Raw genomic sequence first — 144,179 nt, 5'->3', positions numbered from 1 at the left:
TTATTCAAATAGTTAAGTTGGTTTCTTAAGACTTTTATTTTAGAAGAATTAGTACTAAATATTAAGAGGCAGTGCTGTTTAGACGATCAAGTTGGCTCAATAGAAACAATCAAGAAGGAGGAGCTTTAACACCTACAAGAAGTTTAAGAAGGAGACGAACTACGAGGCTAAGCTAGTCATGGTAGAGGACAAGGCCAACGAGTTGCACTGTTATGGAAGAGGCACTCGCGTAAGTACATAATAATGCATAAGCTAAGTTGAGAGGACGCTCGTTTTCGCAAGTAGTTGGTGAAAGAGAACGCCAAGCTTAGGGAACGACTCCAAGCTCAGGATGAAAAGTTATGTTGTAATAAGCAGTAAAGCACGGGGAATTCAACTCAACAGCCAACACATTGCTTTGAGCCACCATATGAAAGAATTAAAAAATAGAAACCACCAAAATTTGAAGGAGGCTCTAATCCATTGGAGGGGAATGAACGACAAAGGATTGTAGCACCCATATTGGGATATATGGAACTCAATAATAGATAACCGACAAATAACTTGATAAAGCTGGAAATGAAGGATGATGATGCTGGGCTCGATATGGATGTTGGGTTTTATGCCCTAAATAAAACTCTTTACAATCTGATTAGTTATCAATATAAGAAATTTGAAGTGATTGATGTTTGCATGAAATTTACATGCTAATGGTTTAAATATGTTTATTACATTTACACACAAAATCAGTTAAATCCAGATCATATGTTTATTCACAATTACAGTATCGTCAACACAGTGGAATGTGATTGTGATCATATGTATCAAAAGACTTGGTCCCTGTTTCATCAGTGTTATTGGATTTACACTAATGTGATAATCAGCGATGATGTGTACTTACACTTGGAGTAAGTGTTATGTTCTTTCCAGGACATTAGTAAAGTATACTAGTTTCGAATGTATGGAGTATACATTGGACTGGACCGATATTGCAACTAAGTTAAGATATTACAAACTTACCGTTATACATATCTTTCCAAGTCAATATCAGTAGTTGATCTTAAGATTAAAAGAATCTAAATCCTGATATGCTTAGGCTCAACTCAGGAGTGCTATTCATGTTCTTTGATTTATTAGTTAAGCCTACTTTTAGGTCAGGGTGATACGTATATTTTGGGAACATGATAGTATGATTGAGTGGGAGTGCTGAACATAAATATGGAATCTATAGCTTCTACTGGTGTATAGAAGTAAAGTGATGATTCCCTTCGAGCTTAGCAAATAGAAGTAAATGGATGAGCTCTTGTTTAACTGAATACTTATTAGATCACTAAACACCATTTACAGGTAGCTAAGTGTTTTAAGGGGCAAAATACATTGAGGGGTGAGAACGGTAAAGAAATCCCATCTCGATGTAGATCATCTATATAGAGGATCTTTAAATCACAATAAGATTATAACAATGGTTAAATGAGATAGCATATTGATATTGTGGAACATACAATATGCTCTATATAAGTCTGAGAGTGCAATTCTAAGTTCTAAGAGTGGATTCAACGAAGAATTAATAAGTAGGAATTTACTTGGTAAATTTGGTTCACTTCTTGGAAGCTCAGCATATAGATCCATGGTCCCCATTCTAGTTGAGAACATTCTGCTTGTAAGACTCAATAATTGATTCGTGATTGATCAATTATAATTCTGAAGTTAGACTATGTCTAATTTTATGAATTTTCACTAAGCAGGGGTGAAATTGTAAAGAAAAGAGTTTCTAGGTTTATTTATTTATTAATGGACTTTATATGTCTAATTAATAATTAAATTAAATGACAATATTATTTAATAATCTATTTTAGTTATTAAATAATTAGTTTTGGTATTTAAAAGGTTAGAATTGGAAAATTGGCGTTTTTGAGAAAATAGAGATAAAATTTGATAAAACTGCAAAATCAAGTGGGGCCCACTACAACACCATGGCCGACCACTTAATGAGGTTTTTCAAATTAATATTTTCATTATTTTAATGCCAAATAATTCCTAACCTAAACCTAGTAGTTGCCTATAAATAGAAAGTGATGGCTCAGTCAAATCACATGATTTCATCATCTTCTGACAAAAATTTCTCTCTTCAGAAAAACTGAGCCTTCCCCACTTTCTATACTTGGCCGAAATCCCTATTCTCTTTTCTCCTTCATCAATTTCGAACCCTAGTGAGAGAGTAAGTGCCCACACACAGCAAGCAGTAACTCAATCATAGATTGGAAGACTGTGAAGGATCAAACTTGAAGAAGAAGGACATTCGGGCTCAGATCTTGATTATACTCGCTACGTAAAGGATACAAGGGTTAGAGATCTGAGTGGAAGGAGACATTAATTCCGCTGCATCAATGTAAGGTTTTCTTAACTTTATATGTGTTTAATTTATCGTTTTAGAAAGTTCATATTTAGGGTGTTTAAACAACATACTTGTGAGTAGATCTAAAATCCTGGTAAAATAAATTTCCAACAATGGATTGGATATCCATTCATCAATTGCTAGAAGTATTTGATCACTCTTGGTAACAAAGGCCAGAGACCAGTTTACTTTCACAAGAGTTAAGATAGTCTTATGAACTTCTTTAATCTCATACTTAAAGACTAACCAGCTAAAGAAGGTAAGCATTGTTGGCCAATGTGGTGCACCAAGCAGTGAAGACACAACTAACAATGAAAAATATGCACATAGTTTGTGAGTTCCAAAAGGACTTTCTAAATCTGGGGATACCCTCAGACATTGATGTGGAGTTCATAATCAAGTTAGCTCCAAGAGTGCTTCAATTTTGAAGGCTCCATACAAAATGGCAATTTATGAGGTGGAAAAACTCAAAGTATAGCTATAGGAGCTCTTAGACAAAAGAGATCATTAGACCAAGTTTCTCACCTTGGGGTGCTCCAGTACTCCTCGTCAAGAAGAAAGATGGAAGCATGAGGATGTGCATAGACTACCGTGAGCTCAGCAAGGTGACCATCAAGAATAAGTAGCCTTTTCCAAGGATAGATGATCTCTTTGATCAATTGCAAGGCTCGACTGTGTTCTCAAAAATAAATCTAAGATCTGGGTATCACCAGTTGAAGGTCCGAAAGGAAGACATACCCAAGACATCATTCAGAACACGGTATGGACACTATGAGTTTTTAGTAATGTCTTTCAGACTAACTAACGCCCCAGCAACCTTCATGGATATGATGAATAGGGTGTTCAAGGAGTACCTAGATAAGTTTATTGCCGTATTCATTGACGACATTCTTATCTACTCCAAGACTGTGGAGCTGTTGGGTTTTATGCCCTAAATAAAACTCATTTCATATAATCAGATTTACTTGTTAATAAAGATCAGAAATAACATTTTATGTTGCATGGTTCACATGATTTATTTCATGATTATAGGTATATAATGTATGAATTCTTTTTAAGTCCAGAACATATGAGTTGGTTTAAAGATTATAGTGTTGTCAGCACAGTGGAATATAATCTTTATTATATGTTCAAAAGTTGATTCCCTGATTTGTTACAACACTGGATTTAGACTGACATGGTATAATCAGCGATAGGTATTCTTACACCTTGGAAAAGTGTTATGTCCTTTCCAGGACATTGGCAAAGTTTACCAGTATCGGATGTATGGAGTATACATCGGAAGGGACCGATATTGAACTTTGATTAGATATGTTAAAATTTACCGTAATATCTATTCAATTCAATATCAACTGTTGATCCTAGATCACATGATCGAAATCCTGATATGGTTAGGCTCAATCTCAAGAGTGTTATTCGTGTTCTTTGATTTGTTAGTTAAGCCTAGTTTTGTATCAGGGTAATACGTACATTTTGGGAACACGGTAATACAATTGAGTGGGGGAGCGCTAACATAAATATGGAATCTATAGCTTCTATTTGGCAAATAGAAGTAAAGGATGATTTCCTTCGAGCTTAACCAAACGGAGATAAATGGTGGAGATCTCATTTCACTTAGGTGAAATATCATTTATATAGGGTTAAGTGTTTTAAGGATAAAATACATTGTAGGGTGTTACGGTAATTTAATCCCTGTACAGTGTAAATCATCTATATAGAGGATCATTGATCACATTAGGGTTATAACAATGGATAACTAATGACGTGTCTATATCGTGGAACATATAGAGCGTTTCTATATGACTGAGAGTGCAATTCCAAGTTCTAAGTGTGGATTCAATGAGGAATTAATAAGTTAGGGAATTTACTTGGTAAATTCGGTTCGACTTATTGGAAGCTCGGTTATATAGACCCATGGTCCCCATACTAGTTGAGGCCATACTGCTTGTAAGACTCAGTTAATTGATTTTAATTAATCAATTATAATTCTAAAAGTTAGACTATGTCTACTTTATGAATTCTCACAGTTTAAGGATGAAATCGTAAATAAAAGGGTTTCTAGGTTTAATTATTAATTAAGAGACTTTGTATGTCTAATTAATAATTATTTTAAATGACAATATTATTTAATAATCTATTTTAGTTATTAAATAATTAGTTTTGGCATTTAAATGATTAGAATTGGAAAAATGGCATTTTTGGAGAAATTGAAATAAAATTGAGGAAACTGCAAAATCCAAGTGAGGCCCATATTCCCTCTATGGCCGAGCACTCCCTTTGTGTTTCCCAATTATTATTTTTATTTTTTAATTGTCATGTAATTGCTAATCAAAGCCTAGCTATAATAGGAAAGTGGTGGATCACACTAAATAAGGCAGTTAATCAATTACACAGTAATTAAGGAAACTGTTTTATTTGGAAAGTTGTGCTCTCCCTTTTCCCTATATAAAGCAACCTTGCTCTCTTCTCTTGTATGAATGATAAGCCACGAAATTAAGAGAGAAAAGAGAGAGAAATTTCGAAATCCTTGTGAGATGAGTAGTGCCCACACACATCAAGTGGTATCTCAATCATAGTATGGAAGACTATGGAATTTCTGCATCAAAGAAGGAGAAAAGAAGATCCAGGTTCAGATCTTGGTGATGCTCTGCTACAGAAAGGAATCAAGGGCTAGAGATCTGAACGGAAGGAGTCATATTATTCCGCTGCACCCACTGTAAGGTTTTCTAACTTTATATGTGTTTATTTTCATTGTTTTAGAATTCATATTAGGTTGTTAATCCAACATACTTGTTAGTAAATCTAGATCCTGGTAAAATAATTTCCAACAACTAGCACCAGAGCCATGGTAATGATTTACTTTCATGTAATATGAATTAAAACGATGATTGCATGTTTCTGTGTTGATTTGGATGGTTTCATGTTGGTTTATGTGTTGTTTGATGAATGTTGATGTTGTACAGTTTCGTTTTCCATGAAAAATATTTTTTCAATTTTTGAAAATATTTTATTTGGATTCCTTGTGAAAAATTAAGCAATTTTGGTTTTTACGGAACTCGATTCCGATAAAAATTGAGAAAGTTATGAATTTTTGAATTTTGGATGCCATGGTGTCGAGTAGGTGCATCGAGTGCACCAGGCACTCGGACGAGCCAGGCACGTGCGCGCCCATCACCCTGCAGCTGACCGAGGTTTCTCGGTCAGGCACCCTGCAGGCGCTGAGATTTCTCGGCGGTTCCCCCCATCCGCGCGCGCATGAAGGCTGCGTGCAGCCTGTTGCACGCCCAATTTTGGGCAGTTTCCCAAAAATTGCGATTTTTGGGGTTTTTCCCCAAAAATCCAATTTTTCATGGGATTGTTTCCCAAAATTCAATTTTCCTTTCTAAAATATTTCTAAATTAAAATGTTTCCAATTTTAAATATTTTCAATTTGGAATTTTTTCCAATTTTAAATATTTCTATTTTGGATTGTTTCCAATTTTTAAATATTTCCTATTATGGTCAGATTTAAAAATTTGTTAAGTTCTTTAATATTTATTTATTATTTAATTATAAGATTAGATATTTTGATATTTAAGATATTTTAAATTAAAAGATAACTTTGTCTTTTTATTTAAAATATTATATTAAAATTATCTTATATGGCAAATTAAATAATTAATAAATTTGAAATTAACATAGATATTTTTATAGATATACTTACCATAATGTTTTCAAATTCAAAATTTGTTATTTTGTTAAATATTTAATTATTTATAAATTATAAGTATAAAAATGATATTTTTTCTATATATATCATTTTTTTCCTTATTAGAAATTTATAAATCATATCTTAAATATTTAAATAACATAGATATTTTTGTAGAGATTTGAATATTGCTTAATTTGAGATATTTTGACATATAATTATGGTAATTATTATTCATTTATTATTTTATTCCTAAAATAATAATTATCTAACCAAATCTATTTTAGAATTGGTTTATTTTATTAAATTATAAGATCTGAAAGTGATATTGGAGATTCTTTCCTTTTAAATCATTGATCTTGTTAGATATTTAATTTAATTTGATTCAAATAAACCTAGATATTTTAAAATTAGTTTCCTTTATTTGGTTAGTTTAAGAATAATAATTTAATTATATTAATATTTTGATTCACATCTGTTACATGGACAATGTTTGTTTGTTTATATTGTTTATTCAAAACTTTTTAACAAACCTATTATTTATCTGATCTAAATTGCTATGGTTAACATGTTAACATATCATGATCTTATGATCTGATTTTAATCATAGTCCAATTGACGATAGATCTTATAAATAATTTGTAACAGGTAAATTTTGTACTTCTTTCATCTGTGTAAACCTAGTAACATGATAGGGCCCATCCAAATCATTTGACCTGTGTGAGCCTATATGTTTGCTTTTGGGCTTAGATGCATATAGGGAGCCCATTTAAGTTTTTACTAAGTAAATGGACTAGGTTGCTAAAATAAATTTTGACATAAGGAAATTTATTTAGGTCCAATTAGATTTGGACTTATTCAATGAATAACAATTGTTTATTTTAAGGTTAAATTCCTCTCTTTTGGGCCTTGTGTGAGAGTTGGGGGCCATAGAAGTGGGTACGACATACTGAACCCAGCTCTCCCTCACATGAACTACCCCAATTGTGAAGGCCCATTTGCCTTATTTAAATAATTGTATTAGGTTAATTATATTAGTCTAACCTAGTTAAAATTGAATTAGCAACATAATTAACTTTTAAAATATATGAAATTTATTTTTCATGTAATATTTTAAAGTTAATTTTAGAAAAACACTTAGTTAATGATATATTCTAGACAGTTATTTCTAGTACTAGTTATTATTTCTAATATTAAATAGGAAAATATCATAGATTGTGAAATTAATTGTTTCCTAATTAATTTTGGTACAATCTAAGTTTAGTATATTTTTCTAGTATTAAACTAGAATTAATAATTAAGTTTCCTCTTTACTTAATTATTTATTTCTTGAATTTAATACATTTAATTAAATTGAAAATTTCAATATCTAAGTTGATTTTCATCATGATACTTTAATATTGCTATTTTCATGTTATTTAATTAAAGTTGAAAATTATTTTAAGTTTGGAATCTTATTTCAGAATAACTTAAGTTTGAATAATTTTCAAAATATATTTTATTTTATTTTATTAATCATTTCCCAAAATTTCGAAATTGCATTTCTTTAATGCAGAAATTTCGAATTTTATTTGAAAAATAGATTAAAGTTGAAAATTATTTATTTAATTTTGGACCAACTTAAATCAGTGACTTTTTCATTTGATGGTTAATTAAAATAAATGAACTAAAATATATTATAATTAGAAATTGGATTAATTAGTCCATGAAAGTCTAGATAGATATTATCTGTTTTGCTTGAAGTATTTTTCTAGTGTATTTATTTAAATAGAAAATTAATATTTAAGTTGATTTTTAATCATGATACTTAAATATTTGAAATTTTTCTTAGATATTTAATTAAATAGGAAAATTATATTTTTTGTTGAAAATTAATTTTAATTAATTTTGGGCCAACATAAAATTAGAGTAATTTTCGAGGATTTATTTTATTTTATTTTAAAGCATTTTCGAAAATGCAATATATATTTATAGAAAATTAAATTTGAGTTGTAAATTAATTCAAATTAATTTTGAAACAACTTAAATTGAATAATTTTCTAAATATTTATGGAAATTATTACTAAGATGGAAATAATTCACGTTATTTATCTATCTAAGTATAATTTATAAATAGTAAATTAAAATTTATATTTGGAATTTTTCATTCTAAATTGGAAATTTTAATTAAATAAATATATATTTAAAATAAATGGATTAAAATAAATATTAGAAGAAAATACAACCCTTCATTAAATAATGAGCTTTTTATAAGGATATTCGATCTCCATTGTTGGTTTTACATAGCTATTGTTTTAGTGAGTAATCCTCCCTAATGGAGGAACGTTCATTAGCAAGTTAGCACCGTTTAATCTCGAAAGATAAGTAATCTTGTAAGTTTTTTTTTATATAGTTTATGACCACCCTAATGGTGGCGACTGTATAAGACTTGCAAGAATATGAAACAATGGTGGAAGCTCATAAGATAGAATAGCCTTGACTCTCGCCTAAACGGGACAACGCGGATTTCAATCTTGATCGAATAAAAGGTTGCTAGAATGTTGATCATTTTAGATGAGCTGACAACTCTATTCAATGAATGGTAGCTTTGACTCTCGCCTAAACGGGACACTGATATCAGTTTGTTGAAAACCTTGGAAATTATTTAGGATTGTATGTTTTAGTATTTTCACTTGTCATTCCTACTTGCTATGTGCTTCATAATTTCTGAATTGTGTATGAATTTGTATTGAACCATGTTATTTTCTGTTATTAAATTGTAGTTTAATTTCGAATCTTCATTGTTGGTCTAACTTGATTTGTTTTTCTAATGAGATAAATCCCTAATAGATTTTCACCATTAGACTAACATAGTAGTGTTAGATCTCGAAAGATAAATATTGTATGTGCAACATCTAGCTGTTCATCAATTGATGACACTTTAGACTAGTGTTTTACAATATGAAACAAGAAGATTGTATAAATAAGATTACTTTGACTCTCGCTAATCGGAGCATCGTTGGATTCTTATTTAAAACGAAATTATCCTAATTCCTCTTAGCTTATTCATTTCGAATTAGCTTAATAACATATCATTGGATGAATGGTCTATAAATCATATAAAGTCATATTTTCTCTTAAGAAATTAGATGACGCATATGATTATATTCCCGGAATTCTATCCCAAAATGATATAAATCCTCAATCTTAGATATCTCCTACTTGTATAGGCAAATCATAGAGTTAGATTAGTAGTGGTGGTACAAGAAAGAATTACTAATTATACAGTTACACTTTCACAAGTGTTTCATAACCATTTTCTTTTTGTGGATTCAAACTGTATGAGTTTAGTATTCTGTGACTAGAATCCACTTGCACTATTCTAAGAACTCTTTGATGTAACTTAAGTCATCAAAAGATACAACCACATATTTTATAAATCTATGGCATTTGTATCTTGTTCATAGTGGTTTTGACAAGATTATTCTCTGCAAAGAGTTAATATGCCTATATCCAATGAAATTAAGTTCATCTCATTCGCAGATGGATGGACATTCAGGGGTGGATATGAGTTTTCGTAGTATTCTTAAAACGATCACTCTAGATTTTACCTTATGCAAAAGAAATTTGAAATGTTTGAAAAATTTCATGAATTTCTAGCAATGGTGAAGGTAAGTGGTTAAAGATCTTGTGAACTGATAGGGGTGGAGAAAAAGGTAGTAGATATGCAGTTCAAAGATCATTAATTTGATTTTTGAATTATATCCAAACTTACCTCCCCAGAAATTCGAGTTGCATATTGATGATTAGTTACTAGTCGTTGCCTAAATCCTTATATGGAAATTTCAGAATGATGTAATGGTTGTATACTTAATGTAAATCATTACTAGATTCATGGATGACCTAATCGAAACCTTAAGAAAAGCTAGAACTGCTAACCCTGGTTTGCATGTTTGTTAGCTATTCTAAGTGATTAGGGGTGGAGCATCCCATAGTCATTAGATAAGAAAGTGTTTGTTTAAACAAATACCACCTTTTCTAAGAAAATGACTAAGTCTGAAAATAAAGTAGCAAATAAAGGAGATATTTTTTCTTGATTCCATAAGTGTTCTATCATCTTATTTTACAAGATGATCCCACTGCCTCTGTTGTCTTAACACAACTGAAGAGGTCTATACCATTTAGTTTTCTTAGACATAGTTCACGGTACCTTGTTGTAGTGGGAGAGTTTCTAGGAACTCACCTTCTTATAACTTGGAAGACACTAGTGATTAAAATCCATTGTGAGTTTAAACAAGTAATGGATTGTCAAGATAAGAAACTAAGAAGAAAGCCAATAGAACTATGGTTTGATCCATTCACATGGAGTAACCTAAAGTTTTCTGTTACAAGGATATGAAAGGAAAGTTTTGTTCATAAGTCTATTCAATGGACTTAACAAAACTTCCTGTTCCTAGTATAATAGGTTTGAGTTTATCTAAACCTATGGCTTGTGGTATACCTGGTAATTACTTACTCTAATGCAAGCAACTTACTTTAGTAAGATGTTGGAGCATTTTTCTTTCCAATGGAAATCTATAGAAGCTTCACAACTTCTTAGACATAGATTTTATTTATCTAAGGAAAAGTTTCAACTATTCTAGAAAAGATAAAGCCATGAAAGAATTTCTTAAATCAACAGTGAGAGGTCTCAGATATGCTTTAGTATGACTTAGACCAGACACATGCTGTTGAGTGGGAGTAATGAGTAAGTATAGATTAATCCAGGAGAGGAACATTGGAAGACAATCAAGTAAATCTTAAGATTAAGAAGAGGAACTATATGTTAGTCAATAAGGGTGTTTGTTTAAAACTCTTAGACTACACCACATCAGATTTCAAGACTTGCCTTTGTGCTAGAAAGTCTGCTGATGAGATGGTGATTACTTTGGGGGTGGAGTAGCGATTTTGGAGAAGTGTAAAAACCTATCTGAAATCTCTTGGTCTACCAGAGAGAGACTGAATGTTAAAAGTTGCAGGAAAGATACTTATTCAGTCTAAGGAAAGTTCTATACATTTGTGGCAGTGTTCCAACTTGCCTTAACTACTAGGGTTACTTCCTGAATAACGAAAGAGTAGTTGCCCAAAAGTATAGAATCCAGTATCCCAAAAGAGTAGACATATAGAGAGGAATTTCACATTATCAAGGATTTTGTGATTAAGGAAGAGTAATGGTGGAGAAGAGGTTGTGTTTAATTCAACTCCGTCGTATCCCATTACGAGGAGTTTACTACTATTACACTTGATTGGTATATCAAGGTGTTAATGATTATTTGAAATGCACTTTTTGTTTTATATTAGTGCAAGTGGGAGATTGTTGGGTTTTATGCCCTAAATAAAACTCATTTCATATAATCAGATTTACTTGTTAATAAAGATCAGAAATAACATTTTATGTTGCATGGTTCACATGATTTATTTCATGATTATAGGTATATAATGTATGAATTCTTTTTAAGTCCAGAACATATGAGTTGGTTTAAAGATTATAGTGTTGTCAGCACAGTGGAATATAATCTTTATTATATGTTCAAAAGTTGATTCCCTGATTTGTCAGAACACTGGATTTAGACTGACATGGTATAATCAGCGATAGGTATTCTTACACCTTGGAAAAGTGTTATGTCCTTTCCAGGACATTGGCAAAGTTTACCAGTATCGGATGTATGGAGTATACATCGGAAGGGACCGATATTGAACTTTGATTAGATATGTTAAAATTTACCGTAATATCTATTCAATTCAATATCAACTGTTGATCCTAGATCACATGATCGAAATCCTGATATGGTTAGGCTCAATCTCAAGAGTGTTATTCGTGTTCTTTGATTTGTTAGTTAAGCCTAGTTTTGTATCAGGGTAATACGTACATTTTGGGAACACGGTAATACAATTGAGTGGGGGAGCGCTAACATAAATATGGAATCTATAGCTTCTATTTGGCAAATAGAAGTAAAGGATGATTTCCTTCGAGCTTAACCAAACGAAGATAAATGGTGGAGATCTCATTTCACTTAGGTGAAATATCATTTATATAGGGTTAAGTGTTTTAAGGATAAAATACATTGTAGGGTGTTACGGTAATTTAATCCCTGTACAGTGTAAATCATCTATATAGAGGATCATTGATCACATTAGGGTTATAACAATGGATAACTAATGACGTGTCTATATCGTGGAACATATAGAGCGTTTCTATATGACTGAGAGTGCAATTCCAAGTTCTAAGTGTGGATTCAATGAGGAATTAATAAGTTAGGGAATTTACTTGGTAAATTCGGTTCGACTTATTGGAAGCTCGGTTATATAGACCCATGGTCCCCATACTAGTTGAGGCCATACTGCTTGTAAGACTCAGTTAATTGATTTTAATTAATCAATTATAATTCTAAAAGTTAGACTATGTCTACTTTATGAATTCTCACAGTTTAAGGATGAAATCGTAAATAAAAGGGTTTCTAGGTTTAATTATTAATTAAGAGACTTTGTATGTCTAATTAATAATTATTTTAAATGACAATATTATTTAATAATCTATTTTAGTTATTAAATAATTAGTTTTGGCATTTAAATGATTAGAATTGGAAAAATGGCATTTTTGGAGAAATTGAAATAAAATTGAGGAAACTGCAAAATCCAAGTGAGGCCCATATTCCCTCTATGGCCGAGCACTCCCTTTGTGTTTCCCAATTATTATTTTTTATTTTTTAATTGTCATGTAATTGCTAATCAAAGCCTAGCTATAATAGGAAAGTGGTGGATCACACTAAATAAGGCAGTTAATCAATTACACAGTAATTAAGGAAACTGTTTTATTTGAAAAGTTGTGCTCTCCCTTTTCCCTATATAAAGCAACCTTGCTCTCTTCTCTTGTATGAATGATAAGCCACGAAATTAAGAGAGAAAAGAGAGAGAAATTTCGAAATCCTTGTGAGATGAGTAGTGCCCACACACATCAAGTGGTATCTCAATCATAGTATGGAAGACTATGGAATTTCTGCATCAAAGAAGGAGAAAAGAAGATCCAGGTTCAGATCTTGGTGATGCTCTGCTACAGAAAGGAATCAAGGGCTAGAGATCTGAACGGAAGGAGTCATATTATTCCGCTGCACCCACTGTAAGGTTTTCTAACTTTATATGTGTTTATTTTCATTGTTTTAGAATTCATATTAGGTTGTTAATCCAACATACTTGTTAGTAAATCTAGATCCTGGTAAAATAATTTCCAACAGGAGCAACATGAGGAACACCTGAGGATGACTCTAAGCTGACTTAAGGAGAACCAACTATACGCCAAATTCAAGAAATGTGAATTCAGGTTAGAGAAGGTGGCATTCCTAGGCCATATAGTTTCCAAAGATGGAGTTGAGTTGGATCCTACAAAGATCGAAGTAGTCAAGAGCTGGCTGACACCTAAGACTGAAAGTGAAGTAAGAAGCTTCTTGGGTCTAGCTGGTTACTACAGACACTTCGTTGAAGGATTTTCAAAGATCGCAACTCCTCTAACCAACTTAACTCGAAAGACGCAGAAGTTTGTCTGGTCAGAAAAGTGTGAGGGTAGCTTCCAAACACTTAAGGACAAACTAATAACAACCTCTGTATTATGTGTTCCCAATAACAAGGATAAGTTTGTGGTGTACTGTGATGCATCGAAAGAAGTGTTAGGATGCGTGCTGATGCAAAATGATAAAGTAGCAGGGTATGCCTCAAGACAATTTAAGGAGTATGAACAGAGGTACCCAACACACGATCTGGAGTTGGCAGCAGTAGTTTTTGTGCTAAAAATATGGAGGCGCTATCTCTACGGGGAGAAATGTGAAATTTATACCGACCACAAGAGCCTGAAGTACTTCTTTACGCAAAAGGAACTCAACATGAGGCAGAGGTGATGGCTAGAGCTTGTTAAGGACTATGATTGTGAAATCCATTACCACCTGAGGAAGGCCAACGTAGTAGCAAACGTGCTAAGTAGACGCAGTTATGCCAGGTTGGCAATACTGGCACAAATGGAAAGGCCACTACAACAAGAACTCCAAAGAAGTGGTATAGAGATGATTACTCGAAAACTAGCTAACCTAACCATTGTCTCAACGCTGCTACAAGAACTTAAAGATGCAAAAATTGTTGATGAGTTCTTACAGAAGAAGAGAGCAGGCTTGCCAGAGAAGGAAGCAGAGGATTTCTCCGAAGGTACATACGACATGCTGAGGTATAAGGGAAGAGTGTGTGTAGCCAACGACATAGAGCTTAATAGAAAGATCATGATGGAAGCACACACTACACCCTACTCAATGCATCCAGGGTCAACCAAAATGTACATGACTTAAAAACCTTGTATTGGTGGCCAGGGATGAAGAAGGATGTAGCTGAATTTGTAGCTAGATGCCTCACATGTCAACAAGTTAAGGATGACCATCAGAGACCAACAGGGATGTTGCAACCCCTGGAAATCCCAGAATGGAAGTGGGAAGATATAGCCATGGATTTTGTGACAGGACTATCCCGAACAACCAAGCAACACAACTCAGTTTGGGTAATTATAGACAGACTCACAAAGTCAGCACACTTTGTTCCAGTGAAGTCTACTTACAACACAGAGTAGTATGCTGACTTATACATATAAGAGATATTGAGGTTACATAGAGTTCCAAAGACAATAGTCTTTGATAGAGGTTCAGTATTCACCTCCAAGTTCTAGGAGAGTCTACATAAGGCAATGGGGACGCGATTGAGATTAAGTACAGTATTTCATCCCCAAACAGATAGACAATCTGAACGCACCATCCAAATACTCGAGGATATGCTTCAAGCTTGTGCACTAGACTTCATTGGCTCGTGGAGTAAGTATTTACCTCTAATAGAGTTATCCTACAATAATATTTATCAAGCTACAATTGGAATGGCACCATATGAGATGTTGTATGGACAAAAATGCAGGTCACCACTTCATTGGGATAAAGTTGGACAAAGACAATATTTAGGTCCAGAAGTAGTAAGAGAAGCTTCAGAGGCAGTTGAAAAAAAATACGACAAAGGATGCTCACGACCCAAAGTAGAAAGAAAAGTTATGCAGATCTGAAAAGATGGGAGGTTGAGTTTTCCGTAGGGGACTTAGTGTTCTTGAAGGTATCACCAACGAAGGGATTATGCATTTTGGAAAAAGAGGAAAGTTAAGCCCAAGATTCATAGGTCCTTTTGAGATGCTGGACATAGTTGGTCAGGTAGCTCATCGTTTGGCCCTACCGCCAACATTAGCAGGAACGCATAATGTTTTCCACATTTCTATGTTACGGAAGTATGTATCTGATCCGACACATGTGCTTAAGTATGAGAACTTTAACGTGTAGCAGGACATGAGCTTTATGGCACACCCTGTGCGTGTGATGGAAAAGGGAATAAAGGTCTTACGAAATAAGACTATACCCTTAGTCAAAATCCTGTAGAGTGATAGTTCTAATAGAGAAGCAACATGGGAGTTGGAGTCAGACATGTAGAAAATAGTATCCCGAGTTATTCTCTGGTAAGTAAATTTCGAGGACAAAATCTTCTTAGGGTAGATTGTAATAACCCAAAATATAGGTTATTACTCTTAGATATCTCAATGTGGAATAGTAATTTTTTTTATAAAATTTCGATTATTTGCTAGTGGTAATAGAAAGTAGTATATTTCCCTATTTTATATATATAAAAAAGTGATATTTATTTAAATTATTGGCCTTTATAACTTTGTCTAAAGATGTTAGGATCATGTTCTCATGTTACAATAAAATTGGTAGCTCAAAATCCTAGAACGTGTAACAAGAAAAGTTTAATTATTGACTTTTTTTTTCTATGCATGCAATGTGTAGTAATTTTGAAGAAATAGAGATAGTTAGTGGACTACGTGACAGTCATGGTTACTAATAGACCATTTCTTGTAAGTTATATGCCATTTGCATTTAAGGAATAAATTATGAGAGGTAAAAGAAGTTTATGAAGCAGTGTGCAATCTGTGCATGAAAAATCAGTTAGTACATTCAAATTTTAAATAAACTAAACCTAGTTTAAAGAAGAGGAGCACATGGAGATCATGGAGAGTAAACATCTCAACCAACAACAACTAAAGACGATAGTCTAAGAATAGCCTCTCACTATGAACTAGTTGACCGAATCATATGGTGAAGTTATAAATTTTAGTTATTCATTTGAATTATTCAAAAGTTAACAATAACCACGTCATATGGTTAGTAGGAGTTTAGTTAGTGTTAGACTATATAAATACAAGTCATGACTCTCACATTTATTCACTCACTCAAAAACCAGAATTAGATGTCATTCTCTTTCCACTCAAGCATTCTTCTACTGACCTCTCTAATTTCCTTATTTCCAAATTCTCTTTATTTCATTAAGGGCCAACACCGTTATTCACCATCAAGGTCTTACATATATTTATATATATATTCTCTTTCCCTTAACACCATCCTATTGTCATCTTCTCCAAGCTTACTTGTTATTTCAAGGGCCAAGAGTATTATCTCTCATACATTTATATATATAGATATCTTTCATCTTATCAATGTCACCACCACCATTTTTACATTCAAATTTTAGTGCTCTGCCAGATTTTCTTTTGAAGCTAAGGTATCATTTTATAATTTTGAGTGTGTAGATGTAATGTTAAAATTTCATATATTACATATATATACCATTATGACAAATCCTAATTAATAAGTATGCAATCTAGGTTTTTCATAAGTAATTATTGTTTCTGAAGGATCACTCTCATTCCAATCAAGGCTAGGACTCCACATTCGAGGTAAGAGAATTAAGTAGAAAAACATAAATTTTCTGTATGTAATAGCATTCATAGAAAGAGTTGGAATAGTAAAAGATAAGTTAACTAAGGTCTTCTGCCTGACTCTTTATTGTTTGTTATTTGATGTACAGTATAATATATATTTAAATAATATGTTTATAAAATTCATGTTATTTATGTATGTTTCCAGAATTAGAGCATGACCATTGCTAAAGGTATATATTTAAATAATATGTTTATAAGATTCATGTTATTTAAGTATGTATATAAATAGTGTGTTTATAAGATTCACATTATTTAGTTATGATTGTTATGTTATTTAAATAATGTATAGTAGTTTGACATTATTTAAATTAGATAGATTATAGTTTATGTGACATGGTTTGACCGAAGATAATGGTTAAATACTTGACTATTGGGTCTATATGGTAGATACGGGCCATTTAGTAGTGGGTACGATTTTACTGAACCCAGCCCTCCGCCATTTAGTCCAATAGCTCGGGTTTATTTGCCAAAGTCAGATTCGGGCGTAATCATTATTATGTGATTTAGCTTAGAACCTAGTTAGTTACTAGTGATAAAATTAAGTTTATGTATTGCTACTTGTCTAAATATGTGCATGTACGTTTTAGTTAAGTTTTATTTATGTGACTACCTGACACACATTTTCTTACTGAGTTTAGTAGCTCACCCTTATCAAATTACCATGTGGCCATATAATTAACTGCGGTCGGTCTAGGGCACTCTGTTTATTTATTTACGCTATTAAATTTATGTCGCAATTATATTTAGTTATTATTTATTATGTCTTTTGTATGAAAACTGGCCAGTTGCGAACATTTTCAAGTATTAAATAAAAATGCGACATTATAATTTTTTGCGTTTAACGCTTGTAAATAAATTAATATTTTTATAAAAGTACGGGCGTTACACGGATATGGGTCACCCTTTATCGATTCACCATGCCAATACCATTTAGTATAACTTTTATCAATTCCACGAAAAAATACATGATCTTATCCTTACTATATTATTTTTTTTTTTTTGAGATATATATAAATATTTTTTTTTTGTCATAGCAAAAATTTCAACCATCTCATAAAAAATTCTATCAATAACTCACTCAAATATTATAGAAACCAAATCTTTAAGAACTAGAAAGGTAAAAAATGATACATAATAAATAATCCATAAACTAGAAGACATTATTAACAAAAAAAAATGATCAGATTTTATTTTCTAGTAAACCCAGAAAAAAATGGTGGAAAAAAATGCAAAGATAATTAAATATTTAAAATGCAAGGAGGGGAAAATAATAAAGAAGAAAATCATACCTTAATCGTTTGAGCTATTAGGTTTGGGTGATTTTGGAATGGGCAGAGGCTCACTGGGTTTGGGCATGGGTTTCTGGGTTTGGGAGGATTTTTGGCGAGAGGTTAATAGCAGAGGATATATCGAGCGTGTGTATAATATGTGTGATGATCTGTCGCGAGATGGGAGAAGTGTTTTTAGGGAAACACTTTTCATCCTGATTTTTAACTAATAATTGAGATAAAAGGTTTCCCTAAAAACCTTAATCCTCGTTTGGCTAACCCATAAAAATCGAATCTTGAACTTATTTTTTACTTTTGATATTTCTTTTTTAATGTTCTACTAAACAAGGCCCTTGTCTGAAAAAAATTTTGCTGCATATTCGAGGCGCCAAATCTAAAAGTGGGATAAAAAGTCTCAATATATATTTTATTCCATTTTTTTATTTTTGTTAACTAAAAAAGTGGGATAAAAGGTCCCCTTTCTTGTAGTGCTTGCAAAGATTTTGTAGGAAGTACAAGGAGCAACAAGGCTTCAACAAATCTCACAATGGAGATAGGAAGGACAACCAACATCATCACCACAGGAAGGATTCTGCTACAATCACAGAAGATAGTGATGACTGCTCCACAATTGGAGAGTTGTTCTTTATGTCGGAGTCTTCAATGAGCAGGGAGTGGATTCTTGACTCCGGATGCACTTATCACATGTGTTCGAGTTGAGAGTCGTTTTTTGATTATAAATTAGTTGATGGAGGTAAAGTTGTAATGGGTAATGACCATTCATGTAGAGTCATTTGAACCAAGAAGGTAGCCATCAAATAGTATGATGGTAGAATTAAGGTGCTGACGAATGTAAGGCACATCCTGGAGCTTAGATGAAACCTCATATGTCTGGGTGTGCTTGAAGATGAAGGATACAAATACAAGTCCATGCATGGAAGCTTGAGGATCACTAAAGGTTCCTTGGTAGTGATGAAAGGTGAAAAGATCAATGATTTATACGTTCTCTAAGGAGAAATCCCAACTGGTGAAGCAAGCATGGCAAAAGAACTAGAATTCAATATGCAACTATGGCATCACAAACTTGGACATATCAGTGAATAAGGTCTCAAAGAATCGCAGAAACAAGGTGTTTACCGAGATTTTTGGAAACCAATAAGATACAGCTTAAGAAAGATATAAAATAGTAAATAATAGACATGTAATTTTTACGTGGTTTGTGTGTTAACAATCCCTAGTCCACAAGTCTATGGTATTAGCCTTTGAGGTGAGTGTTTAAGTAATACAAGTGTTTATAATAAAAACCCTAGCTCTGTATTTCCTTTGTTTCTCTTGAAGAAGAAGAAAGTTAATAGGAATTTTAGTAGATGTTCTGTAAGTGTGAAATTATTCACCCCTTATGCATAGAAAATGAGGGTATTTATAGGCTTAAAGGTTGGTAAGGGCATTCCTTTCACCCACCTAGGATTTTGTACTACTGACTATTGTAAGGGTAAAAGAATACAACTGTGGAGAACATTCTTCATCGTTAGGTGCATAAAGGCAGTAGTTAATACCATTTGGATAAAGGTCACGTGTTGCTCAAAGGTTTTACTTTTGCAGAATACTCTCTAGACAGGATGTTGGGCAAACTGCATGTCTAGAGGTATGTACGCGCACTACCATGACTTGGCATTGGGGGACAAGATTTTATCCTGTGTTAAAAAAAGATGTAACCGTAGGTAGGTCAATTTCCATATGAAGCTGACATGGCTATTTACCTTGAGGTATCGGTTAAGATCCGTGATCAGTACGTAAAGGTCTTCACTCGAAAGCCACTTACTCGAATCGTGTTCTAAGACTTCTCAAAGCTAGGGACGATTATGGCTCTGCTGTATCTAGGAGATGCTACTTGTGCTGCGGATGGCTCTCCCCATCAAGTACCCATTAAACCCCTCCTAGATTATCAAGATGCCTCCGCGAGGAACTTTGGTAGTTATCTCTGCTAATCCAGGAGGTCAACAAATCTTCTTCTCTAATATTGTCACGTGTCTCTTGCTCAAAAACACAGATAATCTTTACCCCCAAGCTTTCGAGACTCTCTCAGTTCTGGGAACTTGTAATCTTTCCCGAGAACCGACCATTGGCACGTGTTGACTGTTAGAATTGCAGACGCTTCTTTTTGGTGAGCTATAATCCGTTAAGGGCAGATGGAACACTTGCTAAAGTGGCAATCATGCGACACATTAAATGCCCCAGTTGATTCCTTACGAGGGTGTTGGGGCATGTTTGTCAAAAAAAGGTGAAACTGACGGCGGGGTGATTTAAAAAGACCTGCGTTATGGCTTGATTGACCTGAAGCAAATCATGAAAAATAAATGCTTCTAGCCCTTTCAACTCCCCAGCTGTTGGATCTAACGAGGCGTTGCTTTTAAAAAAGCCAATTTTCTTCTTGAAGTATAAATTTACATCAACGACGTTCTTTTCACTTTTTCCACACCAAACTTTGAATTTTCCCCTATAAATTTTCTCTCTCGTTGTTCTTATTGCATGCAAGAAGAGTGTGAAAGTTTGATCCAACAATTGCTCCATCTCCGTGTGAAGCTTTTTCCAAATATTGAACCCTTTCAAATCGACCAACTAGACCCCCTGCCAGACGAAGGATTCGAATTTCATATAAGTTGTGACCGCCTTATCGACTAAGTTTGAAAACTTCAGACGAGATTCTTCAACATCAATCCATCTCCTTTCCACTCAACACGTAAGTACACTAACTCCTGGTTGAACTTTTATTATTTCATATCTAGGATAGAAATTTCTTGTTCAAGCTAGGGCTAGGATGTTTACATGTTGCATAGCAGAGTAGGATATTCGAAAGGTATTTCCCTGTTTTAGGAAAAATCTATTCTAAGAATTAACTTGTTATGAAAAGCGAACAACACTGTCTGGGTATTTTTTCTGATCATGTGAGGTTTCATAAGTGTCTGTATGTATATAGACCTTAGGGTTTGGTCGATTAGGGTACAAATTTGGAAATATTTTCTTTTATTAGTCAATTGCTTCAAAAAGCCTACTTTCTCTGCGCATGTTGCTCTTGTAAAGGAAGCACTCACAGAAGGAATCCAGGCTAAGGTTCTTATTGAAGCACCCAACAAACGACAGCTATGGAAACCGTCCCAGAGGATGAACCTATTGTGGAGGGAGGACCCTCTATGAAGGCCAAAGGAAAAAGGAGCATTAAGACGCCTCCAGTTGCACAGGCTTTTAATGACTCCATCTAGGAGATGGACTAGAAAGCCAACTGCTTTCGCTTTTATGGGATGCTGATGGCCTATGTTGATGGCACTGGTCTTCGCAACATTCCAGGGTTGATGTGGCACAGACTATCTGCCACAAGAGAATCAGTGTCCACAAGTATTGAGGCATTGAGTGCTTGGAGTTGGTCCCACATTTCTAATGGAGCGGATCTTCCCTTAAGGACCCACTTTGCGAGTCTGGCAGCCAAAATTGGGATAGCTCCTTTCCAGCTAATTCTCTCGTCGTATAGACTCCTACGTGGTATGTCTTTTAGAATATAAATAAGTTGGAAGTACCTTCCTCAGAGAAGATCCTTTACTTCTAAAGTGTATAGGCTAATCCCATGAGGTAAAATAAGAAGAAGTTGGGCTTCTTCAAGTTGGACAAGCATCCAGACTCCTACTGCCCAGTCAGCCACACAGACCGTACTCATGATCTTTGAGAATACTGGTTCTTTTCCTCCGGGTTCCTTGTAAAAAGGGTGCCTTCTCTTCAAAAGAACTTCCAGATACCAGGTATTGTTGCCACTCAGCCTTGATTTTTCATTTCTTAAATTTTCTTTATTTTGATTGATTTGTTCATGTCTTTTAACTTTCACCAGAACTTCCTTCCAAAAGCATTAAAACTGCCGAAATAGGCAAAAAAGAGGCTCATTACAGAGCTTTCTTTGCGGAGCAGTTAAAGGTTAAGGATTCAGTTACGACAAAATTGCTTTGTAGATCTGGTTTAATCCCGCAGTTTCAAAATATTGATCATGTTAACCTCCAGGGACAATGCCAGGCTCCAAAAGAGGTGAAGGAAGCCATTGCAACTGAACTAGCCATTGCTATAACTGAGGTGGCCACAGAGGACAAACTCCTGGAGCCTAATTGGCTAATCTGCCATCCAAATCCTTTATCTGAGGAGGAGGAAACTGCTGAGAGGTTTGTTGCAACGTACCGAGATGTAGAGACTCCGAGAGCTAGCACTTCGGGAAGAGGTAATAGACCCTTTCGCGTCTTTCGTACCCCTAGCCTTTATCACATGTCTTGGGAGGATTAGGGGGGATTTGATAAACAATTTTTGAACTTAGACCGCCATAGATATCCCATGAAAGACTATATAGGCATAGTAGACTAAATTGTTAGGAGCCTTAGTAATCCAAAGGTGTTCTCAGACACCGTTAGGGTGGATTCCTTCATGGTCATGTCGCTACCTAACTTCAGGGAATATGGAAGCTTCCTCGATCAAGGAAACATAATCTCCTTTGCTCGTGGGCAACCCTATAACAACTCACTAAATGGTTGCACCCACACACAAGTCTTCTTAGTTGCTTTTGCTATTTTACAACTGTGCTTTTACTGATTTTGACTTGGCTTGCATTTCTAGTTGCTTATATTGCAATCATGTGTGTAGATACTTTGGAATTTAGGATGTTGAAATCCGTGAGTGACAAAATTACCGCGACCTTGGCCAAAGCCAAAGATACCAAAGAGAAGGGGAAAGGTAAGGCCAAATCTCAGGCCTCCATGAACCGAAAGCCACGTCCTCTCTCAACCATTTCTCATCAAACGTCCAGGAGATTTCTCCCCTACAAAGGAAAGCTCTACAGCTCTGGGTTCTTCGGCTCCCGTTGGGGTGGAGAAAACTCCTGCCGCCCTCTGGGAGGCGTCCAACGTACCAGTTGCTCCGTGGGACCAAACCTTTAGGGATATTCCTCCAATGAAAGGAGTGACTTCCGACAATCAAATGAGTGTAGGAGGTTTTGATGACAACCTAGACAGGCTTGTCTTTCCCCAAAAGGATGCCCCTGTGAATCCCAAATGCAAATGGTCGACTACTTCACTGAGCCAAGGCGCTAAAAAGGAAAAGTCTTCAATTCCAACTCCAACTTTATCTAATCCATCATCTACAACACCATCACCATTGCAATCTTTTATTCGATCAAGATGAGAATTCGACATTGTCCCGTTTAGGCGAGAGTCAAGGTCATTCTTATCCTATGAGCTTCTACCGTTATTTTATATTTTGTAAACCCTACTCTTAGCAGTCATTATTGGGGTGATCGTTACTAAGAATAAAAGATTTATAATTGTTAGAGAATTAGCTGTATATTAGGTGTAAAAGAATTAGGGTAACTTGTATTTAGTAGTTTCCTATTTTGTTGGTAGTTTCCTATTTCCTAGTCTCCTAGCTTTGTATATAAATATGTACTATTCTATGAAATAAAAAGATAATTCGATTCACTATTTTCTACATGGTCTCAGAGCATTGTGATTCAAAATTCGAAATTCGAAATTAGGGTTCTGAAAAAAAAAAAAAAAAATTAGGGTTTGAGTTTAGGGTTGTTTTTTCGAAAACCCTATTTGGAGTGACCATTTTTTCTCACCGCCCACATAGGAAGACTGCCCAGCCGCCGGACTGCAAAACCCAAAAGTCCGGCGTCCAGATTCACCGCGCGTGGGGCCCACGCGCCGTCGTCCGCCGCTGCCAACCGTCCCACGCGCCGGCGCGTGAGGGCGCGTCCGGCGTCTTCTCCGGTGTCGGTCGACGCCCGTCCCACTCCTGCTCCTTTCTCGTCCTCCTTGCTTCGGTTTTCGGCGGTTCTTCGCATTTTGTGGTTTGATACTTTTGTCTTCTTTGTGTTTGGGTATCTATTCCTTTGAGTTTGTTCTCTTCCTTTTTTCTGTCAATATTTTTTTTTGGTTTCGAGATTATGGCAGAGATAAAATCAGATTCGAAGTCCATCGTTGTTTCTGATGTGGTTCCCGTGATGTCTAAAATCACGGACCATAAGTTGATTGGTTCGAATTATTTGGAATGGAGTAAGACGATTCGACTGTATTTGAGGAGTATTGACAAAGATGATCACTTGACTGACGATCCTCCTGAAGAAACAAACGATTCAAGGAAAATATGGCTCCGTGAGGATGCTCGCTTGTTCCTTCAAATTCGAAATTCTATCGATAATGAGGTAATTAGTTTGATTAATCATTGTGAATTGGTTAAAGAACTAATGGGTTACTTGGAGTTTTTGTATTCTGGCAAAGACAACATCTCTCGCATATATGATGTTTGCAAAGCTTTTTATCGCGCGGAAAAACAAGATAAGTCTCTTATGAATTATTTTATGGCTTTCAAGAAAACATATGAAGAACTTAATGTGCTATTACCCTTTAGTCCTGATGTAAAAGTTCAACAGCGCCAACGAGAACAGATGGCTATTATGAGTTTTCTTGCAGGACTCTCATCTGAATTTGACTCTGCAAAGTCACAAGTTCTCTCTGGTTCTGATGTCTCCTCTTTACAAGATGTGTTTACTCGTGTTCTTCGCACAGAGACTACCTCTTCAACTCCTCTTAATAGCGCCTTGGTGAGTCGTAATAATTCTGCACCAGAAAGAAACTCTACTCCAAGTGGATTTAAAGGAGGTAATTCACAAGGACCTGATAACCGCACACCAAATTCTGGGAGCATCATGTGCAATTATTGTAAGAAACCAGGCCACACCAAGTTTGAGTGTAGGAAGTTACAATTTAAGAATCGACAACAACACTCTGCCAATATTGCAAGCACTAGTGATGCATCTGACAAATCGGTCCTTATTTCTGCTGATGAATTTGCCAAGTTCTCAAGGTATCAGGAAACACTTAAGTCTTCATCTTCTTCTGTCACTGCGATTGCTGATTCAGGTAACTCTAATGCATGCCTTCTTTCCAAATCCTCGAAATGGGTCATTGATTCTGGTGCCACAGATCATATGACAGGTAATTCCCGTCTCTTTTCCACTTTTCAGTCTCACAGTCCCACTTCTGTTGTCACCTTAGCTGATGGGTCAACAGCGTCTGTTCTTGGATCTGGCACTATTATTCCTACACCTATGCTATCTTTATCATCAGTCTTACATTTACCTGATTTGTCCTTTAATTTGCTTTCTGTTAGTCAACTCACTCGTAATCTAAATTGTTGCATCTCATTCTTTCCTGATCATTGTTTGTTTCAGGATCTTATGACGAAGAAGATTATTGGTAAAGGACATGAATCTGGTGGCTTGTATGTTCTTGACCCACTTCCGCCAACCTCTATTGCTTGTTCGAGTGTTGCTTCCGCTTTTGAGGCTCATTGTCGTTTAGGTCATCCATCCCTTCCTTTGCTCAAGAAACTGTGTCCCCAATATAGTAGTTTATCTTCGTTAGAATGTGAGTCATGTCAGTTTGCCAAACATCATCGTGTTAGTTTGAGTCCACGTGTCAATAAACGTGCTAGTGTTCCTTTTGAGTTAGTTCATTCTGATGTTTGGGGTCCTTCTCCTATTTTGTCTCAACCTGGATTCAGGTATTTTGTTACTTTTGTGGATGATTATTCTCGTTTAACTTGGTTATATTTAATGAAAAATCGTTCTGAGTTGTTTTCTATATTCTGTGCTTTTTGTGCTGAGATTCAAACTCAATTTAATGTATCTATTCGTACTTTGAGAAGTGATAATGCCAAAGAGTACATGTCTGCTCAATTTCAATCTTATATGACCTCTAATGGCATGCTTCATGAAACTTCTTGTGTTGATACGGCACCTCAGAATGGTGTTGCAGAACGTAAAAACAGACATCTTCTTGAAACTGCACGTGCTCTCTTGTTTCAAATGAAAGTCCCTAAACCTTTTTGGGCCGATGCAGTTTCCACGGCATGCTTTCTTATTAATCGCATGCCCTCTTCTGTTCTTAATGGTGAAATTCCATTTAAAATTCTTTTTCCTAATAAGTCATTATTTCCAGTTGCTCCGCGAGTATTTGGTAGTGTTTGTTTTGCTCGCGATGTCCGTCCATCTGTCACCAAATTAGACCCTAAGGCACTAAAGTGTGTCTTTCTTGGTTATTCTCGTCTTCAGAAAGGGTATAGGTGTTACTGTCCTGATCTCAACAAATATCTTGTTTCTATTGATGTTACTTTTGTAGAAAATACACCTTATTTTTCATCTTCCACTACTTCTACTAGTCAGGGGGAGGATGATGATTTGTTGGTTTATTCTGTCACATCCTATGCGCCTGCTCCATGTTCTGACGGGTCTCTTGTTCCTTCACCTGCCTCGGTCGTCACCCCCACAATGTCTACACCTCCACCACCTCCACCACCTCTACCACCTCCACCACTCCCTCGGCCTCCTATAGTGTACACCAGGCGCCCCCCTCCTCCACCTCCTGTTTCATGTCCTGCACCTGCATCTTCGTCATCAGATCTGGACATCTCAGATGATCTTCCCATTGCACTACGTAAAGGTAAACGTCAGTGTACTTTTCCTATTACTTCTTTTGTGTCTTATAATCATCTCTCCTCTTCTTCTTGTTCTTTTATTGCTTCTCTTGATTCTATCACTATTCCTAAAACTGTTCGAGAAGTGATGTCTCATCCTGGTTGGCTTGCTGCAATGATAGAAGAGATGAATGCTTTGGTTGCGAATGGTACTTGGGTCTTGGTTGATTTACCTTCCGGAAAACAGGCCATCGGGTGTAAATGGGTGTTCACGGTTAAATTCAATCCAGACGGCACAGTTGCTCGCTTAAAGGCCCGTCTTGTTGCCAAGGGTTATGCTCAAACCTATGGAGTGGACTATTGTGATACTTTTTCTCCTGTTGCTAAACTCACATCTGTTCGACTGTTCATTTCCATGGCGGCTACTCATCATTGGCCTTTGCATCAGCTTGATATTAAAAATGCTTTTCTTCATGGAGATCTTGAGGAAGAAGTATATATGGAGCAACCTCCTGGGTTTGTTGCTCAGGGGGAGTTAGGGCGAGTTTGTCATCTTTGCAAATCTTTATATGGATTGAAACAAAGCCCTCGTGCTTGGTTTGGTAAATTTAGTCAGGCTGTTAAGAAGTTTGGTTTGTTGAAAAGTAAGTCAGATCATTCTGTGTTTTATAAAAGATCAACTGTTGGTATCATTTTGTTAGTGGTGTATGTTGATGACATCGTTATTACTGGAAATGATACTGAAGGCATCTCATCCCTTAAGTCTTTCATTCACACCCAGTTTAACACGAAAGATTTAGGGGAACTCAAGTATTTCTTGGGGATTGAAGTTACTCGGAGTAAACAAGGTATTTTTCTGTCTCAAAGAAAGTATGTACTTGATTTGCTAACTGAGACAGGGAAATTGGGATCAAAACCTTGCAATGCTCCAATGAATCCAGCTGTGCATCTTACACGTGATGGGAAACCATTTGAAGATCCTGAGAAATATCGCAGGTTAGTTGGAAAGTTGAATTATTTAACTGTGACTCGTCCAGATATTGCATTTCCAGTTAGTGTTATCAGTCAGTTCATGTCTTCCCCAACAATTCATCATTGGGCAGCATTAGAACAAATTTTATGTTACTTAAAAGGAGCACCAGGACGAGGTATAGTTTACAAGGATCATGGACATACCCAGATTGAGTGTTTTTTTGATGCAGATTGGGCAGGCTCCAAGGTAGATAGACGATCCACTTCAGGATATTGTGTATTTGTTGGTGGCAATCTGGTCTCTTGGAAGAGTAAGAAACAAAATGTTGTATCTAGATCCAGTGCTGAATCAGAATATAGAGCTATGGCCCAGTCCGTGTGTGAGGTAATATGGATTTATCAGCTTTTGACTGAATTCGGGTTTAAGACTTCTATTCCAGCAAAATTATGGTGTGATAATCAAGCTGCTCTTCATATTGCCTCGAATCCCGTATTCCACGAGCGAACTAAGCACATTGAGATCGATTGTCATTTTGTTCGTGAGAAAATTCAACAAGGTCTGATCTCCACAGGATATGTGAAAACCGGAGAACAACTAGGAGATATTTTTACAAAAGCTTTGAATGGGGTGCGGATTGACTATCTTTGTAACAAGCTGGGCATGATTAACATCTATGCTCCAGCTTGAGGGGGAGTGTTAGAGAATTAGCTGTATATTAGGTGTAAAAGAATTAGGGTAACTTGTATTTAGTAGTTTCCTATTTTGTTGGTAGTTTCCTATTTCCTAGTCTCCTAGCTTTGTATATAAATATGTACTATTCTATGAAATAAAAAGATAATTCGATTCACTATTTTCTACAATAATAATACTTATCTTTCAAGATTCTACGGTGTTAAATTGCTAATGCGTAAACATCTATTAGTGATGAATTTTATTAAAACAAGAACCATGAAGAAACAACAATAGAGATCGAATATCCTTAACTAAAGCTCATTATTTTAAAGATATATCTTTTCATTTAATATTTATTTTAGTCTATTTCTTTTCTTTTAATATATATTTATTTTATTAAATTAACTAATTAATAATATATTTAAATTTATTTATTTAACTTTAAATTAAAATAAAAAGAAAAATTATGTTGATATTTTATATAAAAAAAAATTAAATTTAAAATATTATAAAGATTTCAACCATATTTTTAACTTTATTATTATTTATTTTATATTTTAAATAGAAATGGTTGTAATAAGAAATTGATTGCTTTTTGTTTTAGTATGGTAAACCGATTCACACACCATATTTTTCGTAAAATTTGAAAATAAAAAACATTTATATCAAATTTACGAATCCAGCTTATATATAGACACACTCAAATTTGGTTATGTGAGTTTTAATTAAGAATATAGTAAATTGCAATATATGCATTATTAGATACGTTACTTAATTAAAAAAATTAAAAATTTAAAAAATACGTATATATAATCACATTCAAATGACACACCAAAATAGCAATAGTAAAAAAAAATTAAAAGATCAAAATCTCAAATCCCATTTCAAAAATTAAAAAAATAACATTACCTAATTAAAAAAAATTAAACATACATGTATTGCACTTAACATCATCTAATTGAACTTACGTGCATTGCACGTAACCTCAACATATAGTACACTATATATGTATATATGATTTTTCTAAGGTGGGGAATTTAAAAATATTTCATTTGTAGGGCATTTAATAGTTTGTTCTAATTTGGCAATTACATTGTAATACCATGGTCTTGAATACAACATATTTAAACTAGGATTGATTAAAACCTTTGGTCTTATTCAAAAAAATAATTCAATGAGTAGTGCTTGTCCATTTTTACTTAATATTTAGTCATAATATTATCATTTTATTACACTTATGTCATTGATTAAATCACTTCACTAATTTATAAATAATTTTATATTTATTTTTAATGTCACATTTTTTTTTTACAATTTTAAAAATCACTACCGTATAAATACATAGATTATTATAAATTCTATTAAAAAATTTAATAGAATACACACATCAAACATGGCCAATATACTATATGTACAATTATAATAATTCTATACAAATAAATGTATATATAAACACTATAATATAGGAGTTTTTACACCACATATTGAAATTTCTAACTTTTTTACTGTGGGGCGGATTTATTTCAAACATACAGTGTACTGTGTTAAGTTTTCACTATTTTTCCACGGTTATTTTTTAGTTGTTCCATTGTTGTTTTAATTGTTTTGTTTTGTTGTTTTACGGTTATTTTATAAAAAGACAGTATTTTTGTAAAAACTCCTGTAATATACATACTCATCTCAGAAAATAGGACTAAACAAAAGTCATACCACTAATTAATTCACTTTGATGAATTTGCTTATCAAGTCAAATGTTAAAAATAAATAATCCTTTAAAAAAACAAAATAAAACTAATCGCCTTTAAATATTACATTTAGATATATGATTATCTATATTATATATAAATTTTATTATAGTAATAAAGTAATATAATTAAATATTAATATTTAATAATAATGATGAAAATATTTATTTAGTGTGATTTTTTTAAGACGATTAGAAATTTATTCTTCTAATTATTGTATGTTGCAATTGAATTAAAAATTTGTACCATTTTAAAAACGAAAAAAAAAATATAATTTTTATTAATGTAATATAATTAAAAAAATATAATTATAAAAAAAGTTTAAAACTGTAATATGACTTAAAAAATGAATTTGATATTTTTAAAACAAATAAATAATTATTTATGACTAATTTAGTTTTAACAACTAAAAAAAGTGAAGTGATTAGTTAAAATGGCATAAGTGTAATAAAATATCAAAATAGTTTTTTAAAAGAAAAATAAGTGTTTTAATTTATTGTGTAATTTTTAAAAAAAAATAAAGAAAAATGAGTATTTTTTTACATCAATTAAACATAACATTAAATGAGTGAGACCCATTTTAAAAGCCAATTCTAATTTCCTACAATACACCATATTTTAGTGGCCATGAACCCCTATTTATATCCACAAATATAATGGGACCCATTTTATTTTTATATTCCTACCGATAGAGTATTTTTTTAAATCCCCACAGTAGTATAAGAAAGGTAAAAGAAAAGAAATTACACATATGTAACACAACAAACATATATAATATATAAGACAAAAAGAACTCTCACTCACAATCTTGAGTGTAAATTAGTAGCATCACCATGACTTGAACAATATATTATTACCTTTTTTCAAAAACTTATTTCTTCATTCTCTAACCACTAAGGGCTCATAGAAATAACTTTGAGAATTATCAAGCCTTGTATTTTCTAGCAAGTGCTTGTTGATAGAAAGCTACACTACAAAAAATCCTACTTTTAGTCACAACAAAACTTGTACTGATAAAAATAAAAAAATTGTGACTAATCATTACCACAACAAAGAGCTTTAGGGGCAGTTATTTTTTCTGAAAAATGAAAAAAAGGACAGCAAATGGTTGTTCATATGCAAAAGAGTTGTAAACCCCTTATAGCGTCAGTTATTTAGAAATTACTGATGCCATAGGGACATGATAATATTGACACGTGTGTCCTATGACATAAGTTATTTCCAAATAACCGACACCATAAGGGGTTTATAACCCTCCCCAATCATTTGTCTTCCTCATTCGACATCTCCTCCTTAATTTCTAAACCAAAGAAAAACCCCAAACTCCCTGCCAACCACCACCACTACAAGAAAGAGCGTTTTGCTGGCAGAAGTATGAGTAAGTCACTGGCATTATTTTGTCAGCGAGCTTTTACGATGGAAAACGGTGTCGACAATAATTTGTCAGCATAAGGTGTTTTGCCAGTAAAATAGCATACCTCACCGACAAAACTTTTTATGTCGGTAAATTAATTGGCTGACATAAGTTCCCCGCTAATAATGAGCTCTTGGCTGAGGAGTCATTGATGACGTTTTGTCAGCAAAATATTCCGTTGGCAAAACTTTCGTGCCAAATTTATTTACCTACGAAAGTTTTTTCGGCGCATCTTACTTTGCCGGCAAAACTCCCCAATAAAAAAATATTTTAGTTTTGCTGGCGAGATATAGTTTACCGACAAAATATATTTTTTTAAAAAAATTATATTTATTTATATATAATAAAATTAAAATAAAAGTAAAGTAAATTTTTAAAAATAATAATAAATAAATATAATTTGATCTATATTATAAAATTGAAATTATCTAAAACTACATAAAAGTATCGTTAGTTTGTAAAAATTAATATTATTTACACTGCAAACTAAAAGATAAAACTACAAGTCAGCAACGTCGCCGTCGTCGTCATCAGGAGGGGTAGGTTGTGAAGAAGTCCTAGCGTCAGGAGGCCGAAATGGTGGAATCGGTAGAATCGGAAGCATCGGGGCATGTTGAATCCTAGAACAACACTGGCCAGATACATCATTTGTTGTTGAAATTCGCTCATGATTTGATTCTGAGTCTGCATCATTTGTTGATGCCACTCGTTCTGTGCTTCCTGCTCTTCCACCCTTTGCTTCAGGGCCTCATGTTATAGTTTCAGTTCTATTTTTATTTATATCCATCTACTTCTGGTAACTAATTTTTCAGTGACTTTTTCGGCAATGGTGACTTTTCTAGTGACTTTTCCGGCAATAAAAATTTTTTCGGTGACTTTTCCAGCTCTGATGACTTTTCTGACGCCGGTAACTTTTTCAGTGAAACTTATTATTACAAGTTTTATTAAATTTATCAAGTCTTGTATTTTCTAACAAGTGCTTGTTGATGAAAAATTACACTATAAATTTTTTTTACTTTTAGTCACAACAAAATTTGTGACTAAAAATAAAAAAATTATGACTAATCATTACTATAACAAAGAGCTTCATGAATTTAACATTTCTCTAACTATGGTTATAAAAGAAAAAGAAAATCAAAAAAAAAAAAATTGGCACGTGCATGGAACGATAACTAATTTTATGAATGCAAAGATTATAAACACAAGGCAACAAAAGTAAGGGAAAAACCAGTGTAAGTTGGCCAGGACTAGTCCTAATTAATAAACAGGTGTCAAATGCATGAAGCATATGGTTTGAGCCGGACCCTGACATTTCTGTCTCCAAATCTAATCTCTTCTGATAACTGCAACATATATATTAAAGAGAAAAAGGAAAAAGAAATATGCCATTCATATCATCAATCAATTTTTATGAAGATGTATATATGTATGTATGCTCTGATTGATCGAGAGATGAAGCATGTGCTTGCAACTTCATGGAAATTCATATACATATGTTAATTATTTTGATTTGAAAACTCTACTTGTTATGATAGGGCCCTTCTCATATTCCAAGTGATCTACTTATTTGGCGGACGTTTGGAGGTTTTATACAATTATATTTATTCCGGTTCTTCTTTTTCACTACTACGTAAATAAATATAGGTAATACTTTTTTAAGCTTTTATATATTATAATATGAGATTCAATCAAAGAACTTCCAACACATGTGATTACTATAAAACAAATTTTTAGAGGCGATTTTTTCAGTAAATTAATAAAATTTTAATAAAAACACATACAGAGTCGGTTATTTTGTTATAACCGACTCCGTAAGTGATACGTACTGTTTTAATTTTAATGAAAAAATCCTATGGAATCGGTTATTTTGTATTAACCGACTCCGTAAGTGATTTTTTAATTTTAATAAAAAAACACATATTATGGCATCGGTTATTTTGTAATAACCGACGCTATATGTCTTTATATAACCCTCTCTGTTATCGTCTTCCTGAAAATCCTAAAATAACCAGCAACTCTTCTTCCTCTCAAATCCATGAAACCCTCGCCCAACCACCCCATTTCCCCTCCTATTTCTTCATTTTTCATTCGTTTTTACCCATTTTTTTTATAAAAAAATCTTGCATTTTTCATACCCAAAAACATATCCCCAGAGTTTGATCGTTTTTTATTTGGTCTTTTAGGCTAAATCGAGCTTAGAGGTGGTGGTTGTGGTGGTTTTAGCTCTGGTCGCCGCTTTTGATGGAGATATCGTTGAATCTCAACGTCTATTAAGGTATAAATCTAATCTCTAATAATTTTATTAATGTAAATTGCTTTATTTTTTATTTTGTAAATTTTTTTAGGATTTTCCCATATTATAAAGATTGTGTTCTTGTGGTTGTGCACGGTGACCGGATTTTGGTCGGTAGTAGTGGTCGGATTTCGGTAATAAGGTAAAAATCTAAACTTTAATAGTATATATATATTGTATTTTATTAAATGTGTATTGCATGTATACATATTTTGTAATTGTATATGTATAGTATTATATATGTATACATACAAATATTATAATTATATTGTATACTTTTAATTTATTGTATATGCATATATTGAATATTTTTTTTTAAAAAAAAATTTGTTAAATATTGTGAATGAGAATGACATAGGAGAGTATTAAAAAAAAAATTTTAGAAATTAATTTCTAAAAATTAGTTTACAAATTTATTCTATTTTTATCATTTTGTTTTATTTTCGATTTTATTTATGTGTTTTTATTTTTTCAATGGCTAGTAAATAGTTAGTTACAACTACTTAACAAGTTACTAATTTTCATTCCTATTGATGTATTTTTATTACTAACTAGTTACTCATTAGTAACTTAGTAATAAATTAACTAGTTACTCATTAATTATATAAATAATAAGTAGTTAAATAAAGAATTTTTTAATTTTGTAGTATTTTTTTACATTGTAGGTTGTGAGGTCAATTTACAAGGATTCAACTTACTTGGTGTTGATCGGTTTCTAGCTAGCTCGAGGTATACATTTACTAATTTTTATTATTAATTAATCATGAATGCTTAGTAGAGTTTAAATATCTTAAATATTTATCTATAGTGAAGTAGGTTCTGCGATATATTGTACTGCGGTTAGATGGGTGAAATAATATGCATGTTAGATGAGTTTGAATATCTTACATATTCATCCGTAGTGAAATAAGTTCTACAAATATACTGCGGTCAGATGGGTGGTAAATTTTTGTATTGCTAAATAACCGACTCCATAGGGTCCCTACAATGTCGGTTGTTTTTACCCCTATAGCATCGCCTGGGATAGCGTCGGTAGCGAATTTCACCAAAATTGACGCTACTACCGATGCTGAAATGCCTTAAAAACATACACTTTTTTATGGTCACTTAAGCTTGTCTCAAGTGGTTAACACCTCTCTAAACCTAGAGGTTATAATTATATCTCTTACTATCAATGATATTTAAATAGTTATATAAAAATTTTAAATTTAAACTAAAACATAATGTAGTATAAGTTCGCTTATTGAAGATAAGATTGCCAGTCATTTTGTCTAAATGTAAGCTCATCTGATTTTCTCTCTCATTAACTACTAATAAGCAAAGTTAATAAGAAAAATAAAATAATAACTAACAAAAATTTATAAACAAAAAGAAGAATAATAACACAAAAAAGATTAATATCATATGTAATTATGTACGCTCATATAATCTTTTACACTATTATATATATGTTTGAACAATCATCTTTATTAATTAGAGCAATCGCTCAACATGATAGACAATAAATCAAACAAGGTCGAATCTCCCGTAAACATACGATCAGCAAGCCATCGAGAATTTTAGCAACATAATGTGTAGCTCGATTTGCAGACCGCTTAACAAAAAGTAAAGAAACATCACAAATTGACCCAGCAAATTCGTACATTCATCAATTGAAATCCCAAAATTAGAGCACATTTGTAACAAACTACGAATAGCCTCTACCACCACCAAACTATCCATTTCAACCACCACCGGCGTACTAGGGTATGTCTTCAACAAATTCAATACCTCTTTGATGCCCACTGCTTCAGCTACTTCCGAAATGACTTTCCAGACAAGCCACCACCAAACAACCCAACACATCACGAATAACAAACCCAGCCCTGTACCTCCCTTTCCCATCAAATAAAGTTGCATCTACGTTAATCTTAATGCATGAACGGGTTTAGACCAAAGCTCTTTGCCATCCTCTTTATGTAAAGGGTGCAGTAGAAGAATGTTTCCTCTTTTTTAAGCTATCAACCATTGATCAAGAGTTTTAACATCATATGAAACCACATCTTCCACTGACCGCTTTTTATTCTACCAAATCCGCTAATTCCACACTGTCTTGATCGTCGTTAACACAGATTTTTGTTAACCAAATTTAAGCCTAACCGTGACAATCACACACAGAAAAAATAAAAGCTATAAAATAAAAAGTATGAACACACGGGGTTTTTACGTGGTTTTGCAGTTAAAATTTTGCATAGTCCACGAGTCAATCTTATTCAGATTTCTGATTCTTTTTCTCGGGCCCCTTTTGATCTTACTTGCCACTATTTATAATCATATAGTGAGCAGTTAATTACAAAGTTAACTGTAATCTTTTTACGACGATCATTCCCTAGAATCATGGGATTTGATTACAAATCACGCTAAGTAAATACAGTTTTTATTTAAATTTCACACAGCTGTGAATATACCGCTTTTATTGGGCTAAAATGATCGCGTATTATAGATATACAGTAAGTCTTATCCCATTGGGATGCCTCCCTGGGAATGGAGCTGATTTAACTTTGATGGCGAGCTGGAGCTTGTCATATGTCTTCCTGAGGTTAATATTGCTTTTACTTTAATTCTGACAACTACAGTTTTTGGTGTCGAGATGATCTTTCTCGCGTGCATGCCCTCTTACAGCGAGATGGACGCCTCGCTATCTATCACCTTGATTCACCCCTCTTCTTATACTTAATTTATATATCGTGTACTATATGCTAAGTATTTCTATTGTCATTATATCTCCTCCACGCGATGAGGTTAATGCCTCGTCTTGCACACTTGCAGTGACATGGTTTCTCATCGAGACACAAGTCAACAGTTAGTATATTTTTTATCTCGCATAAGATTGTTCAGTCAACCAAGTTATAAACATACTCTGTTAATTATGCTTTTAACGAGTTATTCCACGTCAAGTGTAATTACGATCGTGTGTTTAAGTTCTCCATTCTTCCTAGCTCGACATGTGTCTTCTTCTAATGTGCTCGCTGAATTTCGGGTATAACAATTACCCCTTAAAAAGTTATCTTTTAATGAACAGAGTTTTTTAATAAGTACAAAGGGTATTTTTGTCATGATCCTCTTTTTGAAAAGACGCATGTCCTCTGATTTTGGCGATTGTGCGGTTTCGAGGTACATCAGCATTAAATGACCATGTTTTCCACTTTCGCTTTGAATTATATCCGTACGATCAAACATTTCTCTGATTTGACGAAGCCAATATCATCAGTATAAAGTAAGGAAAAAGGAACCACCTTTGCATTATTTCCTCCATTTTAGAAAGTTTGAGAAACTCTTAAGCTTTTTCGCCAAGAATCACCATTAAGTTTGTATGAGGACTTGCATGCCATCTCTGTCCTTGATATTTTTTCTACAAGTTTCCTCCGACTTCATCTTCTCAAAGCGATCCTTGCTACGTTTGAAGATTTGCAGACGGAGTAACCAGCCATTGCCCTAAGCCCTAACTCAAAATAGTAAGTTGCTTTCTTCCTTCACATGTTTGCTACATTGCGTTAATTTTCTACTTAGTTTGTTTGTGTCGTTGTTATCTCATTTGGTTTTGGTAGTTTTTAGGGTTAATCTGTATTTAGGTCCATACTAGGGTTCAGGAAATATGTAGGTTGTTTCAAAATCTCCAACTCATTACCTTTGGGTTTGATAAAATTCTCCCCAGGAATTGGAACTGCTTTTTGCCTGCAGCAATGTCCCGCTCTGGTTCAAGAATTTATCGTCCAAAAGTTTTAGAATTTGAGTTTCCTACAAAATCAATCCCGTATAAACCTAATCCTTCAAAACCCACTACCAAATTAGAGTTGAACGATCCTAGGGTTAGGGAACACGTAGTGAGAACCCACCAGGAAGATATTGCTACTCGTTACAGGCGTTTCTTACAAGAAATCTTTGAAGGCAAACGTCGATTCTTGTGAGAAAGAGTGCTTGGCTAGAACCTCCGAGCGTGTCCTTTATTCCTGTGGCAAAGCCTTTATTTTTACCCAACATCACGATTGCTTTTGAACCAAGTGACTTGGATTTTAAAATAATGCCTCCTAAGCCACGTACATCAAAGACTCCCCAGGACCCCAGAGTCACCTTTTAAGCTGAGTTGATAGAATCGAAGGTGCGATCTATCTCAGGCTACACAGGTGATATACTGAAGACCTGTGGAATTGAACTTGGGCAATCATGCCAAGTTAGATCAGTACGAGAGGGTGAGTGCAGTTGCTTCCCTCCTGCGTGTTTTCAAGCAGTACTCCAGGGACTAGTGGTGAGACTAGTACCAGTGGCTTGAGTGGTATGGGCGCCTGGAGCCTTGAGCATATTAGTGCAGGGGCCATACTTCCTCTTCGAGACTACTTCAAGGACTACATAAATCACCTTGGAGTTGCCCCATTTCAGCTGACTCCCATCTCCTACAGGATTCTTGATAGTTTGAAGGTCTTGTATAAAATTCTGAACTGGGGATGCCCCACACCAGTAGAAATTGAGTATCTCTACTCGGTTAAGGCTGTTCTATCGAGGAAGAATGCCTTTGCCGTTTGTGTCATCGATCACCAGGGCATAGGTTCTCTGACGGTCTCATCCCTCACATTCCAAACATCAACCCCATAGTCGACGATTGCATCGACTTTTTCGACAAGTTTCGATCCCTCCACTCCCCTTCGCTTCTGGCTTTCCTCTATGTCGAGTCCCTCGACGGCGCCATCGCTCTTCTCATTTCTCTCCGTTATCCAGGATCCTAGGACGGGGTCATCCTTAACGGTGCCATGTGCGGTATAAGCGCCAAGTTCAAACTGCCTTGACCGTTAGAGCACCTACTCTTCCTCGTCGCCGCCGTCATTTCCACGTGGCGTATTGTTCCCACGCGCAGGTCGATCCTGGAATTGTCTTCCAAGGAGGAGTGGAAGCGGCGGCTGGCTCTTGCGAGTCCGCGGCGACCTACAGCGAGGTCGAGGGCGGCGACGGTGCTGGAGCTCCTTAGGGTTTTCAGGGAGCTACAAGGGAGGTTCGAGGAGGTGGAGGTGTCGTTGCTGATCGTCCACGGCGAAGAAGACGTGGTTTGCGATCAGGTTTAGAAAGGAAACTTTTCAAATTGAACCATGATCACGAATTTGGACTTCAAACCTGCCAAATAAAGATAATTTGATTTGTTCTAATAAAGGAAAAATCGAAATCATCAATTAGAAAAAGGGAAAGTCAAGTTTCCCAAAAGTAGAAAACTTTCCATAAGAGAATTTCTTCTCTTACAAGAAGATTCCAAACAAAGAAAAGTCCAGCTGAAAAATGATTCTTTCCTAAGATAGAAAAGAGCAATAAAATGCACAAAATCAATGTAATGAAAACAATTTAAATGCTCAATAAAAATGCACATTAATTAAAAAATATTTTGGCAAATAAATTGCCAAAAAAGGACCTAACACTTTTGGGTTGTGGGTTATCTTTAGAATATCCCAAAATAAAGTTTTGGAATGTTTAGTAGCTTTTGGTTAGGTTTGGAGCTAGTTTTGGGGGCCTGAAAAATTGGAAAATTTTGAGCCCTTATTGCCTAGTAGGAGTTTCCAGAATGGGAGAGCTTCCGAAATAGGAGAGATTTCGGATAGGGAGAGCTTCTGGAATTGGTCACCTTTCGGAATGGGGGAGCTTCCAGAATGGAGCTTCTAGATTGGAGCTTCCGGAATAGGGCTTCCGAATTGGGGGGCTTCCATTTAAGACTTTACCGAGGAGAGCAATTTTTGTATTTTAGCCATAATTTTTCACTCGAATATCCATTTTAGACGTTCTATATTTTGGTTTAAAGCTTGTGACAAGTTCTACCGTATGGATATAACTTAGAGATGACATATGTATTTATTTAAGGTTGATTTTACCATATATTTTGGTAGAAAAACTTATACGGATATTTAAAAAGTGCCCTAGAGTAAACACTTATCAATTTATCATAAATGTGACATAGGGCCTCCGTGCAACGCGTGAATTTTCATTCAGATTGACTGGTACACTTGAATCAGGAAACGAGATAAGATTAGTATAAAATGTGTATGCGTATATGTGTACGTGTATTATATACATGTTGTATTATGTTGTTTGTATACTACCAACACTAGTACAATTACGGTACTGAGTATATTAGTACAGTATATGATTTACGACACAGTGTTACCAACACTATTATGGGATGAGTACGTAGTGCATGTGGTACAGCACTCAGTGGTACTCGAGGTACAGTTCAACCCTACCAACACTAGTACAAGACTTGTACTTAGTGTAGGTGGTACAGGGGTCGTAAATTTACTAGGAACATTCTTGATGCATCTGAAGTCTTGTAAATAGGTGTATGAGCGCCTAGATACAAGTCAGCTTTATGTTATATATTTTGTGCTTTTCTTACTGAATTTGTCGACTCATAGATATTGTTTATATGTATAGGTAAAAAAAAGGCAAAGGATGAGCACCAGTGAGTCCAGGACTTGAGGATGATTGTTCATATCAGGATGGTTAGACCTGGAGAGTTCGGTCTCGAGATGACTTGGGCTATTATTTTGTAGTCGCGAAGCGACATGGTTATAAAATGTAATTTGAATATTGTTGTAAACTTTTAAAATGGAATCCCGGCTTTTATGTACAGTTATTTATTTATAAAAGTTTAAAGCTTAATTAAAAGTTTAAATTTGACACAATTTTTGAGAAATCCTTTCATTAGCAAAGGTGTGCACATTAATTAGAAATTCACTGCAACATGCCTAAGCAAGTAGGGTGTTATACCCAGGTTGACAATATGTCAACCTAGGTGTTGGGACCTAACACCAGGTCAACCTGCGTGCTGGGTCCTAGTTTTGGCCCCCACGTTAATTTGCTTCTTTCCTGAAAGCACTTGATTCCTTATTTTTGATGGAGATGAAGAAAATGATCGGGATACTTCTTCAATATTGTGGTTGGAAGCGCCCCAGGTTGACAATATATCAACTTGGACGTTAGGTGCATCATAAGGTGACCTGGCCATCAGGTGCTCCAAATGGGAAGTGTTTTGATTCTGATTATGAGGCCTCTAACATGTTCGTGACATGTCTTATTCATGTCTAAGTACGAATTTTGAGCCATTTGCACTAAGATGAACCTAAAAACTGAAACTCTAATTAGGAATGTCAAGTTGAGTGCTCGGTAAAAGTCCTAGGCACTCGGGCTGATTTCTAGGGTGTTGTTTCATCTCTTTTCAGTTTCTAGGCCTTGGACTTGGATTCTTCTTGTCTTCTTGGTTCAAAATACTGAAGGATGGTGAGTTAGAAATAATTTAGCGGGATCAAGCACACGTTTTGGAGTTCCCAGAGTCAACATGGGCTAGGGCTAGGGATCCCTCCCAAGTCGACTACTATGACTCGGGATAACTCTATAAATTTTTTCCATCTTACGACGTGTCAAACATTGATGTCTACGTCACCAAGGTTAGTTTTTGGGTAAACACTATCCTTTAAATTACCTAATCAAAATTTTATTATTTTTATTTTACCTCATACATTTACATTGCACCATATATTAACTTCTCTATATTTTTCTCTACATCATTTAAATATTATGTCTTTACATATATGTTATTTATTATAAATCAAAAAAAAAAAATAAAGAAAAAAATTAATGAAAGAATGACAGAGAAAAAATAATGTCTAATATGTTTACCTCACTACTATTTATTGAGCTACATTTAGCTCAAAAATAGCTATAGGGTCAGCCTTGTGTTAGTTTGGGTCTTAAGCAAAAATAAAAAAATATGACCCAATGAAAAAGTGATGTTGTTAGAATTTAAACACTTAACTTTTTAAATATTACTCTAATCAAATTACCATTAAGCTACAACATATATTTAGTATTATGAGATTATTTTTTATATTTTATTATTAATTATATTTTAATTTTTTTTTCGAAATAGGGCTTGAGCTGTGGGGGACCTAAGGTGACCGCCTCTTTCGTCTCACCTCAAGACTGGCCCAAAATAGTTATGAGCTATAACTCACCTCTTATAATTATCTCACATATAGCTCACTTGATGGAGGTAAATTTTTACATAATTCTTTTAAAAAAAATACTAATAATCTATTTTAGGTCTTATTGGGAATGCTCAGTTAAAAATTGAGTTCCCTTAAACGTTTTAAACCTCTGTTATACTTCATCCTAAATATTTCTCCACATATGCTATAAACATATTTTATATTTTTTTTTCTCTTTCGTTCCTTTAATTAATTTTTTATTTTTCTTACTTATTCTTGTAATTTCTTTGTTTTTATTAATAAAAATATGTTAAAAAATTTTGTAATATTTAAATGATGTAAAGACAAATATCGAGAAGCTCATGGTAATGTGTGAGTTAAAAAAAAAAAATTGAGTTATTTTAAAAGATAGAATACAGAAACTTAACAAATAATAATAAGAGTAATATCGTTAACTTTTTGTACAATCTACTAGTCAACTTTTACGCCCGAAAACATATGTCGGAATATTTTTTTTTCACGGGGTGTTCGTTATATTTGAAATATTATCCTTGTAAATGTTTGAAAATTTTCAAATAGTATACAGTGTCGAAAATACGTTTAAAGTTTTTTGAACACGCGTGGTATACTAGAATATCAGGAACTCTGTTTTTGGTATTGTAAACTATTCAAAAATTTACAGGAATGATACTGTAACTATAACGGATACCGCTATCAAAAAAATATTTCGACATGTGATTTTAGATGTGAAAATTGACTAAAAGGTTGTAATTAGCACTATTATTGATTTGTTTTGTTACAAACTGGAAAAAAAAATATTGGAAAAATTATGTTCAAATGTTACAGCTAGTAGTAGTAACTAAACTAATCAAACTAATCAATAATACGATCATGTGATGGAGAAACGTCAGTGGAAAAAGAAAAGGCCAGCCTTGCAAATTTATTGGCAATGCCCCCACCTTACAATTCCAATGCTAATATGTACGAACACTAAAACAGATAAGGTCGATTAGATATTTTCTTCAAAAATATCTTCGTACTATGACCAATTGAAATCACCCAACAATACAAAATAAATCCTCTAGGGTGAGGCAAATTTGCATATACTTCTCATACTAAAAATTATCAGAAGAAATAAGCTTTTAGAAACAACACTACTACTCAATACACTCATTGGCAATGGAAAGCTCAACAAGAAGGCCTAATAGGAGTGACGTTCACCTGTCACTAGAGGAAGAAGGAGAAATTGAGGCTAAAACCAGAGATTATTTTGATGGAATTATTCCAAAACGACACACTAAGCCTCAGAGGAGTGAATACTCTTCAAAATACGTGGATGCTATTGCTAGTGCTAACACCACCAATAATCACTCTAATATTCCTGAATACGTCGAGTTTCAACGTCTCGAGAATGATCAACAGGTAATTTCCATCCGTTTACATTATTCTTAATACATGTATGTTGCTGTTGTTAATATATATATGTGTGTTGTTTTCCGTTTCGAAGGAGAAACTGGTTTATGAAGGGAAAAAAGTGGAGGAGGAGTTTGTAGAGACGGACTACTACAAGGATCTCAGCTGTGTTGACAAGCAACATCACACTGTACTAAATTTTATTCATTTTTTCTTAATTTTTTGGAGCTACCCTTTATTTTATTTTATCCTTATCCTTAGATTCTAGTTAATTTTTGTAAAGGTAAATACTATTTTAGATCTGTGTTTTGCAAAAATTATATATTAGATTCTCTGTTTTGTTAAATGACAAAATAAATCTTGTATTTTTTAAAATAATAAAAATAGAACAGATATAAAAAAATGTAAACGGTCATAACACATTTAGATTGGATTATCATTAAATTTTCTTTTGACAAAAAATTAGTTTAAGGTCTTATTTATATCATTTTAAAAAAATACAGTGTTTATTTTGTCATTTAGCAAAACAGAAAATTCAGTCGACAGGATCCAAAATGTTATTTACCATTTTTTTAATAAAGTGAAGAAATAGTAAGGATGGGATATTGTTAATTTCAGACAGGAACGGGGTTCATCAAGGTAGAGAATACAAGTGACAGAAGCTACAACCTGGGAGCTGATGCAGTCACTTGTTGTCATGCTTCATCCACGTGTAACCCAGCAACTAACGATTGGACTCCAGTTCCAAATGCTGAAGATACAGTATAACTAACTTACTCAAGCTTTCACTTTAATTCAACTACTTTGTTCTGTTTTGAGACTGATTAACTAATAATTTCCTCCTATTTTTGTTTTCATCTTTCTCAGATGCCGATTGATTCAGGCAAGCCCAATAGGAGTGACAGTTAAAAAGATCATGGATTTTAGTATTTGATTACTGTGTACTAGTAATAATATTTGATTTTAGTATTATATGTTTTCTCTGTTTGTACAAGGGAAGGGTCGATTTGTTGTATCGGAATAAGCTTTACTTAATTAGTCGGATAAATGAGGTGATTTGCCTTATTTGAAGAAAGTTAAAAGTATGCTAGATGTCTTGCCTATGAACAGTGCTATTGTATCCAGCAAATTGTGTGTTATTATTCAGTAGCAAAAATTGAGTAGAATTATTATCATATTAAAAAAAAATAGTTGGAATTTTTTTTTATTTAAAGAAGTTTCATCTTCATTAGATAATATCATTCAAAACTAATGATGAAAAAGGGAGTGAAACCCCACTAAAAACACAGTCAGTCTCTCCTAAAAAAACCCGCATAAAGCTACAACTTTATTAACAGACCGTTTAAAAAAAACATAAAAACAAAACACAACTCAGAAACTAAAGCCTTACAATACAATCAAAGATAACATGACCATAAGGAGAGGACATTTTTGTAAAAGAATTGAGATCATTAACTCATATAAGGCAGTCGAATTCAACAACCACTTTAGGCCATCCTTTGTTTTTAATTCAATTTAATACTTCCTTAAGACCAATTGCTTCCACTATTGCATGCTGCAATTTCCCCATTCGACTAAGCTCTGCTTCAGCACCGGCCTCTTATCATCTCGAGCTACAAATCCAAAACCGTATCATCCTCATTGCTAAAAATAGTATCATCAACATTTAATAGTCCAATACTCAATTTCCCATAGTTCTCGCTGAAATGTGGTGGGATATTATATCTAATCTGAGCATTTCTCTAATCATCAAAGTGAGTTCTTTTAACTAATGAAACTACCTCTTCTGCTGTAGGGACTTTGGTCTGCCAAACTAATTCATTTCGGTGCTTCCACATTGACCAACATGTTAGATAAATTAATAATAAACCCAAGATCAATTTGTATATAACATAGAACACAATAATAATATATAATAATTAGGCATGCGTACTTGATGGATCTATAGCAATTACCTCAATTCGATCCATAGCAATTACTTCAATTCGATAGTGCAATACTATCAACTAAGTCTTTCTCCCTAGATCTCTAAATCAGAAGCAGTTTATTTATCTGATTATCAAAAGGTATACAATTGTGATGAGACAATATGTATTTATAGAGTTAGGGAGGGGACTTAGCTACATAACCCTAGTTGGACTGGGCCTGCTCATCAAATGCTTTAGTTAACTAGAAAAGCCCACACTTCTGCTTCACCTAGACTTTACACACAGATGCTAAGCCCACTAACAAGTGATCACCAACAATATGGGCTAACACAACAAAGAACCATCCAATCAACCCAAGTTTTAATAAAACCAATAAAACTTAATGTAAGCCCAAATAAAAGTCTAACATTCTCCCACTTGGGATACATTAATTTTAATACATATATATTATATATCAAAATAATTTTGTTTGAAAACGACTCATGGGTTGAACAACAGGAAAACATTTGTGGCCACTTTAAAAAATGATAGTTCTCGGATAGCATCTCAACATACCGGTCCAATTTAACCTTTGATAATGAACTATGACAGTCATATTATTTTTAACTCAACAAAAGATATTCATAATCACAAATACCAAAGTATTAAATCGACATGGTCAATAAATCTAGTAGTGTGGTAAGGAATTATGTTCAACATGTGATCAATTTAAAATAATATAATATCCTTATCAGTCCTCAATTTCACTGATACCGTGATACTTAATAAATAAGCCAGTGAAATTAAACATACACAACTTAATAAATAAGTCAGTGTCACTAAACTTGCTTAAAACATTAAGCCAACAAAATACCATTGTCATTTAGTAAATATACTTAAAATACAATGATCACAACAAGATATGAACTACATGCTTTCAATTCAATTATTCTCAAGAATATAACAAAGCCTAACTGAAAGCATAAACATCCAATAATCAAAAAAAAAAAAAATGGCCCACTAAGTAGTTCATAACATCAACAAGTAAATTACATATAAATGTAATCTCAAAAGATAAAACAAGAAACTCCCACTAACCCAAAGGAACAAAAGATTATAAAATGCTCATATCAACAACATGTTTATCAAACAATATGACACTTAATCCTTTGGTTAGAGGATCTGCAAACACCAACTTGGTCTTTCAATATTCTATCACAATGTCTCCTTTCTTGACCAAGTCTCTAATAGTGAGATATTTTATTTCCATATGTTTAGAAACACTACTAATCTCATTATTCTTTGAAAAGAAAACAACAACATTATTATCACAATAGATTAGTATAGGAGAGGAAATAGAATCAACTAGTCGTATCTCTAAAATCAATTTTTTTTAACCATAAAGATTGCAAAGATGCCCCATAACATACGACAAACTCAACATATATAGTAGATGATGTGATTAAAGTCTATTTAACACTTTTTCAAGAAATAGCAGCACCAACAAAAGTGAAAATAAAGCCAGAAGTTGACTTTAAATCATCTACACAACCACCAAATCTGAATGTGAATAACTAACAGCTTGAAAATTGTCGACATACTTATACACAAGCATAAAACTCTTCGTTTTATGCAAATATCTCAAAATTTTCTTGGCTGCAACCCAATGATCATGGCCAGGATCAGATAAATATCTCCTAAGAATATCGACCATGAAAGCAATATCAGGTCTAGTGCAAACCTAAGCATACATCAAACTCCCTACTACACTTGCATAAGGGATGTTCTTCATTGCTCCTCTTTCTAAGTCGTTCTTAGGACATTGTTGCTTAGTGAATTTTTCCCTTACAAAATAGGAACGAAACCAGCTTTACACAAATCCATGTTGAACCTTTTGAGCACACGATTAATGTAAGCTTCTTAAGGTAAGCCAAGAACTTTTCGATTTCTATCACGATGGATCTTAATCCCCAAAACATAAGATGCCTCTCCAAGATCTTTCATATCAAAATTGGAAGACAGAAAATTTTTGGTCTCATTTAGTAATGACAAATCACTGCTGGAAAGTAAAATATCGTCTACATAGAGAACAAGATAAAATATGATGACTCCCACTGATATTTATATAAATACACTAGTCAAACTTGTTCTCGATGAAACCCAACAGTGTCACAACCTTATCAAAATTCAAGTACCACTAGTGAGATGCCTGTTTGAGACCATAAATGGATCATTTCAATTTGCAAACCAAATTGTCATTTCCATTTTCCTCGAAGCCTTCAGGTTGAGATATATAGACTTGCTCACTCAATTCTCCATTTAGAACAACAGTTTCAATAACCATTTGACCCAACTCTAAATCAGAGTGCACAACTAAATCCATAATAATTCTGAATGAATCTTTAGTGAAAACAAGTGAGAAAGTTTCAGTGTAATCAATACACTCTTTGAGTAAAGCCTTTTGTCACTAAACGTAATTTATACACTTCAATATGTCCCATTTTATCCTTTTAGTTCTTAAAAAATTCATTTGCAACCTATTGGTTTGAAACCATCAGGTAATAGAACTAACTTCCTCATATATATACATTATTTTTGTCCATGAACTTAATCTCATCATCCATAGCTTCTATCCATTTTGAAGAATGTGGACAATTAGGTGCTTCACTATAAGTGAGAGGTTCCATAAAATGACCAAGATCACATTCACCTTCTCCAAGGTAAATAAAATTATCATCACACCTTATTGACATCTTTTGTCTTTGAGATCTCCATATAGGAGGTATTTCTGGAATAACCTCTATTTGTTGACCATCATTTTAAATGACATAGTCCACAATTAGATTTCTCTGATAACAGGACCTTCATCAACAACAAGAGCTTCTTCATTAATAGGCCCTTCATCAATAATAGGACCCTCGTCTTCTAAGATATTAGGAGCAATATATTCATCAGCAATGGGAGCGTTATCAACTAGAGTAAGAATAAGACTGCCATTATTATCATCTCTTGAAAAAGACATAGGAATAAAAATTCCTTTAGATGACTCCCCCATTTCAAGAGATGTTGAAGGAATATTTTAAGCAACAATGAATTCTAGAAATTTAGCATTCTGAGATTCAAAAAATTTGTGTATCACGAGTAGGACAGCAAAAGCGATAGCCTTTGAGTGCATTGGATAACTAATGAAATAACAACAAACTGTTGTCCGATCTAATTTTTCAAATTAGGATCATAAATCTTTACTTCAGCTGGACAACCCCATACACGAAGATGATTCAAACTAGGCTTCCGCCCAGTCCACAACTCAAAAGGGGTTTTGGGAACAAATTTACTAGGAACACGATTTAAAAAAATAAGTTTTAGTCATAAGTGCTTCACCCCATCAAAACTCTGGAAGATTTGTTCTACTCATCATGTTTCTAACCATATCCATGAGAGTGCTATTTCTCCTTTCAGCAACACCATTTTACTCAGGTGAACCTGACATAGTGTATTGAGAAACTACACCATTTTCTGGAAAATATTCAGCAAAAGGCCTCATGTGTAGTCCAGATTTTGAATAACGATCATAATATTCTCCTCCACGATCTGAAAGAATAACTTTGATGACTCTTTCTAATTGTTTCTCAAGAACATTTCGAAAGAGTTTGACTTCATCAAGAGCGTTAGATTTTCTTGAATCAAGTAGGTAAAGCCATAACGAGGAAAATCATTGATAAAAGTTATAAAATACTTATTTTTGCACAACGTGGTGGAATAAGGTCTACTGATGTCAGTGTCGATAATCTCTTATAAAGAGTGACTACAGTTAGCAGTCTGCTTTCTTATTTTAGTCAATTTTCCACAAGTACAATCAGCACAAGTATCCCAACCAGAAACATCAACAGGAGGAAGAATTTTAGCTAGAAGTAATTGATCAACTCTTTCTTTAGAGATATGACCCAATCTATGGTTCCATAATAATAAGGATATTATCTTAATATAAGATTTCTTACCCACAATATTCACTTATGAAAAAGGAAGCTAAGGAAGTCAATGATAATTTGAAAAGAATATCAGAGTAAAAACAGTTTCCAATTATTCGGAATCAAACATAATGTCAACACTATGATTGGCAAAACGAAAAGAAAATCATTGTTTAACTAAACGCGGAAGCAAAACTGAATTACTTTAAAAGTAGGAATCAAGAAAGTATTGTTCAAAACAATCTGAACACTAAACTGTAATTCAAGAATTAATGTGCCAACATAAATAACGTCAACTCCAATATAAGTGCCCACTGTAAGCATTGACTCCCTCTCACTTGGCTTTCTGAGATCCCTTAGCCCCTGGTTGTGGTTGCTTCTTTTTCATATTTTCTTTATCCTTTGTTGGGCTTGAGTTGAGAAACATAGTGAGAAGATGTATTCTTCTCTTTTTACAGCTTACTTTTCTTAACTATATACTGAGAAATAAGGTTACTAACACTCCATATTTTACTATAATTGTTTAGGTTGCCTTGGTAAAGCTAAAAGAGGTAGGAAGTTCATGAAGAACTTGAAGAATAATTTAAAAGTCGGAAAAAGAAATATTATGATCTTTCAACTCGAACTGAACATTAATAATTTTCAAAATAAAATCCCGCACTCCTTTGATTTATCAAACTGAATGGTTGTCATTTGATCCATAAGATGTCCAGCTTCAGCGTTTTCACCAGTGTCATATAGTTTTTTTTACAGCATTGAAAAACTCTTTGGCATTTGAGGTGTTTGTTAAAGCATTAAATGAATGTTATGGAATTGAACTTTTATAGCAATGAGACTAAGATGATTTGAATTTTTCGATTGTGCATTAAGAATTTTCTAGGCAACTATGTTGATATTAGTAAGATCAGCAGATTTTTCTTCTCGAAGTATAAGTCCAAATCTATTATGCCTAAAGTAATTTTCACATCTCGTTTCCATGTCTTAAAGTTGGAAGCATTCAAAATTCAGATAAAAACGTTATTGTTGTTCTCAGAAAGGAGACCAAAAAATCTAAAAATTAAAACTTGATCAAGCCATATAAGCCAAGCAATTAGAAAATATTGTAGAATCAACTGGTCATTATAAACTCCCCTTTGGGGTGAGAATATAACACACACATGATCTACCTTCATGAAGTTAATAATAAAGAAAAAATACATATCAATTAAGAATTTATTACCTTTGGGCAAATAAATTTCTTAAATAATATATATTAATTCAAGCCAAAAATAATAATAAATATATACATTTAAATTATTACCTTTGGGCAAATAATTAAAATATACACATTTAATATTAACTCACTTCATGGAATGTGAACTAATATATATAACTACTACCTTTGGGCAAGTAATTACACATATAGCCAACCAAAATAAATATTTTCTACAACATATGAAATTTGGTGATAAAATAATCATTAAAAGATTAATAATTTTCAACCAAATTTTGAAAAAGTTATATAGTAATTGCTTGTAATATATTGACAATAAAAATAAAGTGTCCACCATAATACATTATTAATTTTTGTATCAAACAATCAAGTTTTACAAAGTTTAGAACAACAAATAATAGAAAGATGTGAAAGAAAGAATATTGGTGGAGATTACATAGTCAAGATAAATCAAATAAGAGAGTGACTATGTCATATGGAACGAGAAGAAACCCAAAAAAATTTCTATGATCGACAGATTTCAAAAAATCATCAAAAATTATTTTTAATAATTTTTTAACTGCATAATTATCATTAAAATAATAATAATTATTAAACGGAGTCAAAAAAAATTAATTAAAAATCATAGAAAAATCAGAAATTTAATTTTAAGCATCATGACAAAAAAAAACGTCGAAAAACGACACCCGGAGGTGCCGCACGTGCCCCCACGCGCCTACTGTGCGAGTGGGCTATGCAGCTGGTCACCTTCTTCAACCTCTAGCCGGGTTGGAGGCGGGTCACGCGACCCTGTTGCAGGCCAGTCCGGTCTGGTCATTTTTCCGGCCCAAAACACGACAAAAACATGCGATTTTTGATGGGTTTTGTTCGGGACGAAGTTTCTTATCAATCTATGGTATTAATTTCGGGTATAAATCACGATAAGGGTGTCGATCGGATTGTGTTCAATCCAAAAGCTAAGAACAAACAAAGGAGCCGATTTTGATTTTTTTTTTCAGCCGAATCAAAAATTAAATTACGTAGAATCATTGTAAATCAATCGGTTATGAGATTTGCACTATCAATTTCAGTGTATAAACTATAGAATCAAAAATTCCAAATTGAATTTCATAAAGAAAAATACATAAACCCTAAAAATTTAATTTAAAATTCTCCTAATTTACTCAATAATTTATTGCAAATAATATATCAAAAAAGAGAGAATTTAATGAGGAATAAAACCCCTAAACTTTTAAGATTGAAAAACAAAAAATTCAACATAAAATAATAGCGAAATTAATATGTAATTGAAGAAAATTAACATATAGATATTAATTGTTATACAAATTATAGGTTCTAAATCATATACAATAGGCAATCTAATACCACATGTTAGATAAATTAATAATAAACTCAAGATCAATTTGTATATAACATAGAACACAATAATAATATATAATAATTAGACATGCGTACCTGATTGATCTATAGCAATTACCTCAATTCGATCCATAGCAATTACTTCAATTCGATAGTGCAATACTATCAACTAAGTCTTCCTCCCTAGATCTCTAAATTAGAAGCATTTTATTTATCTGATTATCAAAAGGTATACAATTGTGATGAGACAATATGTATTTATAGAGTTAGGGAGGGGACTTAGCTACATAACCCTAGTTGGACTTGGCCTGCTCATCAAAGACTTCAGTTAACTAGAAAAGCCCACATTTCTGCTTCACCTAGACTTTACACACAGATGCTAAGCCCATTAACAAGTGATCACCAACAATATGGGCTAACACAACAAAGAACTATCCAATCAACCTAAGTTTTAATAAAACCAATAAAACTTAATGTAAGCCCAAATAAAAGTCTAACACAACAAACCATAGTCGCTTCCAATTTTTCCTCCATGGTCCAACGTTTAAAACCTTCATCAAGCCTAGTTGCAAAAATAATTACAACACCTCTTACATCAGTAACTCGAGTTTGTTGCCAACAATCATGAACAAATGGACATCTAACACATGTAGCATAATCTTTGGAACACTTTGACACAAGAGACATTGAGTACCAATAGGAACATGTTTGAGAGTCAATTGGAAACTAGTTAAAAGGCAGTTGGAAACAAGTTCTCCATGAAAAAAAAAATCACCTTAGGAGGAGTTTTCAGCTGCCATAAATTCCTCCAAAAGCCTAAGTTTGCTTCTTGAGATCAGTTCTCTTTAAGTTCACAAAACCCCCCATCCATCCAATAAACTTATGTTTACTAAGTCGTTTCCAACTCACCCAATAAATACCCTGTTAGACTTTTATTTGGGCTTACATTAACTTTTATTAGTTTTATTAAAACTTGGGTTGATTGGATAATTTTTTGCTGTGTTAGCTCATATTGTTAGTGATCAATAATTGATGGGCTTAGCATTTGTGTGTGTAAAGTCTAGGTGAAGCAGAAGTATGGGCTTTTCTAGTTAACTGAAATCTTTGATGAGCAGGCTCAGTCCAACTAGAATTATGTAGCTAAGTATCCTCCCTAACTCAATAAATACATATTGTCTCATCACAATTGTATACCTTTTGATAATCAAATAATTAAAAATTGTTTCTGATTTAGAGATTTAGGGAGGAAGACTTAGCTGATAGTATTACTATCAAATTGTGGTAATTTCTATGGATCAATCAGGTACGCATACTTAATTATTATATATTATTATTGTGTTCTATATTGTTATCTACAATGTGTTGTTTAATAAACATGTTGTAAATATGAGCACTTTATAATCTTTTGTTCCTTTGGATTAGTGGGAGTTTCTTATTCTATCATTTGAGATTACATTTATATTATTGATGTTATGAACTACTTGGTTTGATATGTGGGCCAATAATTTTTTGGCTAATTAGAATTTTTGCCCCTTGAACTTTGACATATACCAAATCATGCCCCCTAAACTTTTAAGGTCGTTAAAAATACCCCCTGAACTATTGAGATATTTGGATTTAAGGACTTTTTTTCAATTTTAGTACAAAAGTCTAACATGGATGAAAGTTCAAGGGGCATAAGTTAGTACATGTCAAAGTTCGAGGGGCGTGATTTAGTAGATATCAAAGTCTGCGGAGCATGGTTTAGTACATAAACAATCACTGAAATAGTGAAATTGAATGAAATTAGACAAAATTCCTTAAATCCAACAATCTCAATAGTTAAGGGGGTATTTTTAACGACCTTAAAAGTTTAGGGGGCATGATTTGGTACATGTCAAAATTCAGGGGGCAAAAATCCTAATTAGCCTAATTTTTTATTATTGGATGTTTATACTTTCAATTATGCTTTGTTATATTCTCGAGAATGATTGAATTGAAAGCATGTAGTTCATATCTTGTTGTGATTATTGTCCTTTAAGTTTAATTGCTTAATGACAATGATATTTTATTGGCTTAATTTTTTAAGCATATTTTTCTAGTTAACTGAAACCTTTGATGAGCAGCCCAGTCCAACTAGGATTATGTAGCTAAGTCTCCTCCATAACTCTATAGATATATATTATTCCATCATAATTGTATACCTTTTGATAATCGGATAAATAAAAACTGCTTCTGATTTAAAGATCTAGAGAGAAAGACTTAGTTGATAGTATTGCACTATCAAAGTGTGCTAATTGCTATGGATCAATCAGGTACGCATACCTAATTAGGGTAAATACCATTTTGGACCCTGTCTTTTATAAAAGTTATCAATTGGACCCTCTATTTTGTTAAATGACAAAATGGATCCTATATTTTTCAAAATGGTAATAATAGGACTCTAAGCTTAATTTTCAACCATTCTATTTTTTAATATAACCAACTTTAAGACAATTTCTAACACTAATAGATACAAAAAAAAAATGTAACCAGTTTTGTCATAAAATCTCTAGATCAAATTATTATTAAGTTTTATTTTAACAAAAAATCAGTTTAGTGTCCTATTTGTATAATTTTAGAAAATACAGGGTCCATTTTGTCATTTAACAAAACAGAAGGTCCAATTAGTAACTTTTGCAAAATACGGGGTCCAAAATAATATTTACCTTACATATTTATTATATATTATTATTGTGTTCTATATTATATAAAAATTGATCTTGTGTTTATTATTAATTTTTCTAACATACCCTTCTTCTAAGAAGATTGTGTCTTTTACCAGAATTTCCTCATTAACGGCTCAGTGTCCTTACACATCTCAACAAGGAGAAGGAACACATTATGGGCACATTCATGGCATAGGCAAGAAGAGCTGGAATATTTCAAATTAAACAAATTATATATTTAAGAAAATAGAGATAAATAGTCTCATAGTTTCATTTTTGATTTGGGAGAGGATATTTGTTAAGCTTGGAATTTGTAATGATCTTAAATTAAAATATAAATCTTTAATTTGTTCAATGCTTCTGACTGACAATTAATTAAGAGAATTGTGTTGAATGATAATTTTGGATCGGATCATTGGTATTGGTTTAAAGAGACTTCAAGGGTTTATTCGGTGAAGAGTGCTTACAAGAGTCTCTAGGTGCTTCATGGTAGGTGGTCGAAAGATAACAATTCGGGCCTTTGGATGGTATTATGGGAACTCAAAAATTTCTCCCGAGGTTAAAGACTTACTCTGGAGGGCATGTTCTGGGTGTTTACCAACACTGACCTAGTTAAAAGGTTGGGCATGTTGATGTGGTCGTCATTTTCCCGGTGTGCCAAGGTGTGAATGAATCAATCCTCTACATTTTGGTTGAGTATCATTTATCCAAAGCTTGTTGGTAGCGGGTTGATGGGGCTATTTGCAACCTTTCAAACACAGATCTTTCAAGATGGTTTTATCAATTGGTCATCGGATTTTCGAAGACTTTGGTTTGTTATTTTGCGATGATTTTTTCGTCTCTTTAGAAAGCAAGAAATGGGCTTGTTTGGCAAAGTAAAAAATATGTTGCAAATGAGGTGGTGGTTGTTGCATTGTCTTACTTTAATCAATGGAAGATTGCTCACAAAATTTCTGCAAACACAATAGATTCTAGTACTTGTGTATTCGGGTGGAGCATTAGTCGGTTTGCAGTATTGATATGATTAAAGTCAATGTAGATGCCTCTGTCACTTCTGGAGTTTTTTATTTCGGGATCGGAGGGCTGGCCCGTGATCATCATAGAGCTGTCCTTTATCATTGGTCTAAATAATTATCTAGTCGTGTCTTTCCTCTTTTGGCGGAGGCAATTGGATTGAAGGAAGCTTTGAGCTGGATCAAAGAATGGGGCCTAGATCAAGTTGTTGTTGAGTCAAATTGTAAAAGCATCATTTATGCTCTGTATAGTTCGGCTCCTTTATTATGTCTTTTTGGTTTAGTTATTTTTGATTGTCATACTTTAATATCTGATCTTAACAATGTTTTTTATGTTTTTGTTAAACGATCTACAAACAAAGCAGCCAATTGTTTGGCGACTGCCACTTGTTCCTCCTCGGGTTGTGGCTATAGTGAGAGGATCGTCCCTATTTCTTTTCAAGCTATTTTAATGGATAATTTGTGCAATCATAAATAAGATGCATCTCTTTCTGTCAAAAACGACATAAATCCTTTCAACAAAAAAAAACCATAAATATAAATATGACAATAAGAGGTTGACATATTATTCTATTTATTATTTTTTTTTTTTAACAATATTATTCTTACTATCAGCATAATTTTTTTTAATAATTACATAAAACATTAATTTTTGTAAAAAAAAAATTATATTTTTACTTTTAAAGTTTTTTTTTTACATTTTTACAGTATTCTATAAAAATACAAGAAAATCACATGAAATTAACAAGAAAATAACGTCAAAACAACATTAAAATAACACAAAAAAATAATATACAAATAACAAATTAACAATAAAATAATAAGAAAAAAATACAACATAAAAATACACCAAAAGATCATATTTAAATAAAATCTTAAAAACTGTAAAAATATTGAAAACTCCGTAAAGACCGTACTTTTGTTATTTTTGTGTTTTTTTTAAATTATTCCTTTTTTTAACAATATTTTTTTTTTTATTTTAAACTGTCTGAATTATGCATGATGTGGTGTCACCTCCATTTGTTTGTTTCTTGACAAGTTAGGAAATTTACTCATATATCTATGCTATATTAAATGTGGTTATATAAAAAAGTAATATTTTTTTTAAAAAAAATATTATAATTTAAATTTAAACTCACTACACATATCTCTTATTTTTTATCTTATATTAAATGTATATATATAACATAAAGTTATTTTTTTTTAATATTTCAATTCAAATTTAAATTCACTGCACATTTAAAAAAAATATCTTTCAATATTATATTTTTTACCAAAAAAAAAATATATTTCTACTATTATTATTTAGAAAGAAATAAAAAAAAGTGTTGATATTTCAAAAATAATAAAAAGTATGATAAAATTAAAAGTATTACGGTAATTAAACTAAAATTAAAAATAACAACAAATTTTGAATAGTATTATTTTTTTTATTTTTATAAATAACACTAAAAGTAAATATTATTTCGTAAAAAATAATTTTGTATATTGAATAACACACACAAAAAAATACTAATTATACAACTAAAAACATATATAGCCCAAATACAAACTAACAATATAACTAAATATACGTACAATATTAACCTAATATATAGAGAAATTATTCTATGTACTATTTTTTTAACTTTTTTTTTTAAATTTACAGTTTGGGTTGCTCTTGTGATTGCTCTTGTAGTTTCTATGTGGGTTACTATGTGGATTTTGGTTGTGATTTAGGTTGCTTTGTTGGTTGCTATTTGGGTTGCTTGTAAAAATGCAAAAAATAAAATAAAAACTCATATATTATATGTATAGAGAAATAATAATAAATATTTTAGTAAAAAACTAATATACCTAAATCATAAAATTTACTATATATAACTGAATGTAGTTATTTTTTTTTTTTATCAAGAACTTAATCTAGCTATTAGATGAAGGAAAATTTGGTTTAGTGTATTTAAATGTAAAGTATGGTCTTTTTAATATACTATTCAATCAGAAATAGAATACTTACAAGTACTTTTAATATTTTTTCCTCCCAAAAATATTCTTACATTTCAAATAAGCCTCTCTCTCTCTAACTCTCTCACTCTAACCCCCAAAGCCCCAAAATCCATAAGCTTAACCACCCCGAAACTCTTGAAATCCCTACACATTACTGGAGTTCTCAATTCGCTCGTTTTCTAGTTTTTTAAGGTGTCGCGAAACATCGCTGAATGTCGATAAATGTCTCTAATTCACATTACTAAACACATCGCAAGATGTCGTGAAATCACACTCAAGTTTTCAAGATGATTAGCGATGTTCAGCAATATGTTGTGCATTTTTTAGTCTCAAATCACAAATACATCGTTAATATCATCGCCAAATATCGCTAGTCATTGCTAAACTTCATCCTTAACTTCAGATTTGGTCTATCATTGCAAATACATCGCTAAATATTACAAAAAATTGGAAAACCAGAAGAAAAATGCAAAAAAACGAGAGAGGTCGTGAGAGAAGATGACGGCAGGGGCTTGCGATCAGGGTTCTGGGCCTGTGTGTTTGATGACAGGAGTTTTGGGTCGGGGTTCAACGTCGGAGAATGAGAGAGTTAGAGAGAAAAAAAAAATTGAAATGTAAAAAAAAAATTGAAAGAAAAAAATATAAAAAGTATAAATATACTATTTCTAATTGAGTGATATATTAAAACACTATATTTTACATTTAAAGTCAAATTTCCCTAATAAAATGTTGGGTTTTGTGCCCTAAATAAAACTCATTTTCAATATAATCAGATTTAGTTATTAATAAAGATCAGAAATAACATTCTATGTTGCATGGTTCACATGATTTATTTCATGATTATATATATAATGTATGAATTCTATTTAAGTCCAGAACATATGAATTTGTTAATGATTATAGTGTTGTCAGCACAGTGGAATATAATCTTAATTATATGTTCGAAAGTTTATTCCCTGATTTGTCAGTTCACTGGATTTAGACTGACATGATAATCAGCGATAGGTATTCTTACACCTTGGATAAGTGTTATGTCCTTTCCAGGGCATTGGCAAAGTTTACCAGTATCGGATGTATGGAGTATACATCGGAAGGGACCGATATTGAACTTTGATTAGATATATTAAAATTTACCGTAATATCTATTCAATTCAATATCACCCGTTGATCCTAGATCAAATAATCTTAATCCTGATATGGTTAGGTTCGATCTCAAGAGTATTATACATGTTCTTTGATTTGTTAGTTAAGCCTAATTTTGGGTCAGGATGATACGTACATTTTGGAAACATGATAGTATAATTGAGTGGGAGCATTAACATAAATATGGAGTCTATAACTTCTATAGGAATTTAGAAGTGAAACGATGATATCCTTCGAGCTTGGCTAAACAGAGATAAATGGTGGAGATCTCATTTCACTTCGCTGAAATATCATTTATACGGAGCTAAGTGTTTTAAGGATAAAATACATTGAAGGTGTAACGGTAACTTAGTGCCTATTCAATGTAGATCATCTATTAGAGGGTCATTGATCAAATTAGGATTATAACAATGGATAACTAATAGCGTATCTATATCGTGGAACATATAGAGCGTTCTATATGACTGAGAGTGCAATTCCAAGTTCTAAGTGTGGATTCAATAAGGAATTAATAAGTTAGGGAATTTACTTGGTAAATTCGGTTCGACTTATTGGAAGCTTGGTTAATATAGGTCCATGGTCCCCATACTAGTTGAGACCATACTGCTTGTAAGACTCAGTTAATTGATTTTGATTAATCCATTATAATTCTAAAGTTAGACTATGTCTACTTTATGAATTTTCACTAAGCAAGGGCGAAATTGTAAAGAAAAGAGATTCTAGGTTTATTTATTAATTAAGGGACTTTATATGTCCAATTAATGAATATATTAAATGACAATATTATATAATAATTATTTTTTAGTTATTAAATAATTAGAATTGGCATTTAAATGGTTAAATTAGAAAATTAGCATTTTTGAGAAAATAGGATTGAAAAATAACAAAATGGGAAAGTTACAAAGTGAGGCCCAATTTCCTTATATGGTCGGCCACTATGCAAGCCTTTTACCATTTATTTTTCCATTATTTTAATGCCATACAATTCTAACATAAACCTAGTTGGCATTCTATAAATAGAAAGTGTTGGCTTCAGGAAACTATGACTTGCACATTGTTTCTTTCAGAGAAAGCCATTGCCGCCCTTCTCTCTCTCTCTCTCTTTTCCTCTCTTCAATTTCGAAATAGCCTTGAGTGATAGAGTAGTGCCCACACACATCAAGTGGTATCTCAATCATAGTGTGTAAGACTGTGAAGAATCCAAACAACAAGAAGGAGAATCAGCATCAAAGGAAGGAGAGAAAGAGATCCAGATCGAGATCTTGATAATGCTCTGCTACAGAAAGGAATCAAGGGCTAGAGATCTGAATGGAAGGAGTCATTATATTCCGCTGCACCCAATGTAAGGTTTACTAAACTTTATATGTGTTTATTACATTGTTTTAGAGTTCATATTAGGATGTTAATGAAACATACTTGGTAGTAAATCTAGATCCTGGTAAAATATTTCCAACATAAAATTACTAAAAGAAATGCTAAAGGGCACCAATAGTGTCTAGCACCCTCCTATGTGTCAATATCGCTATTGGTCCAACTAAGTATCGGGTCCCATATAATTTAATATAAGGCTAATTAATAATGTTTTCCCCTGAACTTTGACATGTACTAAATCGTGCCCCCTGAACTTTTTTGGCCGTTAAAAATTCTCTCTAAACTATTGAGATTGTTAAATTTAAGGACTTTTGTCTAATTTTAGTAAAAAAATTCTAACATAGATGAAAGTTTCCTATATTTGGTTAGATTTTTAATATTTTAATGTTGGCTAAGTGAAAGTAGTGGGCTTTAGTTTGGCTGGCAAGAAAAACCTAATAAAAATGTGATTTTCACTTTCCAATTAGGAATGTCAATTTGGGCTATTTTCGCGGGCCGGGCCGGGCCCCCGGCCCGACGGGCCGACCGTGGCCCGAATTATTCGGGCTCTTATCGGGCTTCTGGCCCGGCCCGGCCCGGCCCGGTATATATTATTTCGGGTCGGGCCCGGCCCGGCCCGGTTTTAAATATTAAAAAAAAAAACCTAAACCGATATGCCCGAAACTATCTCTACTCTTTGCCTCATCTGCTATTTAGAGGAGACTGAAGCTCCACCTTCATTTCTCCCTTTCTCCGCCGCCTCTCTTTCTCTCCTCTCCCTTCCCTGGTAATCTCTTCTCTTCTCTCTTTCTTGTTTCAGATCACTCATTGATTTTATGCTTTTTATTCTGCTTACCTTTCATTGATTTACTACTCAGTTTTATTTCAAACAAAGCAAAAAAAGCTTGCTCTTTGATTATTCTGTTGACATGTTTTCGATCGGTTTAGTTTAAGATCTGGATTTTTTTTTCTCTTTTTTATGGATCTGTTTGAAATTAGAGTCTGGGTTTAGTTTCTGATTAGTATTAGTTCAGTTTTAATGATTATTGGCTAACAAATTGTGGTTTAATTTCTATTTTATTTTTAACCGAAGCAAATTTAATTAAAATTAAACTCATCAACGTATTATTATTTAAAATGATATTTATTCATTAATTAACTAATTAATTGAATCCCGGTACATGTATTTGCTATATATATAAATATAATTAATTCTGGAATTTTCACCTATAACTCGATCCCATTTCTTCTAGAAAAAAGAAAAACTTATATAAATTGATGGTAGAATGTGTATATATATAATATATATTGATTACACGTGTAGTCTGAATCTCATGCATGTATATATATATAATACTAGTACATAATATTTATGATTATATTATGGGTTATATGTAAAGTGATTATGTTCACGAGAATGATGATATAGTGTTCTAGTGGGACTAGGTATTTAAATTCTCACGTGAAAACGTGTCCTGTAAGAAAGGCCCAACTTGCCGCTAATCCTAGTGCAACTGCAAGCCCTTCGGTTTCTTTTAATTTTGATCCTGATTTAGCAAGGACCAAATTGGCTCAAATGATCGTTAAGCACGAATATCCCTTGTCTATGGTTGAGCATAGCGGGTTTATAGAATATTCAAGCACTTTATGTCCCATGTTTCAAATGGTGTCAAGGAATACAATTAGGTCAGACATTATGAAAATGTATAAAACTGAGAAAGAAAAGTGCAGGCAAAATTTGGAAAAAAGTAGGAGCAGAATAGCCATAACCAGTGACATGTGGACTGCAAATCATCAGAAGAGGGGATATATGGCTGTAACAGCTCATTTTATTGATGATTCTTGGAGCTTACACAGTCAGATATTGAGTTTTAAGTATGTTCCGTGTCCTCACGATGCTCCAGCACTACTTGAGGCCTTAAGATCTTGTCTTAATGATTGGAAAATAGAAGACAAGATCAGTACAGTGACTCTCGATAACTGTACTGCCAATGATTCCATGATTGATCTTTTGAAAGGACAATTTGAGCCTGACAGTTTTATTTTGAAGGGAAAGTTGCTACATGTGCGTTGTTGTGCACATATTTTAAATCTAATTGTCAAAGAAGGCTTATCTGTCATTGGTGATAGTGTTGACAAAATTCGAGACAGTGTTGCTTATTGGTCGGGCACACCAAAAATACATGAAAAATTTGAAGACACTGCTCGTCAACTTGGAGTACCATACACCAAAAAAATATCACTTGATTGTGTAACGAGGTGGAATTCAACTTTTCTAATGCTTAGCACAGCTTTATCCTACAAGACAGTATTTGAACGTGCAAGGCTGCGGGAGTTGCGTTTGAGGTGTGCCCCTTCAGAAATTGATTGGCAAAATGCTCAACAATTGTGTGATAAGTTAGAGTTGTTTCATGAAGTAACCGAATTAATTTCTGGAACAAAGTACCCTACCGCCAATATTTTTTTCCAAAAATATGTGAAATTAAGACCAACATTGAATCATGGATGTTATCAGAGGTGCCTTTTATTAAGGACATGGCAACTCAAATGATGTCCAAGTTCCAGAAATATTGGCGAGAGATTCACGGGCTTATGTGTGTGGCGGTTGTTTTAGACCCGAGGTACAAGTTCATGTTGCTCGAATACTATTTCCCTGTAATTTATGGAGATGAGCAATATGTAACTGAAATTGCGAAGGTTCGTGAGCTTTGTTGCGAGCTACTAGAGGAGTACGGGTCTAAGTTTCCTCATTTGAGAGAAAGAAGGGTTCAAGAAGAAAATGTATCAACATCGTCTTCAACACGCCGATTGGATGCCCTTTCTAACTTTGATAGATTTGTTAGAGCTTCCTATCGAGTAGAGAATATGAAGTCTGAACTGGATTTATATTTAGAGGAGAACTTGATACCTAGGACTGAAGAGTCATTTGATATATGCAACTATTGGAAGGTGACGGGCCTCAAATACCCTTTGTTGAGTATGATTGCCAAGGATGTATTTGCTGTGCCTGTTAGCACTGTTGCTTCGGAATCTACATTCAGCACTGGTGGTAGGCACGTGAGTTCACATCGATCGAGACTTCATCCTTCTACATTAGAAGCATTAGTATGTACACAAAATTGGTTGAAGACTGACAAAAAAGGTAGATATTATTTAACAATTGTAAATATATATTTATATACATTTTTTTATTTCTTAATTAGAATTAATATTTATTTTATTTTTTTTAACAGCAACAGTGAATGATGAAGATAATGATGTTGATCCAACAATGGTAATTAGTTAAGTTTTTGTAATTTATCAAATAAATTATTTATTTTTATTATTAATACTTTTTTCTGTTTTTATTTTTTTGCAGGAGCCTTACGTAGTTGATCTTGATGATTAGAGAGTACATTGTTCTTTTTAGTATATGAGTGAGGACATGGATGAGAACAAATTGTAGTGTTTAGTACTTATGGTTACTAGTTATTATATTTGAGTTTATGGTTGGTAGTTATTATTGATGTATTAAACATTGTTAGTAACAAAAGTACAATCTCAAACTTTCCTCTATTATGCATAATTGAATCACTCATTTATTCATTATAACAAAAATGCAATTATTCATTGAAAACCTTAGTTTCCAACCTTATCTATTATTAAAGTAAAATTGAAAAAAAAACATTACCATCACACCCTTATAATTCTCTTCATTAAAAATAAATTGACTTACATAATTATTATAATATTGTTTTAAAACATAATCAAACAACATAATAGTTCTCCCATTACCCATGACTCAAAACAAGACAAAACCAAAGAAAAAAGAAATCCCTTTTAATAAGGCATGTCATATTGTAATAGTATAATAGTTATAACTAACCACTTCCTAATAATAATAATAATAATTTTTAGAAAGAAAATAAAAAAAAAAGAGGACAAATAATAATAATAATCAATGGTGGGTTTTGATGCATTATCTATTTTCTCATCAAATTTTCTCTCTCTAAAATAACATAATATATAAAAAAGGTGTCTATAATGAATTGTCTCAACCACCACCAAAATTAAATACCCAAATGAAACAAAACAAAATAATAAGTATTCTAAAAAAAAAAAAAAAACCGGGTCGGGCCTAACCCGGCCCAATTATCTCGGGCCGGGCTTGACCCGCTAGGCCAAAAGAAGGAATCGGGCCGGGCCGGGCCGGGCCAAAGTGATGTCGGTCCGGGCCGGGTTTGTGGCGGGCCCGGCCCGGCCCGGCCCGACTGACATTCCTATTTCCAATGCTATTGGCAATTGGCAAACACAAACTTTTGCATTTTAAAATTGTTTTTTTTTTTTATATATGAATACTAATGTATATAAAAATATTTAAACTATGAAGTATTTTTCTTATTTTTTTATATACTTTATTTATATGAAAATATATTATCAATTTGTATATAAATTTACTTTTTATAATTATTTATTATTATTAATTTTTTTTTATAAAATTATATGAAAAATAATAAATAAAATTATTTTAAACACTTAGAAAGAAAAAAAAAATATAGAATTATTAGTATTTTATAAAAACAAATAATTATTATTGTAAAAAAAAAAATAATCACATTCCATTCCAATGTCAACCAAACACGGTAATGCTACTTTCCTAAGTTTATCATTCCCTTCATTACTCTCCAAGCAATGTTAAACCTATTCTCATGAAATGAAACGTGCATACCAAACGGCCCTAGGTAAGTAACTATAGGGAATTGCACTTTCTTATTTAATAACTCTTCTTAAGAAGTAGAAGTTTTAATAAGGAAAAGTATATTAAATTTATCTTATAGAAACTGAAAACTATATACACAGTTGCTCTTATATATTTATTTAATAAATAAGCCAGCTACTCTGCTCTTTAATTGAAATGCGTAAAAATGGTACAAAAAATTGTGGTAGCATTGATAACCATCATCCCCTGTGCTAACAAGCAGGGGATCAATGGACTGTTACAATCACAAATGAGCCTACTCTAATCTAGACTAGAGAACAGAAAGAAATTAGTATACAAAGAAGATGGAGATTTGATAAAATCTCCAGAAATTGCTTCAGTGCACTGAGAATAATTTCGATAAGGTATAATACTAAAATTATATACCTTAAGTTGACATTCAAAGTTATACCCCAGTGACATACAAGCTAGCTGCAAATACAATGTCTCGTTTTATGGCGTTAGAAGCAGTTTCCATTTTCTTGTATAGTGCAGAATTACCCATAATTGACGCGGCATTTTTGAATTCACGACATGTTTCATCCAGCCTAACGATGGTCCGCACAATCATACCTTCAGGAACATCTGTAAGTTCGCAGATTTCTGCAAAGGGAGTGCCCTGCCACAATAAAGAAACAGTGATTAATGAAACATTATAGAAGAGGTATGGTCAAGTAAAAAAAAAATGGCAATGTGCTAACCTTTGCCCATTCGTAAACTACTTCTACAAGGCCGAATTTGAGATTTTCTCTGGCATACTCTTCAGGATTTATCTGAAGTTTAAACCCAGCTTGGAGCTCACCAAGTTGTATCGCGGTATTGTACAATCTGGAGTAAACAAAAAACTCAAGTTAGATCTTAATATACAAGATAAAACCCACACGTTCTCGCAAATTATAAAGGCATACCATTCCAGTTACAAATACCATTATCTTATCTTTAGTAGAAAATCATCATCCTAGAATCATTATATATATACAGCCATTTAACTACTGATATACATGCCCAAACAAATTACCCCATTTCTCATATACTGTTTACTATAATAGCGAGGATTTTCCTAAAAAAAACTGCAACTTCACTCAGCAATACTAAAATCATAAATGGCAGCACGGTCTGATAATCCAGGTTTATTGGCAAACAATCATATTTACCAATATTCATGATTCACATTTAATCGAAACTTTCAGGCACCAATATAGATGTGCACGTCAAAGAGTAAAAAAAGTAAGGGAAGCATGACCTTTGTTTGGCCTGAGACAGCTTGGGAGTGAGAGAAGGGTCGGATGCATTCTTCTGCTGAAAAACAAAGGCTGACATTAATGCCACTGCTTCTTCTGGTTCGAGGTCATCTAATTGATTATCGAATAAACACTCTGTAGCTATTAACTCCTCCCCCGAATTCATCTCACATGCAACACGACCTTTTATTTGAACTACAAGGTCGGCGTCAATACAGCCAATTTCCTTCAGTACGTCTATCTGAAAAAACACAAATGACTTATTTAAATGGATTCCTTATTCATTAAACATAAAGCATCTACAAGAAATCAGATAATGCAAAAAAATGTAGACGAACCCGGCCCTGGAAATCTGGCATTTGTTGAAGTGCTTCATCTGACATCTCATACTTCAGTGCTTTAACTTCCTCCTTGTGTTTCTTTATCTCTCTTGCTAACTTAATGTGCTCCTGCAATTTTATACACCCATGACACTTATTCTTTGCCATCTTTTGCAGTAGATTTGTCCATTTGTGATATGCTTGGATAAGATCCATGTCTTTCAACTTCAAATCTGAATGGTATTAATAACGTAAAGGTCAGGTTACATTGTGAGTAAAATCCCAAACTTAAAACGTTTCTCCAATTCTAATAAACTAAAAGACCAAAATAACGAAGTGTTAAACCAAATGAGTAATTTCATTCCACAATAATTTCTTACTTATTCTAGTCTTCAACAAGACATACCTTTCACTGGATCTAATGCTGGAGGATATTTGCCATCAGATTTTTTATCCAACAGCTGTTGAACTGTATTGGAGTAAGCAGTAGTGCTAGCATCTTCAAGAAGCCGGACCTGGTCGATCTTTATTTTGCTATTACATAGGCATAAGAACTCATTGATATCAATGGCTCGAACCTCATAACCCATACCAGCTGCAACACCACTGTATGGTAGCTTTATTTTAATAGCGCCTGATCCTTTGCGAGATGTGGCAGAAGAAAAATACTCTTCTTCCTGAGCGCGTTTTGGTTTTAGCACATAATAACCACCACTTTTTGTATCTTTTAAATCACCACTGACCGAGGGAGTAATATATGGCAAGTCAGGTCTCAGTACTAAAACAATGTGCTGTTTGTTGTAATTGGAAGGTGCTTTTATGACGACCCCGAGCAAGTGATCCTGAGCCTGCCATTATGACAGAATAGAGATTTAGCACCACAACAAAATAGAAATTTAAAAAAAAAAAAAAAAGCATCAACAATGATGGCGGTATAAATTTACACCAATTTGCTTCAGCTATCCCTGGCAGGGAGGACGTGGAATTGTTCAACATTTAATGTAAAAAATAATAGTGGTGCCTCTCACTTTATTGCAACACTACAGAATACGACCAGAATAGAGGGAAAACATGTAAAGGGACTCACTGATTGGGATTTCACGACTACCACTCTTCCAGGAGTAAGAAATTGTTGGGCATTGGTATTTTGCATGACAGCATCTGATATTTTTTGGTCGTAACTCTCAGCTTCTGAGTACATCTCATAATATTCCTCAATGGCCGATTCACATTTTATGCATCTACAGTCAAACAACCATGGTTCACAACCCATCAACAAAATAAAATTTGCCCATTTTGCACAAATTATAATCTTGCCAGTATGATAATGTATAATTGACCTAATAATTTAGTACATGGTCCACATTAAATTGGCACTTGAAAGTCCAAAATGAAGCATTTCATTGACGGGAAAGGAATGGAATTAATTCATTTCTATCTTTTCTATGATTAGAGAGTAAATTATTTCTTTTTTATGACTTTTCTATCATTTTCGTAAAATGGCTATTCTGCCCAAAATGAATAAAAAGGCCATTTCAATGCATAGCTCATATTAATTTTTATATTATATTTCTGTTCCTATTTTTATTCATTTGTACTCATTACTCCCAACCTCAGATGAATTGCTTGCATAACTTGTATATAATAATACCATAAACATAGAGTAGTTCTAAAACATAATAAATCACTTTATCTTCACAAATCACTTGTAGGTATGGCATAAAGTCAGCAATAAATGACTCAAAAACATTTTTTTCCAAATCACCATATAAGAAATCAACTATAATGTTTGCATTTGAGACGCACAACCCTAATAAAAGTTGCAGATAGGACTAATAACTCTAGAGTTGCAAATGACACCTAATCCGTTAATTATTCAACACACATAGCAATAACTACTGTATTTGACTTACTCTATTGCTTTGGTAGGCTGAGCAAGCTTTCGCATTAGAAGTTGTTGCTGTTCTGGTAGTTTCTTTTGAGCGTGAAATTCAGCAAAACTTCTTTTTAACATGTCTTCTACCTGCAGTGATGGACCACCAAAAAAATTGAGACAATCTTGGACCAAGACATGGCCATGAAATTTTCAACATAGTAAATTAACGAAATTATCAATCCTCTATCTAATTTGCTCTAGTCTCTACTTTATACTTGCAACCAAAAATAAGGGGAAAAAACAGTAGGGAGTAAAAGAGAGGAAAAAATAGAGAAGATTACTAGATTAATTAGTAAAGGTCTTAATACATAGTTTGTTTATTTATTTAAGCCCCTTTTTTGGGTTAACTGATAGTTGGGTAAACATGTCTTGATCCATTTATAAGAATTTCTTTCTTAGTTTTTCCAATGGATCGGGGAGAAATTTTATTGTGGGGGGGAAAAGTTAATATAATTATGCACTGTTCTATTTCTAAGGGGTCTTTTGTCACTTAGGAAAATGAGAGGATAAAATAAACTGCATTTTTTCACTAAAACCCAGTGGATATCTTTGTGGATGTTTTGGTAGATAATAATAATAATAAGCAAGTCAGGAAAGACTTCTGCTGTGATGAATACAAAAAAGTACCACAATTTACTTTAACAACACACATAGAAATATCTAATTTTTTTCATTCATAATGGTAATCAATAGGTTATGAAACTTCAGTTTAAATTTCTTTTTAGAAAAATGCAAAATCACTAGAGGATAAGGAATTTTTACTAACTAGCTTCATTAATATTTGCTGACACCATTTAAGTTTTATTTTCATTTTCTTTTTCTTTTTTTATTTCTTTTGAAAAAGAGACAGCAGCTAAAACATCCTTTACCTCCTCCAAAATTTATTGAGAGTCCTCACTAATGGCGGAGGAAAACCTTGGTAACATAGGGATAGACCTACTACAACAATCAAAACTCTACTAGCACAGATAAAAACATAAAAAAGAGAGCTAGTGCAGTAGGTTTTCCCAGTCTCTACACGTCTAGATTCCCAGCAGATAAAATCATAAAAGAAAAATCTACAAAATCTTTTGTTTTATAATTGAGTTTTTGATCTTGATAAGTTACTAGCCAATTACTTCTCGAAAAAATTCTCAAATTCTGCTATCATATTTTTCTCCTTTTCTAAAATAAAAGTTACTTAATAAATTTAAGGTTTTAACCTACTTATTACTCTTACGCTCAAATAAATTCAAATAGATAACTAGATTTTAAGGATGACTACCTGCTTTTATCTTAAATTCTTAATCCAATTTCTTTTCTTTTCTTTTCTTCCTTTTTTTTTTTAATGTCAAGTTCTTTTATCCATTTTTCTTTTATTTCTCGCATCTCGAAAATAACAAGAAGTAAGAATATCACACTACCTTCAATTCTTCAACACGAAGGAGATGTAGGATCATAATATAGGTCAGCCGAAACTGAGATTCCAGCTTAGTTGCACTTCCAACTATAACATGTTTTAAATCCCCCTCTTCTGGGATTTCATCACGACATAATACAGCAACAGTACCAATTTTATCAAGACCTCTTCTCCCTGCACGGCCTGCCATTTGAGTGTACTCTCCAGGTAGTAATGTTCTGAATGCTTTGCCATCAAATTTCCTTAATGTATCAAAAACAACCTGAAAATTATTTAAATCCAAAATGAGAATTTCAAGTATGCAACTATATCAATAGTTAAAAATCCTCAATAAAACGTAGTAGAAACTGCTGATGGCCACATTGCATCTGTTATAATCTTGCACCACTTTAATAATAACAATCGCAAGAATAGATGCATCGTAGTACACAAAACAATAATTACATTTTATATTCCAATGCACACAACAAATCAGGATAACACTTACTGTTCTTGCTGGAGCATTAACCCCCATTGCAAATGTTTCGGTCGAAAATAAAACCTACGAAAAGCACAAATAAAATTATCAACAGCTAAAAAGGCTTAAAAACAAGTGACAATAACATCCCTAAAAACAAAGTTCAGCTCATGTTTACATAAAACTTATCGATCGTCCTCTAGTCCTTTTAAAAACATATACATATATAATCACAGCACTGAAGAAGTATATTTAAGTAATAAATTTACCTTGATTACACCACGGCAGAAAAGCATTTCAACAACTTCCTTGACAATTGGCAGCAATCCTGCATGATGCACACCAATGCCTCTATGAAGAAGATTTTGAACTCTGACAACCTGCATGACAATAAATAATACGTCTACATCTTAAGCCCGAGAACTGTACCCAAAAGGAAAAAAAAAAAATTGCAAGTATGCTACCAATTAGTACACCTGTGGCAAAGTCCTGTCTGATCCCTTGAGACGTGAAAATGCTTTGTCACAGAAAATACGAATCTCGCTTTTCTCAGAACTACTGGTGAGATCAGTTCCGGTCATACTATCAGCTGATTTATCACATCTGTTTTTTGAGAAACAAAATATAACCACCTAGGAACAAGTTAAGAACAGATGTTTAGAAGTCAAACAATATGAATTTCTAATTTCTAAAAGAAAAAAAGTTTCAATTTATTAAAGGGGACAAAATAATAAGAATTGCTGTCCCTGTCCCTGTGTGTAATAAACTAACACCTTTCAACAAATAAATTTATACTTACATAATAATAAGCACTAATTTAAAAGTTACATGCAAAAGATCAGGTAGGACCAAATTTCAACAGTGGACTTAATTTTAGTCTTTTGCTTGAATATTAACAGCACATTAAATCATGTTTAAATAAAAAATGCAAGGCCAATCTTTAGGTTGGAGAAAGCAAAAGTGTTTCACAATGACAAAACTAAATAATATCACGTAAATACTTAAGAAAATCCCTTATTTTCTGGCCATGCTTCTATGTTCGGTTTAAGTTATCTTAAAATTCTTTTGCTAGCATAATCTATGAATTCTTCTACTTATCATATCTAAATTAGAATTAATGAGAATAATATGAGCTCCAAACAAAGTTGCAAAGACATGTTCAAGAAAATTATGCTTCGACTTACAGGTAACAGAGACTTCTTTGAGAGCTTATTGATAAGTGACAAACACAAAGAAGCATCTGATCTCCTTAAACCCCAACTGTTGTAGCCATTGCCATTATTTTGACTCCCACCGCCACTTCCATAGTAGTTTCCAGAACTGTGTGAACCAAAATGTTTATTCTGTTTTCCCCGAGTAACACTTTCACGTTTCTGAGCAAAAGCTGCTGCACCTCCACTGTGTGATCCAGTAGGTCCAGTAGTGCTGCTAATCATATTTTTTCTCTTCAATGTATCTTTAGCAGCTTTCAGTCCCTCAGGCATAAAAATTTCTTTTTCGCATATCTTGTAAAGTTCTCCAGAGTGAAATATGCAGTGTTCCAAAGGAACTGGTCTTTTTGTTGTCCTAAAAGCATAGCAAAACAAAGTAGAAGGCATAAATTTCTAATACATCGTAGAAATACCCACTTTATGCTCAGCGCTTCTAAGGACGAACGAAACAATTGAAAACTTCAAAATTCTCAAGATAGAGTAAAAAACAAATGTATTATAAGAAACACCACTAAGTACTAACCCAGTAACACGGATTTGCTTTTGCTTTGTCCGTCCAATCCAATCCGCAAATTCAACAGTGTTAGGTACCTGCAAATTGGTAGCAAATATTTCATGTTCAAAAGCAGCCACAACAAAGAGTTAAAAGAGGATTGGCCAAATGGAACCGTGCATAGTTTTATAACGTAAGTATCTTCATTGTAGCTTAAGTTTTAACACAAAAAGGTTTTATTGTAGATATATTATAATGGAAGATTGGTAGGCAATAACACATACAGATAACAAAATAATAGAAACAAGACAATAAAGTTAAAGTTGAACTCCTTATGAGTATTTGCTAAAAAAAAACAAATGCAAACAAATGGCTGGTATTCAAGAGACTGTCGACTCTTCCCAAGAAGAAAGGCTCCACTCAATACAAATTCTCCATAATCCTCTCCATTTGCCATACCTTTTTTTTTGGAAAGAATTTTCCATAATCCCGTCTGCCAAACCTAGTCTAATAGACCCTGACAGCCATATTCTCCAACTTATTAAGTTAAGCCTTATGTTATATGTATGGTTACATTTGATAACAATCTAATTATGAAGATGTTATAATATTAATATAACAGGGTGTATTTGAAGGAAGTGAATGTTCAGTGGAGGACCTATGGGAGAAAATCAGATTTTGGACAGCAGCTTGGGTTTTTAAAACTAAACACTTTTGAGGAGTTATCTTTCCTAGACCTGTGTAGAGAGTGCAAAACTTTGATGTATCATGTTTTTTGAGCTTTATTGTAATTTTGTTTTTGCAATGTTTTATGTCTTGTGCTACTTTTGATTGTTACCATGGTTGTCCACCACCACAAATGAGGCTTCTCAATAAATTAGAGTGGGGGTCAGTCTAAGACAAGTGGCCTTTTCTCTTTTTTTCAAAAAAAAATATTAATATTATGTAACTAATGTTTGAAAGAATTACTGAATATAAGTAATGATGTTATATTTATAGTTTTTGTTAGACTTTCAATTAATGTATTATTGAATATTTGTAATTTTCTAAAGTTTCTTTTAAAAAATTTGTATTTCTAGATGAATAGTTATGATAATCATGAATTATCTTAAAATTTCCATCAATATAAAAATTATATGAAAATAGAGTCCTTGCTTACAATGTAAATTTAGTACATAAGTAAAAGTGATTACCGTGGCTGAAAGAAGAACAATGTTAATATGTCTCGGAAGCATGATGATAACTTCTTCCCAAACAACACCTCTTTCAACATCATTAACATAGTGCACCTCATCAAATATAACCTATATCCAAATATGCACAGCAAAAAAATATTAAAAAAAACATTTGTTATGGAAAAGATAATTCTTCTTATTAAAAAGTGGGAAACAAGAAAGCGGGATGGGGGTGGTAAATAACAGTTGAAAAAAAAAAAGAGTAATTTGCGGCAAAACCCCTTCAACTATCAATTTACTTGCAAAAAACCATCCAACCTCATATTTTGGTGGGAAAACCCTCCAAAGTACTGTTTCGTTTATATTTTTAAGGTGTCGTCTATTCAGCCTCGTTAAGTCTTAATTTTGCCCACGTGGCAATGACAGGTCAATAAAAAATTATCCTACGTGGTCATATTTTACAAAATAAAAATTAAAATAAAAACAAAAAATTTAAGAGTAATTTGCGGCAAAACTCCCTCAACTATCAATTTACTTGCAAAAAACCATCCAACCTTAAAGTTTTTTGGATGGTTTTTTGCAAGTAAATTGATAGTTGGGGGAGTTTTGCCGCAAATTACTCTTAAAGTTTTATTTTTATTTTGTAAAATATGGCCACATAGGATAATTTTTTAGTGACTTATCATTGCCACGTGGGCAAAATTAGGAGCTGGACATACGGTATCTTAAAATGTAAACAGAATAGTACTTTGGAGGGTTTTCCCACCAAAATATGAGGTTGGATGGTTTTTTGCAAGTAAATTGATAGTTAAGGGGGTTTTGCCGCAAATTACTCAAAAAAAAATATTGCAGTACAATCCTTTTTTACCCATTCAATGTCACGTATAATATCAGCACCCCGGTACAGCATTGATCTTAATATTTCTGTGGTCATAATAAGACAAGACGCTTCAGGCTTCAAGCTAACATCACCTGTTAGAAGTCCAACATCAAATTTTCCGCAGAAATCCCTATACTTTTGATTGCTTATGGTTTTAATCGGAGCAGTATAGACAGCTCTAGTACAATGCTGCATGATATATAAAAACAAGTTTAATATCATCGAAAAGTATGTATAACTATGGAACAGGTAAAGAATGGAAATAAAGACATAGCTCATTCAACTATCTTGTTTTCCCTATCAGAAATGAACTTGTAATTAAAGCAACTCAAGAATGTATGACATACTTTTGATGCCAATGCAAATGCATACTCTGCAACAACTGTCTTTCCCGCTGACGTATGAGCAGCTACAAACACAGACTCCCCCTTTTCAAGATAATAGATAGCCTGTGGGCATTACATATCAAAAGAGGAAATTGTTATTTAGGCTAAAAACAATAAATTTCAACCACACATTGCACTATTGCAGTGATTAGTCATATGGAGAACAGAGAGAAGCTTAGCCATTGTCATTACAATTCATTTAATGCAAACTTTGATACTTCAACATTTTCAATGACTCAACTACAGCAAAAATAGATCTCCAAACCTTGTCAAGCCTAATATATCATGACAAAGAGATAGAATGGCACAATGGTTAAACTAAAACGTATCAGTTCTTCCACTGAAGTTGTAGACCATAAGTTAACAAAATTTGAGCCAAAAGAAAGAGTTCTGGAGTTGCTTTGTAAACCAGCGCAAGTAATAAATTCTTAGCACAAGCATTAGTAAATGTATGAACTAGTAAAACAAAACTTTATCAACCAATACCTCTTTCTGGAATGTATCCAATTCAAAAGGAAAATCAAGTGCCATGTCAGGAACAAGCTCGTGAAAGCGCTGTGAAATCCATTCACTGCCTCCACTACTAGCCCAGGCCTGTAAATGTATGAACTAGTTAGATTACAGATTAAAATCATGCAGTCAAAGAAGAAAGTCTTGAAATAAATAGATATGGAAGTTTGCTTATAGCAGCTCTCTATGCTAATTGTTACCTCTTTTGGGTGCTCCCCACCAGCCTCACAATTGTCCAATATTTCTGTTGATTCTTCTGCTTTGACTGATAAAATCGCATCCAGTGCAGATAATTCAGTAGTAGAAGCATTCATGGACATATCCCTTTCTGCTTTAGCTTTGGGCTTAGCAGACTCAGCTTCAGCATCAGATTTTACAGGCTCTGCTTCAGCTTCTGAATGAATAGACTCTGTTCCTGGCAAATATAAATTATATAAAGCACTAGATTATCTAAAATAAAGAGTAAAACGAGCAACAGAAAAACAGAACTAGTTTAAATGCAGGTTGATAAACCAACCAATACCAAACCCAAGTTCACAGACCACTACAGCCATAGGTAAAGCAATTTTGAAGTATGAAAAAAGCTCAACTAAATCAAACAAGAATTTTGTCCTGCCATATCAGGTACCATTCCAAGATACTTCACCCAGAATAAAAAGCTCAAATCCAATTCAAATCTGAAATCTCATATTGCTTAAACAAATCACTTCTTTTTTTCATACCTAAACCTTGTAAGCTTAAGAGTGTCTATGATTTGTATTCAAAAAAATAAACATGCAACCTCAAAGAAATAACTAAGTTGCAATTCAAGTTCTTGCAATATGCCAAATACGGCCAAGAAGGCCTGCGCTCATAAAAAATAAGCCACCTTAGTATTATTATTTCAAGCAGCAAAGCTCATCTGTGAATCTTTTTCATGAATTAATAGTTTATGAAGAGAAACAAAAAAAGTGCACATGTGAAACAAGTGAAATGGCATAGCATTTGTACCATCTTCTACAAATTCAGTGATATCCTCTTCCCAAGCCTTTTTGAATAAGTCATCAAACTGTACAGATAATTCAGTCTGCAAATGGCAGCAATACATAAGAAAGAAGACAAAACTTGAGATGAGTAGAGCAACTATATTCTATAAAACTAGCATGTTCTACTATAGAAATATAGATCTAATATATGAACAAGAATACATAGCTGACCTGGTTTTGTTCTGTATTATTTGTCAGAGTTTGATCCTTGCTAACATTCCATGCACAAGGATAAGCCTTCAAAAATGTTCAAACATCAGTAGGTCAGCACTGTTACACTTTCTGTGATGGCATAGTATATGACAAAATAGATAGTATAATGCTTCTTAATCTACACACAAAAATAAAATTAACCTTAAGTTCACCAAGGTCTAATCCTTGCTTAAAGCCCGGAGGAGTAGTCTGAGAAGGGCCACCATTTAGAAGTTCATGAACCCATTCACCATTGGAAGCACCATCAGGTAGAACCCTTTCTAAGGATTGGGAATCATCCAAACCACCTGGACGAAAAGGGCGGTTATTAATGCTTCCTCTTAGAAAATCCTTTGCAGGACCATTCATGCGGGGCAATGAACCAGATTCTTGAGCTTCTACTGTTAACTCTGATACATCCACCTAAAATGAAATAATCCATAAAACAAACTACAAATAAAAATAGACAATAGAGCCCTAGCTGATTTTAATTTTCACGTAAGTTCATCAGAGAATTCATGTTCCAAAGAAGAAGATATTGACCAAAAGTACTGCTAAGGGGCACCAATCATATTCAACACCATAAATTGTCATATCATTATTGGTGTAATTTAATATCAGACTCACAAATTTTTTTTAAGCAATCGGACCCACATATTTTAATTTAATAAGTAACATTGAAAAATTGTAACTATTCATTCATAAGGTACCACTTCCTGTGTGTCTTTAAGGTGCCAAATAACAACACTTATTGTATATTTGTCTAAACACAAGGTCTAAACTACGCTCGTCCATACCTGCACTGAGCCCGGTTCCCATCTTTCTTGCTTTGGACGTCTAAAGGGCAACACCCATGTGGGAATTATCACCTTGCGCGGCAAAGATGGCTCCAACTGTATCTTTGCCCTGTCAAACCAGTCAAAATCCCACTGCCTTCCAGCCTTTTCCGGTGAAAATAATTCAGAGTCCAGCCTTGGCAAGAGATATGTCTCTTCTATATAAGATTTTATTGATACAGGTGTTTCCTTGGGAAAGGCGGGTGGCTGAAAAATTAACATAAAGACATTTTAAGTATATTGGTAGAAATTGAAACAACTCTTTGTTCAAAAAAAAGAAAGAAAAATCTCTGCTCTCCCAAACACACTATAAATCTATGTCATGTTTGGTTAGGCGTAATTGTAATTGTGATTGTAATGGAACCACCATTACAATTATACTTCTAAAAACGTTAAAATGTCTTTACAATGTAACCACCATTATACTATTTAAATGAATAAGGACTACAACTCCACCCTTATTTTATTTCTTTCATCTCCAAAAAAATTCAAACTTAGGATATTATTGTTTTTTGTTAGTACACCACTCATTTTTATTACCATTAGAAAAAAAGAACATAATATCATTCCTATTACGATTCCTATTAGAATCCATTATCATTACTAACACAATTATCGTTCAGTTACACTAAACTAAATGCCATATGAAGGACTAGTAACATAGCTCCAAAAATAACAGGCATCACAAAGTATCATAGGAAATTCTACTATGCAACCAAAAACTTTATGTTTTTCAGCATTTTCGAAATACAGATAATTATAATTCTAATTTTTTACACAAAAATATTCAAACTATTGCACGTTTTTAGACGGTTTAAACTCAATATTTTTTGTACGGTAAATAAAAGCATCAAATTTGTTATTACATATAAACAGTTCAGCTTTTTTAATGCATTGCAAACACCAACAATACAATAAAAACAAATCAAGTAAGAACTATTCAAAGATACGGTTTTAGAAGCCCTAGAGCCAAACAAATAAAAAGAAAAAACATTTCTTTTTTTTTTCATTAATAAATAAACATTGTCAAGAATTGAGAAGTAGAGAAGCTAACCAAGATGAAATCGGGGAGGGACTTGACTGGGTTAGAACGCTCCACAGTAGAGAGAGGCTCGAGTCTGAGATGGCCGCTGTGGCCGGAGAATCCGACCCGATAATTTAGCTCGTTCGCTGCTTTAATCGGGTCCATCCTTCAAAATTGTCGCTTTCCAGATTATTATTTTGTTCTTATTTAAGGTGTTTGGTTTAAGATTTTGGAAACTTTTCGCGGGTTTGGAAAATAAAACGAATGTGTGTATGTTTGGTTACTTAAGTTAGGAAGTAAGGTTTCAACAAGAAAAACAAAAAAAGAAAAAGAGTTAGAAGTAAGGAAGTGCTGTGGCCCCCTCTCACTCTCTCTCTCTTACTTATTTCACAATATGGGAGTAGCCGTATATTTTTCTTTAACGAAGATTAGCTAAGATCTATATCTTTCAGGTTTTATAGTGTTTTTTTTTAATTAAAAAAATATAATAACTTAAACTTAAACGAATTATACATACTAATGATTATCTTTTATATCTTATATTAAATATTATTATATCCTAATCCTATATTAAATATGATTATATAATATAATTATTTTTTTAATATTTTAATTTAAATTTAAACTCAAACACATATTTAAGAAAATATCTTTTTATTATTTTATTTTAACCCAATGCAAAATATTTAAAAAATATATATATATTTCAATCATTATTTTCCTTTTAAACAATAAAATATAAAAAATATTTATATCTTATTATTATAAAAAGTAGTTTAATGGGATGATATTTTTAAAAGAAATTTTTACACCAAAAATACAATTTACATACTTTATTACAAAAAAACTCACACACGGTTGCATCATCATTTTTACCTTTCCTCTTTCTTTTATTACACATATACCACTTGCACATCAATTCCATGCACAGACACGGGTGGCTTCCTATCAACCATCAATCAACTTTCAATCACTTCCCTCTCTTTTTTCCTTTTGTTTTCATTTGATTTTTTATTTCTTTTCAGTTTTTTTTTTTTTTTTGAAAGATTAAGTAACCTCCATTGTTGAAGCATAACTTCCCACAATTCCTCAACATTTTTTTCCCCTCTCATTTTTGTTCTTCCAAAAATTTTCAACTCCCACTAAAGCAATCTCATAACCGTTTCCCTCTTTCCTTTTCTTTCCAATCTCTATTTAAAATGGTTGTGACCCGTTCATCCTCATCTCCTTCACCTGTTCAGAAAAAAAATTCCAAAATGGGATTGAAATCTCTAACTAATAAAGTTAAGGGTAAACGTCCAATTATTGAATAGGAGGATTCTGATTTTGCTCCTCCTTTAACCAAGCGTGGGAGACCACATCCTAAGAAAAAATCAAAGCTCAGTGTGGAAGAGAAAATGGTTGATGAAGTTTCTGGGAAAAAAGCTAGTGTTGCTGCCGATGTTCGAACAGAGGTTGGTTTTCGGTTTCATTTTCGTTTCCCCCTTTTTTGAACATTTTATTGTATTTCCAGTTTCAGCGTTTTTTTTTCTTCTAGTTTGTGAATTTTTAGGGTTTTGATTTTAAAATTTCGTTTGATATTCTTTGATTTTTTAGGTCTTTAATTTTGTTTGATCAATTTTATTTTATTCTTTCCTGGGTTTGGCATTTTAATTTGATTGTTATTACTTTCGTTACAGTTTTTGTTTGTGTTTTAGGTTCTGTATGTGTTTGTAATTTATTGTTAAATATTTTGAAACTTCTGTTTTCGTTTTAGTGTGTGTAATCAGTGGGTTGTAGTTTTCTCTTAGTTTGTTTATAGTTTAATCTGTTTATGTTTGATGTGTTTTGGGATTTTTATTAGGTATAGTTATTTGCTGTTAGTTTTTAGGTATCAATACGATTTCAGATGTTTGCAGTTTATAGTCGTATAGTTGTTTCTGTTTGTGGGTTGTTTTTTAGTTTTGTTATAGTTTTATTATAGTTTGTATACTTATTTATTTGCAATTTATATTTATTGTTGCCATGTTCTGTTATCTTGCAGGTCTGGGATTACAAATTTAGTCCCTCTGATTATTACAGATCTAAATGTGTTTGCACTAGCCTTTTTTATGTTATTGATGATATTAAGAAAACTTTATCTGTCAATTTGCTGTCTATGTTCCGTGAGACTCAATTTGGTCATTTTCTTGATATGCCTGAGTATGTTTTCCATCCGCAAGTTGTTCATAGTCTATTGTTGAGGGAAGTTTACCAGCCCAATCCTAAAGAATTTTGGGCTAAGGTTGCTGGTCGTTGCATACGGTTTAGTGCTGAGGAGTTTTATTCGATCACTGGAATTGATTGTTTTGGTGATTGCAACAAGTTGTTGTTTTCACAGGAATCAAATCAGTTGGTTGAAATTTATTTCCGTGGTGTAAAAACCATTGACCACAAAGCTATTGAGGATGCTTTTTTGGGTAGTAGGTGGGGTTTGGATGAGTCTCTTGGATTGAAACTGGCTGTGTTGTATTTTATTCAATGTTTTCTTCTTAGTAATACTCCTGATAAAGAAGTATCTAGGTTTGATTTAGATGTTGTTGATAGCGGTCGTTGGGATGAGTATTGTTGGGGTAGGGAATCCTTTGAATTGACTATTGATTCATTCAAAGGTAGAATTCAGCATGGGATTATAATGAAAAATAGGAAGGCAGAGAAGGGAGGCCAGTATGATGGTTAATATAGGGCTTTGGGATGTCCGTGGGTGTTTACTGTTTGGTTTTATGAATGTTGTCCTGCCATGGTAAACACTTTCTGTAAAAGAGTTTCATCTAGGATTCCAAGGATTCTGAATTTGAGCAACACCATTGTGACCAAAAATCCAACTCTTCGAGACTTGAAGGGCAAGATTTTTGATTTGTCGTCGAACAAGGTAAAATTCAGTTTCTTTACTTTTTTTTTTCCTGTTTTGTGCTTTTGTTAATATTTTGGTTATTTAATTGTTTTTTTTTTCATTTTTATATTGTGTTTGATTGTGATGTTCAATTAAAGATCAAAAACATATGTCCTACTGATGAAGAGAGGCAAAAGCTTCAACTTGAAGGTTTATTTCTTGATGAATCTATTGATGACTGTGGTATATCGAAGCAAACATTTGAGAATGGTTCATCTTCAAAGAAATCTGATTCAGGTGATATTGATTTGATGAAATCTAAGTTGGAGATGGTCATTTCGAATCAAGCATCATTGGCTGAAGACTTCATATCCTTGAGGTGTTTTGTTGATCTTAATTTCAAGTCTGTAATGACTGTAATTAAGGATATTCAGCAGAAGGTTAATGTCATTCATCGTCGTCCTTCTGATGAGGTATTTAATCATAGTTTATTGTTTCTGTTTTTACATGCTTTGTTTTTAGTTTCTACTGTTTTATTTAAGTTGCATTTGTGTTGTTTGAATCAGGGAAAGTCATCTGATGAGTTAGTAACTCAAGATTCTGATGATGATGATGATGATGCCGAGGATGATGAGAAGGAACTGCCTGATCCTAAAAATATTGATTCTGACTCCGATGATGGTGATGAGTTGGTTAAAGATGGTGGTGATGCTGATGATGCTGATAAGGTTGTTAATGATGTTCCCGCTTCTGATGTGAATCCATCTGAGACTGTTGGAGGCAGTGATGAGAGGGCTAAGGATGTTGAGAAGCTTAAGGCCAATGAGTCCAGATTAAAGGGGGACAATTTTTTCGATGGGTTAAGCCAGCTTGAAATTGATGATGATCAAGTTGTGTTGGCTGGCTTAGAGGCTGTTCGTAAAATCCATGTAAGTGTATCTTAATTTGTTTGCAAGAAAGTTATGTTTTATTTTGGTTGCTTAATAGTTTAATGTTTGTTTTGCAACTGTTTAATTTTAGACTTTGTTTTTTTAGGTCCCACAACCCAATCCAGATGTTGTTGGTAAAAAGTCAGCTGCCATTCATACTGATCAAGAAACTGAGGACATTGTTTCTGATACTCCTTTGTTGGATAAGAGAAAGCGTGCACCAGCATTGAAATCTCCTTTTATTGATTTCGGGTCGGATGATGTGAGGAGCACTCCAATGGAGGTAATGTCCTCAGGTTCTCAATCAGCAGGGGATGAGAAGGATTTTAAGATGGTTACTTATGTGAAGGGCCTTTATGCTCTTAATGATTCATTTGTTGATCCCGTCTCTCCTGAAATTGAGGCAAAGTTTGACGCGTGGATTGGTCAAGGCTTGCTTAAACATCCTAGGTGACTATTTTTATTATTTCTGTATTTCTATTCTATTTTATTTTTCAATTTAATTTTAGTTTTTTATTACAAATTTCATTTTAATGTTGTTTTTTTGTTGTTTGTTTATTCTTTTAGGCATTACAATTGTTATGTTAATGGTGCGAAAAAATTTTCCCCGGGTTTTAGATTAGGTGTTGATTATGTTGAGGATAAAACATGATTTTATCATTTGGCTACCTGTGACATGTTTATCAATGACTCGGTAAAGTTTCTATTTTCCATTACAGTTTATGATAGTTGGTTTTCAGTTGCTTTTTAAATGTTTTTAAGTTTAGCTACTGTATTAAAGTTTTTAAATAGTTGTTCAACCTTTTGATTTGTGTTTCTGTCATGTTTTTGTTTCAGCATATGAACACTATATTCTATTACCTTAGGAAAAAAGGTAAATATTCTTCTGCTGCTACATTGAATTTTGCGACAACTGATTGTCTCTTTGATGATTCCATTCAAGCGTTGTACCACAAGTTCAACAAAGCCAAGGCAATGAAAACTAAGATGTCGCACATTCATGTTGCCCACCCAATAGCGCATTACATTCGAGGTTTGCGAATTCTGTGTTCTAAGCCTTGGTATGAAGCCGATCATGTGTTATTCGTCATAAATCTAAGGAGGGAAAGTCATTGGGTGTTTGATCGTCTTGACTTGAATGAGGGGATTTTGTTTCTTTATAATTCTTTGAGGACTGCCAAAATGAATGATGCAGCTAGGAATGCAATGAAGGCTTATTCTGTGTTGCTCCTTTTGTTTTTTGATCTCCTTGGATTCTGGAAGAATAGGTCACATGCTCCTGATTTAGGTTCTGACCCTAAAGCTCCTCTAAGAATTGTGGAGATTAGTGGTCTTCCGTCTCAGCAGAAAAAGTGAGTTTTTCTTTTCAGTTTATTTTATGTTGTTTTTTAGTTTCTTTAACTGTTTTTCCTTTTTCTGGTTTTTAGTGATTGCAGAGCATTTGTGGCTGCATTTGCCGAGTTCTTCATCCATGGAAAAGATGTTCCTACGGATTTTGACATCGAAGTTTATCGTACTCGACTTGCTGCCCTTTTCTTCTGATATGGCCAAAGGAAAATTGATGAAAGCATTGATAGCGAGGATGAGAAGCAAAGCAAGTCTTCTAAGGCTTCTAAATTAAAAAAGTAGGGTCTTTTAATTTAGTGACAATTTGGTATTATTGGTTGAATCTATTATCAGACAATTGTTAGTGATTTTATGTTTCTAAGTATTATATTTGGTTTTATACTGTGGATCTGGTTTTAAAATTTTATGATATTTGACATTAATCCTTATAATATGTTTCTTCTGTATGTTTGTATCACCATAATTTTTATGTTTTTCTAATTTTTCAAGTTTTTATATCCAGTCGCACAACTATATAGAAACTATTATACAACTATATACAAACAATGTCCATTGTTCAGCGTACTTGTAATTTTAATTGCCTATCATTGTATTTATTCACTGTTTTTCCCTTTTTTCATTATCCTTTATTAATTATGTTTTATAAATTCCTATCTGACTTTTTTTTTAAAACTTTAATAAAGAAGTTATTTTCGTAGTAAATATTTAACAAGTATCAAAACTGTCGTAAAACGATTTTGCAACTATTACCAAACTGTTTAAAAATTTTCAAAAATAAAATCTCATGTGTATCGAATATAACATATCAACCTGTGTGAATTCTTACACAGAATTAAACAATTCAAATAATTCATCTGTATCTATTTTATTGCTTGATTGTTGCATGTCTTTCGGTTGTGCCCGTGTTGACCACATTTGCTGCACCTATTATATTTTTTGGTATCCCATTCAGATAAAAATCTTCGTTTCCTTGGTCTTCCAGATATTATTTTCTGGTTTGGTGGCAGAACAATGATATCTTTTATGTTTTGTGGTACATCCCATGTTGTGTGATTGTGTACCGAATATGTTGAGCCGTTGTATGTTTCAAGCCATGTTTTTGTTGTGTAATAGCCTGAACAGTAGTTGTAAACATTCAAATTCATCTCTTTTATAACAGTAAGCGCATGAGCACACGGTAATTCGTCAAGTTGGAATCGGTTGCAACTGCATGTTTTCTCCTTGAGATTGATGACCCATGATCTTGTTAGTTCTATCACTTCGAACATGGTCTCGTTTATTGGCTTTACCTGCGAATTAAGTCAATTTATAAAATCGTCATTATGTTCCAGAAACTGAAAATAAACTATTAAGAAACTGTAATGCAACTTAAAGTTGTAAGAGATTTTACATTTTGTGTCAATGAGTCCATAAAGTTGTTGACTAATTTCTTCTCTGCTGTAGGTGTTAAAAATGTTGTTGTTTTCTGTGCCTTTTTCCTGTTTGTGTATGTACATTGTTGTATCAAAGCTCTCAATGACTCCATCACTGTTGTGATTGGTAGCTCTCTAGCTGCTAAGTTTGCTGCATTTAGAGATTCAACAATCTTTGAAGTCATAGTTGAATGCATGTTGTTTTTGCAGTGGTATCTTGACCATTTATGGTATCCAACTTGTTGTAAATATGGTCTGACACGGATGTCCAAGCTGTCCAACTCGCTCATATGGTATTCAAATTTCTTCTCTGTGTATGCTCTGGCTGCAGCGAAGAATGGTTTATCCAGCTTGCTTGCATTCTTCTTGAAGGTTGCTTTTAGGTTGCTTAACAGGTGGTATACACAATAGCCATGCGTGATTTCTGGAAATACTTGAGCAACTGTCTTAATTATGCTCTCATGTCTATCTGATATCAAGCACTGTTCCTCTCTAATCCCATATGTTTCTCTTACTTTTGTGAAAACCATTGCCATGAGTTGTTGTTTTCTGAATCCACAACAGAAAAAGCTAGTGGAAAAATGTGCCCATTTCCATCTTGTGTACAAGCAGAGAGCAATGTACCTCCATATGTTGATTTAAGGAAAGTTTCGTCAACAACTATTATAGGTTTGCACTTCTTCCATCCTTTTATTGAAGCATCCAGTGCGACAAACAAGTACTTGAAGCTGTTGTCTTCCTCTATTTGCATGTGCACTATTGTTCCGGGATTAGTTTTTTGCAGCATGTGCAAAAAACTTGGCAGCAGCTTGTATGATTCGTTGGCTTTTCCTCGTAATTCTTCTTGTGCGTGCTCTTTGCTTCTCCATGCTTTCATGTAGTTCATTCTCACCCCATACTTGTGTTTCATTTTCTCCTCTGATGTCTTGTGGCGTTTGAGTTATTTTTATGTTGGTAAATCATGGCTTGATGTAGTTTCTAATCAATTTCGTTGTAGCTTGTCTTTTGTCGGCAAATCTTATGTTTAGATCACAAGTGTGTATCACCTTTCTGTCATACTTTCGAATGATGAATGACTTTGTTGGCCCGTTTCTGGATGCCGTTAGTGCCCACTTGCATTTTGGATCCAAGCAACAAATTTTGTATGTTCTTGCACATGATTTTTTCACTCTGAATTGGAAGTTGTTCCTAATTGCATAGAAACCAAGCACACTCTGGAGTGTTTCTTTGTCTTTGTATATTTGTGCTTCTTCTATTTCAGGATGTTGCGGATCTGTGATTAGTAGTTCGTCATAATATGTGATTTCTGGTTCCCTGGTTTTGTTATTTTCCAGTTGCTCAACCATCTCCTCTGCCACAAGTTTTGCATAGTCCATGAAGTCTAAATTTTCTCCCCCATTTTTTTGGTTCTGTAGCTTCAATTGTATGTTGTTGATTTGTTGAGTCTTCTGTTGTTGTTGCAATGTATTCGATCAGTTCGAAGGCGCTTGTATGTGTAATTAATGAATTAACATTTTCCAAGAATGATGGATTGATGGTTGTTGATGACATTCACACACAATGGGTATGTTGTGAAGTCGGGGTCCTTCAGTTTTAGTTGTATGTAGAAATGCAGGCTTTGATCATCCTTTATCCTCAATGGTTGGTATCCTTCTTTAACTTGATATTTCAGTTGCAAAACAATGTTTTCTTGGTTGCATTCCAGGACATCTTTCAGCTTCCGTTGTAATTCTTCATAGTTACAACTGGCTGAAATGTAATGTCCACTAGCTTCATAATTTTTATAATTCATTCGATCATCAAATTGTCTATTGCAGAAGACTAGGAATGGAATGTCTTTCTTTTCCTGTGATTTTGAAATGGTTATTAGTGTAAGGCAACGATATTAAAACTGGTTTGATTCTGTTATGAAATAGAGTACAAACTTACTTCTATTTCCTTCCCTTTGTTCAAGTCTTGTATTTCCTGTCCTGATTCCTGCTTTTGCCATTTTTATTTTATTTTATTGCTGTTAATAAACTATTAGAAAACTAAAATAAAACTATTAAGAAACGTTAAAAATTATTTCAGAAACTAACCATTTCTCAAAGTGTTTTCTCCTTTTCTTTTTTCCAAAATAAATTCCTGCAAAAAGTAGAATTAAGCTATTATAAAATGATTATGCATCTGTAAATCAACTTGAAAAACCATAACTCTTTACTCAATTTAACATAGTTGTTGTCATTGTGCCTTTTCATCAGTTTTATTTGAATCAGATCAATTTCCAACTATTATAAAACTAATTTGCCACCATTTACATAAATCGTACCTTGTCTATCTGCTAGTTTTTGGTACACGTCAAGTGACACTCCTTCATAATTTGTAAACCATTTTAAAATGATATTGCAACTGTAAGGCAACGCAAAAAATTAAAAACAGCCTTATTCGTAACATGTCGTTCCTTAATTAGAATCTGATCTTGTTTTTTGTTTTTAAGAATCTAAATTGCCTGTTCTAAACCAGGAAATCAACCAGAATGCAACTGTATATGACGTAGATTCATTTTTGAATAAATTTTCATATCATACCTTGTTTTGGATTCGAGGGGGAGCTCCAGATCTGTTTAATACAGATCTACATTGCTTGAATCTAGATTTTCGATTCTGGATTGAGTTATTTTGAACGATTAAAACCGAAATCAAATGTTTAATTTCAGTTTCTTCACGGTTATTCTGGTTTTTTTTCGTAATTTTCTGTTTAGATCATTGGGGTTCTTCTTTTCCAATCAATTTTCGCCGAAATTTATGGTTGTTCTACCCTCGTTATGGTTTCATTCTGGTTGCGTTGCAAATTGGATCGATGGAGGTTTCTTCACCGTCTCCGTTCGTGACGTGCGGCTTAAGGTATAGACCGGGTGGTATTTTTGTAATTTTTTCAATGTGGGTTTTATAAATGTTGAATGGACCGGCCCATAGTGATATTTTAATATTTTACCCTTTTTGGAATTTTCCTGTTTTTTCCCTTTTTAAAAATTATTGTACCTTCTGTTTAATAATGTGATATTTATAAAGACGACTATAAAGTACCCAATATTTATTATCTTTATATGATAATAAATATCATATAAACGATTATAAATAAACACATATAAAGTATGAGAAATCTTACATTGGGTGCAGCGGAATAATATGTCTCCTTCCACTCAGATCTCTAACCCTTGTATCCTTTCTGTCGCAGAGTATTATCAAGATCTAAGCCCGAATATCCTTCTTGTTGAATTGCTTTCTTCACGATCTTCCACACTATGATTGAGGTACTTCTTGCTGTGTGTGGGCACTACTCTATCACTAAGAGGATTCGAAACAATCAAGGAAGAAGAAGGAAAGAGAGTGACGGCTAGGTTTAGTGTGATGGCTCAGGTTTTTCTCTAAAAGGAATAAGATGCAAAAGTTACTTTTTCCTGAAGCCATCACTATCTATTTATAGCATGCCACATAGGGTTAGGTTTGAATTATTTGGCATTAAAATAATGAAAATATTAAATGATAAAGCCTACATAAGTGGCCGGCCATGGCTAGTGGATATGGGCCTCACTTTTGCAATTTTGCTGTTTTATCATTTCTGCATCTCATTTTCTCAAAAATGTCAATTTTCAAATTCAACCATTTAAATATCAATTTCAACTATTTAATAACTATAATTAATTATTAAATAATATTGTCATTTATTATATTTATTAATTAGACCAATCAAAGTATCTTAATTAACAAATATACCCTAGAAACTCTTTCTTTACAGTTTCGCCCTTGCTTAGTGAAAAATTCACAAATAGACATAGTTTAATTTGAGAATTATAATTGATTAATCAAAACCAATTAAATGAGTCTTACAAGTAGTATTGTCTCAACTAGTGTGGGGACCATGAGTCTATATATCCGAGCTTCCAATAAGCAGATCAAGAATTTATATCTTAAATTCACTGACTTATTAATTCTTCGTTGAATCCACGCATAGAACTTAGAATTGCACTCTCAGTATATAGAACGCTCTATATGTTCCACCATATAGACACGTCATTAGTTATCCATTGTTATAATCCCAATTTGATCAATGATCCTCTATATAGATGATCTACACTGTAAATGGATTAGATTACCGTAACACCCTACAATGTATTTTATCCTTAAAACACTTAACCCCGTTGTTGCCCCTAATTTTGCCCAATGTACGTGGACCAACCAGACAAGGACACATGGACACAAAGGGTTTAGCACTTAAATTAATAGCTAAGTATTTGTGAAGAAAGGCATTATCTTAGATATGCCTCCCGGAGAAGGCATGCAAGGTTTTATATGCTCCCAGAGAGCAAGATAGCATCAAAGCATCTCCGGGTGGTGTCAGGCTTCCTTTGAGCAGTCATCTCGCATTTAGTGTCGCATGGGAGGAGGCGTGTTGGAACTGCCACACACAATAAAGTCTGACGACACAACCCCCGATCTGCACCTACAAGGCTATGACCAATAAAGTCGAATGACGGCTACTCTGTGAAGAATCACATCAGTCAAAAGGGAATAAGGACAGCCCTCATAAAATCCCTACGGCACCTAGGGATTTGACCATGCATTACCCATGGTATATTCATTGGGAATGCACAACTTTATTGATAATTACAGAAATACATGTACCTTAATTCTGGGGATCACCCCACGAAAACACTATAAATACCCCCTCAAAGCTCATTAATGGGGGTCGAGAATTCTGGGTTGCATAAGTGCAAGAAGAGTAAATACTCACCAAGAACATTCTCTGTATTAAATACAATCATAAATATACAGACACGTGGACTAAGGCTCATTAACGCCCCAACCACGTAAAAATCTCTCTCTTAATTTCTTATAGCTCTCTAAACTCTTATTATTTTATTGGTTGCCGAAAACCTCGGTCAACATTTTGGTGCTTTCATTGAGAGCTGAAGAAAGCTTCTATAAACATACAATACATTACAACAATGGTGGAGACTCGAAGCACTCGCCAACCTCGCCCTCTTAAAGATGCTCAAGACCCAAATGAGGAAGACGTGGCCTCAAAGGCAACTGAGGGTTCCAAGGAAGAAGAAGGAATTCCTGACGATGATTACGAGGGAAACCTCGATGAGTACGCCTACGATGAAGGTAGCTACTCGGAATTGGTGCTCTTAAGACAAAAGGCTGTCGATCATGAAGCTGAGATCGCAGCCCAAAAAGCACAAAACCAAAAGATGCAAGAGGTAATGCTGGCCATGCAAAAAGCCATGGAGGCAGCTGGAATCCACGTGCATCCTAAAGCCATTTCTGCTGAACTTGGAAAGGAACCAGAGGAATCCTCGCCAAGTACCCAAAGGCAAAAATCTAGGGAACCAAGCCCTATAAGGTATCCCGCTGAGGGGAACCAAAAGAAAAACCCTACTTCTACCCCGGGAAAAAGAAAAAGGTACAGGATCCGCGAAAGGTCCGCTCAGATTTCCCGAAAGGGAAAGGTCCGCAGAGGGGCAAACTCTAAAAAGGGAGTCTTGGCCCTCAGGCTCGAGAGGACCGAAAGAGCGTTTTCGTGCACCAGGAGCCCAGAGGGAGAGGAAGAAGAGGACAGAAATGTCCTCCCGTTGATTTGAGGAATCAGATCAATGGGAACTAAGGTGACCTCCGGGATCACCTTAACCAAAAGAAATATGGACCCGCGGTCTCCACGGGAACATTAAACGAAGGAATCATGGCAGAACTCGCCATACTTCGAAAAGATATCACCCGAGTCTCCGGGAGACAGAAAGGCGACGAGTCCGACTCAGACTGTGAGGACCGGGAGCCGTGTGCCAAGCACATCCAGGAAGCAGAGCTCCCCAAGAACTTTAAGATGCCCGAAATGGCAGCATATACCGAGAACTCTGATCCAAGCGATCATCTGTCACGGTTCAACCGGGTCATGACGGTCATGAGAGTCAGCAATGACGCTAAATGTCTGTGCTTTCCGCTTACTCTAAGCGGGTCCGCGGAGGAATGGTTCAAGAAATTGGAGCCAGGATCCGTGGGCTGCTGGAATAAGTTACAGACCAACTTCCGTAGACAGTTTGTCGCTGCAAGAAAGGTCAATCTGGAGGTCAGCGTCTTGTTGGAAATTATTTTACCAGGATCTTAGATCTACTCACAAGTATGTTTATTAACATCCTAAATATGAACTTTCTAAAACGATGAAATAAACACATATAAAGTTTAAGAAACCTTACATTGGGTGCAGCGGAATATAATGACTCCTTCCGTTCAGATATCTAGCCCTTGATTCCTTTCTGTAGCAGAGCATTATCAATATCTGAACCTGGATCTCTTTCTCTGAATCTTTGATGCTGAATCTCCTTTGCTGATGATCTTTCTTCACGATCTTCCTCACTATGATTGAGGTATCACTTGATGTGTGTGGGCACTACTCTAATCACTAAGAGAGGTTCGAAATATTGAGGAAGAAAAGAGAGAGAGAGTGGCGGCTAGAGAAGAGAGTGGAGGCTCAGGTTTTTCTGATTCAGAAAGTGTAATTTTCCTGAAGCCTTCACTATCTATTTATAGCATTCCTCTAGGGCTTGATTTGAATTATATGGCATTAAAATAATGAAAAAATCATTTAAAAAAGATAACACAAGTGGCCGGCCCTATGCTAGGTGGACTGGGCCTTGATTTTTGCAATTTTGCAATTTTACCACTTTTGTATCTGATTTTCTCAAAAATGCCAATTTCCTAATTCAATCATTTAAATGCCAATTCTAACTATTTAATAACTATAAATAATTATTAAATAATATTGTCATTTATCATATTTATTAATTGAACCATACAAAGTATCATAATTAACAAATATGCCCCTATAAACTCTTTCTTTACAATTTCGCCCTTACTTAGTGAAAATTTCACAAATAGACATAGTCTAACTTGTGAATTATAATTGATTAATCAAAACCAATTACATGAGTCTTACAAGCAATATTATCTCAACTAGTGGGGGGACCATGGGTCTATATAACCGAGCTTCCAATAAGTAGATCAAGAATTTAGCACTAAAATTCACTAACTTATTAATTCTTCGTTGAATCCACGCATAGAACTTAGAATTGCACTCTCAGTATATATAGAATGCTCTATATGTTCCACCATATAGACACATCATTAGTTATCCATTGTTATAATCCTAATTTGATCAATGATCCTCTATATGAATGATCTACACTGTAAAGGGATTAAATTACCGTTACACCCTACAATGTATTTATTCCTTAAAACACTTGACCCCGTATAAATGATATTTCAGCTTATGTGAAATGAGTACTCCACCATTTATGTTCGTTTGGTCAAGCTCGAAGGAGATCATCCTTTGCTTACTATTCGCCAGATAGAAGCTATAGATTCCATGTTTATGATAGCGCTCCCACTCAATTGCACTACCGTGTTCCCAAAATGTACGTATCACCCTGACCTAAAAGTAGGCTTAACTAACAAATCAAAGAACACGAATAGCCTTTCAAGATTGAGCCTAATCATATCAGGATTAAGATCATTTGATCTAGGATCAACTAGGCGATATTGACTTGAATAGATATTACGGTAAGTTTAATAAATCTAAGTCAAAGTTCAATATCGGTCCCTTCCGATGCATACTCCATGCATCCAACCTGAGCTTTACTTTAACCAATGTTCTGGAAAGAACATAGTATTTCTCCAAATACAAGTAAACTCTTGTTGTAGATTATCATATCAGTAAAATCCTGTGTCTGATAAATCTAGGAAACTTTATTCACATAGTCATGTTTACTTTCCAATGTGTTGACGGCACAATAAACAGGATCAAGTATGTGAAAAGGGTTTCAGATGAATTTATACATTATGTACATATAATCATGAAATAAATCATGTGAACCATGCAACATTAAATGTTATTTCTGATCTATATTAATAAGTAAATCTGATTATATTGAAATGAGTTTTATTTAGGGCATAAAACCCAACACGTCTTGACTAACATCAAGCAGCTGCCTACGGAGACCCTAAAGAACTACATAAAGAGGTTCTAGAAGGAAGCCTCCAAAACCAAGAAAGTTGATGACGGACAACAGCTTGGCCTTCTCCAGGCACGCATCCGTACAGGGACTCCATTCTGGAACGAACTACAACAGGAAGGAGCTGAAAACCTTCAGGATTTCCGGAAGAGAGTCCAAAAATACATTAACCTTGAAGAGGCCCAAATAGTGGCCTATGGAGGATATTATCCCACCAGGATAGCGGGATATGTGCGCGGAGCCCAGCCCTCGGGCACTGTGCCAGCAGCAACTCCACCGATGAGCGGCATACAGTTCTTTGCTACTCTCGGATATAGCCAGGGCCAGGCCTTGGCCCCCGCATCGTCCTATTTTGGAAATCCCTCGGGGATAAATGGACAAGCCCCCTCGCACTCCGCTCCAACTGCCAGCCTAGCCGGTCCTTCCCAGGGCTCGAGGAGCAAAAGGTCCTCCAAAGGCAGCACCCGGACGGAGGAGAAGCGACAGAAAAGGGGGTACACTCCCCAATATACCCAGTACACGGAGTTAACGGACTCCCAAGAACGTGTGTACTTTGCTACTAGGAAAAATACACACTACCGGAGACCACCTCCTCTGTACAAAGACAGTTCCCGGAGGGACCCCAACAAGAGATGCGAGTAACATAACGACATTGGGCACAGCACCAATTAATGCAAAATTCTCAAAGACGAGATCGAAAACTTAATCTGATTGGGACACCTCTACGAGTGGATCAAGAATCGGTTGCCTCATTATTTAACGCCCAAATGTGACTTCCACTAGCGGTGGTTGTAGTATAGATCGGGCGGTCGATTCCATAGGGAGGTGATTATGGACAAAAGCGTTAGTAGAAAAATAAAAACAAAAGGATAATAATAAGTGATAATAGTAACAAATGATTTTGTGATTTTTGTTTTGGTAATAAATATTAAAGGAAAGCAAATAAAGGTGTAATCAATAATAAAAGAGAGAAAGGCTTCAAGAATCATCCATATGATTGTTTAGCTATTTTGTACCTTTGATTCACTAAGTTGACACAAATGATGTAACATTAAAGTTCATTATATTTTGAGTATACAAGTTCTTAAAAATAAAAGAAATAATTAATCTTATGTAGAACCTAGAAATGACATTATACATCAAGCAATAATGCAATAAAAGATGAAATATAAAACTAAACATCAATATTATTTTTACTAAATAGTAACACATAGAAAGAGCATGACTAATCCTATATATCTTTAGTAAAAATAATGACAAAGAGATAGAGATGGAGATGGAGGTGATAGTGAAAGAAATGAACATTAATATTACTTTTATTAATTTTTAGACACATAGGGAGAGCATGACTAAACCTATATATCATTTAACAAAAAGTAAATAAAAATGAACATAAAAGATAGAAATGAGCAATACTACTATTACTATAATCACTAAATAAAAATATATAGAAAGAGCATGACTAAGTCTATATATATATTTGGTATATAATAGCATAGATAGTATAGATGGAAGAAGAACATAAAAATAAAAGTGGAATATGAACTTGCATTACTCAAATAAATATTACAACAAAAAGTGAATCAAAGATACAAAATAACCTCACTTTGCATATGTCATTCTCATAAAATTTCTAAAGAGAAAAGATGAGAAGAAAAGTTGAGAGAATTTGCTATAGTTTTTCTACACTAAAAATTACACTCCCAAAAATTACTAAAATGAGCTCCTATTTATAGAGCCATAAAAGGACTAAAAATAAATAAATAAAAATTTGGGATTATAAAATAAATATTAAGATTAAATTTGACATTTCAAATCAAAAATAAAATTAATATTATTTTTGTTATCATTGTGATTTTGACTTTTACTCTTTGGATGAAGGTTGAGTGTGGAAGAGGAAAATAGGGTTGATGATGACCTAGACTTATCATCATTGCATCACATGCTTTGGAAGAGACAAAATTGATGATGAGCTTCATGGGCTAGGCTTAACCTTTTTGGGTTGGGTTGCTTTGGACTTCAACAAAAATGCCATTTTTTTTTTCATTTCTTTTCAACTTTGCTCATTCCTCTTTCTTTCAACAAAAATACACTTTAGTTCCTACAAGAAAGACATAAAATGAATCAAAATCAAATATTTTCATTTATAAAATATATTACAATAATTTTATGAAAATATCAATTAAAACTCAATTTATTTTACCATTTAAAATAAATAAAAGTGTATTTTTAACCACTAATCACTCATCTCAACCCGGGTCAGGCGGCTGGAGCTTTGCCACAGGGGACACCAGGAGGTGCGACAGGAGTATTGACTCTAGTTGTTCCCCCAGGAGATGCCCAACATATCCCCAGCCTGCCACCCAAACCTAACGGGAGAGTGGCCATGATCTCGGGAGGACCCCATATCGGAGGAACTACCCGCAAGGAACTGAAGCGGTATGCAGGGGCCATGAAACACAATGAGGTTTGGGAAGTTACTCAACTCCCAGCTCAAAGGCCCCGGCTGATGGATCAACCCATCACATTCACGGAAGAAGACGCTAAGACAGTGCGTTTCCCCCACCATGACCCGTTGTTCATAGAAACCCCCACTGCCAATAAAGTGGTGGCCAGAGTCCTGATCGACAACGGGAGTTCCGTGAATTTGCTTTTCAAAGAGGCCTTTACTGTAATAGGCCTGACGGACCGAGACCTTTCACCGAGTGGTTCTCAACTCACGGGGTTTAATGGAACAACACTTATCCCAATGGGGAAGGTGAGGCTTCCGGTCACCTTGTGCCCAGACACACCCCAGAGCACTTTCAAGTACTGTACTTTCGTGGTGGTGGACTGCCCGACAGCATACAACGCAATCCTCGGCTGACCGGCCTTGGTAGATTTTGGCGTAGTCACATCAATACGGCACTTGTGCCTGAAGTTCCCAACCCAGGAAGCTGGGATAGGGACGGTGAGAGGAAATCAAGGGGAGGCGAGGCAATGCTACAACGTTGCCACCCACCTACCCGTGCTGATGGTCCGAGAAACTATTGAGCCAGAAATGGCTGAAGAAGACGAGTTTGATCACCGCGTGGGGTCCAAGAAAATCGTAGAACCAATGGAGGACGTCGAGGAGATATCAGTGTGTGACCTCGACTCCGCCAAAGTACTACGGCTAGGAAAGAGCCTAGACCCAGAGGAGAAGGAAAAAATAATAAAAACACTGAAGGGTGCCATTGACATTTTTGCGTGGTGCCAGGAGGACATGACTGACATAAGTCCCCACGTCATCACCCATGTCCTCAACGTCAACCCGGACATGCCGCCGGTCCAGCAGAAGCGACGTCCCATCGACTCAGTGAAGGCCGAAGCCTTAGAGAAGGAGGTGGATAAGCTCTTAACAAACGACATGATCCGCGACGTTTACTACCCGGAATGGCTAGCCAATCCGGTCCTGGTGCCGAAGCCTAACGGAACCTGGCGAGTTTGTATAGACTTTATGTTGGAAATTATTTTACCAGGATCTTAGATCTACTCACAAGTATGTTGTTTAAACACCCTAAATATGAACTTTCTAAAACGATAAATTAAACACATATAAAGTTAAGAAAACCTTACATTGATGCAGCGGAATTAATGTCTCCTTCCACTCAGATCTCTAACCCTTGAATCCTTTCTGTAGCAGAGTATAATCAAGATCTGAGCCCGAATGTCCTTCTTCTTCAAGTTTGATCCTTCATAGTCTTCCAATCTATGATTGAGTTCCTGCTTGCTGTGTGTGGGCACTCACTCTTTCACTAGGGTCACGAAATTGATGAAGGGAAAAGAGAGGGATGATTTCGGCCAGGTATAGAAAGTGGGGAAGGCTCAGTTTTTCTGAAGAGAGAAATTTCTGTCAGAAAAGGTTATTGAAAACTTGTGAAAGCATGTTATGTGACTGAGCCATCACTTTCTATTTATAGGCAACTACTAGGTTTAGGTTAGGAATTATTTGGCATTAAAATAATGAAAATATTAATTTGAAAAACCAACTTAAGTGGCCGGCCATGGTGTAGTATTGGGCCTCACTTAATTTTGCAGTTTTACCAAATTTTATGTCTATTTTCTCAAAAACGCCAATTTTCCAATTCTAACCTTTTAAATGCCAAAACTAATTATTTAATAACTAAAATAGATTATTAAATAATATTGTCATTTAATTTAATTATTAATTAGACATATAAAGTCCATTAATAAATAAATAAACCTAGAAACTCTTTTCTTTACAATTTCACCCCTGCTTAGTGAAAATTCATAAAATTAGACATAGTCTAACTTCAGAATTATAATTGATGAATCACGAATCAATTAATGAGTCTTACAAGCAGAATATTCTCAACTAGAATGGGGACCATGGCTCTATATGCTGAGCTTCCAATAAGTGAACCAAATTTACCAAGTAAATTTCTACTTATTAATTCTTCGTTGAATCCACTCTTAGAACTTAGAATTGCACTCTCAGACTTATGTAGAGCATATTGTATGTTCCACGATATCAATATACTATCTCATTTAACCATTGTTATAATCTTATTGTGATTTAAAGATCCTCTATATAGATGATCTACATCGAGATGGGATTTCTTTACCGTTCTCACCCCTCAATGTATTTTGCCCCTTAAAACACTTAGCTACCTGTAAATGGTGTTTAGTGATCTAATAATTAGTCTGTTAAACAATAGCTCATCCATTTACTTCTATTTGCTAAGCTCGAAGGGAATCATCACTTGACTTCTATACACCAGTAGAAGCTATAGATTCCATATTTATGTTCAGCACTCCCACTCAATCATACTATCATGTTCCCAAAATATACGTATCACCCTGACCCAAAAGTAGGCTTAACTAATAAATCAAAGAACATGAATAGCACTCCTGAGTTGAGCCCAAGCATATCAGGATTTAGATTCTTTTAATCTTAAGATCAACTACTGATATTGACTTGGAAAGATATGTATAACGGTAAGTTTGTAATATCTTAACTTAGTTGCAATATCGGTCCAGTCCAATGTATACTCCATACATTCGAAACTAGTATACTTTACTAATGTCCTGGAAAGAACATAACACTTACTCCAAGTGTAAGTACACATCATCGTTGATTATCACATTAGTGTAAATCCAATAACACTGATGAAACAGGGACCAAAACTTTTGATTCATATGATCACAATCACATTCCACTGTGTTGACGATACTGTAATTGTGAATAAACATATGATCTGGATTTAACTGATTTTGTGTGTATGAATGTAATAAACATATTAAACCATTAGCATGTAAAATTCATGCAAACATCAATCACTTCAAATTTCTTATATTGATAACTAATCAGATTGTAAAGAGTTTTATTTAGGGCATAAAACCCAACACTTTACTGATCTGAACAAAGCTTGTCCAAAGGATTGTTTCCCTCTGCCCAGGATCGACCAGATGGTAGACGCCACCTCTAGATTCAAGCTACTGTCCTTCATGGACGCGTACGCCGGTTACAACCAAATAAAGATGCCCACGGCAGATCAAGAGTGTACAAGCTTCAGGACCGATAAGGGGGTATACTACTACCTAGTCATGCCTTTCGGATTGAAGAACGCTGGTGCGACCTATCAGAGAATGGTCAACCGGATGTTCAAAGGTCTCCTGGGGCGAAACATGGAGGTGTACGTAGACGACATGTTAGTCAAGTCTAAAGCGTGCAATAGCCACGCAGACGACTTAAGAGAATGTTTTGAGGTAGTCCGAAGATACGGAATGAAGCTCAACCCAAAGAAGTGCACCTTTCGGGTCAAATCAGGAAAGTTCCTGGGCTTCATCGTCAGCCAGAGAGAGATTGAAGAAAACCCAGAGAAAATTCAAGCTCTCCTGAGCATGCCATCCCCCAAGAAACATAAAGACGGGCAGAGCCTAACCGGAAAGGTTGCTGCCCTGAGCCGTTTTATCTCCCGGTCTACAAACAAGTGCATTCCCTTCTTTAACATTTTAAAGAAGTGCCAAAAGTTTGAATGGTCTGACGAATGCGAGGAGGCATTCAAAAAATTGAAAGAGCATATGGCCAAGCCTCCAATCCTGTCAAAACCCGTTCTCTGAGAGGACCTGTTCCTGTACTTGGCCGTCTCCGAGCACGCGGTCAGCGCGGCCTTAGTCCGGGAAGAAGAGAAAACTCAACATCTCGTGTACTACGTCAGCAAGCGCATGATAGGGGCGGAGGCGCGGTACCGCGTCATCAAAAAACTGGTTTTTTGCCTCCTAATGGCCTCAAGAAAGTTGAGGCCTTATTTCCAAGCTCACCCAATCAAGGTGTTGACCAATCACCCACTCCGGCAAGTCCTGCAAAAGCCAGAAGCGTTCGGAAGGCTCCTCAAATGGGCAATGGAGTTAAGTCAATTCGACTTACACTACATACCCCGTATCTCCATAAAGGGACAAGCGTTGGCACATTTCATCACCGAATGTAATGAAGCCGAGGCAACCGCGAACGCACCGACACCGTCGGTCCTAACATGGAAAGTATTTGTGGACAGAGCCTCCAATGAAAATGGATCTGGAGCGGGGGTTGCAATGCTATCCCTGAGTGGACTTCGACTCCAGGCAGCCCTATGATTCGACTTCTCAGCCTCAAACAACGAAGCCGAATATGAAGCCTTGATAGCAGGGCTGAGATTAGCAAAGGCTATGGGGGCCCAAAGAGTAGAGGTCTACATCGACTCCCAATTGGTCGTGAACCAGATATTAGGAAAGTATCAAACGCGCGGCGAAACAATGGCTGCATATGTGACGATAGTCCGTGAACTGCTCCACGAGTTCACAAATTATAAAGTAGAAAGAATCCCAGGGAAAAGAACGCTCACGCGGACTGCCTGGCTAAGTTAGCTTCAGACAGTGAGATTGAAGGACTGGGGGTAGTACCCGTGGAATGCTTGGCAGAGCCAAGCATCAAAATAAAAGAGGCCATAGCAACGGTTGGGCAAGAACCCAATTGGATGGTCCCCATCATAGAAACATAACGAAAGGTGAGTTGCCTAAGAAAGAGCACTGTCCAGAAAGATTCAGTATCAGGCTCACCGTTATGTAATGACGGAAAAAATTCTCTACCGAAGAGGACTCAGCATGCCTTATTTAAGGTGTGTATCGGACCCTGAAGCTAGACAAATTATGCTAGAGGTCCATGAAGGGTTCTGTGGAGATCATACAGGAAGACCGAGTCTCTCAAAGAAAATATTGAGACAAGGATACTTCTGGCCAACAATGAAAAAAGATTGCATAGACTACGTCCAAAAATGTGATTCGTGCCAAAGGTTCGCGAACATACCGAGAGCTCCTCCCAATGAGATTACCCTGATGACTAGCCCCTGGCCCTTCGCGGTCTGGGGGATAGATCTTATTGGGTCCCTGCCAACAGGAAAGGGAGGAGTAAAGTATGCAGTAGTAGCAGTAGACTACTTTACCAAATGGACGGAGGCTGAGCCAATGAAGACTATAACTGCTAAAAAAGCACTAGACTTTGTTATTAAAAACATAGTGTGTCGATATGGCTTGTCTCAAAAAATAGTCTCTGACAATGGAAAGCAATTTGATTGCGAAGAGTTCACTAACTTCTGCAACCAACACGAAGTCGTAAAAAGCTTCTCCGAGGTGGCAAGGCCGCAAACAAACGGACAAGCAGAAGCAGTCAACAAAATTCTAAAGGTCACCCTGAAGAAAAAATTGTTGGCCTGCAAAAACAACTGGCCCGAAGAGTTGCCAAGAGTGTTATGGGCCTACCGGATGACCCCCAGAACCACGACCGGCCACTCGCCTTTCTCAATGGCGTACGGTTGTGAAGCAATGGTCCCGGTAGAAACGTTATTCCCGTCCCACAGGAGAACGACTTACGATCCAGCTACAAACCAAGCTTTATTACAGGAAGCGCTGGATCAGGTTGAAGAACTCCGGGACGAGTCGCAAATACGAATGGCAGCTTATCAAAAGAAGGTGACCAAATATTTTAACTCCAAAGTTAAAAATAGAAAATTCACTATTGGGGATATTGTCTTAAGAAGAGCCTTCCCAGCCACCCAAGAACCCGCAGTGGGGGTACTTGGGCCAAATTGGGAAGGGCCATATGAAATGGAGGACGAAATCGGTTTCGGAAGCTATAAGCTAAAAAGGATGGATGGAACCATTGTGCCAAGGGCCTGGAACACCGATCACCTCCAAAAATATTACCAATAGTCCAAATATGTAACTTAGGCTTTGTTTAAAGGATTTGTACCGCCTGAGTGTATGCAACCTCTGAATTTTAAATAAAACTGAGTGCCTTAAAAACAAAGTTTTCATGCCACTCAGGGGGTACTAAAGCATACCACACGGACAGATGAAAAACAAGCCGAAAGTAAAATAACCTAACCCAAAGGGCAGGTCCAAAAAGAGAAATTATGCATAAAAAAAGATCATATTTATAAATATCCTGACCCAAAGGGTAGGTCCGAAAGAAAAAATATGCATCGAAAAAAAAAAGATCATGTATATAAAAATCCTGGGCCCTAAGGACAGGTAAAAAAAAATATATACAAAGAGCCCGGGGACAGGCCTTAATCATTGTCTCCCCTTAGAAAATAAGGCAGCTATTAAGATAAAGATTGTCTTAAATAAAAGAAAAATAGCTGTAAATTAAAAAAAAGAAGAAAGAGTAATAAGAAAAAGCTTGATGAAGTGAGCTGGATTGAAACGGCCTAATCAATGCGAGGAGGAAGGCGAGGACCAATACGCTCCTCGAGCATGGCGTCAAGTTTCTTCTTCTTCTCCCGAAATTTAGCAATCATCTCCTCAGGGTGTACTCGTCAAGGGCGTAGTTATGTTTGGCTATCCGAAGATTCTGCCTCTCCTCATCTCCGGGGATCGGAGTCAACACAATGCCATGAGGCACTGTATACTCCTCCACCTCGGAGGGGATCCCGGAGTCATGACTCGGGGCCGCAGTGTCCACCCTCCGTGGGCGTTTAGAAGGCTCCTCTGCTACCATCTTGCCTTTACGCTTGCGCACGAGAGCAACCTCTTGCTCTTCTTCACCTTCTTCAACTTCCTCAGGAAGTACCCCTTGCTCTTCTTCACCTTCTTCAGCTTCCTCAAGAAGTACCTCCTCCTCGTCCACTAAGTCAATAGTGTTCGGAGGGGCGCTGGAAAAAGCTTTCCCGGGGGTGACCAGCTGGGAAGAAGTACGAGGAGGGGAAACATCAGGACTGTGGGCTCCAGCAAGGGTGGCCAAGATCTCATCCATGGGAACGGCTGCTGCAACAAGAGAAAAGGGGTAAGTGTTAGAATATCTGTGAAAGCAGTGTACACTTAAAAAGCAATCAAGCTAGCCCTACCCTGACTCTCTGATTCGGCCATAGCAAAGTCCCGAATCTTAACACTGGCTGCATCATCCCCGAGATAGCTGTCCGAGGGACGGAACCAGCTAGAAGACAGATAGGCTGAAGAGTCCAAGGGAACAGGCACTGGAGGTCCAGAACCCATCCGGGACCGGCCTAAATAATCGCCTAAGTGAGAGAAGTAATACTCTTTGGCATGATCCCCCCACCAAGTGGAGGGCATCCTAAACCTATGGAGACGTTCATCAAACCCTATAGGCCTAAGGCTAGCATACTCACGGACAGGAGGGACGTAATGTATCATTAAAGGGGACTTACCAGAACCAGAAGTTTTGGCATCAGGAGCCCCCGTATTTGGCACTTGGACCACAGGCCTTGGTCTGGGGGTCCTTCTCTCCACCGGGCTCCCGATACGAAGGGGCCTTCCGGCGGCCACCTGGGCCTTATTATAAGCCTGCTCCTGGGCCTTCTGGAAGAGGTACTTCTGGTACTTATCTTTCGCCGTGGCGATGATGTCCTCCCGGAGTACCTCCTCCACGGCCGGAACCCTCAAGTTTGGGCAGATGACTTTGGAAAGGTTGGAGTCATCCACCGACTGATGCCCCTGGATCAGCTTGGCCTTTCGGCAGTTCTCCGTTGTGACCAACTCCCCGACGTCGAGGGCCTTCTTGTCATATGTGGCGAAGGTCTTAGTCCATTGGAGGAAAAGTTGAGTAGGTTCAGTCCGCGCATAAGGAGGGATCCTAACCCACTTCGTGAGAAGCTCCGGATGTTCCACAGCCTGGAACCCGGAGGAGAAGAAGAAGCGGCGACGGTACTCCTTTACATGTTTCTGCTGGTTGAAAGGGACCGGGGCCTCATTCAAAGGGTGGGCCCAGAAACCGTAAAAGTCGTCCTTAAGTTTGTCCCCCTTTTTAGGGACGGAAACAAGTTCATAAAAATACAAAATCTCTGCCGGACTGGGAGAGCCCCAGCCCCGGGCAGAATAAAAAATAAATAAGCTTGAAAGCAGGCGGTAAGCTTGAGGAATAAGTTGATATGGTGCAAGGCCGACAAATACTAGAAAATTAATAAATTAATATTGAAGGGGAAGCATGGCCTCGGTCATCAAGTGCGTTTGGCTCCAAGCTCCGAAGCCCCCGTAGTTGTGATTAGGCATCTCCGCGTCCTGGGGTGGCCGGTGGTAAGTCCCTGAAGTCGCAGGCTTGATGCCTGCCACCACCACAATGTGCTCCAGCTGGTGGGGGCAAGTAAGGGTAGAGTGAAGCTCGGCCGCTTCCCACCCCTTAGCACGGGGCTTATACCCTTCCTGGGCCACTGGACCCTTCATTACTTCCTCCAAGGTGGCCAGATGTTTCCCGCCTTTCTGTGAAGATTTGGAACCGAAAGCAGACATATTGGCTCTGAAAAAGATTGAAAATTCCAGCAGTCAGGCCCCAAACCAAACCCTAAATCAAAAAAGGGAACGGGGGTCCCCTAACCGCTGGAAAGAGGCCCCCTCCGGACAGTTGTCAACAAGAAAGCCTCAGAAGGTTTTCCTTGACAAAAGTCGGGTGCAAGAATCCCACAGATGGTGACATTACGAGTAAGCAAAGAAAAGAAAAAAAAAAGGTAAAAATCGAGAAAGACAAAGTCCTCTCTGAACCCTTAAAGGTCATTGCGTAAAGAAAAGATGGGTCCTTGACCAAAAAAAAAATACGTAGAATAGAAGTAACTCGAACACCAAAAAAGAGGAATCTAACGTATTACACAGAAACTCAAGACAGAAATTCCCAGAAAATTCAAACATCAAACCCAGAAAAAGTAGATAAACAGTAAAGCATGCGATGTGCACGAACAATAAACTAAAGTACGAGATGTGAAGAACTTACATGAAACTTGAGAACTGGGCGTTGTTGTTGATCGGCGGTAGAACGTTGATTGACAACGACGAAGGAAGATCAGTAAGAAATCTATGGTGTCTGAGGGTTTTCTGATTCGAAGGTTTTTTTTTTTTCTCTCTCGAAAACTTGAAATTTTTTGGTGAAAGTATGAAAGTAACCAAATGAAGTGAGAATGGTGGCTTTTATAGGCCAAAACGCATGTGGAACAGGCACGATCATCTACCAATCAAACGGTTGGGAAGGCACAAGATTCGAATTCCCAGGATCCAACGACTGAATTGGTTCGTCATCAAGGCGGTGGAAACGCTTGAGTGTCCGTCTGACACCCATTAATGCGCCGTATCAATTAATGGACAAGAAACGAATCGACGCCTACAAAAAGTGAATTGCTGCAGTAATGGTGATCATTAAATACACCCCCACGTGCCCAAAGCACGTGCCAGAAAACCGAGGAGCTGACCGGAGGCATCTAAGCAAGCCTTGTTCATTTCACAATTAAACAAGGCTTGGGGGGTAAATGTTGCCCCTGATTTTGCCCAATGTACATGGACCAACCAGGCAAGGACACGTGGACACAAAGGGTTTAGCACTTAAATTAATAGCTAAGTCTTTGTGAAGAAAGGCATTATCTTGGATATGCCTCCCGGAGAAGGCATGCAAGGTTTTATATGCTCCCAGAGAGCAAGATAGCATCAAAGCATCTCCGGGTGGTGTCAGGCTTCCTCTGAGCAGTCATCTCGCATTTAGTGTCGCATGGGAGGAGGCGTGTTGGAACTGCCACATGTTGGAAATTATTTTACCAGGATCTTAGATCTACTCACAAGTATGTTTATTAACATCCTAAATATGAACTTTCTAAAACGATAAAATAAACACATATAAAGTTTAAGAAACCTTACATTGGGTGCAGCGGAATAATATGACTCCTTCCGTTCAGATATCTAGCCCTTGATTCCTTTCTGTAGCAGAGCATTATCAATATCTGAACCTGGATCTCTTTCTCTGAATCTTTGATGCTGAAACTCCTTTGCTGATGATCTTTCTTCACGATCTTCCTCACTATGATTGAGGTATCACTTGATGTGTGTGGGCACTACTCATACACTAAGGATTTCGAAATTATCAAGGAAGAAGAGAGAGAGAGTGGTCAGCTAAAGATAGGGAGAGACAAGGCTCAGTTTTTCTGAATAGAAAAAGTCAGAAGAAAAGTGTAATTTTCCTGAAGCCTTCACTATCTATTTATAGCATTCCTACTAGGGTTAGATTTGAATTATATGGCATTAAAATAATGAAAAAATCAGTTTAAATTTCCTACAAAAGTGGCTGGCCCTAAACTTAGTGGATTGGGCCTTGCTTTTTGCAATTTTGCAATTTTAACACCTTTTGTATCTGATTTTCTCAAAAATGCCAATTTCCTAATTCAACCATTTAAATGCCAATTCTAACTATTTAATAACTATAAATAATTATTAAATAATATTGTCATTTATCATATTTATTAATTGAACCATACAAAGTATCATAATTAACAAATATGCCCCTATAAACTCTTTCTTTACAATTTCGCCCTTACTTAGTGAAAAATTCACAAATAGACATAGTCTAATTTGAGAATTATAATTGATTAATCAAAACCAATTACATGAGTCTTACAAGCAATATTATCTCAACTAGTGGGGGACCATGGGTCTATATAACCGAGCTTCCAATAAGTAGATCAAGAATTTAGCACTAAAATTCACTAACTTATTAATTCTTCGTTGAATCCACGCATAGAACTTAGAATTGCACTCCCAATTATATAGAATGCTCTATATGTTCCACCATATAGACACATCATTAGTTATCCATTGTTATAATCCTAATGTGATCAATGATCCTCTATATGAATGATCTACACTGTAAAGGGATTAAATTACCGTTACACCCTACAATGTATTTATTCCTTAAAACACTTGACCCCGTATAAATGATATTTCAGCTTATGCGAAATGAGTACTCCACCATTTATGTTCGTTTGGTCAAGCTCGAAGGAGATCATCCTTTGCTTACTATTCGCCAGATAGAAGCTATAGATTCCATGTTTATGATAGCGCTCCCACTCAATTGCACTACCGTGTTCCCAAAATGTACGTATCACCCTGACCTAAAAGTAGGCTTAACTAACAAATCAAAGAACACGAATAGCCTTTCAAGATTGAGCCTAATCATATACGGATTAAGATCATTTGATCTAAAGATCAACTAGGCGATATTGACTTGAATAGATATTACGGTAAGTTTAATAAATCTAAGTCAAAGTTCAATATCGGTCCCTTCCGATGCATACTCCATGCATCCAACCTGAGCTTTACTTTAACCAATGCTCTGGAAAGAACATAGCACTTCTCCAAATGCAAGTAAACTCTTGTTGTAGATTATCATATCAGTAAAACCCTGTGTCTGATAAATCTAGGAAACTTTATTCACATAGTCATGTTTACTTTCCAATGTGTTGACGGCACAATAAACAGGATCAAGTATGTGAAAAGGGTTTCAGATGAATTTATACATTATGTACATATAATCATGAAATAAATCATGTGAACCATGCAACATTAAATGTTATTTCTGATCTATATTAATAAACAAATTCGATTATATTGAAATGAGTTTTATTTAGGGCATAAAACCCAACAAACTCCCACTTGCACTAATATAAAACAAAAAGTGCGTTTCAAATAATCTCAACACCTTGATATGCAAATCAAGTGTAGTAGTAGTAAACTCCTCGTAATAGGATCTGAAAGGTTGAATTAACCACAACCTTTTCTCCACTATTACTCTTCCTTAATCACAAAATCATTGATAATGTGAAATTCCTCTCTATATGTTTACTCTCTTGGGATACTGGATTCTATATCTTTGGCAACTACTTTTGGTTAATCAAGAAATTAACACTAGTAGTTTAAGGCAATTTGGAATGGTGCCAAAGATGTATAGAACTTTCCTTAGACTGAATAAGTACCTTTCTACAGCTTTAACATTCAGTCTCTCTCTGGTAGACCTAGAGACTTCAGATAGGTTTTTACACTTCTCCAAAATCACTATTCCACCCCCAGAGTAACCACCATCTTATCAGAAATATTTACTAGCACATAGGCAAATTTCGAAATCTGATATGGTGTAGTCTAAGAGTTTTAAACACACCCTTATAGACTAACATATAGTTCCTCTTCTTTATCTTAGGATTTACTTGATTGTCTTCCAATGTTCTTCTCCTGGATTAATCTGATACCTACTCATTACTCCCACTCAACAGCAGGTGTCTGGTCTAAGGCATACAAAAGCATATCTAAGACCTCTCACTGTTGATGTAAGAAATTCTTTCATGGCTTTATCTTTTCTGGAATAGTTAAGACTTTTCCTTAGATAAATAAAATCTATACCTAAGAAGTTGTGAAGCTTCTATAGATTGCCATTAGAAAGAAAATGCTTCAGCATCTTACTAAAGTAAGTTGCTTGCATTAGAGTAAGTAATTACCAGGTATACCACAAGCCATAGGTTTAGATAATCTCAAACCTATAATACTAGGAACAGGAAGTTTTGTTAAGTCCATAGAATAGACTTATTAACGAAAATTTCCTTTTATGTCCTTGTAATAGAAAACTTTAGGTTATTCCATGTGAATGGATTAAACCATAGTTCTATTGGCTTTCTTCTTAGTTTCTTATCTTGACAATCCATTACTTGTTTAAACTCACAATGGATTTTAATCACTTGTGTCTCCCAAGTCATAAGAAGGTGAGTTCCTAGAAACTCTCCCACTACGACAAGGTACTGTGAATTATGTCGAAGAAAACTAAATGGTATTGATCTCTTCGGTTGTGACAAGACAACAGAGGCAGTGGGATCATCATATGTTATATAAGATGATAGAACACTTTTGGAATCAAGAATAAATATCTCCTTTATTTGCTACTTGTTCTTCAGACTTAGTCATTTTCTTAGAAAAGTAGTATTTGTTTGAACAAACACTTTCTTATCTATTGACAATGGGATGGTCCACCCCTAATCACTTAGAAAAGCTAACAAACCATGGTTAACAGTTCTAGCCTTTCTTAAGATTTTGATTAGGTCATCCATGAATCTAGTAATGATTTACATTAAGTATACAACCATTACATCATTCTGAAATTGTATTACCATAGAAGGACTTAGGCAACGACTAGTAACTAATCATCAATATGCAAATCGAAATTTCTGGGAAGGTAAGTTTGGATATAATTCAAAAATCAATTTAATGATCTTTGAACTGCATATCTACTAACTATTTCTCCACCCCTATCAGTTCGCAAGATCTTTAACCACTTACCTTAATGGTTTTAACCATTGCTAGAAATTAATGAAATTTTTCAAACATTTCAAATTTCTTTGCTAAAAGGTATAATCTAGAGTTATCGTCTTAAGAATACAACGAAAAACTCATATCCACCCCTGAATGTACATCCATCTGCGAATGAGATGAACTACTTTCAGTGGATATAGGCATATTATCTCTTTGCAGAGATTGATCATGTCAAATTCACTATGAACAAGATACAAATGCCATAGATTAAAAAAATTTGGTAGTGTCTTTTGATGACATAGGTTTAGTTACATCAAAGAGTTCTTAGAATAGTGCAAGTGGATCTGGTCACAGAATCACCTAACTCATATTCCATACGGTTTGAATCCATTAATAAAAGATGGATATTAAACACTTGAGAAAGTGTAACCGTATTGTATCCGGAATTAGAAATATAAGAAAATTTCTCGTTTGGATTCTAAAATTAAAGTCAAAGACTTAAATTCAACCAAATATAATGAGTAATTCTTTCTGGACCACCACTACTAATACAAACTCTAAGTCAGATTTGCCCATACAAGTAGGAGATTTCTAGGATTGAGGATTTATATCAATTGGGAATAGAATTTCGGGATTATAATCATATACATCATTTAATTTCTTAAGAGAAAATATAGAATGACATGAAATGATTTATAGACCATTCATCCAATGATATGTTTTGAAGCTAATTCAAAATGAATAAGCTAAGAGGAATTAGGATAATTTCGTTTATAAATAAGAATCCAACGATGCTTCGATTAGCGAAAGTCAAAGTAATCTTATTTATACAATCTTCTTGTTTCATATCGTAAAAATACTAGTCTAAGGTGTCATCAATTGATGAACAGCTAGATGTCGCATATACAATATTTATCTTTTCGAGATCTTACACTATTATGTATGTCTAATGGTGAAAATCCACTAGGGATTTATCTCATTAGATAAACAAACATGTTGGACCAACAATGAAGATTCGAAATTAAACTACAACTTAATAACAGAAAATAACATGGTTCAATATAAATTCATACACAATTCAGAAATTATAAACATATTAAAGCAAGTAGGAATGACTAGTGAAAATACTAAAACATACAATCCTAAATAATTTCCATGGTTTTCAATAAACTCGATACAAAGTGTCCGTAGGCGAGAGTCAAAGCATCATTTATTGAATAGAGTCATTGTCAAATTTCATCTAAAATAGAAACCATTCTAGCAACCTTTTATTCGATCAAAATAAGAATCCAACGTTGTCCCGGTAGGCGAGAGTCAAGGTTATTCTCATTTTATGAGCTTCCACCATTGTTTCATGTTTCATAAGTTTATCTCTAAGTAGTCACCGTAGGGGAGAGTCTAATAGAGACGAAAACTTACAAAACACTTATCAAATGAAATCTTACGGTGTTAAATGCGTTCAACGAATAACCATCCATAGGGGGACGAAGTCTAGCGTCTCGAGGTTATATTGAAAAAATTTAACTTTTGTAAGACCAACAATGGAGATCGAATATCTTATAATAAAGCTCATTATTTGAAAAGAGTTGTATTTTCTTTTATTCTCTTTATTTATTCTATTTATTTTAAATATATATTTATTTAATTAAAATCTTCAATTTAGAATGAAAAATTCTAAATATAAATTTTAATTTAATATTTATAAATTTTACTTAGATGGATATGAAAATAACATGAATTATTTCCATCTTAGTAATAATTTCCAATAAATATTTAGAAAAAAATATTTAAGTTGTTACAAAATTAATTTAAATTAATTTACAACTCAAATTTAATTTTCTATAAATATATATTGCATTTCGAAAAATTAAAGTATATAAGAATACAATTTTCGAAAAATGCATATTAAAATAAAAAATAAATCCTGGAAAAATTATTCTAATTTAATGTTGGCCCAAAATTAATTAATAAAATTAATTTACAACAAAAAATATAATTTTCCTATTTAATTAAATATATAAGAAAAATTTCAAATATTTAAGTATGATGATGAAAATCAACTTAAATATTAATTTTCTATTTAATTAAATACACTAGAAAAATACTTCAAGCAAAAATATCATCTATCTAGATTTTTCTTTGACTAATTAATTCAATTTCTAATAATATACTTTAATTCAATTTATTTTAAATTAATCAATAAATGAAAAAAATCATTGATTTAAGTTGATCCAAGAATTAATTAAAATAATTAATTTACAACTTAATCTATTTTTTAAAATAAAATTCGAAATTCTAGCATTTAAGAAATGCAATTTCGAAAATTGATTAATAAAATAAAGAAAAAATATATTTTTGAAAATTATTTAAATTTAGTTGAAAAATTAAATTTCAACTAAAAATAATTTTCTATTTAATTAAATGTCATGAAAAAGAAATATTTAAGTATGATGATAAAAATCAACTTAGATATTTAATTTTCAAATTAATTAAATGTATTAAATTCAAGAAATAAATAATTAAGTGTAGAGAAGGCTTAATTATTAATTTCTAGTTTAATACCAGGAAAAATATACTTAAAATAAATTGTACCAAAATTAATTATTTAAATAATTAATTTCACAATGTATAATATTTTCCTATTTAATATTAGAAATAATAAGTAGTCTAGAAATAACTATCTAGAAAATATCTTATTTGACTAAGTATCTTTTCCACAAAATTTGAAAAAATATCTAATTTAAGTTGTACTAGAAAAAATCTAGAACTTAAATATTTTCAAATTTAAATTTAATTAAATATCAAAAATTAAGTTGTAACCACTTAATTCAAAAATATTCCATTTTAAGTTAATATTTGAAAAGATATTAACTTAAAAAATATCTAAAGAATCTTAATAACCAATGCCTAAAATTCCTCAACTTAATTTTGAAATTTTGAATTCAAAAGATATTCAGATTTAAGTTGGTTAGTTGAAGATAACTAAATATCAACTTAAATAGGAATATTTAATGAAAAATTTAAATTAAGTTCCAGAAAGAATCTAGATGGTTATAATTCTATATTTAATTAAATACAAGAAAATACATATAGTTTAGCTTAGAATAAAAAAATTCTTTAAACTATAATTTTCTTAAATTAATTTCAAAATAAATGAAATTAATTATGTTGCTAATCAATTTTATTAGGTTAAACTAGTGTAATTAACCTAGTACAGTCATTCAAATCAGGCAAATGGGCCTTCACAATTGGGGTGGTTTGTGTGAGGGGGTGCTGGGTTCAGTATGTCGTACCCACTTCTATGGCTCCCAACTCTCACACAAGGCCCAAAAGAGAGGAATTTAACCTTAATAAGAACAACTGTTATTAATTGAATAGGCCCAAAAACTAAATGGGCCTAAATAAATCCTATCAAGAACTATGATAATTTATTTTAGCAACATTAACCTATATGCATCTATAATAAAATTAAACACATAGGCTCACACAGGCACACTTTGGATGGGTCCTATCATGTTGCTAGGTCATACACAGATGAAAGAAGATTGTAAATTATACCTGTTACAAATTATTATCTTGACCAAGGGAGCCATCAGATCATTAGATCTGGCAAAAGGTAACCATGGCTATTTGCAATCAAGTAATAATAGGTTTTGAAAAACTTACACATAAGTTAAAACACATACTCCTGCAACAGGGTTAGCTGGATAGTTGGAAGTAGGATTTATTTAATTTTAAATAAATAATTTCGAATAAATAAATAATTAAATTAAAAAAAATTTAATATTCGAAAAATAATTTAAAAAAAAATTAATTTGGGAATTTAAAAAAAAAAAAAATTAAAATTAAACCTACTTTTTATCTTATATCTATTTAAAATTACATGATTATAAATATCTATTTTAAATTTAAATAAGGTCAAAATATCTTAAAAAGATTAAAAAAAAATCTTAAAAGATAAGATATTTTTAAATATCTTAAAAGATAAGATATTTTAAAATATCTTAAAAGATTTTATAAATATCTTAAAAGATATTTTTTTTTAAAATATCTTAAATATCTTAAAAGATATTATAAATATCTTAAAAGATATTACAAATATCTAAAAAATCTGACCTTAAATTTAAAAAAAATATAATCAAATTTAAAAATAAGATAGATTTTTAAGCAAAAAGATAAATACTAATTCTATTCGAATTCAAATTTCACTAATATCTTGAATTAAATTAAAAAAAAATTTAAATTAATTCAAAATGATAATTAGAATTGAATTAGGAATAGAAATAGTATATATACAAAACCATACAAAAAATTGGAAGTTAATTCCATGAAAAAGTATGAAAAATTGAAGAAAATTGAAAAAATTCGAAACTGTACGGACAGTTCTGCGATCGCAAGAAACTATCAGCACAGCCCCGATTTTGTCAAATCTTCAAAAAATCATAACTAATTCAAATAAAATCCAAATTGAGTTCTGTAAAAGGCTAACTTGCTTAATTTTTTCCATACTATCCAATAAAAATAATGCCAGAACCGAAATAACAATTATTTTTCACGAAAATTTCACAATCATCAATCAATCATCAAATAACACTCAATACAACATGATACCATCCAAAGAACATACAAACAATCGTTTTAAAGTCCAAATTACATGTAAGTAAATCAATTACCATGGCTCTGAGGCCAGTTGTTGGAAATTATTTTACCAGGATCTTAGATCTACTCACAAGTATGTTTATTAACATCCTAAATATGAACTTTCTAAAACGATAAAATAAACACATATAAAGTTTAAGAAACCTTACATTGGGTGCAGCGGAATAATATGACTCCTTCCGTTCAGATATCTAGCCCTTGATTCCTTTCTGTAGCAGAGCATTATCAATATCTGAACCTGGATCTCTTTCTCTGAATCTTTGATGCTGAAACTCCTTTGCTGATGATCTTTCTTCACGATCTTCCTCACTATGATTGAGGTATCACTTGATGTGTGTGGGCACTACTCATACACTAAGGATTTCGAAATTATCAAGGAAGAAGAGAGAGAGAGTGGTCAGCTAAAGATAGGGAGAGACAAGGCTCAGTTTTTCTGAATAGAAAAAGTCAGAAGAAAAGTGTAATTTTCCTGAAGCCTTCACTATCTATTTATAGCATTCCTACTAGGGTTAGATTTGAATTATATGGCATTAAAATAATGAAAAAATCAGTTTAAATTTCCTACAAAAGTGGCTGGCCCTAAACTTAGTGGATTGGGCCTTGCTTTTTGCAATTTTGCAATTTTAACACCTTTTGTATCTGATTTTCTCAAAAATGCCAATTTCCTAATTCAACCATTTAAATGCCAATTCTAACTATTTAATAACTATAAATAATTATTAAATAATATTGTCATTTATCATATTTATTAATTGAACCATACAAAGTATCATAATTAACAAATATGCCCCTATAAACTCTTTCTTTACAATTTCGCCCTTACTTAGTGAAAAATTCACAAATAGACATAGTCTAATTTGAGAATTATAATTGATTAATCAAAACCAATTACATGAGTCTTACAAGCAATATTATCTCAACTAGTGGGGGGACCATGGGTCTATATAACCGAGCTTCCAATAAGTAGATCAAGAATTTAGCACTAAAATTCACTAACTTATTAATTCTTCGTTGAATCCACGCATAGAACTTAGAATTGCACTCCCAGTATATAGAATGCTCTATATGTTCCACCATATAGACACATCATTAGTTATCCATTGTTATAATCCTAATGTGATCAATGATCCTCTATATGAATGATCTACACTGTAAAGGGATTAAATTACCGTTACACCCTACAATGTATTTATTCCTTAAAACACTTGACCCCGTATAAATGATATTTCAGCTTATGCGAAATGAGTACTCCACCATTTATGTTCGTTTGGTCAAGCTCGAAGGAGATCATCCTTTGCTTACTATTCGCCAGATAGAAGCTATAGATTCCATGTTTATGATAGCGCTCCCACTCAATTGCACTACCGTGTTCCCAAAATGTACGTATCACCCTGACCTAAAAGTAGGCTTAACTAACAAATCAAAGAACACGAATAGCCTTTCAAGATTGAGCCTAATCATATCTGGATTAAGATCATTTGATCTAGGATCAACTAGGCGATATTGACTTGAATAGATATTACGGTAAGTTTAATAAATCTAAGTCAAAGTTCAATATCGGTCCCTTCCGATGCATACTCCATGCATCCAACCTGAGCTTTACTTTAACCAATGCTCTGGAAAGAACATAGCACTTCTCCAAATGCAAGTAAACTCTTGTTGTAGATTATCATATCAGTAAAACCCTGTGTCTGATAAATCTAGGAAACTTTATTTACATAGTCATGTTTACTTTCCAATGTGTTGACGGCACAATAAACAGGATCAAGTATGTGAAAAGGGTTTCAGATGAATTTATACATTATGTACATATAATCATGAAATAAATCATGTGAACCATGCAACATTAAATGTTATTTCTGATCTATATTAATAAACAAATCTGATTATATTGAAATGAGTTTTATTTAGGGCATAAAACCCAACACCACACGCAATAAAGTCTGACGACACAACCCCCGATCTGCACCTACAAGGCTATGACCAATAAAGTCTAATGACGGCTACTCTGTGAAGAATCACATCAGTCAAAAGGAAATAAGGACAGCCCTCATAAAATCCCTACGACACCTAGGGATTTGACCATGCATTACCCATGGTATATTCATTGGGAATGCACAACTTTATTGATAATTACAGAAATACATGTACCTTAATTCTGGGGATCACCTTACGAAAACATTATAAATACCCCCTCAAAGCTCATTAATGGGGGTCGAGAATTCTGGGTTGCATAAGTACAAGAAGACTAAATACTCACCAAGAACATTCTCTGTATTAAATACAATCATAAATATACAGACTCGTGGACTAAGGCTCATTAACGCCCAACCACGTAAAAATCTCTCTCTCTTAATTTCTTATAGTTCCCTAAACTCTTATTATTTTATTGGTTGCCGAAAACCTCGATCAACACCCGTATAAATGATATTTCAGCTAAGTGAAATGAGTACTCCACCATTTATTTTCGTTTGGTTAAGCTCGAAGGAAATCATCCTTTAATTTCTATTTGCCAGATAGAAGCTATAGATTCCATTTTTATGTTAGCGCTCCCACTCAATTGCACTACCGTGTTCCCAAAATGTACGTATCACCCTGACCCAAAAGTAAGCTTAACTAACAAATCAAAGAACACGAATAACACCCTTGAGATTGAACCTAATCATATCAGGATTAAGATCATTCGATCTAGGATCAACTAGGTGATATTAAATTGAATAGATATTACGGTAAGTTTAATAATTCTATGTCAAAGTTCAATATCGGTCCCTTCCGATGCATACTCCATGCATCCAACCCAAGCTTTACTTTAACCAATGCTCTGGAAAGAACATAGCATTTCTCCAAATGCAAGTAAACTCTGTTGTAGATTGTCATATCAGTAAAACCCCAGTGTTATGATAAATCTAGGAATCTTTAATCACATAGTCATGTTTACTTCCCACTGTGTTGACAACACAATAAACAGGATCAAGTATGTGAAAAGGGTTTGGATGAATTTATAAATCAAATAGACAAATAATTGATAAGGTGAACCAAAACATACAAATGAATGAAAAATACTTCTGTTTCTTTATTGATATTGAATAAAATGGATTACATTGAAATAGAATTTTATTTAGGGCATAAAACCCAACAATTATGATTTTTTTTTTTAACAAATGATATTATGATGTTTGAATTATTAAAAAAATGCAATTGTAGAAATAAATTTTGATATTTTTTTAATTATATAGAAAATGTGGTATTATTTATATATACTTTTGTTTTTAAATATATAATATATATAAATAATATATGATTCACAATAAACATTATTGTGTATATATTGGTAAAAATATTGAGGTAATAAAGTTGTTTAAAATCTATAATTCAAAAAAGAGTTAGGTGGCATTTAGGTAGGAGGAATGAAAACATAAGAATAGGAATGACTGTTAAATCGTCTCACATTGTTAATGTGTGGAAAGATAATTGAATATATAAGAGGAATGGGCTACTCCTCCCATTATCAATTAGTTTTGAGATGGAACCTCATTAATCTTATTCCGAAATTCTAACATGGTATCAGAGCAAAAAGTTAAAAAAATGAGCCACCAAAAAAATTGATCTAAGAGCCAAAGTCAAAAAAGTCACTTGTGATTTAGAAATAATGAGCCAAAAAACATAAAAAGAGCCACCAAAAAAAATTAATGATCTAAAAAGTAAAGTAAAAAGAGCCACTTGTGATCAGGGATAGTGAGCCATAAAAAAAGACCTGCTTATGATCGAGTTGTCCAAGATGGTGAGCAAATAAAATAGCTACCATCTTGGGGGGATGTTAGTAATAGGAATTTTTCTATCAGAATTAGTCAAATGCAGAAAATACATAAAGAGCAGTAGTGTTTAGATAACAATGGCGGAATGGCTTTCATTAAAACTCAGGATTCGAACCAAATTCTTCACACACTTTTCCTTCACTATTAAGTCCTATATATAATAACAATACCCCTATTACAATTACACTTATGCCCTTTTTATTTGATATGCCAATGTTTTTTTATTTAATATGCCAATGCCTATTAGTTAAATAGTCTCACATCGTTAATGTGTGGAAAGATAATAGAATATATAAGAGGAATGAGCTACTCTTTCCATTGTCATTTGGTTTTGAGATGGAACCTCATTCATCTTATCCCAAAATTATAACAATGAGAATGGAAACGGAATTAGAAAAAGAATAGAATAAAATTTAAAATGCATCAAAAAATTAATAAAAAAATAATTAATTTTTTTCTCATAAATTTGAATGATATTTTCTTCTATTTTAAAATGGAATAGTCATTCCACCAAAATTGTAGAAAGATCATTTCATTAGAATATTATTCCAATACTTCAATATGTAACCAAATAAAGGAATAGAATGAAATTATTTATTTTCCATTTCATTCTAATTTATTAATGCCAATGATATTCGGAAGACCCAAATAAATTCTGTGATCATCTGCCTCATGAATTCCTAGGTCACCACAGATTGCATCACGGGTGTGGACATCAATATTGTGATTGAAGAAAATGGAAGATTTATCTAAATTTATCTTTTGACCAGAAGCTTGCTCGAACACATTTAATAGTGTTAACACATTGGTTGCTTCTCCCTCATTAGCCTTGCAAAAGATATAACTGTCGTCTGCAAAAACTATATGGGACAACATCGGTGCACCACGAGTAACCTGAATACCTCGTAAGAGATGACGTTGTTCGTAATGTTTTAATAGTGCAGAGAAGCCCTCAGTGCATATAATAAACAAATAGGAGGACAATGGGTCTCCTTGTCGTAACCCTCTTCCAGGAATAATGGAACCAAACATTCTACCGGCATGACAAATCTGATATCTGGCTGAAGTGACACAAACCATAAGTAGAGAAACTATGCGCTCATCAAAACCCACTTTCCTTAGAATTGCTTGTAGATAGCCCCACTCAACTCTATCATATGCCTTACTCAGATAGGGGTGTTCATAAGATAGCCGATCAAATCTAATCTGCAAAGTGCGGATATCCGTAATGTGTAGATTGGATTGGAAAATTTAAAATCTGTACTTGTGCGAATTGGATGTTGATTGACATGTAAAACAGTAAAAGTAACCGATCCAATCCAGTCCACACATATTTATAAAAAAAATTATATATACAATTAATATTTTAATGTAAAGAAAATAGTAATTTAAAAGTCTAATACATATAATACAATTATATTTCAAAACTTAATAGGTCAAATGTATATTCCATTCTTATATATATTTTTTTTTACATACAATTTAAAACAAAATTAAACATTTCTTTATACATACAATTTTTTTTCTTTCTTTAAATTTGTTAGTTTACTTATTTTAATTCGTTGTTAGAGACATAAAATAACAATAATTTATTTTATTTTGTTGCTAGTTATGTGATAATTTTTTTTAAATATTAAATAATTTAATATGAAAAAGTAACCAATCCAAAATAATCAATCCAATCCGTACTTTTGTGGATTGGATTGGATTGGATTTAAGCTATTGTGTGGATCAGATGCACTATGAGCAAAATAGTGCGGATTGGATTGGATGAACACCCCTAACTCATATCAAGTTTTAGTGCCATATAACCATTCTTCCCTGCATTTTTTCTCTTCATGTAATGCATTATCTCAAAGAAAATTATAATGTTATCAATAATCAATCCAAGGATAAAAGCGCTCTGAGTTTCAGATATTACCTGATCAAGAACTGACTTTATTCGATTGGCCAGCACCTTGGAGACAATTTTCTATAAGAGTTGCATAGTGAAATGGGACGAAGGTCTGTCATTGATTCTTGCTTCTTCTTTGGCATTAGAACAATATTGGTATCAGGCAAATGATCATGAAAGAACCCATTCTGAAAGAAATCTTTAACCAATTGAACCATGTCATGACCCACAATGCTCCAAAAATTTTGATAGAAACCAGGACTCATCTCAACCGGTCCCAAGGACTTATCTGGGTGCATTTAGAACAAGGGTTTCTTTACTTCGCTGTCCTGGTGCCAAAAGTTATGAGTTTTGTATGAGGGTAATGGTTGTTGGAATACAATCAACAACCTGATTCCATCTTGTATCTGAGGGTGTAAGTAATTGCTCAAAGTAATTAACCATCACTTCTTGGAGTTCGTTGTCCCAACTAACCATTTGTCCAGATTCATTACGAAGAGAATTCATCTGGTTTGTGCGTTTTATTGTTTTGGCAGTTGCGTGAAAGTATTTTGAGTTATGATCCCCTTCCTTCAACCATAGTTACTTTGATCTCTGTCTCTAAAATATCTTCTTTTGAGTGAGCATCTCGAAAAGTTTCTCGTTCTCCTCTTGATACTTCTGAGCCGAATTGACATCACAACGACCCTTTAGTAGACGAATTCTCTTTTTACATTGAGAAATCCACGATTGAAAATTTCCAGTAATGTCTTTTCCCCAATCGGCCAGTACCTTAGAGCATTTTTTAATTTTTGCATCAAGGGACGACTCATGATTCAGCAGCCAAACACCTCGATCAACTTTCTGCACATTGGTTCTCGGAGCCATGCGTTCTCAAACTTAAAACTCTGACATGAAGGATGCTCAAGCTGCACAACTGGAGCAAGAAGAATTGGGCAGTGATCTGAGGTAGAAACCTCAAGATATAAGAGCTAAGCGCCTTGAAATTTATCCAGCCAGCTTGGAGTGACAAGGGCTCTATCAAGCAGAACCTCTACCCATTTATATGTACCTTTCCCTCGTTCCCATTTAAACGAATAGCCTCCCTACTCCATATCTATCAATTTGCAACTATCTAATACTCCTCGGAAACTTTCTATGAGCCAATTAGGATAGGGTCTTCCCCCCATTTTGTCACTTTGGTTGAGAACATTGTTCATATCTCCAATTAGACACCATGGTAATGGAGATGTAGTAACAAGGTCACCAATAAGCTTCCAAGTAAGATGTTGTTTGAATCGATTTGGTTAACTGTATAATCCTGTAAGTCAAAACTCTGGCCATTCGGGTACAAAAATAATGATATCTATATGATTTGGGCTTAATGTATTCAACATAACTTCATCCTTATTCCTCCAAAGAAAGGCAAGTCCACCACTATGTCCTTGAGATCCTACTGAAACATGCCCTCAAATCCAATAACATTTTTAATTATATCAACTTTTTATTTTTTACATAGTACCTCACAAAGAAAAATAAAATTGGGTCAAGTCCCAATTCGATTTTTACACACATAGCTTCATTTTGACTCAAGGCCCAATTCTGTTTCTACACACATAGCTTCATTTTGGCCCAAGTCATAATTAGTCCTTTTTTTTTAGATTCCACATTGAGAGTACCTTTTTTAGAAATTGGTTGTTATTTGCCAACTCATTCACCACATGTTACAATGAATGGTTAAGTTGACCAATACCAGAATCAATTCCCATATATGTCATTAATTGCTTCTCACGATCCATGCACATAACATTAGTGTCCTGAAAATTAGGAGCACTGAATGTTGATTGGAGCCACCAACCAGTGTCGCCTGGCCGCCAGCAAAATTAGCTCCACCACCCTTAAACCCAGACCTCATCCATTGAGCTCCAAGAAGCTTTGTTCGACGTCGAAGCGGGGCTCTCATCCATTCACAACACAGTTTCGTAATTTCATTCATAGGAGTGTCGAATAACTTCTCACAGTATCTCTCCGAGTGTTCTAACAGTCCATAGATGAAATAAAAGGTAGGGATATTCTCATACTTGAAAGTGATCCATATCCACTCTTCTCCTATCTTACGGAGTTGCATGTGTCGTTTCAATGGTTTAGACAGATCAACGGTGACTATAACTCTCATGTAATCCCTCCATATTCTCATAAAGTTATTAGGACAAGATTCGACAAACACACTTATATAATCTCCCACAACCTTGAGAACTGTGGATGTCATGAACCCTGTTTGAAGGTCATGCATCCGAACCCATAAACCCAACGTGTTCATAGCAATGAACCGGGGGTTAGAACCTTCTTTCATACAGGAGATAATCAACGCCTTTCTGTTAAAGTACCACAGACTGCCTTCAAACACCCCCTTAATGTCGATTTCGTAAAAGAACTGAAAGAGGAAGCGGTTAGCATCCAGTTCTTTTATATACACTCCCTTACCAGGTTTCCATAATGCTGCCAGTGTAATATCCCGAAAAATAAATAATATTTAAATAGATATATTTTATTAAATATGTAATTATTTTGGTAACGAAGTAAGATTTTGATCTTGCTTAGGGTAATTATTGAGAATTTACTCAATGAAATAAATAGCGTAATTTATTAATTACGGAGATTATATTGGGATATGTGAGTACCGCAGATATCAATTTCAAAATAAAATATTTTTTTTGGGCCCGGTAATTGTGGAAATTTAGCGATGTGGTCAGAAATGTCATGACGTTAATGGAAGAATTATTTTGGGAATATTCCGGATTAGGTTAGAAATTTTAGAATGTCGGTTTAATGGATTAGCAAAATTACAAAAATGCCCTAGGTTATTTTAAAGTTTATTTTTTTTTCATTGGGGGTAAATTAGTCTTTTTCTTTTATGTTTTAGTGTCCCTTTTATTTTTGGGCTGGTAAGAAAAGAAAAAAAAAAGAAATGAAATGAGATGCATGAAACCTTATTTAAAGGGAATAGCTTCCAAGGCAAGAAACTAAGTTTCTTCTTCTTCTCCCTTTCGTGTGAACCAAGACCAGCCAGCAAGAGGATTGAAAGCTCACCATTTCACTTGAATTGAAGCAGCTTGTAGAACCTAAGTCCAACCTAGAAACAATCAAGGTAAGTTCTCAACAATTTTTGGATTGAAAATCCTAGTTTTGAGTTAGTTTTGAAGTAGGGTTTTACTTCTTTGTTACTGTAGGACTTAAACTAGGTTTGGGGTGTGTTTAGGGTAGGTTTTTGAGCATGATGGGAATGGTTTTAAGTGGTCTCCATGGCTGCTTGAATTGGTTTTGGTTTGTTGAAACCAAAGTTGAGTTTTCTTCACTTTGAAGTGTGATTTTGAGCAAATGGATATATTTCAATGAATTGGTTGTTGGGTTATGTCATGTTTACTATATTATACTGTTTTGGAAGGTTTGAGCAGGTTTGGTGGAGGTTTGATTGGTTTTTGGGGTGAAAAACCAGAAATCACCATGGCTGCCAGGAAAAAAAGGCAGGCCGTTTTTCTGGGTGTCTGAAAAACGGCCGACCGTTTTTCCCAGGAAAGGGGGATTTTGGGTTTTTCTCCTCAAGTCCGATCTGTTTCGGGGTGTCTTTCGGAGTGGAATTCAGGGTGTTTTAGAGATGGTTAAGCTAGTTTGATGCGGGGAAAGTAGGGTGTGTTCGGTTGCCAGAGAATAGTTGATTATCGTAAATTTGATTAAGGTTTTCATTTGAGTTTTAATTGTCATGACATAGGACCGGAATTGCTTAGCTTGTTTTCCACTCAGGTCGGCCCGTACTCTTGATTTCTGAACCAAGGTAAGAAAAGCGGTAAGCACCGTATGTGGTTAAAGATTAATGGTTGAATGGAAGTGGCCTTGATTATTATCAAGACTTTGATTAAATATTTAATAAGCCTAGGTTATAACCTAGGGTTGGAAACGGTTATTACCGTTACGAGTAATTACTCTTGAAACCGCGGTTAGGTTTCTTACTTATCGTCTGCTTTATCGGGCAACGATAGTGACATATTCAGCTCGTGGTTAACGAGTGGTAAAAAGGGGTACTTTATAAAGTACTAAGATTGTGTAATATGAATGTGTAATGTGTAAAGGAATACTTTATGATATTGTATAATGAGTAAACATATTGGTATGAGATTAAATTGATAATTATTTTCAGTTAACATTTTGGTTACTTTTCTTGCTGAGTCTCTGTGACTCACGGGTGCTTTATGGTGCAGGTAAAGGAAAGGCAAAAGTTGAGCAACCATGAGTTTGTGGTCGCAGCAGCAATGTACATACCAGCCCCAGTGACACGGCCCAGTAAACAGGATGCTCTATTTTGATTGTATTTTGGAAGTATAAAGTTTATGTTGTAAAATACTTTGAAACCAGTTTGTGAATATTTTGAAAACAGGGGAACCCCGTAGTCCATATTACTTATCTTTTGTTAAACAGTTTAAAAGTTGAATTTTAATTATCAAAATTTAATTACCCACACTTTTAGTATAATTACATATTATATAAATATCATTATTTTATTAAATTGCACACACGTGGCGTCCCTGTTGGACAGGGCGTTACAGCCAGTGTCTGTCGCATCGACGAGAAATCAACTACTCCTGCCGTGATAAATCTTCCAACCAAGCACAACCTCCAATTGAATACAAACTCCTCTTTTCTACCTGCGCCCAGTTCTTGCAACGCGAGGCCTCCTTCAATCTCGTCATCTAGGACAATATCGTAGAGAGGGTTGTTGGGATTACTAGATGACGCCATGAATCTCAAAACCAAACTATAACTGAAAAAACTGAAAACATATAGACTAACCAACTATGACAAAAGTCAAGACAAATAATTTATTCTTAAATTAAATATAAGACATAGACAATGAAAAGAAAATTTTATATCCTTTGTGTTTTAAATTCTACATTTTTATTATTTTAAGGGCGATAAAACTCAATCGTAAAGCTAAATAAGCCACTCGATCGGAGTCACAAACGGCTTCAGTTTTCTAAATTTGTGGCTAGAGGAGGGTGAGAGAGGAATGTGAAAATTTTTTCAATAAAATATTAGATTACTATTAATATAATTATTTATTATTTATTTTATATTTTATATATTAGAATACAATTATAAATAGTAAATTAGAGTATAAACTCGTTTTTTTTTCTTCAAATTTAACATAAATCTATATATATATATATATAAAGGAGAAGTATGAGGCAGTGATGTGGCGGTACAAAATCACTACAAATGGCACTATCTCTTCTCTCCTTGATTCTCTCATTTTTTAATTTTTTATTAATTTTATAAATATTAATTACTAAATTTAAATCAATTGTCACGTTTTGGTTTTTTTAGTTTAAAAAGGATGTTTTTTTTTTTAAAAAAAATCAATATATATATAAATATATGTTATTAAATTTATAATAATATGTTATTAATTAATTAAAAAATAAAAATTTAAATTGTAGTTATTATTTTTTTTTAAATGATATCTTTTTTTTAAAAAAATTATATATATTATTAAGTTTATAATATTATGTTATTAATTAATTAAAAAATAAAAATTTAAATTGAAAAAAAAACTACATACGTGTAATCATGATTTTTTTATTATTATAAATATCTATTATAATCAATATATTCTAAAATCACTCTAAACTATTTTTCTCTCTCTCCTTAATACTCTCAATTTTAATATTTTATTAAAGAATAAATCTATAAATTGATATTTTAATAAATCTCAATTGTTAGAATTTTTTTACTAAAATTAGACAAAAATCCTTAAATTTAACAATTTCAATAGTTCGGGGAATTTCTAACGGCCAAAAAAGTTTAGGGGACACAATTTAGTACATGTCAAAATTTGGGAGGAAAAATTACTATTTATTAAAGAATATTAATTAATTTTTAACAAAAGCCTACTTTACGTCTTTTTTGAAATGATAATTTTAATGTCAAGTATTCTATAAACTTTCTACTAATATTTTTCAATCAATGAAATGAACAGATAAACTTTAATTCCCGTATGAAAAATCAAACTCTCATTCCCAATAATCAATAGAAACAATATCAAATTTCAAGTTCTCAAAATCTATAAAAATAAATACAAACTCAAACATTAGAACCCAATAAAACACTAAAACTCAAACATTAAAAACACATACAATAAAATTTAAACTCAGAACTTAACACACACATCAGAATAAAAATTAAATCATAAATGAAGATTTATGCTACTATTTTTCAAATTTCGATATTTATTAGTAAATAGTAATAAACTTAATATTTTAAGTATTTATGTAACAAATTTTTTAATAGTAAAATAAAAATTTTAATATAAGTTTACTTAATAATTATTATTAATTAAAGTACACAATTTATTTTTCTTATATATAATTTAAAATATTTTATATATTCGCCGCAAAACGCGAGATATTTACTAATTGTAGATATTTCATTAGAAATGATCTTATATAACAATTCACCCTACAAACCAAATGAGCCTTCTTTGCATCAACCACGTGTCGTTACAAATCTGAGGGCCCACGTTACATATGTACGGATGCATGCATACAATAGTGATTGATTTATTTTACACCGTCGGATCTCATTGTTTCATATCACGGGCTACCAGAAAACGCGATAAAACTGCTTTTACCAAAAGCCCCTTGAGATGCACTACGTGGCAAGACCTTTTATCTTCCGTACAGGGAAAATAAAAGGCAGGGCCAGGGCCAGGGCCGCTAAAATATTAAAACATATTTTAATGTTTTTTGGCGTCCGATCCTCCAGAACCTTCCCCTGAATTTCACCTATAAAATCAATTTCGCCTCTCTTAAGTGTCCAATTTTCGTTTAAACTGGTATTTTTCGCTTCGAGGTTTGCGGAGCTAGGGAAATCTTTCTGAATTCTTCTTCAATTGTTTCTTCATTGCTTTGCAGTGGTGAGTTTTTATTTCTAACTTTGATATCGTAATTTTATTATTATTACGAGTTTGATAGTTTAATTTCCACACTTTGTTATTAGATTTAGATGTATATATTTATTGAAATTCATAAGCAAAATTTTCGAATTTGCCTTCCCAAACAATAGAAGATTCTGTATACCGTTTTGTAATTGCTATTTTGTTGAGTATGATTTGTGATTGGAAAATTCGCATATTAATTACTACAATTCTTTCTTGTTTTGCATATGGGAACAGCTATAAACATTTTCTATTTTTCATATTTTCGTTCAGAGGGCAGAGTACGTTTTCTAGGCAAATTCTTCTTAAGGATACTTCTCTTAACCCTGAACAACTCTTCTTTCTTGATCTTTTCGTTTCATCCTTGAAAGATCAATTTTGATAATTAATTTTTAAGTAGAAAATTATGAAATTTTTCGATATAATTTGTTCTAGTACACACACGATATTTGGCGATCGTTCTCTAACAAGCTTTCATATTTTTGGCAGATGTCGTACTCCAGAAGGTCAAGGTGCGTTTTGTTTTTGAGGACGTTTTATTCTGTCGAGGTTTACTGGTTGGTCTTTCGTTTTCTTATGAGTCTGTATTTAATAATATTTCAGGTATTCTCGCTCGCCATCTCCGATCAAGCGATACGGTCGGTCCATCTCGAGGTCTCTGTCCCGATCAAGGTCGAGAAGTCGATCAAGGTAATACCCTTATCTAAATATAAACTGCTTTTATACGGGGCTTTACTTTGATGTTTCGATAATTATACCTGTTTCTATTGTATATTGTTTGGCAGGAGTCCAATGAGTGATGTTGAGAATCCGGGTAACAATTTGTACGTTACCGGGTTGTCACCTAGGATCACGAAGATAGATCTCGAGAAGCATTTTGCATCTGAAGGGACGGTATGAATGGTTGCTTGACTTTTCTTTTATCTTTTTTCTAGTTATGGAATTTTGTTTTATAAAACTATTCTTTCATTGTTTTATTGATGTTTTTTTTTTTTCAGGTGGTGGATGTTCATCTTGTGGTTGATCCATGGACAAGAGAATCCCGTGGCTTTGGATTTGTCACAATGTCAAAACTTGAAGAGGCTGAGCGCTGTATTAAGTACTTGGACCGTTCTGTACTTGAAGGCCGTGTAATTACGGTTGAGAAGGTAAAAACAATTTCATGTTTAATAATTTGACCACTTGTTACTTGTTGTACAACCTAATTCAACTGTTATCCCGCTCAATTACAAGTTGTGTATCAAGAGTTTCCGAAAGGTTTGTTATTTTTTTATTTGAGTTGTTTGCTTGTTCCACTTGAAGTGTTTGTGGCAGCAGGTTAGCAGCTCTTCACCAAAATCAAAACCTCAACTAAACAAACAAATCAAATACAACATCAAGTATCAGACTATGGGGTTGTATGCCCTGCATTTCTCTCCTTTTTTGTTTTTTAATTATGTATTCTGCTATTTCAGTTTCATTCCATAGAGTAGCAATGATATAACAGGCTTTTATAGTTTCAAGTTTATATTGTTGTATTGTCGTTCTGTTTTCTTTCTGAGTAGCTAGGCAACTCTTTGTCTTATTCGTTTATGCTGTATTCAGGCTAGGAGAAGAAGGGGGCGTACTCCAACTCCTGGGCGGTATCTTGGCTTAAGAACAATACGTGGTAAGTCATTGTCATTTGTTACATCTCAAATTACAGTTGGCTTAACTCAATACTTTTAGTGGTCTGATCTATTCTTTTTTTGTTACAGGAAGGAGACGAACTCCAAGCTACTCTCCTCGTCGATCTCCTAGCTATTCTCCTTACAGACGGAGTCTGAGTCGCTCTCCAGGAGCATCACCTGACAGAAGCAGAAGCAGATCTTACTCTTCTGATTGCAGACGTAGAAGATCACACAGGCGCAGGTCATACTCACCGTATGATAGGCGATACAGATACAGATCCTATTCTCGATCACGGTCTCCTTATAGCAGGTCACCACGCCGCCATGACCGGTCTTACTCTCCTTATTATTCAAGGGACTACTCTCCAGATGGTCATTATTACGGAAGCAGGTATCATCGGAGGGACTACTCGCCAGATGGCCGTTATTATGTTGGGAGGTATCGCTCCAGGGACTACTCACCAGATTACCATTACTACGAACGGAGGCACCGTTACCGTTCTCGTTCTGTATCATCCAGTGTGTCACCAAGGGTGAGGAGGAGAAGCTCGAGAAGGAGCTACTCACGAAGTCCCTCACCTAGACAGATTTCTAGGAGGAGCTACTCACGAAGTCCCTCACCTACACAGATTTCTAGGAGGAGCTACTCCCGAAGCGTTTCATCAGATCGGCGGAGTAGCTCCCGAAGTATTTCCCCAAGCCAGAGTAGCTTTAAAACTGGGAAAAAACCTAGCTACTCTAGAAGCAGGAGTCAAAGACGGAGTGCAAGTGCAACTTCCAGATCGTTTTCGAGGTCTAACACTCCTAGAACTACTCCATCATCTTGAGGATTGGAGCAGGCCATGTGATCCAATTGAAAGTTAGACTTTTTATCTTAGAAGCTTATGTTTGCCGTTGCTCTTTTCTGTGTAGTAGTGACATTATTATGAGCAGCTTAGTGTGGTCGTGTGGAGTTTGGAGTTTGGATGATCTGATATTAGTTACAATGTTGGTACATATTGAGACTTTAATTTCCTATCAGTGAGTGTAAATTGTGATTTTTATGCTAGTTTACGTCGTCGATAAATAATATATTAGGAAGAAATGCTAAATTAGAACACTAGTAGTTACCGACCGGTTTAAAAGATACAAAAATGTCTATTGATAAAAATAGTACTTTCAAATTAAATACAGTTTGAATTGATGGTATCTCCAATCTTGAATAAGATTATAAATTTAAATAAGATTATAAAAATTTAAAATTGAGATATATGGTTTTCCTTTTTTATGAAAAGGAAGAATTTTTAAACACGACAAAATACAAAAGAAGGCAGCTGCAACCGAGACAGCACCTAAACAAATTAACCAGCAACTACAGGTTACAAACAGTGCTCCAAATGTTAATAACAGTAGAATCAATTCTTTGTTCTAGTTTTGATGGCTAGTTTAATAGATAGACTAACCTTGACTAACAAGAAATCTCAAAAGTACAATAATCAAAGCTTTGGTAATAGAATATATTAAATTTTGCCGCTGCTTGTTACACCAGAAAATCCAATCTTTCATTGTCAAATGCCCCACTGAAAATAATTGAACTAGGAAGCGATATCAGTAGCCACCATTTCAAAGTTGATATCCAAAAATTTAGTAAGGTGATCTCGAATCAAGAGATGGTTGCTAAACAATAAAACGGTATTTCAGAACACATATTCTATGTTAAATAGCGTCATAATACTTCATCTCAACAGCAATAAGCGAGATATAAAAAAGTTCGGCTTTGAAATTACTCTTCAAAACAACATTGAACGCAATTTCTTTGTCAATAATATCTCTAAGTTTCATGAGTTTTCAAAAGTACCAGTTGGAATCAGTTTTTAAGGGAGCTTGCCAAAAATCTTCTCCTTGCAGATAATGGATAAGCTGGGCTCTTCCAGCAAAAGAGAGATTCTTATTAGCCCAGTTATGTAATCTCCACTGAATTTTGTCAAGAATCTCACCACAGTCACCTGCTCTCCACTTTGTTGGCCTCAAATATACCCCTAAATAATTTAGAGGAAATACTCCATCTTCCATCTTGATAATGTTCAAGAGACGAGTCTTGCAATTTGCCTTAACACCACCAAAGTAAGCCTGTGACTTGGCTTTATTAATTAAGCCATGTTGCTTCACAGAACCTATTAATAGTTTGATGAATAATCTGAACAGAGTAATGTTACCTTCGCAAAAAATAACTAGGTCATCAGCAAAGCAAAAATTAACAAGCTTCACATCTTTACAAAGAGGGTTTCAAAGCCTTTTTTTTTTCTCGAAGCTTGAAGGAGTAACTGAGTCAAGTATTCCATAATCAATACAAACAATAAAGGAGAAATGGGATCACCTCGACGAAGTCCTTTCTCTCCTTTAAAAGAGCCATGGACCTGGTTGTTGATCATAATCGAATAACAAGTACCCTTCGAGCAGATGAACACCCAATTGATAAACAGGGAGGGGAAAAAATACCCTTGAGCAACTCTGAAACAAAGTGCCAATCACAGTGTCATAGGCTTTACAAAGATCAATTTTCAAGAAGCATCTAGCCAAGACATTCTTTCTAGTGTACCCCTTGAGCAAGTCTTAAAAAATTAAGATGTTATGAGCTAACAAGGAGTTTTAAATGAAAGCTCCTTGGTTGTTATGGATCAAGATGGGGAGCACTTCCAAGAGACGAGAACAAAGCATTTTGGAAAAGCATTTGTAGAGGGTGTTGCAGCAAGCTATAGGTTTGTAATCCACAGTGAGGAGTGATTTTTTAATCGTAGGAATAAGCGAGATAACAATTTCATTGAGACTTTAGGAAGCACACCATCTTGGAAAAAAAATTAAGGACAACCCTAGCAATCTCATCACCAATCTCATTCCATAAACCTTTAAAGAAACCCGTCCCAAAACCACCAGGACCTGAACTTTTCAAGGAATATATACCAAACATTGATGCGTTAACATCATCCTTAGAAAAAGCCTTATCAAGTTGACTTGTTACTGAATACTCAGTTTATGGACCCATCAAGACAATCCAATTCAACATCCATGCTCGCATTACTTTTTTTGCTCAAAAAGTTTCGAAAGTGATCTACATAATGGCCGAAACGATCATAATACACAATAATCTCACCATTGCTTATAAAGGTAGTAATCCTATTTTCAACCTTCTTTTTTTTTTTTTTTTTTTTCAAAAAGACATGAAAATAATGGGAATTGTCATCCCCATACTAAAGCCATGTAATTTTACTTGTTATTCGTATTCTCGGATGCCTGCTACGTGGCAATTACGGAAAGATGCCACCTCTGACTATCCACAATCAGTATGTGTCTTCCATTTAATAGCATCACAGAAGACATTATCTTCCAGGAGTTAGTCGAAGGTTCTCCATATCAGTGAGTACAGAAAGGATATCAGGACTCCCACTATTCATCTGCCACTAAGGAGTATTAAAGTCCCCTGAAGCTATGAGTATTCCAGGAAGGTAGTGGGTTAGTGTAATTCGAGAAGGACTTGACTCAATGATCTTGAAACCTATTTAACAATATTCCATCTGGAGTTCAAAGTGACGATTATTTATCTTCTGATACCAAATCAAATCTTGTCCCTTGCGTTAGACCATGGTAGTGCACGTACGTGCCTTTGAAGCTCCCTTTTTGTCTAACGACTTACCTAGACAATAATTTTTCAAGGTGAAACCTTTGAGAAACATGTATCCTCATTCACAAAAAATTCCTTACAGTAGCCGTACACCACATGATGGGCAAGCTTCTTACCAACCAACGGTCAAATCATCATGATGTAATATCAGCCTTTTTTGGCGTGTTGAGTACGAAACCCTAGGTGGGTGAAGGGTATGCCCTTACCCACATGTATGCATATAAATACTCTCATTTTTCATGTACAAAGGATGACCATTTTCATACTTACCGAACCTCTGCTAAAATTCTTATTAGATTTCTTCTCCTTCAAGAGAAACAATAGGAATACAGAGCTAGGGTTTATATTGTAACATAATATTCAAACATTCGCCTGTAAGGCTAATACAACGGACTTGTGAACTAGGGATTATTAACACCTAGAACACATAAAAATTACCTCTTTTATTTAACATTTTATATCTCTCTTAAGCTCTGTTTTATTACTGTTTGAAAATCTCAGTAAATATTTTTGTAGTTTCATTGAGAGCTGAGGAAAGTTTGAAAATTACCTCAACCATGGTAAATACTCGAAAGAACTTAAGCAAGAAAACTCCCATGGATACTCTTATGGAGGAAGTAGACTCCCTTGCCTTCGGTCTCCAACCAGGTGGTGTAAGAGAAGAAGGTATGACCAATGTCGAGAACCGAAGAAAGGATGCCGAGAACGTGTTTGATGGCATTGATGATGACCAAAACCTTGAAGATACGAAAGAGGAGGATGACGACGATGGATATGTGAAGGATGAGTATTGCAAAGATGGTTAATACTATGACCATGACCTGAATTTACTGCGAGTGACCAAAGAACTAGAGGCTACTCGGACAGAGTTAGCAAAACAAAGGAAGTTCATTGAAAAAATGAAGAGAATTATGGAGCACCTCCAAAAAAGATTCGAGGACTTGGTGGAGTCCGATGATGATCCTTCGGGGGACGTAATGGCCGAAGAGCGTGCTCTCAGGAAAATTGAGACCGAAACCTCAAATTCTCGTAAGGATAAAGGTAAAGGCAATGTAGATGACCCCCCACAAAAATCGCCTCCTAAACCTCTTCGAAAAGACACAAATTCGGCTAGAGAGCCCTTGAGGACGCAGAAGACCACCAGTGCTTTCGAACTTGAACGCCCTTCTAATCCTAGAGGAAAAACCATGCCAAAGGGGCAAAGTACGAGAGTACTTAAGCCCAAGGGGCGGAGGAACCACCCTAGCGATTCTATCAATCAGGACGAAAGGGCGACTGTTGGGCATTTTGAGGACAGCTGGTCCACCGCAGACCTCCACCAGTGATTGGACGCCAAGTACGAGAAGTACAAAAGTGAGAAAGCGAGGCCACATGGGGGTGACCTCAGGAACCATTTAAGTGATAAAATGAGGGGATGTGAACTTCCTGAAAGTGACATATAAAGGTTGGAGGAGCAGATAGCTGCCCTAACCAAGCTGGTCAAAAAGCAAAGCGGAGCCCTCTCGGATTCGGAAGATGAAGACCTAGAACCATGTGTAAGGAGGATCTTGAAGACCCCACTTTTGGAAAACTTTAAAATGCCCCACATTGAGTTGTATGAGGGAAGGACCGATTTGCGAGCACACTTGGAAAAATACAACAAGATGATGCAAGTGGCATGAGTCAACGACGATGCCAAGTGTTTATGTTTTTCCCTAACACTGACCAAGTCTACAGAAGACTGGTGGAAGCGACTGGCTCCAAGATTGATTGATAGCTGGAAGGACTTACAATCGGCCTTTCTCAAACAGTTTATCACCGCACGTGATAAGGACATGGAAGTCAGTTCTCTTACCAATGTCAAAAAACGACGACATGATGGAGGCTTTTGTCAAACAAAGAAAGCCTACAGGCTTTTGTTCGAAGGATGATGGAGGCTGCTGCCGAGACTAAGGTCAGCGACAACATGAAATTGATGGCCCTCCAATCTAGATTGGCTGTTGGTTCTTTGTTGTGAGGAGAGTTGCAGAGAAAGTGAGCCAAAACATTAAGTGAATTTATGTCAAAGGCTCAAGGTATTATTAATCTTGAGGGCGCTTACATACAATCTTTTGGAGTTCAACCAGCTCCAACCCCTTCCACGACTACACCCAGCTTCACACCCCGAGTTCTGGCTTTGGCTTTAACTCTTCTCAGAACTCAATTTTCCCCAACTATTTACGGACCCACACCCTCTGATCTCGCACATACACATACCCATTTTTTTGGGTATGGGGCTGCACAGACCGCGTGCAGTGTGGCTCCCAGACAGGCAAAAACTGAGGTTCCCGAATCAACTGTGAGCCACTCTTGGAACAAAAGAGGGGGCAAGGGAAATAACTGCAACAACTCTTCGAAAAAGCCAAGGAAGGAGTATGATCCAAGTACTTTGAGTATTCTAGTGTGATAGACATAAAAGAAAATGTCTACAAAGCGACCTGCAATATGGTCCACTATAGAAAACCTTCACAAAGGAAGGAATAGACATGATCAGAACAAAGAATGCGAGTACCACGGAGAGAAGGGTCACACCACTAGTGAGTGTGATTATTTGAAAGACAACATTGAATTTTGGTCAGAGCAAGACATTTGGGACAATGGGTCTGAATTCTGATCATTTATCTCAGATAGAGGGTCGTCCACGGGAACATGATCGTTCTAGGACAAAAGAATGTTGTAAATCCTATGTAGGGGGTAGGGCATTCTCAAGCTTTTATAACATCATTGCCTGCACTCCATGCTTCTCTAGTGCCAGCTTGGGTATCGTTACTTGCACTGGGACCTGGAACCCCATATCCTCTCGAATTCACCCCACCTCTAGTAGATGGACACGTAGCCACAATCTCAGGTGGACCTCATCTTGCAGGAAGCACGAGAAGCTCGCAGAAAAGATACCTGAGAGAGGTAGAAGAAGGAAAAGTGTGCGTGCTAGTGCAATCTCTTGCATAGCACCCTAGAATGATGAATATGCCCATCACTTTTACCGAGAATGATGCCAAAAATGTGCGTTTCCCCCATAAGCGAGTTTCTAGAGTCTTTGTGGATAATGGAAGCTCAGTTAACATTCTATTAAAGTTTGGTGATAGGGCTTACAGAAGCAGATTTAACTCCTTACCCTATTTAGTTGCAAGGTTTCAATGGAGACGCCTTAATGCCCATGGGGAAAATCTGGTTACCTATTACCCTCAAAGGAGAAAATAATGCAAGTGATTTTAAGCACTCGACTTTTGTGGTAGTAGATTTCCCAACAACGTACAATACGATATTAGGGTGGCTAACCCTAGTGAACTTTGGGGCAGTAACGTCCGTCATGCATTTATGTATGAAATTTCCTTGTGAGAATAGATGTATTGGCACGATTAAAGGCGATCAAAAAGGTGTGTGAACCTATTACAGCGTCTCAACATGGGCTGTGTTCATGGTCCGGGAGGAGACATCTATTGCTCTTGGAATGAAAGATCTGATGGATACTGAGGCCATCCAAGAAGATCTTCAGGATGAGTTGGATCCCATGGTTAGGACAGATTAAAATTTAGAGCCAATGGAGGAGGTAGAAGAAGTGAGTATCAGTGATGAAGACCCCACAAAAACCATCAGAGTGGGAAGGAATGTACCTCTGTGTTGGGTTTTGTGCCCTAAATAAAACTCATTTCAATATAATCAAATTTACTTATTAATAAAGATCAGAAATAACGTTTTATGTTGCATGGTTCACATGATTTATTTCATGATTATAAATTCTGTTAACTCCAAAACATATGTATTTGCTAATGATTATAGTGTTGTCAGCACAGTGGAATATAATCTTGATTATATGTTCGAAAGTTTCATTCCCTGATTTGTCAGTTCACTGGATTTAGACTGGCATCATAATCAACGATAGGTATGCTTACACCTTGGATAAGTGTTATGTCCTTTCCATTAGAAATTGGCAAAGTTTACCAGTATCGGATGTATGGAGTATACATCGGAAGGGACCGATATTGAACTTTGATTAGATATGTTAAATTTACCGTAATATCTATTCAATTCAATATCACCTAGTTGATCCTAGATCAAATGATCTTAATCCTGATATGATTAGGTTCGATCTCAAGAGTATTATACATGTTCTTTGATTTGTTAGTTAAGCCTACTTTTGGGTCAGGGTGATACGTACATTTTGGAAACATGATAGTATAATTGAGTGGGAGCGCTAAACATAGATATGGAATCTATAACTTCTATAGGTATTTAGAAGTGAAACGATGATTTCCTTTGAGCTTGGCTAAACAGAGATAAATGGTTGAGTACTCATTTCACGTTGCTGAAATATTATTTATACGGAGCTAAGTGTTTTAAGGATAAAATACATTGAAGGGCGTAACGGTAATTTAGTCCCTATACAATGTAGATCATCTATTAGAGGATCATTGATCAAATTAGGATTATAACAATAGATAATTAATAGTGTATCTATATCGTGGAACATATAGAGCGTTCTATATGACTGAGAGTGCAATTCCAAGTTCTATGTGTGGACGCAACAAGGAATTAATAAGTCAGTGGATTTACTTGGTAAATTCTTGATGTGCTTATTGGAAGCTCGGTTATATAGGCCCATGGTCCCCATACTAGTTGAGACCATACTGCTTGTAAGACTCAGTTAATTAATTTTAATTAGTCAATTATAATTCTAAAATTAGATTATGTCTAGTTTATAAATTTTCACTAAGCAAGGGCAAAATTGTGAAGAAAAGAGATTCTAGGTTTTATTTGTTAATTAAGAATCCAATCAACAAGAAGGAGAATCAGACTAAAGGAAGGAGAGAAAGAGATCCAGATTCAGATCTTGATGATGCTCTGCTACAGAAAGGAATCAAGGGCTAGAGATCTGAACAGAAAGAGTCATTATATTTAGCTGCACCCAATGTAAGATTTTCTTAAACCCTTATGTGTTTATTTCATTGTTTTAGAATTCATATTAGGATGTTAATGAAACATACTTGTTAGTAAATCTAGATCATGGTAAAATATTTCCAACACTCCGTCCATAAGAGAAAACATTATGAATATAGTCAAAGGGAACCAGGATGTGCTGGCATGGAGCTATTCTAACATGACTAGAATTGACCGTAACACCATTTTCCATGCTCTGAACATTCAAGAAGACGCAACACCAATTCGCCACAAAAGAAGACCCTTAGATCCAGTAAGGGCAGAGGCAGTGAAGGCAGAAGTGAATAAGTTGACCACCAATGATTTCCTCCAGGAAGCATTGTATCCTATCTGGCTCACGAACTCTGTTTCAGTTCTAAAACCCAACGACACATGGAGAATGTGCATTGACTTTACTGACCTGAATAAGGCTTGTCTAAAAGATTGTTTTCTGCTTCTGCGGATAGATCAAATGGTAGATGCTATGTATAGGTACAAGTTGCTCAACTTTATGGATCCCTACTCTGGCCATAATTAAATCAAGATGCATGTCGCAGATGAGGAACACACCAGCTTCCAAACCGACAAAGGCGTCTATTGTTATAAAGTAATGCCATTTGGGCTCAAGAATGTCAGAGCCACTTATCAGCAGATGGTCAACCGAATATTCAAGAATCAACTAGGGAGAAATATCGATCGAGGTGTATGTAGAAGATATGTTGGTTAAGTCCAAAACCTCCAAAGAGCGTGGCCTAGATCTCGAGGAACCCTTCGTGGTAATAAGAAATTATGGGATGAAGTTGAATCCTAAAAAATGTACCTTTAGGGTTTTCTTCTAGAAGTTCTTAGGATTCATTGTTAGCTCTCACGGAATCAAGGTGAACCCAGAAAAGATCAAGCCCTTCCTTTACATGCCTTCTCCCAAGAAACACAAGGATGTTCAGAGTGTTACTGATTGAATTGCTGCACTAAGCACGTTCATTTAAAAATCTACTGAAACTGTATACCATTCTTTAACGTGTTGCAAGGCAACAAAAAGTTTGAATTGATTGAAGAGTGCGAAGTATCTTTTCAGAAGCTGAAGGAGCATCTTGTTGGAAATTATTTTACCAGGATCTTAGATTTACTAACAAGTATGTTATTTAACATCCTAAATATGAACTTCTAAAACGATATGAAATAAACACATATAAAGTATAAGAAACCTTACAGTGATTGCAGCGGAATATAATGTCTCCTTCTACTCAGATCTCTAACCCTTGTATTTTTCTGTAGCAGAGTATCACCAAGATCTGAGCCTGAATGTCCTTCTCTTGAATTTGGATTCTTCACAGTCTTACACACTATGATTGAGATACCACTTGATATGTGTGGGCACTCACTCACTCACTATAGGGCTTCTGTTTAGAAGATAGGAAGAGAGAGATAAGGTGGCAGCTAGGGTATAGGAAGAACGCTTTGAGTTTTTCTCTGAAGGAATGAGATGCATCATCTTTTTCCTGAAATCATCACTACCTATTTATAGTCAACCACCTAGGGTTAGGTTAGATTTATTTGGTATTAAAATAATAAAAAAATAAATGGTAAATTCCTAACACAGTTGCCGACCATGATATGGATAATGGGCCCCACTTTACAATTTTGCCATTTTGTCATTTTTCCATCTCATTTTCTCAAAAACGCTAATTTTCCAATTTAACCACTTAAATGCCAATTCTAATTATTTAATAACTAAAAAATAATTATTAAATAATATTGTCATTGAATATATTTATTAATTAGACTAATCAAAGTCTCTTAATTAGCAAATAAACCCTAGAATCTCTTTCTTCACAATTTAGCCCTTGCTTAGTGAAAATTCATAAACTAGACACAGTCTAATTTTAGAATTATAATTGATTAATCAAAATCAATTAACTGAGTCTTACAAGCAGTATTTTCTCAACTAGTATGGGGACCATGGGCCTATATATCTGAGCTTCCAATAAGCAGACCCATAACTTACCAGGTAAATTCACTGACTTATTAATTCCTTGTTGTATCCACTCATAGAACTTGGAATTGCACTCTCAGTTATATAGAACGCTCTATATGTTCCACGATATAGATACGCTATCAATTATCCATTGTTATAATCCCAATAATCAATGATCCTCTAAAGATGATTTATATTGTATAGGGATTAAATTACTGTTACACCCTTCAATGTATTGTATCCTTAAAACACTTAGCCACCTATAAATGATATTTCAGTGAACCAAACATAATCACTAAAATGAGTACTCAACCATTTATCTCTGTTTAGCCAAGCTCGAAGGAAATTAATATTTCACTTCTATGTGCTAGATAGAAACTATATATTCCATATCTATGTTTAGCGTTCCCACTCAATTGCACTACCATGTTCCCAAAATGTACGTATCACCCTGACCAAAAAGTAGGCTTAATTAACAAATCAAAGAATATGTATAATACTCTTGAGATCGAACCTAACCATATTAGGATTAAGATCATTTGATCTAGGATCAACTAGGTGATATTGAATTGAATAGATATTACGGTAAGTTTAATATATTTGAATCGAAGTTCAATATCGATCCCTTCCGATGCATACTTCATGCATCAAACCCAAGCTTTACTTTAAGCAATGCCCTGGAAAGAACATAGCACTTATCCAAGGTGCAAGTAAACTATGTTGTAGAGTATCATACCAGTTAAACCCTCTGTGTACTGATAAGTCTAGGAATATATATTTAATCACATAATCTTGATTACTTTCCACTGTGCTGACGACACAATAAACAAGAACATAAATGTGATAAGAGTTTGGATGAATTTATAAATCAAATAAACATATAAATGATAGCATGAACCAAATGACACACAAAGTGATGAAAAATAATTATGTTTCTTTATTGATATTTAAAAGATAAAGATTACATTGAAATGGAGTTTTATTTAGGGCATAAAACCCAACACATCTAACTCAAGCTCCAATTTTGTTGAAACTTGTGGAGGGGGAAGATTTGTATTTCTACCTGGCAGTGTTCGATCATGCTATTAGTGCCACACTTGTGCGGGAGGAAGAAAAGGTCTAGTTCCAGTTCTATTACGTATGTAAAAGATTGCTGGGTGCAGAATCCAGATGCCCTATGATCAAGAAGTTGACATACTACTTACTAACCACGTCTTGAAAACTAAGACCATACTTCCAAGCCTACACCATAAATGTACTGACAAATTATCCTCTCCGCCAGGTGCTTCACAAGCTGGAGTCCTCTGACAGGCTGCTAAAATAGGCTATGGAACTTAGCCAATTTGACATCCAATACCAGCTGCAGGTGCCTATTAAAGGTCAAGGCCTCGCCAACTTCATAATAGAGTGTTCCAGCCTGAACAACCTCCTAGAAGAGCCAATCCTGGAACTGCACTTCTGTAAGGTCTACGTTCATGGAGCCAGAACCGGGATCATTCTGATCCCTCCATAAGGGCACCAACTTCAGAGTGCCTACGTTTTAGCTGCCGTGCCTCCAACAATGAGGAAGAACACAAAGCTATGCTGTTAGGCTTACAATTTGCTAAAAATGTGGGAGCCCAACAAATAGAATTACATCATGAGTCCTAGCTGGTGGTGAATCAAATTTTTGGTAAGTATTAAACAAAAGGTGAAAAGATGCCTGCGTACATCATGATGTCTCAAGAGTTACTGTAAGGGCTCAAAGGCTACAATATTCGCCAGGTTTTGAGGGAACAAAATTCATTTGTAGACATGCTCGCCAAACTTGCAACAGATCCTAAGATCGTCCAACACAGAGTAGTCCTAATCTTTCACCTAGAAAGACCAAGCATTGAAGTCTAGGGGTAAATGCCATAGTCGACAACTCACATTCTCGGATGGCCATCTATAACTTTCTGAGTTCAGGAGAGCTTCTTGCAGATAAGGCCGACTCTAGAAAAGTTCAGTACCAGGCTCCTCGTCATGTAATCATGGATGGAAAGCTTTATCGTCGAGGAATTTTAATGCCATACTTGAGGTGCATTTCCAGAACAAAAATCAACACCATGATCCACGAGATTCATCGTGGGTTTTGCAAAAATATACATTCGGGCCTAGTCTATCAAAGAAAATCCTTCATCAGGGTATTTTTGGCCTACAATGAAGAAGGATTGCATAGAGTATGCCCAGAAATATGAACAATGCCAGAGATATGATAAGGTTCCACTTGCACCAAATCACACTCATGAGTAGCCCATGGCCTTTTGCAGTTTGGGGTATTGATTTAGTGGGATCCCTCCCCACGGGAAAAGGGAGAGTCAAATACACGATATTTGCAATTGATTATTTCACTAAGTGGGTTGAGGTGAAGTCAATGAATACTATCACCTCAAAAAAGGCCTTGGACTTTGTTATCAGGAAAATTATGTGTCGTTAGGGACTTCCATTCAAGATTATCTCTGAAAACGGGAAGTAGTTTGACGTAAACACTTCCCTGAATTCTGTGCCTAGCATGGAACCGTGAAAAGCTTATCAGCTGTAGCCTAGCCTCAAGCCAACGAACAAGTGGAAGCCGTAAACAAAATTTTGAAAACAACTTCAAAGAAGAAGCTCCAAGAATGTAAAGCTCATTGGCAAGAGGAACTTCTTCTAGTTCTTTGGGCCTACAGGACCACGGAGAGAACTTTAACAAGACACATGCCATACATGGATATCTTTTATTTTATCTAGTAATTAGGGTTTAAGCTCTCCTATATAAAGAGCCTTAACTCAACCCTAAAAGGCTAAGTCTCATTTTAAGCCATAAAGCTCTAAGTCTGAAACCCTAATCCTGTTCTCTATCTCTTCTACACGCCCAAAGGGTTTTTCTCTCCCTCTCTCTCACACACATTCAAGGATCCATCTCTCTCTCTCATTAGAGACCTACCTACTGATTCATACATTGTAACCTTAAGAGAGCTATATCAAATCCTACCTATACTGATATGAATAGTATTATCTCTAGGTATTAATACAACTAAAATGGGAGTAGGTCATTATCTACTAACTAAGGGGGTTGAACGCTTACAAAAATCCTTGTGTTCTTTTACTTTCTAGCTCTAATTGTGTAACACATGGCAAGCATTAGTGTTAATACGACTCTGCTGTCGGTTGGCCAATTTTTGAGGTCAATAATTTGGTACTTTTATTGAGAGCGAGTTGATATCATATATGATCAAACACCATGGTTAACACAAGAAGAACTTTGGTTGCACTATCTGTATCATTGGGTCTTCCTCAAGACCCTCTGACTATAGATCTTGATGTCCATGTTCCAGCCACAATTGGAATTCCCATGAATATTTCATATGTGGTCAATCCTGCCACCATGGCAAGCACTTCGAATCTGGTTACTACAACTGGCCAGATTGACACAAATATCCCGATAGATCTAAACAGCAGGCCCTTGCCTAAGGGAGGACTTTTTACTGGCGCCTCCCACTAAAGGAAGGACCCTTGGGGAACAACCCCCAGGAACAACAACTAGATCTCATCTCCAGTACTATGTTGGAGAGACAGGACCAGGAATCGGCGAGCCCCATGTAGACTTAGGAGAAGATCTTGAGTTAGCCAGACTGAGAGAGGTCGTCTGCCATGCGCTGTTGATCGCAATGTATTTGCTCAGTAGAGACATAAATTCCCGAGATGGATGGATGACCAAGAGTACATCCTTTAATCTTACTAGGCGGAGCTGGATCACCGTAATACAGAAACCAATGACCTGATAAGGCAGCTCAATCAGAGAACCAGTGGAAGAGGCCAGGATCTCATCAAAGGCCCACTCTAAGGAAGACTAGTTGATAGATCAGGGAGGGTTTATCAACAAGCTGACCAACCTGGTTCTTCAGGAACTAGGACACACCTTCCCCTACTCAAAGGAGGACAGGCCTTCCCACAAAGGTCTAATGGTGAGAACAGCCAGATCTTAGCAACCAGCGGCATAGGGGGCTAGCCAGGGATCTCAGGCTCAACAACAGCTCCTATCAACAACCTTTGGCCGGCCAACCACCTGCAAGAATACCTTTGATCGACCAGGGGAGTACACTCTGCCACTGAGAGAAGCGAGCCACTCAAAGGCCAATCTTTAACTGGCTAGGCCCAAGAATGGGTGGAAACACCCAAGACAATAACAACTTGAGGAGTGAAGACAATCACTTCAGACAACTAGATCCACCAAACTCCAACAATTAGTGTGATCTATCCCATGTCAATGCACATGCTCCACCAACCAGTCAAAGAAGCATGGGCGGCCAGGCCCTGCCTAACACAGGGTTGATCGACCATGGACAGTTGCGTGGCCTAGGGCTGGCTAGCCTCCAACATAGTAGTTCGAGCTTATATATATTTTTAAATATGTATATAAATTATATTATATATAAATATATATATAATAACAACATATATAAATATATATAGTCCTCTTAATCGGGTTGTTCGAGTTAGTTCAAGTTAATTGGGGGGTTATATTTTCGTCGAATTTTTTAGTTTACATTTACATGTATATTCCCATATTTTTTCTCAATTTTTTTTGCCTTATGCCCTATCATAGGTCCGACCATGTTCATATGCATGAGACATCTGTGACCAATAGGGGTCACTTGGTCCCAAATGGCCAAGTTATCCAGCGACATCCTCAATGATGATATACCCATGATCACTTATAACAAAGAGATCCTCCTCACCCGGACCTAATATATCCAAGGCCAACTTATACTTGTCATTTTAATATCCTTGTGGAGTACTTAAGAATATCTGAGGGCTTCACAAGGACCCTACTGTTAGAATTATCATTGTGGACATATATAATTATAAGCTTAATACCATAAACACAATCATTAACTATGTGCTCAATATTTATCAACAATCATAATAGGATGGTTAATAATAATTTATTATGTTAAGGGTACATGAGAACACCCTCATAACTATAATTGTCCCATTAAATTATAGTATACATTATTGAACTACTTAAGCCCAATTAGTAAATAACTCATTATGGTTAGAGGGGTGTGACATATATATATGTGTCTTAAGTGAAAAGGGTTAATGGTGATTGGAAGAGAAGAGGAGATAGCTCCACATTGTGCTCTTTTCTAATCTTGAGTTTGTGTTGTTTTGTTGGTGATTCTTGGATTCAAATAGCTCACATGGATGGCTCAATGGAAGGTATGTGTGCATCATTTTGGATGTTCTAAATAAAATATTGATCTTGGATTTAATAGTTATGAGCAATGATGATTAATATTTAATGTGTGTATTGATAGCTCATAATCTATGTGATAATTTAACAACTGATATCAAGAGCTAGTATATTTGATTTTAGAACTCCATAATATTTTGAACTAACCCATTTTATTTTCAAATCTGAAATTCATTATTTTTTTTCTTTTTCAGAGAAATATGTTTAATGTTATGTAAATATGAGATTTATTATTTTAAATGCGTTTATATATGTTTTGGATGGTTATTTTTTTTTTATTTTTCATTGTTGTGGAGGTGGTCATTAATGGTGAAATTCATTTTTTAAATTTATGTTTTATGGGTAAAGTCTTTTTTTTTTTTTTTTTTTTTTTTTTGTGAAAATGGATGTTAGAAATTGATAAAGGATTGAAAATGGAACAAAACCTCTCAAATGGCATCGAATTTGGTGGCCGGAGATGGTATATCCGAATAGTAGACCCGCAGACCCGCGAGTTGGGTTTTTTGGGTGACAGAGACGACAAAAATGACATGGCATTTGCCTTTGTCGGGCAAAACGCCATGTCGTACGCACATAAGGTTCAACCCCCTTTGCAGCACAAAACGACGAGTCGTTTATGACCCTGCTGCATGTCATTTTCCACCAAATGACATGTCGTTTTTCCAAAATGACATGTCGTACGACAATTTAAAAAAAACTAAAATGGGCGCATGGGGGCGCGAGCAAGGTCATTTTTTGGGCCACTTTTCACCAATTTATTTTATTTTTAGCATTCTATCATTTCCACATCTTACTTTTTACATAATATTAATTCATTAATTTATTCATAATCTTTGTAACTAATATTATTTTGTTATGACATACATTTATGTTTTATTTAAACAATTAGTGCTTATTTTCTTACATATCGTAAGATTAAACATGTAAAATTATTTGGTAATGACGAGCATGTAAATGTTAATGTATTTAAATATTGTATCTTCCTCTAATATTAGATAAAGATCATTATAAGTAATTAATTATCCTATCGATGATAATTGCTTGATAATGATGCTTAATATGGTGAAGAAAACTTATTAAATATTATGAATCACAATTTGTTTATCCTTTTGATAGTTGTTGCCCCTGATTTTGCCCAATATACGTGGACCAACCGAACAGGGATACGTGGATCAAACATCCTAAATACTTGAATTATTTGCTAAGTCTTTATCTAATTAGGCAGCATCCGGGACATGCCTCCCGGAGAGAGCATACGGAGCCCCCTATGCTCCCGGAAGCCTAAATAACATTAAAGCGTCTCCGCGAGGTGTCAGGCTTCCCCTGAGCAGTCATTTCGCATTTAATGCCGCATGGGAGGAAACGTGTTGGGACTACTACACGCAATAAAGCCTGACGGCACAATCCCAAATCCGCACCTGCAATGTAATGATCATTTAAGTCTATTGAGGGCTACACTGTGAAAAGTCACGTCAGTCAAAAGACAATAAGGACATTCCACATAAAAGCCCTACAGCACCTAGAGATTTGACCATGCATTACTCATGGTATAT

At 34.6% G+C, this 144,179-nt stretch overlaps 4 protein-coding genes and 1 pseudogene across 7 annotated transcripts; 4 read left to right on the top strand and 1 right to left on the bottom strand.

Annotated features, from left to right (window-relative positions):
• The first annotated feature begins 38,101 nt into the window (after positions 1-38,101).
• LOC115720396 (uncharacterized) lies at positions 38,102-38,880 on the top strand (annotated as a pseudogene).
• A 3,879-nt stretch (positions 38,881-42,759) lies between these two features.
• Positions 42,760-44,169, top strand: LOC115721126 (uncharacterized). The gene is made up of 4 exons (XM_030650374.2): positions 42,760-43,206; positions 43,292-43,387; positions 43,816-43,959; positions 44,065-44,169. The coding sequence occupies exons 1-4, from the start codon at positions 42,964-42,966 to the stop codon at positions 44,104-44,106; spliced, it is 525 nt and encodes a 174-aa protein (XP_030506234.2). The 5' UTR covers positions 42,760-42,963; the 3' UTR covers positions 44,107-44,169.
• A 17,161-nt stretch (positions 44,170-61,330) lies between these two features.
• LOC133035043 (zinc finger BED domain-containing protein DAYSLEEPER-like) lies at positions 61,331-63,542 on the top strand. Its single transcript, XM_061110681.1, has 3 exons — positions 61,331-62,965; positions 63,057-63,097; positions 63,182-63,542. Exons 1-3 carry the CDS (start codon positions 62,329-62,331, stop codon positions 63,209-63,211), a joined length of 708 nt encoding a protein of 235 aa, XP_060966664.1. The 5' UTR covers positions 61,331-62,328; the 3' UTR covers positions 63,212-63,542.
• A 1,067-nt stretch (positions 63,543-64,609) lies between these two features.
• Positions 64,610-78,048, bottom strand: LOC115719410 (DExH-box ATP-dependent RNA helicase DExH11). 3 transcript variants are annotated; one of them, XM_061110689.1, is made up of 23 exons: positions 77,677-78,048; positions 76,584-76,829; positions 75,949-76,209; positions 75,766-75,831; positions 75,560-75,635; positions 74,770-74,978; positions 74,546-74,653; positions 74,021-74,122; positions 73,662-73,862; positions 72,812-72,922; positions 71,649-71,716; positions 71,099-71,480; positions 70,391-70,546; positions 70,184-70,294; positions 69,945-69,998; positions 69,462-69,719; positions 68,036-68,145; positions 67,210-67,363; positions 66,529-66,970; positions 66,141-66,355; positions 65,805-66,043; positions 65,263-65,389; positions 64,610-65,180 (listed from the first exon to the last, which is right to left on the bottom strand). In XM_061110689.1, the coding sequence occupies exons 1-23, from the start codon at positions 77,809-77,811 to the stop codon at positions 64,968-64,970; spliced, it is 4,044 nt and encodes a 1,347-aa protein (XP_060966672.1). In that variant the 5' UTR covers positions 77,812-78,048; the 3' UTR covers positions 64,610-64,967. The 3 variants fall into 3 exon arrangements, with proteins under 3 accessions (XP_060966672.1, XP_030504311.2, XP_030504312.2); XM_030648451.2 differs by having other exon boundaries at positions 74,770-74,984; positions 77,677-78,047; XM_030648452.2 differs by lacking the exon at positions 77,677-78,048 and having other exon boundaries at positions 74,770-74,984; positions 75,949-76,196; positions 76,584-76,745.
• Positions 78,049-124,938: 46,890 nt separating this feature from the next.
• LOC115718425 (serine/arginine-rich splicing factor SR45a) lies at positions 124,939-127,846 on the top strand. Of its 2 annotated transcripts, XM_061110680.1 has the most exons (8): positions 124,965-125,128; positions 125,387-125,430; positions 125,639-125,661; positions 125,753-125,839; positions 125,935-126,043; positions 126,148-126,297; positions 126,734-126,797; positions 126,886-127,846. In XM_061110680.1, exons 3-8 carry the CDS (start codon positions 125,639-125,641, stop codon positions 127,623-127,625), a joined length of 1,173 nt encoding a protein of 390 aa, XP_060966663.1. In that variant the 5' UTR covers positions 124,965-125,128; positions 125,387-125,430; the 3' UTR covers positions 127,626-127,846. The 2 variants fall into 2 exon arrangements, with proteins under 2 accessions (XP_030503062.2, XP_060966663.1); XM_030647202.2 differs by lacking the exon at positions 125,387-125,430 and having other exon boundaries at positions 124,939-125,128.
• Positions 127,847-144,179: the final 16,333 nt, after the last annotated feature.

The sequence above is a fragment of the Cannabis sativa genome, chromosome 2 (genome assembly GCF_029168945.1).
Source record: "Cannabis sativa cultivar Pink pepper isolate KNU-18-1 chromosome 2, ASM2916894v1, whole genome shotgun sequence".
Classification (NCBI taxonomy): Eukaryota; Viridiplantae; Streptophyta; class Magnoliopsida; order Rosales; family Cannabaceae; genus Cannabis; species Cannabis sativa.
The sequence above is the reverse complement of the archived record's forward strand: the minus strand, read 5'-3'. Positions and strand labels throughout refer to the sequence as shown.

Excerpts from the sequence above, each read along its gene's own strand:
- LOC115721126 (XM_030650374.2), top strand. The coding sequence starts at position 42,964 with ATGGAAAGCTCAACAAGAAGGCCTAATAGGAGTGACGTTCACCTGTCA. Across the intron at positions 43,207-43,291 it reads GTCTCGAGAATGATCAACAG|GAGAAACTGGTTTATGAAGG; the intron begins GTAATTTCCATC and ends TCCGTTTCGAAG. Across the intron at positions 43,388-43,815 it reads TTGACAAGCAACATCACACT|ACAGGAACGGGGTTCATCAA; the intron begins GTACTAAATTTT and ends TGTTAATTTCAG.
- LOC133035043 (XM_061110681.1), top strand. The coding sequence starts at position 62,329 with ATGTTATCAGAGGTGCCTTTTATTAAGGACATGGCAACTCAAATGATG. Across the intron at positions 62,966-63,056 it reads GTTGAAGACTGACAAAAAAG|CAACAGTGAATGATGAAGAT; the intron begins GTAGATATTATT and ends TTTTTTTAACAG. Across the intron at positions 63,098-63,181 it reads ATGATGTTGATCCAACAATG|GAGCCTTACGTAGTTGATCT; the intron begins GTAATTAGTTAA and ends ATTTTTTTGCAG.
- LOC115719410 (XM_030648451.2), bottom strand. The coding sequence starts at position 77,811 with ATGGACCCGATTAAAGCAGCGAACGAGCTAAATTATCGGGTCGGATTC. Across the intron at positions 72,923-73,661 it reads TTATACGTGACATTGAATGG|GTTATATTTGATGAGGTGCA; the intron begins GTAAAAAAGGAT and ends ATTTGGATATAG. Across the intron at positions 66,044-66,140 it reads TGCCAGATTTCCAGGGCCGG|ATAGACGTACTGAAGGAAAT; the intron begins GTTCGTCTACAT and ends GTGTTTTTTCAG.
- LOC115718425 (XM_030647202.2), top strand. The coding sequence starts at position 125,639 with ATGTCGTACTCCAGAAGGTCAAG. Across the intron at positions 125,840-125,934 it reads AGGTCGAGAAGTCGATCAAG|GAGTCCAATGAGTGATGTTG; the intron begins GTAATACCCTTA and ends ATTGTTTGGCAG. Across the intron at positions 126,044-126,147 it reads ATTTTGCATCTGAAGGGACG|GTGGTGGATGTTCATCTTGT; the intron begins GTATGAATGGTT and ends TTTTTTTTTCAG.